This window comes from Lontra canadensis, unplaced genomic scaffold (assembly GCF_010015895.1).
Source record: "Lontra canadensis isolate GAN:19392208 unplaced genomic scaffold, GSC_riverotter_1.0 scaffold41, whole genome shotgun sequence".
In the NCBI taxonomy this organism is placed as follows: Eukaryota; Metazoa; Chordata; class Mammalia; order Carnivora; family Mustelidae; genus Lontra; species Lontra canadensis.
The window spans coordinates 11,531,924-11,674,914 of NW_022631035.1; the positions used below are offsets into that span (position 1 = coordinate 11,531,924).

General features: G+C 49.3%; 1 protein-coding gene across 3 annotated transcripts; it reads left to right on the top strand.

Annotated features, from left to right (window-relative positions):
- The first annotated feature begins 8,434 nt into the window (after positions 1–8,434).
- On the top strand, positions 8,435–73,427 carry RGS9 (regulator of G protein signaling 9). Of its 3 annotated transcripts, none has more exons than XM_032870784.1 (19): positions 8,435–8,735; positions 18,817–18,913; positions 22,888–22,938; positions 24,632–24,738; positions 24,950–25,001; positions 25,263–25,321; positions 26,620–26,696; positions 31,028–31,109; positions 37,696–37,767; positions 45,288–45,317; positions 45,998–46,059; positions 48,043–48,156; positions 51,267–51,382; positions 54,889–54,976; positions 56,892–57,030; positions 59,602–59,687; positions 61,931–62,048; positions 71,038–71,516; positions 73,011–73,427. In XM_032870784.1, exons 1-19 carry the CDS (start codon positions 8,436–8,438, stop codon positions 73,159–73,161), a joined length of 2,280 nt encoding a protein of 759 aa, XP_032726675.1. In that variant the 5' UTR covers position 8,435; the 3' UTR covers positions 73,162–73,427. The 3 variants fall into 3 exon arrangements, with proteins under 3 accessions (XP_032726675.1, XP_032726676.1, XP_032726677.1); XM_032870785.1 differs by having other exon boundaries at positions 8,436–8,735; positions 37,696–37,758; XM_032870786.1 differs by lacking the exons at positions 71,038–71,516; positions 73,011–73,427 and having other exon boundaries at positions 8,488–8,735; positions 37,696–37,758; positions 61,931–62,105.
- Positions 73,428–142,991: the final 69,564 nt, after the last annotated feature.

Below are 142,991 nucleotides of genomic sequence, written 5' to 3' on the forward strand. Positions count from 1 at the left end.
GTCGAATGGGGATATGAAGGCTAGTGGTCTGTTTCATAGGGTTGTGGTGGGGACTGATGAACGAAGCAGGTGTAGTGATGCTTGTTAGGTACCGCTGTTACCACTGTCTGCTCTCAAGCAAGCTCTTACCACTCTTCCTTTTTTTTTTTTTTAACTTTTCCTTCTGCCTCCCGTGTATTGCAATATCATCCACTGCATGGTGCCAGAATTATATTTTATATCTTTCTTTCCCACTGGAAATATCCTGAAGGCAGGACTGTATCTTACTCAGTGCTTAAGGAGTACCCACCCCAGAAACGCTGCTCAATAAAGGCTTAGTTGGACAAAACTGAGTATTCTCCAACACAGAGTGGTGGAAGGGGGAACAGCTAATGGAAATGTAATAAATGCTAGATGATAAAAAGGAAGTAGAGAAAAATCACATGATGTCAGAAAAATTTTCTTACAAAACGTGGTCTGATTCCTGGGGATTACAGATTCCATTTTCTCTTGGTCACGGACTTGTTCTCGTAGAATGGACAGTTGAGTTTCAGCAACAGAGTGGTACCCAAGGCGGACTTGGTGAATTATTGTTTCCTTTCCCTGATTTAGAACGTGTCTCTTCCCTTGGAGATTGTTGGGAGAAATGGCTGTTGCCTTTGGAGGGATCATATCTGCCCTCAGGATATCAGATACCACGCTGCAAACCCAATGCTCATATGCAAAATTCACTCAGATAATGCAAAGTGGACAGGGAGCCTAAGGGAGGAAGGCTTCATTAGGGGGAACAGAAGGGGTAGATCAGGCCAGCCAGGAAACCTTTCTCACAGGTGATTCCCTAAATCTCTGACTATGACACTGGGCGAGTCATATCAACATCCATTTCTCTGCCATATGGCCTTGGAGTCATGCCCATCTGAGACTCAAAAATTCTTAGAGTTGGAAGAGATGAACTGGGTTATATAGTTTACCACTGAGTGTGGTGTAGATCTCACCTTCAGCATCTTAGACCATGACACTCCAATGACACCCAGTTTCCTGGGCCAAGAGATATCCTATTTAGTTTATAAGACGGTTCTAGTTGCTAGGAAGTTTTCCCACTGAGTCCTAATGTTATTGAAAACTGACCTCTGTATTCTGGAGCTGAAATATAACACAAAGACAGAGTTTTGGGGATAAAGGGGAACGACAGTTTTATTGCTTTGCCAGGCAAAAGAGAATGCAGCAGGCTAATGCCTTCCAAACTGCAGACCCAGCAGGGTTAAAAGACTGAGCGGGGTATTATTGGAATATACAGGATCTGGGCAGTTTGGATTGGAATCTGGTCCATGCTGCCAGCCGGGTTGGTCCCATCTTCAAGGTGGTCTCATCACCAGCAGGGGCACCGGTCACGGGAGTCTCGTTACTAAGTATACATTGAGGTCAGTGGGATGTCAATATCGACACCGATTTCGGAATAAAGGATTCTACCAAAAAACAAGTGAAGGGGAGCAGGAGGCTTTAAGGATGAGGAAGAGAAAACATTGTTCAGTTTAAAGTCAAGCCTTACTGAAACATCACTGTGCCCATCTTAACTTCCATCCATCTCTATGTTCCTATAGTGGCTGCACTAATTGCTTTTTATGTATCTATGTCCCAATTCAGGTTTTGCTAATCCTTTGCAATCCTTTGGTGCTGCACCATGAACTAACAGAGAAGTCCCATCCAGTATCTCTGTGGTCACCGATGTCACATTAGTAGGAGTATTTATTCCACAGCTATGGGCAATGCTGCAAATCAGATGGGCCTGCCAAAAAACCAAACCCAAACCCAAACCCAGAAACCGCTACTTTCAAGCCACCGGCTGCCCTTATCCCTGGTGAAACTCACTGATGCGGAGGGGATGTAAGATATGCAGCAAGTAGCTGCAAACCCAAAGTTGTGAGTGGAAAACGCGAGGCACAGACTCCATGTGGAAGGAGCAGGGTGGGGTGGGGTGGGGGGAGAAGCATCCCCTTGGGCGGTGTGGTGACAACTTGATCTGGATTCTGACGGAGGGCAGTAGAGAGCATCTCATTTGTCAAATACAGGCACCAGGGGATTATCAGCAGAACACCTGGCAAGAGAAAAGACATAATGGTGAAAAGACATAATGGTGAAAAAAAAAAAAATTCCTCCGCAGGCTGGAGAAAAAGAACATTTCAGATCTGGTTAGAAAAGGCCGCTTGTGTTGATGAGCAGGGAAACCGTGCCCGAAAAATCACATTGATTTTTGAACGAATGAACAAATGAACTTTATTAGGGAGGAGAATGGGAGGTACTACCTGTTTTGGAAAGGGAGGGACACCCTAATAATAGCAATAGCTTGGGAAAATTAATTCTCTGGGTTTGCACATTTAAGAATTGAGGTGTAATTCAAAGACCATAAGTGTGCCCCTTCTAGAGTGTATAGTTCAACCTGTTTAGTATATTCACAAAGTCATTCCAGCATTACCCACTGTCTCATTTAAGATCATTTTCATCACCCAAGAGGAAGCCCCATACTCACTAGAAGCCACTCTCTGGGATTCCTTCTTGTTCTAAGGGTTTGTACTCTTTAATTTTTTATAAAGATTTTATTTATTCATTTGAGACAGAGAGAGAGAGGGAGAGAGAACATGAGCAGAGGGAGAGGGAGAAGCAGGCTCCCCACTGAGCCAGGAGCTCATGCGGGACTCCATCCCAGGACCCTGGGATCATGACCTGAGCTGAAGGCATATGCTTAACCATCTGAGCCACCCAGGTGCTCCAGGATGGTTTGCACTTTTTACAAAACACCAAATCTGGTGTCTGTAAGGTGGCCAGAGGTTTGAACCCAGAGGGACTGACTACCAAAGATAAACAGAGAAAGGAAAAGGAGAACTGGCTTTTCCAAGGTTCAGGTGATGTGTCTGGACATCCCTCTTTCTCCAACGAGAGAAAAGGAGAAAAAAGAAAGAAGAGAGAGAAAGCATTATTAGATCCGGACATGGGAGCAAAGAGGGAGGAGGAGGGGTGAAGTAGGTCTTCAAATGCAACCTCTGAAGAAAATGACTTATAGGAGCGCCTGGGTGGCTCAGTGGGTTAAGCTTCTGCCTTAGGCTTGGGTCATGCTCTCAGGTCCTGGGATAGAGCCCTGCGTTGGGCTCTTTGCTCATTGGGGAGCCTGCTTCCCTCTCTCTCTCTCTCTCTCTGCCTTTCTCTCTGCCTACTTGTGATCTCTGTCTGTCAAATAATAAAATAAAATAAAATCTTTTATAAAAAGGACTTATAGATGTTAGAAGATAGTCTAGCAGGGGCTAATGTTTTTATTTTATTTGCATTTCCTTTATGGGCTATCTTGCTATAGCCTTTCAGACGTTGCCTTTCCTGGGGAAACCAAGAGAAAAGCAGAAGAGGCAGAGACTTTGAAAAATCCCCTGTTTTGGAAAGCCTTAAGAAAGACATCTGCTCTCTGGTGCCCTCTTGTCCCTTCACGAAAGGCAGTGATGGCTGCTGGCAGCAGGAAGAGCGGCTGGGGACCCAGGCAATGGTGCCCGAGCCACACACACAGGCAGGTGGAGAGTCTGAGTGTCAGCAGAGGACCCCAGGCTGTGTGCACTTGGTTTCAGCATCCTTGAAGGATGGGCATGGCAGGTCTGACATCACAAGGGGACTTCAGTGAGACTCAGACTCCTGGGGTGAACCGAGTGATACATTTTCCTGGGGTCTCTTCTCCTAAAGTGGGTCTTTCTCACCTGTCGCCCCCACTCCTCTTGCTCACTTGTGGCAGGAATGGTTGGGATATGTAGATGGTAGCACTGAGCACTTTTTAAAATTTATTATTTTTTAACTTAAGTTCAATTTTGTGAACATCTAGTGTATTATTCATTTCAGGGGTAGAATTTAGTGATTCATCAGTTGCATAGAACACTCCGTGCTCATTCCATCACATGCTCTCCTTAATGTCCATCACCCGGTTACCCCATCCTCCCCCCACCTCCAGCAACCCTCAGTTTATTTCCTAGAGTCAAAAGTCTCTTATGGGGGTGCCTGGGTGGCTCAGTGGGTTAAGCCTCTGCCTTCAGCTCAGGTCATGATCTCAGTGTCCTGGGATGGAGCCCCATATCGGGCTCTCCGCTCAGCGGGGAGCCTGCTCCCCTCCCTCCGCCTGCCTCTCTGCCTGCTTGTGATCTCTCTCTCTGTGTGTCAAATAAATAAAATCTTTTTTTTTAAAAAAAGTCTCTTACGGTGTGCCTCCCTCTCTGTTTTTACCTTATTTTATTTTTCTTTTCCTTCCCCTAAGGTCATCTATTTTGTTTCTTAAATTCCACATATGGATGAAATCATTTGGGGACTCAGCACTTTGGAATGTCTGTTCCATGGAATCCCATTTTTGGGGCGGCTGATTGAAGTTCAGAGGTGCGTCGCAGGGAGCACTAGTTCCCGTTCTGCCAGCCTTGGGGCCGATGGAGTTTTTCATTCTACTTTGAATATTAAAATCATATGATTTTAAAATAGGAGAGGACATCTGGATTCATCAAATCTGATACTTCCTTATTACTAATAAGAAACTAGTGAATTGGAGAGATTAGGTGACTTGATTAGAGATTAGGCGGCTTGATCCAACTAATTCATAGTGACAGAAAAAGGACGGGTGGTTGCCTAGGGACAGCAGGGGGAGGGATCACCAAGGACACTTCTGGGGGTTATGAATATGTTCCCTCCCTTGATCACGGATGTGGTATATCAAAACTTATAAAATTGTACACTTCAAATACGGTGCTTTTTGGTGTATGTCAATTACACTTCAATAAAGCGATCTGAAAAAAGTCACACATCCTGTGAGAAATAGAGCAGGGCCCAGAACACACATCTTGTGCCTTGAGGCCTTCATACCTCCCCTCAGCCCCAACACTATCTTGAAAACCAAAGCCCACATCAAGTTGTGAAAAATGCCTTTTCTCTTAATGTCATTTTTAAAAACCCCACAGTTCAAAATTTTCTATAGATATAAATATAAAATAATAACACCCTTCACCAGAAGGTAGCAGATGTCATTTGTTAGAGAAAACTCCAGTGGGAGCTGGTCCATAGATAGACAGCAGGGTACCCCACAGAGTTGGGAGGAGAGTGGGGACAGAGCAAGGCATGGTTTTGTTCCATTTACCTGTTCATGTCTGGTACTTCCTTGTGAAAGGTATGCTCTCTGAATACAGCCAGACAATGTAATTTAGGATTTTAAAAAAAAGATAGAGGAGGGAGTTTTCATAAGACTGTGCTTTGTGGGGCGCCTGGGTGGCTCAGTGGGTTAAAGCCTCTGCCTTCAGCTCAGGTCATGATCCCAGGGTCCTGGGATCGAGCCCCGAATCGGGCTCTTTGCTCGGCAGTGAGCTGCTTCCCTTTCTCTCTCTCTCTGCCTGCCTCTCTGCCTACTTGTGATCTCTGTCAAAAAAACAAAAAACAAAAAAACCCCCCAAAACCCCAAAACCCTGTGTTTTGTGATGTACTGTACTTTTGACAACCCCCTAATGGGCCAAGATAATTTCTGAGCAATCCTTGCATGAGGAGGAGGCAGGGAACCTTCCAGAAAGGTTCTAAGTCTTCTTTTTCTTTCATACCCCCAGATCGAACAGCCAGGGTGACCAGGTATGGCCAGCTTCCCGAGGTCTAAAATAGCTTCTTCGTAGAGAAGGTGAAAGTTCGGCGAGAAAGAGAGTGTGGGTCTCACCCACATGTCACTTTATTACTCAACCAGAGCTGACCCGTGGGTGCACAGAGAGATTCTGTCTGGCCGGCCTGGTATGCTCACTATGGGAGAAGGAGACCCTCCTCTGGTTTCCCTCCAAAAACATGTTTTCATGAGCTATTGCCTCTCTAGCAGGTGCTAGGAAGAAACATTCATGCATGGAAGGTGTGTGTTTTGTGTTTTTTTCCCTCTAAATGATTTGGCAGGATCGCATATGTAATATACGCTCGTAACAATTCAAACAAGACAAAATTATATGAAATGCAAACAAGGGGTAGAAAAGGGCAGTGGCCCAGGAAGTTAAATGAGTTCGACGTGATTTCTGTCTGAGTCAGGGAGACATCTGTGCATGTAGGGGAGGTGCTGTTACTGTTCAAAGTGCTTGGGGACACAAGATAAACTCTGAGAACGAGCCTCTGAGCTTTTGAGTTATCAAAGACATTTAACACGTCATGCTGCTTCTTCGTGGTGTACCTACCCTGTGTCCCTCCTACCTCTTGAATCCTTTGCCCTCCCCTGTGTGCTCCAGGAACCTGACCCTAACAGGTGCCTACCCAGATTCCACTGCCCCCTGGCTCCTGGTCACAACTAAGCAATGGGAGGCCCCAGGAGGAGAGCAGGTCAGAGTGTTTATTCCCCTGGCATCCTATCTAGTCATGGCTGTGTCCCTCCAAGATGACAGCCCTGCAAGGCAGCCCCTCCACCAAGGCTCTGCCCACCGCCCCCCCCCCAGCACTTTATATCTGGATAATAGCAGTGGCTTCCATTATTAGTTGATCTCTGGGTGCCTTGACCTCTTTTAGGGTTTCCCTTAACCCCGTGTCCCCTCAAAGGAGACCATTCGTGAAGTCTCTGCCTGGAAGTGGTCTGATACATCCATCATGTGGGAATGAGCTGTTGAAGATTCTATCTCCCTTCCCAGTCAGGGACCTGTGAACATGGCTTTCTAAAACCTGAGTTCCTCAGCACTGAGTGCAGTGAGCTGAACTGAACTGTTGAGTTGGTCAGGGACATTTTACCGGGAGGTGACCTTAGACCTGGGTTTTAAAGGACACTGCCATATGGTTGACCACGTCATTGTGCCTGGATGAAGTTTAACATACAGGGGACAAGGTTCAGGGCCATGTCAATGACACTGAATACTAGCCAGGGCAACATGACCCGTTTAGGGTCTGAATGACACCAAGAAGGAAGCCTTTGATGACAATAGAGATGATGATGATGGAATGCTCACCCACCTGAGTCATGGGAGGATTTCAGCTTTGTACCATGTCCCTCTATAATGTTGGAAGATAATCCTTGCTTTTGGGAGTCAATCCTTTTGTGGAGGTATGGTTTATAGACTGTGTCATGCTCCAATTCTAAGAGTACAGTTGGATGAGTTTCGACAACCTTATTTACCTGTGTTACCACCATACCTATTAAGATATAGAACATTTCTGTCACTCCAGAAAGTTCCTTTACACCCCTCTCCATTTAATCCTTGACCCAAAGTCAACCATTGTCTGGTTCCTGCCCATGTCCCTCTAATCAATCTCTCCCAAGACCTTGTGTCCAATGTATTCCTTGCCACTCCTCTCAAACGATGCTAATCCTTGCCTCTGCACCTTTCTTTTGCTGTTATCTGATGTACCTGTGGTCATTCCTTTTTCCTTTAGGACTCCTCTTCCAGGACGTCTCCCTGATTTTCTCTTCCACTCATGGATAAGGTACTCTTCTACAAAGTTCTGTGTTCTACTGACGGGATCTCCATGATATATACATTCAGTTTATAACATAGTTTTGTTCAAGTATTCTTCTCCCCCATGAACCTGTGAGCTCCTCGAGACAGGGACTGTCATATTCTGCTCTAGCACAATGCATGGCATGCAATAGTCTGTTGTTTAAATGAGTAGGTGAATTAAATCAGTTCTATTTTTCAGGACGCTGTCACTAAAGTCTTGACACTACATTATGCGTTAAGCCCCTTCGGTTGCAAGAAACAAAGACTCAAGATACTTGGGAGGATTTGTGGAGATGGCACGTGCCCTTGGAAAGGCAGGGAGCCAGGTGAGCTCTGGGGACTTCTTGGTCGGCCTCACAGCCCTTTCTCTGCATTCAGCCTATTTAGTTTCTTTGCTTCTTTTTCCAGTGGGCTTCCTCGGCTCAACTTTCATTTCTGTTTTCCTTGTAATGTCACCTTGCACTTGGCCTCAACTTGAGGCCTTGAAATTGTTTGCAACCTTGAGTCAGTGTTGTGTTCCTTCCTTTCCTTCCTTCCTTTTCCTTCCCCCCTTCGCCTCTTTCTTTAACCAACACCTCACCAAGCCACTTACAATTTGCTTCCGTAAACACTGCTAAACATTTGTTGAGGACCAAGCACTGTGTTACACATTTCCCCATTACATGATATAGCAGCTCGTCCGTTGGATAGGACCATCCCATGTTTCATTTTTACCTTTCAGGTAAGGAAATTGAGGCTTAGAATTTAAGAAACTTGCCCAAGGTTGTCCAGCTAGCTAGGGGCAGAGCTGGGATGGGAAAGACCATTTTTCCCACCACGCTCATTAGTGAGGCCTCTTTGTCTCATTTCTGCATATAACTCACTTCTGGCCCAGGTGAAAAGGCTGCTCTTTGCGACAGATCCTCCCACTCTCCGGGCCAGACCCACGCGGATCTCACCTGAAGCTCCGCGGGGTCCCGCTGGGACCAGACACCGCCCCCTGGCGGCAGGTGGGCGCCAGCGCAGGGCATGCTAATGAGCCCGCGGCGCGGCGCGCTGATTGGCTGGCGCGGATTCCAGCGGCTTTCCCGGGGCGGGGGCCAAGGCAGAGTAAAGGGGCGCCGCCGGCAGCAGCCGCCCCCGCCCCGCGCTCCCGCCGCCCTCCTTCCCCGGGACGCCAGGGCGTGTGCGGGGCACGCGGGCGCCTTGGCCGGGGGCTTCCTCTCCAGCGCTCCGCTCGGCTTCTGGTGGTGCCTTCATCCAGGGTCCAGGATGACGATCCGACACCAAGGCCAACAGTACAGGCCGAGGATGGCATTTCTGCAGAAGGTGAGCGCGGTCCGGTGCCCTGGGCCCTGGGAGGTGCGCGGGGTCCCAACTCTGGGAAGTGTCCGCGGAGATGCTGGCGAGGCGCGGGGCGTGTGGCCGGAGTGGAGGGCATCCCTGTGGTCCGTCGGTGCTGCTTGGTGTTATTAAATGACTTATTTGCCGTGAGAGAGAGAGAGAGAGAGAGAGAGAGTGTGTGTGTGCGCGCGTGTGTTAAAGACTGTAATGATTAGGTTTCCACGTAACCTGTTTGTAGCGGGGAATCTGAAGCCAGGGGCGATGGTCCACTGGAAGCTGGAAAACAACCTGTTACTCTGGAGAGAAGGGTGCCACAAGGCAGTTCAGCCAAGGCTGTGTCAGATTACAGACAGAATCCTGATATTATCATAAGGTTCCCAGATGTTGCATTGACATTTTTGCTATTTTTCTAAACCCCAGTTGCAGTGTTTTTAAGTCGGAGTGTGTGTGGTGTGTACACATAGACCACAAAAATGGTGCGATTTGTAGGATAAAGGGACACCCCGCTCCCAGATCCCCTAGATTCCTCATTCAAGTGTGTGTATTTGTGTATCTCGGGTCTGTCTGTGTTGGCAGCAGAAGTCAGAGCCTTTCCCTTCCATTGCAAAGGCTTTCTCAGACCAAGTGGCCAGGCGCAGGGTATCCAGCCCGTGGACACTTGGGATGTGGCATGTACCTTGTGGGGTGATGTGTTGGGTTCCGACTGGCTCATTTTTTTGTTCTGGGCTTTTGAGGTAACCAGCATCAGAGGAGATGGACAAAGGATTAGGCCCCAGGTCACTTGCCCAGCCTTCACCCCATCTGCAGCCATTTCTCACAGTGCGGTGTCCCCCTTTTCGGCTTATCTCGTTGAGTAGAATTAGCTGAATGCTTTGTGACAATTAAGAGCCCTGCCTTGAGCCCTTGGAGCTCAGCAGACTGGTGTAGTTGGGGACCAAGTGTCCTGATTTGACCAGGACTTTCAGTGCTAACTCCTGGACAACCCCAGGCACGATGGAGATAGTTGGTCCCACGTGGACCACCTACTTCGAGAAGCTCGTGAACATTCCGGGTGGCTGAGGTGTGAGGGTCATCCAGGAAAAGAATCCTTAGAGCCTGTATTGCAAACTTCTTCCTAAAAGCAGAAGAAACCCCTTAAGGCTGATATCCAAAAGCCATAAATCATCTTCCAGGATCCCCCGGGACTGCCTTTGCCTCCCAGACAGGGCAGCTCTGGCTTGGAGGCTCAGAGAGCAACGGTCTAGAGACATTCTGTTTTCTGAATCTCGACACTCTTTTCCATCATGACTGTTATCTGGTAGATTTTCCTCTCTTGGCCGGGTCTTCTGACTGGTGTCTTGGTTTCCAGCCTCCCTCCGCAACCCCCAGCCTGCCTACCTCCACAGTATGCTTCATAAACACATTGGTTTTTCTTTCTTAAGCTAACGCTGATCTCCTCAGCCTAAAACCCTCCGCTGGCTTCCCATGTTCACAGGGTCAAGTACAACCCGCTCAGCCCAGGCATTCGGGGTCCTGCTTTGACCTGTCTCTCCTTCCCTCCCACCGACCCGCCCTCCAGGGAAACAAAATAAAGCAGCCACAGTCCTCAATGGGGCTTTCGCCTCAATGTCCTCCCCACCTTTCTAGGAACTCTGCGCCCTTTCATACCTCAGGCTCCTCTCCTGGGAAAGCTTGTTCTTTCCTTCTCACCTGCCAACTTCCCACTCCTCCGCTGTGAAGGCTGGTTCTCCCCAGCCCCTGGAGCCGAGCCACTTCCTTCGCTGCCCACAGACTCTGCCCACACCCCCAGGACTGCTCTTTCCCTTTGCCTTGTGGGGAGGCACCTGCCTGTCTGTGTACTCTCAGGTCCCCAGTCAGGTCCCAGAGCTCCCCAGAGCCAGTCTCAAGAGCCCTGCCAGGGGGGTCCTGCACGCTGAGCCCGCTGAACTAGATGCCTGGGCTTCTGGAGAAGGATCCAGACCAAAGGAACGTGAACATGGGTGCAGTGTCATTCACCACTCACTCAAGGAATATTCGACGAAATATTCAGTGAATGTTTATAAAGTGGGGGCGGGCATGCATTACTATCCCAGGTGGTCCACAAAGATGCACATGATCATCACCATTTACAGAGAAGGAAACTGAAGGTGAGAAAGAGGACTTGCCCCAATCACATAGCCACTAAGGTGTGGAACCAGGAGAAACAGGACTGACCATCATCGGTCGCCAAAGGCAATGCTATGCTATGAGCTTGGGTGGAGAGGAGGCTGTGGGAAGGCCTGACTTGGATGCTTGGGGGACGTGCAGCTGAGAGTGAAGGATAAGTGGGTGTTATCGGCAGAGAGAAAGAAGGATGTTCCAGGCAGAGGGAATGGCATGTGCTCAGTGTGTGTGTGACACGCGGTGGGCCGCTCCCTGTGGCTGCTGTACGTGTGGCCTCCTGTTCCAGGGCTGGCCTGTCCCCTCTGTGATTACCAGATCACCATCCCCGCCAGTACCAGTCACTGCTCTCCTTGAGAAGCACCGTGGCATTGACTCTCATGGTGCCGCATGGAGAAGCCTTCTGTTGGGTGCTGTGCTTTCTGGTGTGGCTTCTGGTGTCTGCTTTTGCTGGGGAAGGGAATGCAGAAACAGGACTGTTAGGAGGTATGGGCAGAACAGGATATCTTTTGCTTGTGTCCTTCTTTCATTCACCATGATACATAACTGTGCCCTTATCTGCCTGGGGTGAGGGAATCAGGACAGGTGTCACAAGGGGGCCTTGCAACTGAGTTGAAGTACAAGAAATTCGTTTTCTTTGCCAGGAGGATGGGAAGGTGAGCGACTGTTGGGGCAGATACACAACAGACATGCTGAACACCACGCTGGTGTGGGAGAGCTATCCGGGGCTGGGAGAGCGGGTGGTTGTTGGGTGCTAAGGCTGCTAATTCGGAAGGACCCAGACATGGGGGCTTTGGATGTCGTGCTGAGGAGTTGGAGCCTTTCTGTGTTCAGTGAGAAGCCTTTGGATGTTTTAAAATGAGTCTGTTTCTGTGCTAGAGGGATGATTCTGGTTCGAGGGTCCGAGTGCTTCTCTGCGCTGGCTGCCCTTACAACAGATTGACACCAAGTCCCCATCGTTTGAGTTTCTGATTTACTTACAAGGTAATTAACTTATTAAGTGCCGTGGAGCCCAAGCATTGGTGATTTAAAAAAAAGCTTCCAGGGGATTTGACTGTACAGCCGAGCTGAAGGATCCTGGGGACGTTTGCCAACACCTGGAGACATTTGGGGTTGTCACACCTGGAGACGAGGGTGCAGCTGGTATCCAGTGAGGAAAGGCAGGGGTCCTGCTAGCTGTCCCTCAATGCACAGGGCAGCTGGTCCCCCAATGAAGAATGGTCTGGACCCAGATGTCAGTAGTGCTGCTGTGGGCGACCCTGGGCTGGAGGATGGTACACGGGGGCTGGAGTCATGCCAGTAGAAAGGCATGTGGCAGGAAGGCAGAGCCTGATGGTCCAGAGGGGAAGGAGGAAGGTCCCATGAGGCAGGATTTAGTGGGCAGGTAAGACACACCTCAGAAGCAAAAGCAGAGTCAGCGGAAGTTGGCTGCTGTTGTCTGGGGCCATCTGGAATGCTTCCTGGGCCTCTGACCAAGTGGGAAGGGCAGGACTTGGGGAAAGACCCCTGAGTACCAGTGAGGGTATGCAGCTCACGAGAGTGTGTGAGATGGCAGGGTGAGGTGGCGGGGGCGTCACCTGGCCTCTGTGTGGCCGGGTGGGTTAACAGGGACACCTCCCTGTCTGTTAGCAAAACAGCATGGTGGTTCTGGGTCACTCTACCCCTCTTTGTACAGAGAAGGGCTGATTAGTCTCATCCCCCTGGGAGCCTTCTCTGGCTTGAAGGAAAATTCCAGCCCCAGAGATCTTGCACGGTGACTGACAGCTCCTTAATGTGAGGAGCAGCGTGGGCGTGGACGGTGGGATGTCGGGGCGTCAAAGCCATCGTGTCTGCTCCTCTGGGATGTCGGGGTTCCCTGGCACGCCCGCAGTCATACCACAGCACGTTGGCTTCTGAGAGCAGAAATGTGGGGCCCGCACCCCCATCCTCGCCGCTGTCCCCCAACACGGGGTCCCAGGCGGTCCGGCGCGGCCTGGCTGTGTGGCGTGTGTTTGTGCCTGGAACGAGATTTGGCTGAATCTGGTTGAGAGTGGGCCTTGACATTTGATGGTGGGGAAGGCCGGCCTCGGCCTCAGCTCGCTGGGACGCCCACGGGACACCAGGGGGAGGTGTGAGAGTTGGCAGCCTTTTGGAGCGGAAAGGCCAGGCTCTCTGGAGAACTTGGAAATGGTTGGGATTCTCTCCTCTCTGTGATGGGCGAGGGGTTTTTCTCTTGGGGTGGATGATAGGACGTAGTCTACTCTTTTTTTGGGGGGGGGGGCGCCATGACAAAGTACCACGGGCTCCGTGGCTTAAACAACAGAAAGTGGTTTCCTCACAGCTCTGGAGCCTAGAAATCCGAGACCAGGGGTCGGTAGGGCTGGTTTCCTCAGAGGCCTCCCTTCTTGGCTCCCGATGGCTGCCTTCTCCCTGTGTCCTCACATGTCCTTGCCTGTGTCCTAATCTCCTCTTCTCATGAGGACACAGTCATATTGGATCAGGGCCCACCTCATGACCTCATTTTACTTAAATGGCCACTTTGAGACCCTCTCCCCAAATACACTCACATTCTGAGGTACTGGGGGTTAAGTCTTCAGCATACAAATTTGTGGGGGGGCCCGGTTCAGCCCATAACAGAGTCTCTCAGTGTCTCCTGGTGTGACTGGGGAGGCCCCTCAGAGGAGTTTATGTGAGGAAAGTTCTAAGGAAAATTGATCGGAACCGCACCGGGCTGAACGCCCTCGAAATGTTCCCGAGGTTCATGTGATGCTCCCTCCTCCCACCGGCCCTTCTTTTCTGTGAACGGTGACACACCTGCTGGAGAGAGATGTGACTCCCCTCATTGTGTTTTTAAAATAACTCTCATTATTCCTCCCCTGAGGATTATTTTCAAACTCTTTATAACTAGATTTTTTTTTCCCCCTTAACATGAAGAGAAGGGATCCAATCCGCTGACTTTCTCTTGGAGGAACTCCGATTTCTCACTCTTAAGGCAATTTCTTTTTCTTCTCCAATATCTGGGCCCCCTGTTTCTAGGAAACATGGCTGTTTCATCCAAAAATTTCTTGAACAAATAGGGGATTTCATCTGGCAGCGAATGGGGGGAAAGGAGAGACCTAAGCCCACACCTTAGAAAATCAGGCACTCCTTGGAGTAGCCTGTACATTTGCAGAAGGAGTGACCCTCACCACCTGTGGCCCCTCGGTCCTCCATGTCCAGGAGAAGTGCTGGGCTTGCCCCTTTGCTCCCTCCCTCACTGATGCAGGCTCTAGGCTGACACAGTGGCCAAGATGCTACCAGGCCCTGACCTTGCAGAAAGCCAAGAACGGCAGCTCTGAATGGAACCGAAAGGGATAGTTTCTATTCCTGAACAATCTGTGAGCCAAGAATGCGTCTGGGCAAGTGCAACAGGCCCTCAGCCTTGCTCCCCTGCGTGACCCCTTTCCTCCAATGCAGCTGGGTCAGTCTTTGTCTATCATTCTTTTAAAAATTGTATTTTATTGAGTTAAGAACACTTACTGTGAGTATATACCCTCTTAAATTTTGGAGTGCACAAACCATACGGCAGAGCAGGTCTCACCAGCGGCTTTACTTCGCTTAGCTGAAACCTGAGGCTTGTTGGTTGGCCACGCCCCATTTCCCTTCCCCCCAACCCGTGGCACCACCTTCCCACTCTTGGATTCTGTGAATTTAGAGACGCCACATAAGTGGGATCGTGCAGTCCGTCTGTGACTGGCTTGTCGCACTTGGCAAAATGTTCTCTGTAGCAGAATGTTCTCCGGGCTCGTCCTTATTGCAACTGTATTGTTGCAGAGTGTCCTTCTTTTTAAAGATGGACTAATGTTCCATTGTCTCTCTCTGCCCCATTTTCCTTCTTCATTTGTTGACGGACATTTTGGCTCTTCGCCTGTCTTGGCTGCCGTGAATGTGGCGGAGCGAATATCTCTTCGAGATCCCGATTTCAAGTCTTTTCAATATACACCCAGGAGTGGGATTGCCGGTCATTCTGTTTTTAATTTTTGGAGGAACCTTCGTACCATTTTCCGTAGCAGCTGCACTGTCTGGCTTTCCCACCAACAATGCACAAGGGTTCCAAGTTCAATCTCTTTACTTTTCTGCATAGAGAAGCCCGGGCCGTCTCAGACCATCACTCCCTTGGAGCACAACTCTATCCTCACCAGGTGGGAAGATCCCATCCACCCTCTAGGCACATCTTTTGGAGATCTTCTCAGCCATCCTTGTCATCTCTTGAGTCATTTGGGGTTAGCACTCTCCCCTTTATTTGGTGCCTAATTTAGCCCGCCCTCGCGGTCTACTGAGTAGTCTGTGCGTAGCACTGTACTAAGTGCTCTACATGCTTAATCTCGGATAATCTCCGTGACATCCCTCTGATGATAGAGGTACTATTGTCATCTCTGTTTTACAGAGAAATGAGTCTTAGTGACATTTAGGAATTTACCTAGCTTCTACATTGAGCAGGGATTTGAACTGGGCTTTTTCTGCATCCAGATCTCTAGCATTTATCTTAGTTAACTTTTTATTTTCATAAAAACATCTTCCCAGTCCTCTGTGGACTTGGAGTATGTCTTCTGCCTTGTTGTACCACACCCCCCCCCATACAAAAACAATGCACTTAAGGATGCTCAGTAAGTACATGTTTAATATTTGAACAGCGAGGAGAGCAGGACTTTTATTCACACAGGCCTCTAAACACAGCCCCGCATGCAAAGTTCCAAAGATGCATTAATTATACAAAAGCTGCTAATATGAATGATTCTAACCATAATCACTAACATGAATCTCTCCTGATAAAGTATGTATCTTTTTTTTATTATAAAAGATTTTACTGGAGTGAGAGAGTAGGGTGGGGGGAGAGAGGCAGATGGAGAGGGAGAAGCAGACTCCCTGCTGAGCGGGGAGCCCGACACTGGGCTTGATTCCTGGACCCCAGGAGCATGACCTGAGCTGAAGGCAGATGCTTAACCGACTGAGGCACCCAGGTGCCCGGATGAAGTCTGTATCTTTATGAGTCTATAACATATCTGTCCCTGTAAAGCATTTTTACACAAATGCTTAATGAGATTCTAAGGAATTACAAAAGTATGTCAATTACCTGGGCATAGACTATCACCGTCCCCATTTTACAGTAGAGAAAGGACGTTTGGAGAGGTTCAGGGAAATCCCACCGTGGGCAGAGAAAGGAAGCCCCATGGAGCTGTGAGATTTCTTTTCTCTGTGGGTTTCTTTTCTTTGTACCACAGCCACGGAGCAACGTCCAAAAGGACTGGTCATTGTAAAGTGTTGCGTGGCGCTAGGGGGTATTATTTTATTTAAAAGCCAGAGAATAATGGTGAGATAACCAAGTTAGTTAAATTGAGGAGAAGCAGGTGAATCACTGACCTGTTTTAGTTTAGGTAGCGGCTGGAACGTGGACAGGTTGGGTTGGAGGTGCAGCCCTCCGCTGGATTTGGCCAGCTGTAGGCAGGAGAGGGTTTCTGGACAGAGAAGGACGGGAAAGGTTTTCCTCCTATTTGACCATTCGTGTACTGTTTCTGCTCTCCCTGGAGCCTGGAATGCTCTGGCCCACCATTTCCCCCCCTTTCTGGTGCCCGATTCCTATTCTTTTTTTTTTTTTTTAAGATTTTTAAATTTATTTATTTGACAGACAGAGACCACAAGTAGGCAGAGAGGCAGGCGGAGAGAGAGGGAAGCAGGCTCCCTGCTGAGCAGAGAGCCTGATGCGGGGCTCGATCCCAGGACCCTGGGATCATGACCTGAGCCAAAGGCAGAGGCTTTAACCCACTGAGGCACCCAGGTGCCCCCCTATTCAGTTTTTTAAGATTCATTCCAGGAGTCAGCACTCCTGACCCTCTCCTGGCACTGTTGTGTTCTCATGATACCCTGAACTCACCTTCGTCACTGTACCTCCCATGTTGTCCCATAATATCCCGGCACCAGTGAGCTCCTTGGGCTTGGGGACCACATCACCTTATCTTTGGTTTTCCAGAGTGACTGGAAAAAGAACACTTACTGTTCTGGTTGTTGAATGACTCACTAACCACGGCAAGTGCACGGCAGGCAGGGAGATGCGTGATTTCTTCAGGAGTGAGGGGTCTCCTGGGGGAACAGGAAGCTGGAAACCTCGGATATGTGAGGCTTTGTCAGTGCCCATGATAAACGTTGACAAGAGACACACCTGGATTGTCTTTTTTTTTCAACTGTGCCCACCCATCCAGCTTGTTTGAAAATACCCTTCAGTTGATTTTACTTCCCTTTGATTTTTTTTCAAGTGGAAAACTATTTTTTATTAATAAAATTCAAAAAATAAAGAGCATGAGGTCCATCCTTGTGGCTGTCATCCCGCAGTCTCTCTCCCTTGAGAGAGACTCTCTGGCTCTCTTTGCTTCTACTCTCCGAGGCTCATGACTAAGTCGTATCTCTGACCCTTATCTCTTTCGCACTTGGGATGTTCATTTCCCGTCACCTGCCAGACACCGTGGCGAGCTCGGTCAGCATTCCAAAGCAGAATCCTTTGCTTTCAGAAGGTGCTCCTTCTTTGGCACATGTGCCTTTTCTATTCTGGGAACCGGCAGCTCTGATCATGGGAGTTAGAAACTTTGCCACCCTCACTGAACAAGTCAATCATTTACAAGTACAGTTCACTTGAGTTAACTAGGGCTCTGAAGTGGCGCCTTCCTCTCACCCCTGCCATTGCCTTCATTTACATATTAACTCACGCACCAGCTGCTTATGAAGTACCAGCTCCGTGGCCCTGGCCGTGTCCAGCGCCGTGCCAGCGCTCGTGATAACGGCATTGGACTGTGATAGACGACCTGCCCTTGAAGAGCTTACTGTCTAGGAAAAAGGAGACACATAATAAGCAATGTAATTGAGAGGCAGATAATTTCCTATATTAGACGGTGAGTGCTCTTGAAAAAGCAGATAGGGGATCAGGAATGCCAAGAGTGGAGTTCAAGGTTGTTAAGTAGGATGGTCAGGGCTGGCCTCCTGAGCATGTTAGCAGAAGAAGGTGGTGAGCGAGTTTGTTACATAGGGAAGGGCAGTCCAGGCCCAGGGAATTGTCAGAGTAAAGGCCCTAGAGCAGGAGGCTGGGCATGGTCAGGGAGGAGCAAGGTGGCCAGGGTGGCTGGATCAGAGGGAGCCAGGTGGGTGGTGGTAGGAAAAGAGTCAGGGAGGAAGGGGTCCCAACCATGTAGACTAGTTGGGGAACTTTGCCATTGCCTCTGAGTGGAATGGCCGCCGCAGGGTTTTGAGCAGAGGAGTGACATCTTCTAAAATAATTGAAACAGTCTTTCTGGCTGCTCTCCTGAGAAAGGGGAGAAGTGGCAAGGGGGCAGACAGACCCACCATTGCTTGCTGGGACCGTTGCATTATCTTCAAATGGACCTCCCCTCTTTTATTCTTCTTGGCAAACTTCCTCATACCTCAGCGTCTTCTCTGTCATGGGCCACTTTTCCCAAGCCTGGGCTGAATCACGCCACTGCCCAGCGGTCGCTGCGGGAGCCAGATGCACGCTTCGGGAGCGACGTCCGAGGCCCGTTGTGATCTGGCCCCCAGCTGCTTTTCTTGCTTCGTTGTCCGTCCCTCTCTCGCCCTGGGCACTTGCTCCCGTGTCTTCTCACTTTCTGTCCTGCAAAATCCTCGTTTCCCGCGTCTCCCCTTTTCCTCTGAGCTTGTGCAGGATCTCCAAGTCGGAGCACACTTCTCCGAGCTCCCGCACCCAGTCGGGGGGTGTGTGTGTCTGTGAACCCCACGCTGAACCTGGTTGTGTTGCGATCTCTCAGGGTCCATCCGGGTCACAAGTTCCTGATGGTAAGCTCCCTGCATTCCTCTCAGCATCTCTTGCTCCCTCCGCAGTGCAGAGAGGGGCCTTGCCTGGCTTTTGGAACAGCTCGGATGAGCTGATGTTTTCGGTTCCATTTTGCAGATTGAAGCCCTGGTGAAGGACATGCAGAACCCGGAGACGGGGGTCAGGATGCAGAACCAGAAGGTTCTGGTCACCAGTGTCCCTCACGCCATGACAGGTAATGTATCTGTCCACACGTAGGGGCTGGCGATCTATATAGCCCAAGGTCCAAGTGCGGCCCACGGCCAGTGCTTGCGCATAAAGCTTTACTGGAGCACATTTCATCCCTAAATTTTCTAAAAAAATATTTTATTTATTTATTTTTGAGAGAGAGCGCGCGAGTGAGCATGAGCAGGGGGGAGGGGCAGAGGCAGAGGGAGAAGCAGGCTCCCTGTTGAGCAGGGACCCTGGGGGTCATGGCCTGAGCTGAAGACAGATGCTTCACTGACTGAGTGACCCAGGTGCCCCACGTCCTTCTTTACATATTGTCTTTGGCTGTTTTTATGCTACAATGACAGAGTTAAGTACTTGTACAGAGACTGAATTATGGCCCACAAAACAGAATATTTATAGCCTTTTACAGAGGGAATTTGCTGATTCCTGGACCACAGGCTCCTTCTGAGGAAGGGTTCAGAAAGGAAAGGAGAAAAGGAATCAATAGATCACTTTGTGACGCCATCCCTCCCAGGAGGTCATTTAAAAAGCTTTTGCTGTCACTTTCTGTTTGCCCTGTTTTCATGAAATCAGGCAGTATTAAAGAAAAAAACACTCTTTGGCAGAAAAAAAATGTGGTCTTTGCTCTACCCTTTCCTGATTCTTTTTGGCACCCGTCTTAACCACGCCACGGGGACAGCGCCAGTGTCTCTTTCCTCTGGATGTGGGAAAAAGGAACGTCATTTGAGGCTATCGGCAGAAGGGACTAAACCGCAGAATAAGAATGACTTTGGATAAATGTGTTGCATGTGTTTGATGATTTTGGTTTTTCAGTAGAGAGTATGTTTCCTACTGAGACCTATTGTCTGCAGAAACAGCTTCTCAAAGCAGGAGCCGGGGACTCGCCACCCTGCCCCACTCTTTGTGAACCCTCTCTCTCCCCCTCACCATAGCCTGACTGCCTTTTACTCAAGGTGCTCTGGTCTTGGCAGAGGCAAGCTGGCCAACAGTGTCCCCCTGTTTCCCTTTCTGTCCGCTTGGAAGAAGGCGTGTCCCCATCTTTTTTCCCTTGAGTGTAAGCGACAGAAAACCAGCCTGGCTGTTGGGAGCAAAATAGCGGTTGATCGGAATGGGACAGAATAGCTCACAGAAGGAAAGGAAACTCTGACCAGCTGCCCTGGGGAAAGGCTAGGAACCTGAGTCGCACAGGTGCCCAAAGAGTGGGGATTGATGGGCAGGCTTCTCAGGGTGGCTCTGCGTTCCCCTGACATTTAAGATGTACCTGAGGTGATTCTTCTGGAAGGCGTCCCTTTCCCCGCCCCTCTCCACTTCTGATTGTCATTACTTCCAGCCTGAATTCTCCATGGGACTGGAAAGCCCTCAAGGGGAGATATGTTGTCCTGCTCACCTGGGTGACTCCCTTGCTCAGCCTACCTGTTAGGGTGGTGGTTTAGTAGAAGGTTCTTGAATGCATGAGTCTCTGCTGGTCTAGCACTGAGCGAGGAGTACTAGCCTTGGAGCCAGTTACCCTGGGATTGACTCCTTCGGGCGCCTCTTTCAAGCTGTGTAGACCTTGTCTTAATCATCTCATTTTAAAAGCAGGAATAGCAATCCCTGGGGAAGAGAATGATTGTGGGAATTCAGTGGGATGGTACTGAGCACGTGGTCAGCAGGCATGGAAGCTTGACCTGTGGCGATAGCTGGTGACTTCCTACATTGTGTCACTTAACGCTCACGATCAAGTTCAGGGTTGATGGGACCATCTGCTTTTTGCAGACAGAGTTTTAGCCACTGGTATCCCTGTCACTAAACTAGCACATGGCTGAGCTTGGATGTGACCCCAGCAACGTGACCCCAGTGTCTATCCCTGACCCACGGTGTGTGTGCATAAGCTACTTTTTCTCCTTGCACATAGGGCGCGCTTGGCTCCTGGGTTCGGGCAAGGCTGCCCACCGGCCATGTTTTCTCTTGTTCCTCCTGTGGGTGAATTTCAGCTGCCTTCGCAACAGGGCTCAGGTTGAAGGTGTGGGTCCTGCGTCAGCACTGATACAAGCAAACTGGGTAATCAGCACCCAGCTCCTCGGATGGCAGGTGACCCAGGACTTCTGGGGAGGAAGGTGGCTGACGTGGGAGCCTGCCGCACCGTTACACAGAAGACCACGTGATGAGAAGCTGGTGGCCCTGTAATCTTATTTGGTCTATTTTAGGAAGCAGTCAAGTGGATGAGAAAACCCTCAGCTCGTTGGTGGAAAGCACGGATCCATCTGCCGCCTGCCTGGGTCTCTCTGTCTCTCGGTCTGCGCACCTCTGAGCAGCATTCAAGGAGACCCCGGGGAGAAAGTCTAAGACCCCCAGTCCTAGCTAGGAGTTGATGTAGGATTTTAGATGAAGAATTTTGCTTTAGAACAGCCAACCAGGGTTGAATAAAACTAAGAGCGACAGATGAGAACCCACTGGAAGCAGTAACGGTGGGCATGTGGGCATAGACAGAGGTCATGTTTGGACACTTGTGCCCCAGGACATGGGGGGGAAGGTAAGAATTGTGGGTTGTCCATCTTTAGCCATGCCCTGGGCAGGTAATTAAGCCCAGAGAGTGTATGAGTGGGTCGTAAGGGCTTTCCCCAGAGGGGCCTGGAAGAAATGCCTCATTAGTACCGCTGAGGAAGGAAGTATTTGGAACAGTCCAGCCAGAAGGACACAGGCAGTGGCAACTCAGACCCAGATCCTTCTTCTCTGTATGTTTTGTGGGCCAGTTCCCATGCAATCAGGGCCAAGCTTGGCCTTTGTAAAGCAGGCTGAAATTGCTGGAAAATGTGGTCATTGGTGTTTGCAAGATGGCGTCTGAATTGGGGTGGGTTGTTGCGAGGGCGTCTTGTCTTTCCTTGGAGCTGCAGTTGTCCTCCTCCTCCAAGAAGCCTGTTCTGCTTACGGGGCTGCAGGGCCCAGGGTGAGGCAGAAGCATACAGTTTCCTTGGGGCCCAGCGACAGTTCTGGATTGTTGGTGGAACTTGGCTTGCTTTGGTCCTTAGATAAATCTGAATCCTTGAAGGACATTGGGGAAGGTATGTGCTGTGCTGAGTGCTGTGACATGTGTAAACCTGGCGATTCACAGACCTGTACCCCTGGGGCTAATAATACATTATATGTTAATAAAAAAATAAAAAATTAAAAACAAAAAAATCTGAATCCTTGGGGGACGGGGTGGGGGGGGAGTGCTCGTTCTCTCCTGACCTCTCCTGATCTCGTCCCTGTCTGCCCCTTCTGCTTTTTCTCCCACACCAGTCTTCACTCTGCATTGTCCCCAGGCCAGCCCATAAGACTTGTAGAACCCAAGACTACAAGTGGAGTCCACACCCCCTTGTCTAAAGTTATAAATCAGCCCACAGAGTGTTACCAAATACGTCCCATTCTCCTGCTTTGATCAGAGTACCTTTACAATGATCTGAGAGACCAGGTCTAAATTTAGAATTTTTTGACTCTTTGGGGGTCTACCTGGGAATTTGGGAGCCTAGGCAAACCATCGCCTCACCCTTAGCTCATTCCCACTTTTCCTTCTATCTCTTGCTCGGATTTACCTTCACGTGGCCAGGCTCCATCTGGGTCCCCACAGACAGCATGCCTTGGGTCCGGTTTTTTTCCAGTGTTAAGACATGGGCTGTTTGCTTCCTATCTGATGACTGTTAATCCGTGCACAAATTGTTGTAAAGTAAGAAAATAAGTACTACCGGAGAGATAAATGTCGCAGGTGTGTGGGAGACGTTCAACAGGAAATCTGGCTGGAGTCAGATCCAGGATGACCCTGAATCATGGGCTGCGGGATTTGGAGTGAACATCATGGGAGGGGTGGGGGAGGGGAGCCCCTGAAAGTTTGGAGAAGAAGAGGGACGAGATCCCAGCTGAGCCCAGTGGAGACCAGTCAGGCAACAGCATGGAGGAGGGAGTGGAGGTCGATGATTTGCTTGGAAGCTCTGACAGTGGCCAAATACTTCTGGTTTGCAGGAAGTGACGTTCTACAATGGATAGCCCAGCGGCTTTGGATCTCCAATCTGGGTGAGCGCTTGTCTGGCACCCTGGCAACAAGCAGGGCTGTGTGTGCCCAAAGAAGCCCTGGAGGGTGGAGACTAAAGGGAGGCTTAACCTTTGTCTCTGAGAAATTGACATCAGAAGACAAGGCATTTACATGTAAAACAGCCCAAATCAAAAGCGAAGGCGTGATAATTGAGGGGAAAAATAATTGTTTTGTACAAAATATTGAGAGCACGTGAATAATGGATAATTGGGGAAGCATCAGCCAAGACAGAATTCTTGGAGTGGGTGATGCCCACATACAGCTGGTTTTGAAAGAAGGGGTGCTTGTGAATTGTGGAGGGGAGCCCTGAGCAGTGGTGTAGAAATGGAATGAATGAGACAGGGAGTGGGAATGAGGAGAACTTGGGAGAAATGGCTTCAGCTGGGTGTGGAGAGCCGTGGAGGGATAGGAATATAGTAGGCATGTCTACAGATTCCAGGCTTTTTAAAAAAGATTTTTTTATTTGAGAGAGAGAGAGAAAGAAAGAGCATGTGCAGGGAGAGTCCAGATGGAGAGGGAGAATCCCAAGCAGGCTCAGTGCTGAGCCTGACTCAGGCTTGATCCCAGAACCCCAAGATCACAACCTGAGCTGAAATAAAGATTCAGATGCTTAGCCAACTGAGCCATCCAGGCACCCCTGAAAATTCCAAGTTTTACCTGGGACACAAGTAATAGAAAGCCATGGGGGATTTTTGAGCATGGCAGTATGCATTATAATAATATATAAGTTAGGATGTTTGCAGCAATTTGAGGGACAGATCGGAACAGAAAAGAAATCAGAGGAACAGACTTCCCACTAGAAAAAAGGCTGTTGATACAACAAGACATAAAACATGATACTTGTTGATGATGGAGGGAATGAGACATGAAAGATGAAGAAGGAGGGTTGGGGAGAAAGTCTTATTAGGCTTTGGAGGCTGAGATAGGGGATGGGATGTGGGTTGGGTCCTTGGGCCTGCAGACTGGAGGGATGGAATTCTCTTTCAATGATGGATGGAAAGACACCTGCTACCTTGGGGCCTTTGAGAAAGAGCCAGGGAGGTTCTCCTTTAACTGATGCAAATCCAGAAGCAAAACTGTTTCCAAGCACAGTGGAGGTTTTTGGGAATTAAAGTAAGGTGTGGAAGAGTGGGATCTGGACCCGGGATGCAAGCAGGATTGAGCTTGGGGTAGAAGTTGACAATAAACATGGCCTTCTCTTTCCTTTCCTCTTTGAGTGAGGAACTTTCTGTTGGTCAGAGACATTCTCTCCCTGCTCCTGGGGACTTCTCCAAACCCAGAGGCCCAAGCAAGCTTCTCTAACATCTTGTCTGAAGTTATAAATCAGCCCACAGAGTGTTACCAAATACGTCCCATTCTCCTGCTTTGATCAGAGTACCTTTACACACCATCCACCTGTGGTACCCATTAACATTTGGGTTCATTGGCTCTCCCTGGACCTGGGAGTTGTCATTCTCAGGGGTTGGGCTGGGGAATCTTACTATTACCATGTTCCCCAGCTGATATTTGCCCATAGCCAAGTTCAGGAACCACTGCCCTCACTTCTTGGATGAAGTGCTATTAGCATGGGGGCACCTCTCCTGGAGTGTGGGGTGCTTTGTGGGAGTTGGGCAATGAGCTGCTTCTGCCTTCGGTGCCCGCTCTTGACTTCCATGTCTTACTGTTTCTTCTCAGAGGCACAGAACTTGGGCAACTTTATTGTCAAGTATGGCTACATTTACCCCCTGCAAGATCCCAGGAATCTCGTTCTCAAGCCTGACAACAGCCTCTACCGATTTCAGGTAGGTCTTGGCTTGACCTTGGTGTTCATATGGGATTAATCTTATCTGAGAAGGTAATTATGTGGCTTCATATCCTCACAGATTAGAACTTTCAGTACTTTAGAAATGGTGGGGGGGCCTAAGGTAGTTACCTCTTGAGCCACAGGTCTGGGGGCCCAGGAGGACAGTCACAGCCCAGTGTTTAAGCATGGTTTCCTGGTTTCTTTTGTAGACGCCGTATTTCTGGCCCACTCAGCAGTGGCCTGCTGAAGATACAGACTATGGTAACTCCCTCCAACTTGCTTTTGATAGTGCTTAACACGCTGCTTATTTACTTGCCACATTTTGGTGACATTTGTCTTGCTGTCGTCACGAACTTTATGTCAGTTCACATCTGTTTTGGGAGTGTTCCCAGAGAAGGGAGCAGGGGTCTGCTGAGACCTCCTCCCACCAAGCCAAGCACAGCAGCCTCATGCAGGGAAAGGCTGCAGAGGCAGTTTTAAAATATGATGATGATGGAAGATATCTTTGCTTTTTTTCCCCAGCCATCTATCTAGCCAAGAGAAATATAAAGAAGAAAGGGATTTTAGAAGAATATGAAAAGGTACAGAGATGCTTTCAAGTACAAGTTATTATAATTGGAATAAAGTCTTGAGCTGTTTTATTTCTGTTTCTCCCTTTGCTATATCATATGTAGCCTCAGCATCCATCCCTCCATTCATTATCTAGCCGTCTGTCTATCCATCCACCATCCATCCTTTATCCATCATCCATCCATCCATCCACGATCTACCCAACCATCCATCCACCACCCATCCATCCACCCACCCATCTACCCTTCATCCATCATCTGTCCATCCATCCACTATCTATCTATCCACCATCCATCCATCCACTATTTACCCAACCATCATCCACCATCCATCCATCCACCCATCCACCCATCCACCCTTCATCCATCATCTACCCATCTATCCACTATCTATCCAACTATCCATCTACCATCCATCCATCCACCCTTCATCCATCATCCATCATCCATCCATCCCCCATTGTCTATCCATCCATCCATCCATCCATCCATCTACCATCCTTCCACCTACTATCTATCCATCTATCCATCCACCATCCATCCACCCATCCACCATCTATCCACCCACTCACCATTCATCCATCCACCCTCATCAACCATTCATCCATCCATCTGTTTAGAAGCAATTCCTGAAGTAAATTCCTCCCCCTGTCAAACTTGTTTCTCCTGCTATAATTTAAGCTCTTGCCTCAGTGGCTACTGGACATACAATAGCTATTATCTTCCTTTTGCTGTTCTAAAACAATGAGACAATTAATATGCCTGATAATGGATATTATGCGATGAACAGATTTGAACTAGAGTTTGTGATGGGAAAAACAATAGTGTAGTTTTGTTTTAGGCCAGATGAGTCAGATTTCTCAAAGAACACACCCTCACCCTCAAAAGGCTAGATTTCCGGGCAGACAGCAACAATCTTTCTGTGTTTTTATTCTTTACAAACATATTTTTGGAAAAGCCAGCATCAAGCCAATGTTAGGACTTGTCTTTGTGTATCTTTGTGATGCTCTGTCATTGAATATTGAGTTTCTGCATTTTCTCCTACTCTCTCCTCCTCTTCCTAATCATATTTGGGATATAGTTATTTAAAAAAAAATCAAAGCCAGGTTGTGGCTTTTGTTTTAAAGTTTTTTTGAGAATTTGGTGCTACCCTTTGAATGAATGTCTTTGTAAAGCTGGGATGGGAGATCATTTGGTTGGGGCTAGGTAGCTGTAGGGCCGGAGGCATGCCCTCATTGACTTAGAGCTTTCTGCCTTCGGCACACCGGTATGTCATGGGGCCTAGTGTTCTTTTTGTTTTCCATTTCTAGGAAAATTACAATTTCTTGAACAAAAAAATTAACTACAAATGGGACTTTGTCATTATGCAGGCCAAAGAGCAGTACAGGTAAGTGGAAGAAAATGTTTGTCCACTGGCTGTCCTTCCTTCCTCCCTTCTTTCTTTGTTTCTTTTTATTAAAACAAACCTTTCTTGGGCACTTATGTATCCAGCAGTGGGCTGGGCCTGGGGAATATAAAGGCACAGTCTGGGGTCAGGTGGATGGGCAAACAGGCTGTGATGCTACACGGAGGTGAGGGCCTTGCACAGGAGCTGGAGGAACGGTATTGAACCTGGAAGCTGCATAGATGTTTTCCAAGAATGGTGGTGGTGGAGGGAGAGAAAGGGTGAGGTGTGAGGAGGATCTTCTAAGCAGACAGAACCAGATTCTGGAGTCAGAAGATCACCTGCTTGATGCAGTTCTGTGTAGCTAAAGCAGAGAGCAGGGAGCCTGGGACTAAAGGAGTGAGACCCGAGATGTCAACTGGAGCAGGTCGTGAGCGGGTTTTGTGCTAAGGGCCCTGAGGAGCCATAAAAAGCTTAAGTGGGTTCGTGTGGTAGAACCGCCCACTGCTGCTCTCATTTGCCTGCTGTCCACTTCAGAACTAGAACCGGAAGTCCCTGGAAGGCTCTGCCTTGTCTCTGAGAGCCACATGTACATGTTGGAGAGAATGAATCAGTCAGAATGAGGTCAGGCTGTTGTAACCAACAGCCCCGAGGTCCTGGGAGCACAAAACCACGGGTTCATTTTTTGCTTGCGTTACATGTCCACTTGGGTTAGCAGGGGGCCCCGATGTGCCTTGTGCCCACTCCAGAAGCCATGCTGAAGGAACAGCACCATCCAGGCTTTGCCTGTTGCTGGAACAGAGGGAAACAAAGCCTGTGCAGGTCACAAGTGATGCATGTCACTTCTGTTCACAATGCATTAGCCAGAGCAGCTCCTTATATGATTGTGCCCAACTTCAGAGGTATTTGGGTAGGGATGTATGATCCTACTGTGTGCCTGTGACATAGGGGAGTCAGAACACCTGGAGACCGATACCAGATAGTACCAAAATGGGTAAGTCTGGAGGGCCCAGCCACTCACTCTGGCAGGTCCAGTTTCTAGAGGGTCTGCCTTTGCTGGTGCATAGTTGGGCTGGACAGCAGGCTCTCATCAAGTGGCCTTAGGACTGGAGTAATAGGGATTTTAGGGGCTCTCTAGGGAATAGGATATATATGTATGTATGTATATCGAGAGATTTATGATAAGGTATTGGCTCACACGATTTCAGAGTCTGAGAAGTCACAAGATCTGCATTTGGCAGGCTGGGGACCCAGGAGTCAATGTTTTAGTTGAGTCCGAAGGCAGGAAGACTGATGTCCCAGCTCAAGGCCATCAGGAAGGAGGAGTTCCTTGTCATTTAGGGAAGCATCATCCCTTTTGTTCCACTCAGGCCTTCAACTTAAAATACTTTCGTCTGAAAACACCCTCAGGGATACACCCAGAATAATATTTGGCCAAATATCTAGGTGTCCCATGACGCAGTCAAGTTGACCAATAAAATTAGCCATCACAAGAGGTGAGCACTGTTATGCAGGAGTGCCAGTTTGGGAAACACAAAAATTCTAATTGCAGATGGTTTTATTGCCTCCAAGGGGAAATATCTGCTCCGAGGCTTGAGATTCAGGTAGGGGAGCATTACTCAGAGATCTGGCTTGGGCCTTTCACCGTTGACATGTTTCTGTCCGGCTATGTCAGAGACAGAGCAGCTGCGGGTAATGCTCTAACTTCCCATCACTTGTATTTGCTCACAAGGCTTCATTTGGTGAGCTCTGCTTACGGTCTCCAGTTTTGAGTTTCTATTGCGTTCCACACTGAAATAGAACCTCCTCGTCCTCCTCCAGCTCTCTGCTCTTAGCAGGAAGGATAGCCCAGTGATCCCCAGGACCACAGATCCTGACATAGACTTTTCAGGACACGCTAGCTGCCTGCGCAGTTCAGGGCTATTTTCAGTGGCTTTCACATGCCCCACCACTTGGGCCTTGGCCTCAGCCTAGATAAAGCTCCATGATGCCCATGTCATAGGACATCTTCCCCTCCATCCCTTCCAGATACATTGGGATGAGAAATTTATAAAAGGTTCTCACCTTCTGAGATACTGGCTTTTTCCCACTGATTCCATTGCTTGACTCAAAGGCTGCCTCTTATTTCAGATTTTGTGTCTGCAGGGGCTAATTTTGTGTGTCAACTTGTCTAGGCCACAGTGCCTAGATAAGTGGCCCACTACCAGTCCAAGATGACATTGTAAAGTTATTTTTTTTTTTAATTTTTGATTTTTAAGGAATCTCTATGCCCAGTGTGGGGCTCAAACTCATAACCCCGAGATCAAGTCTCATGCCCCACAGACTGATCTAGCCAGATGCCCTGTAAAGTTGTTTTTTAGATGAGATTAACATTTAAGTTAGTAGTCTTTGAGTAAAGTAGATTACGTCCATTGTGTGGGTGGGCCTTGTCTAATCAGTTGAAGGCCTTAAGAATAAAGACAGGTTTTCTGAGGCAGGAGTTCTGCTTCTAGGTTGCCTTTGGACTCAGATTGCAACATCAACCCTTCCCTGGGTCTCTAGCCTGCTGGCCTGTCCTACAGAATTTGGACTTACCAATTGTGTGTTATTTCTTAAAATAAATAAATTGTGCCTCTGTCTATCTATCTAATCTCCTACTGTTTCTGTTTCTCTGCAGAGCCCTGATTAATACAAACAGAGGGTCTCACCACAAAATTGGGTTGGCTCATGAGGCAGCCGTTTTGTCATCCTAAGCCTCTCCACACACACCTCTTTTCTGAACCCCAGACTCTGTATCTAGCTACTTAACATTGCATGTTGATGTCACACCTCCAACTCACTTGTTCGTATTTGAATGTTTCTCTCCCTCATACCCCAAACCTCTACTCTAGTGTTACCCACACCCGTGCAAGGGACCCCATTTTCCTCCCACTCCCAAGCCCCCATGCCCAGTGTCTAGTCATCCAGTCCTGTGGGCCACCCCTGGCAAAACTCCTTCCACCCTACCTGCCCTCTTCCATCAGCCCCCACCTCCCTGCCCTGGGACACCACCCACTGAGCACCATAAACAACAGACATTTATTTTCTCATAGTTTGGGAGGTTGCGAAATCCCAGCTTAAGGTTATGGCAGGGCTTAGTTTCTGGTGAGGACTCTTTCTGGCTTTCAGATGGCTGCCTTCTTGTGTCCTCACAGGAGAGGGAGAGAGAGGGAGTGTCTCCTGTTATACCCATCACAGAAGCAATGCCAGGAGGGACCATTGTTGTCAGTTAGCCACTGGCTCTATGTACAAGTCCCTCTGCCATGGTAGAGACCGCAAGGTGCCTCAGGCCGCCTGTGTCCCACCCTCCTAGGCCGCAGGGTCGTTAACCTGGTGGAAAATGCAGTTAGGCTGGCAAGGGGGAGTGGAAATGATAGTGTTCATATTTAATTTCCAGAGGAGGTTGGCACAACAGCCCACCGGAATGGCACTCTCCTTCCATCTGGCTCTCTAGATGCGATGATGTTATTCACAGTCCATGAGCGGGCACATAAATCTGCCATCCCTGTCTCGGGGAGGGCACATGCGTCATCCCGTGTTGCCCGGGCAAACAAGCATCCGCGTGTGAGTGCAGGTCGCCGTGGAAATGGTGCTGAATGAGACCCACAGCATGATTGTTCACGTGGCCTGGCTTCCGTGGGAGGGAAGCGCGGCATCGTTTCCTCTCCGTCGTGGGGAAAGGGGGAAACAGAGATAAGCGGGAAAATAAATGGCCTTTTACGATCATCAGTGAGGTCTGGAAAAACCCTGAGATGGAGTGGAAGGGACAGGGAGGGAGGCACACGGACCCCTCCACCCCCCTCCCCCAGGCCCAGAATTTTCCCTGGCACGGAACGCAGGCATGGCTAGATGTTGACGACGCTGTTTATCACCACAGGGAAACGTGAAGCCAGGGACGTCAGATGCCAGCCCAGAATGTCACCCACACCCACTGCAGGGGTGCAGGTGGTGGAGGTCCGATGCTGGGGCCAGTCACGCTGGGGTGGCCGCACTGCACTCAGGCAGAGCTGGACCCAGGGGCCGCAGGTGGTTTCGAGTCCCACTCTGCTCCTTGCTGACAGTGTGACCCTCCGCGGAGCACATTCAGGCTGTCTCTGCTTCCGTCCCTGGAGCCTCTAAGTCTGGGGGACGAGGTCCCTGGGGGGATTAAGTGAGTTAGTGCTCGTGTGATACTTGCATTTGCTGTGATTATGATTCTGGCAAACACAGATTACTTGGACAGGCGGGGAATATAGTCTGGGGCATCAGGAGTGGGGTACATCACTGAGCAAAAATGCGAAGTCTGACTGGCCTTTACGTGGCTTTTGGCTTTTCAGGACCGGAAAGGAAAGGACTAAGGCAGACAGGTATGCGTTGGATTGCCAGGAGAAGGCGTATTGGCTGGTCCACCGATGCCCTGTGAGTATCGGCCTTCCTGGCTCAGCTGCCTCCCCCAGCTCACGCCTCCCCCACCCCCACCCTGTACTCATCACCCCTTTTGCTGGTCCATTTCCCACTGGGGCTGCAATGGAATCAGCATGAGTGCGTCTCTCGGTGTTGGGTCAGCGTCCGAGCACCTCTTGGTGGAAGAGGACAGAGGCTGCCTGCATGGAGTGAGCTCATGGTTCCTCTGGTGGTGTTGGGTCTAAGCAAAGTGACCTCTGGGAGGAAGCCAAATGAGCTTGTCTTTTAGGAGGGCTGGATTTTTTTTTTTTTTGGCTGTGACACCTTGGAAAAAGAATACAAGAAGACAAAACTAGAACCCAGACTTCCCATAAAATACAGCAGAAAACTGGAAGTCTGCACAGCCCAAGCCAGGACTTGTGTCTCTTGCTTCCTCTCCTTTTCCTTTTCCAGCTCCGTCCCCAGCAGCTGCGGTGGGAGGAGGCGAGAAGGAGCGAGTGTGTGCCGTGCCTCATGCCTTAGAGCACATTGCGTGTCTGGCTCAGGGACTTTAGGGGCCCAGAGACACAGGCTGGGCATAAGTAATGTGGCTCATTATGGCTCGTTACCGGGAATGGTCACCCACTGGGGTTAACCCTGCTGCCTCAGTTTCCACCTGGGGCAGACCTGGGTACTGCCGACGGGTCACTGGAGGTGGGAGATGTCAGAGGGATTCTGGAACATGAAGAGGTCAAAGCAAATGTTCTTCCTCTTTGTCCTTTAGTTTCCCTGCTTCTCAGCTGACCACATTCTCAGGACCAGAAAGTGACGGGGGGGGGGGTCACTGTGCCAAAGCTTCTGGATCTTGGACCTTGGAACTCATCAGATTTTGGCCATTTTGCTCGTTTTCTTTCTCAGTTTAAAGCAGATAATGTGTACAGTGTTCCATCTGTGGGGGTGTTGGTTTCCATGCCTCACTGCTTAGATTAAGGTCCTGAGATTAAGGGGTTGATCCCCAAGAAGCTCGTTTGGTTTTGCTTTGTTCCAGGATTCCTCCTCCAGACAAATCAGTTAACTGATGCCTGACATGGGTCCCTGGAGCTGGGTGAAGGAGTACACGGCTGGGGTGAGAGTGTTCTAGAGAAACAGCCAAGCACACGTTCCCCGGCTCTCCCCACCGCCTCACTGTAGCTCAGGAGTGAGATCTTTGTAGGCCAAGGACACTGGCATTGTTCAGCCTGCCTTCTGTCATCTGTTCCTGAAGGGGGAGCCTGGGCGGGGATAAGGGCACGATGAGTGGGGAAGCCACTCACTGGGCAAGACACCCTGGTGACCGTGGCACTCATGATGGGGAGGGGACCCTGCTCCTTGCAGGGTGGAGGATGGCTTCACGTTACTTGCAGAGACCCCATGGTGGGGAAATGCCGATGTGACTGTGTCCCTGGCGAAGTGGCATAGACCGGTGGTGCCCAGAACCTGCCCTGGGTCTCTCTCCTCCCCTCTGTCCCTGAAATCAGGAGACCCATAGGGGACGAAGTGCAAAACAGATGATCTGAGTTTCCCCCACTTCTCCGGGGACAAGCTCTCGGCCCCTGTACCAGGCAGATGGCTGAGAGGTTCTTCACAGTATGATGCAGAACTCCCTAAAATTTGACCATGTGACTCTCTGATTACCGCTTCCGCCATCACCTGCCCCACCTCCACTCCCCTCTGTCCCCCACTGCTGCCACTTCCTCTGCCTCCACCACCACTGCCATCACCACCACCATCACGGCAGACCTGAACTGCACACGTCACTGTGTGCTGGGCACTGTGCTGGGCTTCACTCGGCGTCTTTTCTCTCATTTCATCTTCACAGCTGGGGGGAAGGTGCTTCTGTTCATCCCATTCTGTAGATGGGAAAGCCGAGGCTCAGGGCTGTTGCTAGAGTTGCGCAGCTAGCAAGGGCCAGACTGCAGAGCACTCTCTCCTGGCCCCTGTGCTCTTCTGCCTCCCCCCACAATGGCATGGGATGTCTTAGGGCATCTTCTGTCACCGCCTTGGTCATTAGACCATCGCATGAGTCCCTGCTACCTTAACAAGACACTGGGGTTCAAAGGTAGCCCGTCCCTTTTTGAGATCGCTGGGGAGCTGAGTTCTCAATGAGGTTCTGATGTCCCTGGAACCATCCTAAAACCCCACGGACGCAAAACTGTTTTTCACGTCCAGTCTCTGAAAGTGCTGTTTCCTGGGTCCAGACTACATGGGCGGCCCAAGATGGGGCTGGGCTCCCTGTGGGTCCTGCTCTCCTTGACTTCCCTCAATCACCGACAGTCTCTGGGCGGGGTGTTCTGTTTGAAGGGCATCCTGCTGGAAGTCTGTCTCAGCCTAGAAATTGAGCAGTCTCCCTGACAAACCCGCGAAGCCCGGGAGCTTAGGGGCTGTCAGACCGTCTCCAGGAGACTCAAACAGACTGTCCGTTTGGTGGGAAGAGAGCCAGCCAGGCAGACTAACTTTTGGCTCCATGAAGCGTGGAGCAGCCGATCTGTGGACTGTCTGTAAGCGACTGTCGTAGCACAGGACGCGGCTTGCTGTCCCGCAGCGGTTCCCTTGTTCCTTGGTCTGTTCCTTGATCTGTGAAACCTTCACGGGCTCTGACTCTATGCCTGCTGAGTTTGGTGCTGAGCATAAAATAACAGCTAAAAATCATCGAGCACCGGCTGCGTGCCCGTAGTAAGCTCTCCGTGGGGACGATCCTGTTCACCTGATGATGATGCTGGCGAGTAGGGAGTCTCCCCACCCCCAGCATTCATATGGGGCAACCAAGGCTCAGAGAAGGCCAGGAGGTTGCACAGCCCTGGGGTGTGAATCTACTTCTGTCTGATGGGCTGCTGCTCTAGGAGGGGACACCCACGTGAGTGTGGCGTCAGATGCTGTATCAGGGATATGATCGTGGGCAGAGGCCAGGCCCAGATGTAGGTGGTGGCAGCTGAGGGATGTGACCCAACCCCCATCCTGAGCCCAGATGTTGCCTGGGACTCAGCATCTGGGTACTGAGGACAGGGTCTAGAAGGGGAGAATAGCGAGGGAAAACGATGTTCCTCTCTTGTTTTTTACCCAAGTGAAAGAGAGTGCAGATCTGGACGGGAGGCAAACAGTTAATTGTGTAAATCAACAGAGAGAGAATGGTTCCCTTAGAGAAGTCATCTGGGGGCCTTGGGTGCATCTTTGCGGCACTGTCTGTGACTTCTGAGTCTCAGAAGTGAAGTGGACCCGAAGTCACAGAAGTCACAGTGGACCCGAGGATAAGGTCCACTCACGTAGGGACTGTGGATATATGGAGACCGTGGTCCCGGGACAGTGACGCTGTGTGCTCTAAACCACAGGGTCTCTTGTCTGAATGTCATCTAAGTGGGCTTCCTGTCAACCACCAACACTGACAGTCACCAGAGAAGAAGGTTCTGCCTCCCATTTCCAGTCGGGGTCGAGCTAAATGTCCAACAACAGAGAAACAGCAGAATAGATTTAAATAAATAGATACATTTAAATCTTTAAACATGAGATGATATCCACATGAGGGAGCATTAGGAAGCTATTAAAAATTTGTATTTTCCAAGGCCATTCATTGACCTAGGAAAATGGTCCGACCTATAATGTGATGTCATAAGAACAGGTGGAAAACCCACATAGTCTGTCTGATTCAAAGGAAGAAAGAAGTCGACATCTAGTTTGTGGGTGTCCGCCCTGTACCAGGTGGGGGTATTTGAACGATGAGCCAGGACAGACGGCGGCCTGCGCCCTCGAGGAGCTGACAGTCTGGTGGAAAGACAGAGACAGAAGCGAGTGCGCAGGCAAGTGGTATATGGAAAGACAGGACAGCTGGAAAGAGGCAGGGGTCCTGCGTCAGCTCAGGGTCTGGGCACAGCTCCCCAGGGAAGTGCTGTTCCAGCCAAAACCCATCTCCCCACCGCTGCCCCAGCTCTGTCTCTTTCCCCTGCTTTGTTTTGTTGATATAGCTATTTGGTATTTTATTATTTGTGTTCTGTCCCGTGCACCAGAATCAACTGAGCTGATACATTAGGGAGAAGAGTGATGATGAAGGAGAACAGAACAGAAGAAGGGACAGGAGGGATAGGGAGGAGTGCCACCAACAGTGTCCTTCAGCTCCCACTGGGGTGCTGCTTTGGAATGCTGATTCTGGGGATGTCGCCTCCTCATGGAGCAGTCATGGGGGCGGTACAGAGGTTCTTTCCCAATCTAAATTATGATGCATTTAGCAAATTGCCTCTTCAGCTTATGCCCAAGGGGTGTTCCCGGGGGCGTCACACCCTGGCGCTCACTGAGGGAGGGTTGGCCGTCTTTGTGGGCCGTCTGCGTGTGGCACTGGGGCTGGATGGGTCTGCGCGTCTCCCCATCCGCTAGCGGCCCTCCACAGGGATTACCCTGGTTTCTTGTGCACTGGCAGGCAGCTCTGGGTCACCTGAGTGTCGATCACCCTCACCTGGCAGAAACTACATCAGCAGTGGTCGTGGGGAGCAAAGACTTGATGCTATCTGATGAATGGATGGATGAATGAATGGAGGGAGGGAAGGAGGGAGGGAGCCAGCCAGCTGGGGAGTCTTCCAAACCAGTGGAGGTACCAAGGCAGCTGCCTGGGCAGTTCTGAAGTCAGGGCACTGGGAGAGGACCATGGCTCAGTGGGGAGTGACTGAGGTGCACGGGGGCGGGGGGGGGGGAGGGCAGGAGATGGGGGAGGGGGGGCAACGAGGTGGCCGGTGCTCATTACTGTTATGCGGGCGCACCTGTGAGTGCCGGGGCAGCCAGAGTGATAGCAGAACGTGGGTCAAGTTCAAAGGAAAGATTTGGAGAACTCAAGACTTGGGCAGACAACTGCTCCAAAGCACTGAGGTTGTGAGGACCAGGAGTGCGGGCTCTGTGTGTGTGTGTGTGTGTGTGTGTGTGTGTGTGTGTGTGTCTTCAGTTACCCCAGGGGGATTTCTTTGTACCAGATGGAAAGGATAGTTCCTAGAACTCACTTTAGGGAAAGGCACAGATTCTGATGACCGTCCTCCCGTCCCATCCCCCAGTCCCTGCCCCCTTTGCTAGGTTCCATCCATGGAAGACTGGCTTGGACTTCTGTATTGTCCCTTGTAGCACTTGTCATAACTGTGATTTATCATTTGTGTGATAAATTGCCAAGTGCCTTGCCCACGAGACCAGAAGTGCCTTGAGATGCCAGCTGGAAATGCCTGGAAGTGTCACATTCCCCACAGGCTCCCAGGCTGAGCACGATGTCAGCCACGGGAAGTGCCTGATAACTATTTGTTGATGGAGGTCCACATCTGTGACAGCGGGGGTGAGGACAGCCACTCCCTTAACCCTGTCTTTTTCCCCACTGATTTTCCACTATGTTCTTTCTTCTCTTCCTTGCCTCTGCTCTGTGCCCAATATGTGCCCCCCATGGTAGCCTGTTGAGCTAAGTTGGCCGATTTAGCAAGTAAAATAGAGGATGCCCAGCTAAGTTTGAATTTCAGATAAACGGCAAATGATTCATGTCACGTTATTTTGATGTTTATGGTATGTTTATATCAAAAGCATATGGAATATATTTTTACATAAATCATGTATCAAAATTATCTGTCATTTGTCTGAACGTCCAGCCTAACTGGGCATCCTGTATTTTCCTCGACAACCATCCCTCTAGACCAAACATGTGGGTGAGCTTGAATCTGATGGGGGGAAAGCTCAGTGGCCTTCTGCCTCAGTATAGTGGGTCTGGTTGGTCCCATGTGCTGGGAACTTGATGGTGGCCTGCAAAAAAACTAACAGAAAAGAACATAGAAGACCCAAATTTCTGGCCAAGGAATTGGGAGAGACCAAGCAAGATTGGCTGCAGATTTGGTTTCCTGATAGGGAAGGGGACTGGTAACGACTGAGGGCCCCTCTTTAGGCCAGGCCTTTACAAACACCATCTTAAAATGAATACAAGCCCTTGCTCAGTAATTGCTACCCTCCGGTGAGAGCTTTGCACATCATCTTGTTAAATCCTCGGCAAGAACTTGACAGGTAGGAGGGATCATCTCCATTTCTCAGGAGAGGTAGCAAGTGTAGAGAGAAGTAGTTTCCAAAATCTTCCTCACTGCTAGGAAGTAGCAGATTGAGGACTGAAACCCAAAGGTGCTGACTGAAGCCCAGATTCTCCAGAGTACTGCCTTATAAGTTGGGGGGTGGGGAAGGAGCACTGCCAGAGGAGTCAGAGTCCCATGTACTAATCCCAGTGAACTCTTGAGTTTAAGATTTATCCTTCCTTCCTTCCTTCCTTCCTTCCTTCCTTCTATCCATCCTTCCATCCATCTATCCGTCCGTCTATCCATCTATCTATCCATCCGTTCTCCCACCACCCTACACACTTACCCACCCACACATTCATCCTACTGTGTTGGGTTCTGGGGATGCCATGGTGGTGGAACAGCCCCATGAAGCTTCCCAGCTCACCCAGAGGGTCTTACAACAGCTGTGGTTCCCCATGGGCTAAGCCGCAAGCCCTTCTCATCTCAGTCTCATTATTGGCAGTTTGACCAAGACCCAAAGTTAATCAGAAACTGGTCCGTGGTGGTTCTTACACTCTTTTTATTCCATTCAGCCGGGAATGAACAACGTGCTAGACTATGGCCTGGACCGAGTGACCAATCCGAATGAGGTTCAGGTAAACCAGGTAGGTCTCGGCTGCATACTTTGGGTAGGGCCTGGGTCAAGTTCTTAGGCTGGGAAGGTGTCCACACGACTATTGTCTATTTGTCTCTGTTGGGGCAATGATGTAGCCCTTTTGGGACTGCCAAAAAGATATCTTGTGATGCCGGTGCCAGGAAGGAGGCGGCTGTGACCAGGGTCTTGAGTGATGAGAGATGAGAGAAGTGGAGTACAGGTCAGAGCAAATGAGATGTAGGTGGTTGAGTTTTAGACTTCTTCTGAGGCAGATCTCCCTTAGAAAACTTGATGAAAATTATGTACCCATTTCCTCCAAAGATGCCCATACAGATGTTTTGCCCACAATTTCAGCCAGTTCCCTGACCTCCTAGAGACTGTAGGTCCCAGGCTCAAAACCCTTGAATCAACTTTGGGTTTAGTTAAACTTTAATCCACATGACCCAGAATGTCACACTTTTCTTTTGCATCTCAGTAGGTCAGGACCTTTGCAAAGATTCTCTTATGCTTTTAGTTTTAGAAGGACTCTTTTCCCAAATGGGCCACCATTTATGATGGGTGGCCATATTCCCAAGACAGTTTTTTAATTTAAAGAAATGCAGTGCATGAGCTATGGAACCAGGGGGCATCGAGGATAAAGCTGCTCAACCATGGCACTGTTATTTGGGGCCAGAAAATTCCTTGGGGGGATTTCCTGCATGTCCTACAGGATGTTTGGAAGCACCTCTGGACTCTGCCCACTGGACACCAGTAACCCTATTCCTTTCCCCGCCAGCCTCCCAGTCCTGACAATCACAGATGTCCCAGACGTTGTCCAGTGTGCCTGGGGAATACGAGGGCCCCGAATGAGAACTGTGGACCTAAAACCCACTTGAACTAATCTTACATGGTTCTATGGCTTTCTGTCTAATGTTGTCCATGGGCAGCAAGGGGTCAGGGACATTTCAGCCTCGTGTGTCACCTCTAAGCCTTGGCAGTGCCTAACAGCTTGAGTGGAAGATGGGAGGAATATGCCAGAAAGGAGGAAGAAGGCAGGCTGCTGGGACCTGGAACTCAAGGGTCCAGTGCATGAGACAGAGGCGTGGGTTTAGGGATGGAGTTCATGTGGCGAGGGGACATCGAGTCCCCAGAGGATGTCCCTTGCCCACAACTCAAAGTGACCCTGCCTTTAATACATGTATGGGACTGTCAGCCTTCATCGCCTTTTCGACGTTTACCTCATCAGATGAAGGATAATTGCTGAGGCTTGTAGGCTTGGTTGCTATGGAAACAAAAGCATCAAGGAAAATACTGAACCGGGGACGAAGATCTGCTTTTTTTTTTTTTTTTTAATGGAAAACTGGCAGTTCTGGAAATCTCTATGGTGTGGAGGAGGGGAGGGTACAGGTGGAAAGCACATCACTCTACTCTGACCCCAGCCTGCTGGGATTTGGCTTACTGTGTGTGTGTGTGTGTACACGTGTGTCTGTGGTGTAGGGGGCCTTACCCTCCAGCTCTGGGAGGACAGCCAAGGAGCTGAGGTGCTCTCTCCTCCATGCTATTTGGGGGGTAGCTCCCAAGAAGCCTGGCCAGACCCCTTCTCACTGGAAGCATCTTTAGGCTCATGGGCAGTCAGACTGGGAGAGGAGCTTACCTTCTGGCACTTTCTACCCACTCCTTGCCAGATGCCGGCGATACTGTCACCCCGAGTCAGAGCACCAGACAGTGTGTGAGGCTGGGGACTGTCCCTCCCGCAGCCATGTTTGACCCGGGGAAGTGTACCCTTTGTTTACCCTTCCTTTCTCTATCTCTCTCTCACCAGCTCTCTTTCTCCTGTCTGCACTCGGGCTGCTGTGGAATATTCCGAAGAATAAAGCACCGCAATTCTCATGCGAGCGGGGCCTGTGCTGCCCTGCCAGCCCCAGTGTGTGTCAGGCCCAGCCACTGGAAGGACGGAGGCTGGTGCCATGTTTGATGTGTTGGCAGCGGTCCCCACTGACTGATTAAGTGTCCTCCGTTCTCCCCGGTTTGTCTGCTCTGAGCGGGAGAGGGTCGAGAGAACGTGAGGTGTCTCCGTGAGGCCTTGGGCATGCAGAGGTTCCGGATTTTTGTCTCATTCCAGAGAAGGGCTCTCATTCCTGGTTTGAAGAGAGGCCATTTCTGAGAATTAGTAAATTCTTGAAAAGCTGCCTGTTTTCCTTAAATGGAGGCAAATAACCCAAAAGAAATGAACACCAGCAAGCATAAGAACAAGGCTGTTCGGTCGGTGGTGTCCTGGGGCTCCAGGTGACCCACCCCTGCAGGCTGGTGGTTGCTGGTTGGTGTGGCCGCCCAGCCCTGGGAGGAGCTGCCTGTGGTCCCAGGGCCACACCCAGAAAGCGTGTCCTCTCTCAGTTTCCCTGCCTTGGGGCACACACAGCCCCCCATCTTCCATCTTCCTTTTACTTCACTGAAGAGACAAAATGGCAGCTGGGCACTAGCCTGGCCATGGGTGGTGGTATGCCCAGGGCTGACCCTTCCTCTCCTGACCCAGATAGGGTGGCTGTAGTCATTTTGTGATGAGGCCCAGTGTGGTGTACTGAAGAAAGTTTGACCTCATCGTGAGTCCCAGCTCAGCCACTCCCTGGACGTGTGATCTTGGACAAGCTCTTGAGTTATTCAAAACCTTAAGTTTCCTTACCCACAAAATGGGAATAACAGTAGCTCCTTCCTCAGAGGATTAAATGAGATCATTTATGCAAAGTGTCTGCAATGGTGTCCAACATGCAGAGGCACTCCATGGACAGTAGCTGTCATTTTCCCAACAGTCGCCATGCTGTGTGAGGTCATTTCTGGGATGGTGCAGGAGAGGGTCCTGGACTTTTCTAGACAGAGAGGGAATGAGACTGGGGAGGGAAGGGACGGCTTAGGAAAGAGAACGGACTTCCAGATGGGGCCCAGGTCAGATTCCTGGTTCTGTCACTCATTGGCTCCATGACTTCTCAGGTCTGTGGCTCTTGCTCTTTTCTGATCCCACGATCCCTCCCCACCCTCCCCAACCCCAACCACACCTTTCCAGTGTGCCCTCAGGGTCACTATCATGGGGGGATGACCTGGGCACTGGGCCACAGTTCCACACTCAGTAGGGCTCTGCACTTGGGTTCATTTCGCCTGGCACCACCTTAAAATTCTTAATGCTTTCTTTGGATGAGGGGTCCTGCATGTGCGTTTTGCACCAGGCCCTCCAAATTACACAGTCTGTCCCGCCTCCACCCAGATCAGGAAGCTCATGGCAGGACAGACAACCTCAGGTGATCGCAACCTCAAATTCTTGAGTCTTTGGGCAGGGAGCTTCCTCCCATCTCTTATCTGCTTTGCATTAACCCTATCAGTTCCCAGACCTCCTGGTTTCTGACTTTTGACCCCCTCTCTGCTCTCAATGCCTATGTTCCCCGATTCCTCACGGTTGTCTCTATCTCACGTCTCTCTCTGTGACTAGCCCAGCCTCTCACCTCTGTTTCCCTGTATGTTCCTGCCTGGCTGCCTGGTCTCAGGGTCCTTGCTTGTCCCTCCTCCTCGCTTCCACATCCCTGTCTGCAGTGTCCCCAGGATCTCCCAGGGCATGGCCCCACTGACCCCTCCCACCTGTCATGATTGTCTGCAGCCCGCCCCCTGGGGTTGGGAGGCCAACAAGCCCCCCACACAGCTGTGTAAACAGGCTCTGGAGGCGTCCCTATTTGGGTAACTCTACAAGGGGAAAAGAATAAGTTAGAATTCCAAGAATGCTTAGCATTTGACGATTCCTTAGGCAGAGTATCTTACCGTAGCGAAGTGTGTCCCTTGGATGAGGAATAAGGCCGTGACTTCCCTCCAGGAGGGCCACCTGTCAAGAAGGCAGGAAGCCTGTGCATGAATTACAGGGAGGAAAAAAAATGTTCATTTCTTACATTGTCATGAAGCGGTTGTCTTTGAATTGCTTAGAAAGGGGCGCACGTGTGTGTGTGTGTGTGTGTGTGTGTGTGTGTGCATTCTTAATAACTCCACTTTATGTCTTTTTTATGGTCTTTGGCTAAGTAATAATAACATGGGCAGGTTTACGAGATTTAGCAAATAAAAATACTGGATTCTCAGTTGCATGTGATTATCAGGTAGACGATGAATAACTTCTTTAGTGTACGTGTGTCCCCAAAATTGCAGGGGCGTACTGGGTTTGTCTTGGAGTTGGGGGTCTACACCGCACTGTGCCTACTCTTCGCAGCAGTGCATGAACCCTACTCCGTGGCTGCTGTCTATTGAGGCTCTGCTCTGTGCCCGTCCCCTCTGCGTATTATCTCATTTAACACCCTCCCCCTTTTCTGATCCCCTTTTACAAATGAGGAAAGAGGCTTTGACAGCTAAACAGCTCATCTAAAGTTGTGGAGCCAATAAGTGACAGAACCAGGAATTTGACCTGGGCCCCATCTGGAAGTCTGTTCTCTTTCCTAAGCCATCCCTCCCCTCCCCAATCCCCTTCCTTCTCTGTCTTTTAGAAAAGTCTGGGACCCTCTCCTGTACCATCCCTATGTCCACATACCCCTAACAGGACAGAGATGCCCTGTATGTCCGTCTAGAGGAAGCTGATTCCAAAGAAAGCTATTTTTACAGCTAGAAAGCAGTAAAATCCACGTGGGAAATCCAAGGTAGAGGTAGGGAAGCCTTGGATTCCACGGAAGCCACTGCTGTCTGGCTCCTAGAGGGTGGCTGGTAATCTTAGGAACCCAAAAACAGTCGGCAAACCGCACCACCAAAGCAGAAGCCCTTGTGGGGTAATACAATCAAATAAAGTGATTTAAAATATTCAACATTTTAACACACTGAAAACTGAGATCATGGTCCCAGACACATATTAGGCTGAAAGCCAGGCCAGGCCAGGTAAAGGGGAGATGACAGAGTACACGTGATTGTGGTTCACTTGCAGGGACAGCTTGCCTCAGGGCCCAGAGAAGGTCAGGCGGACTGAGAATCTGGCTCATTTTGTCTCTTTTGGTCCACTCAGGAGCCCCGAGCCTGCAGGAGGTTTGATCTGGGCTCCTGGGCACTTGGCAAGAGGGTGTTCGTGCCCTCTGGCTGCTGAGCCCAGGTCTAGTATGATTGTGATCATCACCATTGTTAGTGTTTTCTCTTCCTTAGCCTTATTGAGAGGTCAACATATAATGCATATAAAATTAAGGTGCACAGTGCAATCATGAGAGCTATGCGTATATTGTAAAATGATTACCACAATAAGGGTAGCCCATGCCTCCACGCCTTTACAGAAATAAGATTTGTGTGTGTGTGCTGATGACATTTAAGATCTACTCTCTTTAACAGCTTCCAAGTATATCAACAGTGTTGTTCATTAAAGTCACCGTGCTATGTGTCTGACCCCCAGATCTCATTTCTCTTATAGCTGGGAGTTTGTTTTTCTGTCATTGGTGTTGACTAAGGAGTGTTTCCTGTCTTTCTGTTGCATTCTGTGATTGGGTCTTTGGCTCTCTTTTTGCTTTAATTTTAAACAGCATGGCTGGACTGAGCCAGACCTCAGTACAGCACCCGTGGCTTTAAGGCAAAGAAGGAACTGGTGAAGAGAGTAGGCTCTGTTCTGAGGCTTGTAGGTCACTCCTCAGCGTTGCAAAAAGAAAATCTAGGTTTCAATCCTGGCTCAACCAGTTACTGACAAGGAGGTAGGGAGAAAGTTGCCTGTAACATCTCAGGGGCTCGGTATCCCCAGCTGGAAATCAGAATAAGAAAATGGCCCTCCCCTAAACTTTGTAAAGGATCAGAGAGATGTACATTGCTTTGTACTCATTGCTAAGTGGTTACTCTTTTAGGCATAGGTCCAGCATCTGCTTTGAACAGAAGGTGTAGACCAGTAGGTAGGTTTCTTAATCCACTCGAGCACACTCTAACAAGAGAGTCTGATTGTATTAGATTTGAATGCAAAGTCACTCTTGTCCCAGGGTTCTTTTCTTCCTGAAACATGAGTCTTCTCAAATAGTGCCTTATGTTAAGAGACAATAGAGACAGAAAATCAGTGTCATTGCCAAAATACGGGTCATCTGGGGAAAGTCTTCAACTGTTGAGGTGGAAAAGTATTCTGTTATTAGACTACCTCTCCATTTTTCTAGGCTTCCAAGCAAATGGCAGTCATCATTTATCTGAGGTTTTTTGAGCGTCTACTGTGCACCCAAAATTATGCTAGGGGCCGGCATAGTCACCCTGCTCTTAATGGAGCCCGGTGGGTGATACATGTATGAAACAGAATGACACAGACAAATATTTAATTACAGTTGTGGGTAAGTGCTATGAAGGAAGAAGTCAGGGTGCGTGTGAGCCCAAGACAGGGAGACCTACCATTAATTTTCTGAGATAACTCTCCCTACTCCCCACACCCAGAAAAAGGATTTCCTATGAAAAGCAATTACATAAAAGCAATCCAGTGAAGCAAAGTGAACCCCCACATGAGTTAGAAAAGAGAGATACGTATGGAAAGGAGAGATCAAACTCTCCTCCACTCCCTGTCAATGGGCTGATGGGCCAGTACTTATTTTGCTAACAGGCTAAGGGAAATAGTGTCCTCCTTGAGCTCCTGATTCCCTTCCCAGTGGAGATCTGGTTGTATTATTAAGCTGCTTGGAGGCTGATGGCCAGGAACGAAGATGATTGATTTCAAGTATGAGAGTCAGCACCAAGCAGCCAAACCTAGAAAAACCGAGACTGGAATCACCAACTGTGCCCAAATTCTGGGAGCTACACAGAGCGGAAAAGTGATGCTTAGAAAGCATGTCAGGTTATAGAGAATTTTATTAGGAGACAGGTATGAATGGTTTCCAGGAGCTTCTGAGAACCTATACATGAAGTCTCCTTCGAGAGCCAGCTTTTCTCTGCTATATTGCAGAAAATCCAGAGAGAAGGTGCCCTGCCACTCACCCCAGGCATGAACCTACTCCGGCTGCTTCAACATGAGGAGAGGACCCACCTGATATGTGGATATCACATGGATATACGTGGATACAGCTCTCCTCTGGGACTTAGCTTCTGGGGGACGCTGGTCTCAGTTTTTTAAATAGCGTGCTTTATGCTTGGCAATGTGGCTTTTTCTACCCCCACCCCAATTTGCATTGGTCACATTGTTATGAATACCCAAGGAATGGATCTCACCACTCATTCAGAGCTCTCTCCTGGGAGGAAAGAAACAAACATTCTAGCTGCCTACTTGTCTCCCCATCTGTGTGTCTCATTCCATTCAGGATAGCTCTGTAGGCACTCTTGTAGATCGGGACCAATCCAAGACATAGTCTTGAATTCATCTTGGCTTTGGCGGGAACAGCGTACAGTTATAGTAGTCAATCGGACACCTCCCCTCATCTGAGCCTTAGTGAATTAATTCTCCAGTGGTAGGGGTCATGGGGAAATCCTGTCTTTTAAGTAAGAAAAGGTGAAAAACTGTTGTTTTTTTTTCATGGGTAAAGATTTTCATTCCTCAAATGGGTATTTGAACTGCAGTGACTTAATGGCATCTGTTTAATGGTTTTTGCTTCTTTGTTTTTACAGAAACAAACAGTCACTGCTGTCAGGAAAGAGGTAATTAGTTTCTCGGGCCCAGGGAAGTTTGATTTTTCAGTCCTCCAACAAATTACACGTATTTTGGCTTTGCGCTCTGCCCCTCAGTAATGAAATGAAAAGCCCTGTGTCATGTTCAATTATTTCTAAATTAATGGACCACACAGAATGACAAAGCATCTTTTGTAAGATCTAAATGGATCTGTGCCGAGGCTCAGGATATGAAACACCATCAGAAGGCCCAGATCTGAGGGATGTGGGCTGGCTGTCACAGCGGCTGCCTCCCCACCCCGGCCCCGGCTCCTACAATGACAGGGCCGTTCAGAATCTCTCTGAACAGGCACACTACCTCTTGTGGCAAATCTTGTGTCCAGGGCCCAAGGCAGAGCTCTGGAAGGCACTGGCTCTTGAGGTTAGCTCTGCTTTGTGAACCAGAGGCCCCTGTCTCGGTGTAATGCCCTTTACGACCTTTAGTATTTCCGGTTGGTGCCTTTTCCCAGACTGACACATGATGGGCTATGGAGGCCCCTCATTTGGAGTTTGGGTTCACCTGTCTACTGTGGACCTGTGCTCTGTTCGTACCGTGGTGGGTGGCTTGAGGGAGGTGGCTTCCGGTTCTGGAGGCCACGTGCAAGGGCCAGTGTTAGCAACACTCGAGGGCGGGGAGGTTGGGCATCCTCTAACCACTCTGTCTCTTCCAGATCATGTATTACCAACAGGCCTTAATGAGGTCCACCGTGAAGTCTTCAGTGTCCCTTGGAGGGTATGTCCCTAACTTGTTGGTCTTGCTGAGGTTGGAATAAGAGGTAGACAAGAAGAGAACTTTCTGTTTTCAGGCAAACTTGAGCAGTCATGGGCTGGCACAAGTTCCTCAGGAACTCTGAGGGATGAAACCAGTCTTTTAAGGGTTCAATTCCTTGCTCCTCAGTCGGCATGTGTCCAGGTGTCATCTTGGGTTGGGCAAATGAGGGATGGGTGAGGTTTTATATAAGCCTCGTTTCTCTTGGAAACCACTGCTGTGTGGATGGAGGTGGTGGGAAGAATTGGAAGTTCATAGACCGGGTCCTGTGGTGGAGCCACACCTGCCTGTGTTCCTATCAGTAACAACTCAAATTTATTAGAGATCTGTAGGCTATGTTTACTGGTTCAGTGTACTATTGAATGTCCAATGTTAATCTTTGATTTAAAATCCAGTTACGATAAATTGGAAATTCACATTTGACTTCTTGAACATCGAGGGTACCTCAAGCTAGTCCCCCATATGACGTTACTGGGGAGACACAAAAGGATTTAGTGCCCCCCCAATGTAAGGAGTTATTTTTTTAAAATGTGGAATTCATTTTAGGACCACCTTGTTAGCTCTAAGCTTTTCCTGCACGCACGAAAATGAACTTGGCTTGTTTCTGGAGGGTCACAGCCTGACTGATCATTTATTGTGACTGAGACTTGAGTCATGGTGCCGATCAAGATGGAAGATGTTGTATTTTGCCCAGTGCCTTTCTTCCAGTAGGGCTAAGGGTTAGGCTCCTATAAAAATCTTCAGACACCTTTTTTACATCTTTCCAAATCCCTCATTTGTAAACATACCACCCAACTGAGAAAATGTGCCCTGACCTCCCCGACATTTTTCAACCACTTCTGTCTGCACCTGCTGAGCTCCGTTGGTCACAGAGGAAAGTGTGACCGTATACTCAGTGGACACTCAGCTTTAGGTTATAACGATAATCATTGCTGTATGATAAAGTAAAAACCATCTACCATGATGTTCCAGAAACCCAATTTAATGAAACCAACCAGAAAGTGCATTGAAGGAGACTCAAAGGCTGTCAGATACTCCTTACACCCGCTTTCCAATTTTTATGTTTTAGTGCTTCATTACCAGAATTCGACATCATTTGTGGTTGGACCCGTGGACCAGTTTTCTTTTCCCTTCCTTTCATTTGCTCCCCTGTAAAGGTCTTGCTGAGAAAGAAGAGGGTCTTGGGTGAAATGAAGCCAAGGGGCTTGAGTTTTGCACAGACCTAGAAACCTAATGCTCTGGGACATCTCTGGGGCATGGGTTCTGTTCTAACAAAATCTCCTGGCTGTGGGTGGATGTCATACCAGGTGTCTCATGGGTATACAGTGGATACAGGGCCCACAGAAGGGGTGAAGGACAGCAGGTTTTCCAGACTGCCCGCACACCGGGAAATGTGCTGCCTGGGAAGGTCTAACTCATGAAGAAGGCATTAGCTCTTGCTCACGTTTGTGAACGTGTAAACACACCTCAGTGAGACCACAGGCTCTAAAAGATGAATCTAAGTTCCCAAATTTGGGCAATCTGACAAAGGGTGGAACGTGACAACAGAATCTCAGAAGACCTCATGCTTCCAAGATGGCTCCATGCAAATGGAGTTGGCTTTGAATTTGGAAGACTTCTGATCCCATATAAAAAGAGGGCTTATTTTAATGGACTCCTGATCCAATATATAAGGAGAGCTTATTTTAATGGAATAGGTACAGTAGAGAAATTGCAAAGGGATTGGCTGGGAAGACGATCTTTCATGTCCCAAGTAGAAGAGGGACAGGTCCCGTCAAACACCTGCCAATCCCGAGGGCTATTCGAGCCTTTTTCTAAGAAGGCAGTAATAAGTATGTAACTAAATCGATCAGGAGAAAAGAGGACAGGCCGGTCAATCAACCCGAATATTGATTTTGTCCCTTGGGTGTTGAACTTCTAGGAAATAATTTTCCATTTGCTTTTCAGGATCGTCAAATACAGTGAGCAGTTTCTGTCCAATGACGCCATCATGTCAGGCTGCCTCCCCAGCAATCCTTGGATAACAGATGACACCCAGTTCTGGGACTTAAATGCCAAGTTGTATGTATTGGATATATTGGTGTCTTTTTTTAAAAAAAATGGCTTTTTGAGTTATAATTCACATGCCGTACAACTCACCCAGTTAAAGTGTGCAATTCTGTGGTTTCTATTATATTCCTGGGGTCGTGCAACCATTAGCACAGTTAATTTTAAAAACATTTCACCTAAATAAGAACCCCTCCCCCACCCCAAACCCCTCCAGTCCTAGGCAACCCCAAAACTACTTCCTGTCTCTGTGCCTTTGCCGACCTTGGACATTTTGTATAAATGGATTCATATACTCTGTGGCTTTTGTGATTAGCTTTTTTCCACCGAGCATAATGCTCTCGGGGCTCATCTGTGTGGGGCACTGGTTTAGTACTCCATCCTTATTTGTATTTATGGCTGAGTGACAGTCACTGTAAGGAGATAGGCTTTTTTTTTTTTTTAATCCATTCATCAGTTGATGGACATGCGGGTTGTCTGTCTTTTAGCTGTCATGAATAATGCTGCTGCGAACATTTGTGTCCAGGTTTCTGTGTGGACATATGTGTCCATTTCTCTTGGGTGTGTACCTGATAGTGGAAAATCTGGGTTGGATGGTAACTTTACAGTAACAATATATTGGTTCTGAAAAGAAAAACAATCATGTTTATGGCTTTACTTTTTTTTTTTAAAGATTGTTTATTTATTTATTTGACAGAGAGACACAGTGAGAGAGGGAACACAAGCAGGGGGAGTGGGAGAGGGAGAAGCAGGCTTCCCGATGAGCAGGGAGCCTGATGCAGGGCTCCATCCCAGGACCCTGGGATCATGACCTGAGCTGAACGAAGGCAGATGCTTCACTGACTGACCCACCCAGGCACCCCTATGGCTTTGCATTTTTTATCTCCAGCTAGAGAAAAAATAAGTGCCTGGAGGGCAGGGCTCCATGCCTGCCTTGTTGACTGTACCACTTACTCCTTTGCTCTGTTTGTGAATTCTAAACCGTTATGGCTCCTGACAAAGGCAGAAATGCAGAAGGGTAGAGCGTAAGCCAGTGAAGGAAGAAGAGAAGGACAGTCACATGTGAGGGAAAGATGGAGGAGGAGGGGAGGAAGGAAGGGGCCGGTAGGAGCGGAGAAGGCAGGTGGGGTGATGGGAAAGATCGAGAGCATCAGGTGCGTACCACAGTTCAGGTCACCACCAAGGTCATTGCCATGAAGGCATGAGGAACATGCAAGTAGCAAAGATCCAGCCAAGTCAAGAGGCCTACATTCCCCATAGCTTGGGGAAACCTTCCACCCATTCCTCTTGGCCTGCTATGGGCCGCTGGTGGGTTAAGGAGGGCTCTCATCTAGAGTTTGGGGTCACCTCTCTACTAGTGTCCCCTACGGAGCCGAAGACTTGAGAACCACCTTCTAGAGAGGCTTCCCTCCCGCTCTGGGGGCTCTAGTTTTGAGGGTGGTTTTCTGGAGCCTACGCCAGCCTCCTAGCATATCAGGGCAGAGGAGTGACCCAAATCTTCTTGTACAGAATTTGGCTCTCCGTAGAGGAGAAGGCAGAGCCCCTTGGCTGTGAAAAATGTTGTCCCGGGAGGGCTTGGGACGGAGACGTGGAGAGCTACCCAGTTTTAAATGAAAGGGAGAATATGGTATTGAAGGGTGAGGCAGAGATTTGCTGGGGAGAAGAACGGGGATGATGTTTTGTGTGGGAACCGTCTCTCAGAGGGTGCTACGGGGTGAAGCCAAGTGACCCCCTGAAAACAGGAAGCCTTGTTCTGAATGGCTGAGACCTTAAAGCTGTGTTAAAACCACCTGGGAGACTTAAAAGCAAAAACCAAACAAATATCAATGTCCAGCCCTCACCCCCAGAGCCTCTTAACTGGCCCGGGCTGCCTTCTGGTCCACAGCAGTGGTTTTCCAAAGTTCCCATTGACCTTAACGAACAGCTGGGGTTCCTAACAACGGTTGGCCGCAGCGGCGCCCAGGGTGGTCCCTGGACCAGTAGCGGCAGCATCCCGGGGAGCTTGCTAGAAATGCAGATCCCTGGGCCCCACCAACCCTTGTGAGCCTGAAACTCAAGGGATAGCGCCTGGCAGTCTGTGCTTTTATGAATCTCCCAGGCGATTCTGACTCGTGCTGAAGCTTGCACACCACTGTTTGTCTTTGTTTGGTTGTTAGGTTTGCTTCTCGGGTGAACCTTGGTCTTCTCAGCGGGAACACAGGGATGACGACGGGCAGCTCACAGCGTTCTCACTTGGGGATGTGCATGTAGAGCGCGGGGCCTCCCAGGAGGTGGCCCTCTGTGAATGGTGGCTCTTAATGTTAGGACAGCGTTGTTACTGTTTTCACGCTGCCGTTGGAGAAAGCACGAGCCTGCTTGGCTGATTTGGATGCTGTGAATGGCAGCCGGTCACGGTTCTAGCGGCTACCTCGGTGGGACGGGTGGTGTCGTAGACTTGGAAACCTTTGTCTCCAAGGCGCTGTGTTAGGCTCTGGAGGGTCTCCTAAGGAATAGGAGAAAAGCCAAGGCTTCCTCCTTTTCTGGAATGTTAGACCTCAGCCAGCTGTGCTCCAGTGTCCTCACTGGGAACAGCGAGACCTTCCCAAACATGGAAGTGGTATGGGACTTGCATCTAGGCGGGGGCTCTGGGGGAGGGTGCATTGGTGACAGAAGGGCCTGCCTGGGGCTTGGGGCGTGAGGGCGGGTATGGGAAGAATCATCGACTCCTTCCAGTTGCCCCTGTGCTCCGTGGTGAAGGGGCGTGGGGTGGGAAGGCAGTAGCCACAGCACCCATCACCGGGGCCGTTCTGGAATCTTCTGGTCTGGTGTGGCAGCCTGACCCGCTGCTGGCCAGTCTCCATGGGCCTCAGAGCGGGCATCTGTGTTCCTTTTTCCTGAAGAAGGGAGCGGGTGGGAGTGTGAGGCTGTCGCTGTGGGCATCCTTCTTCCCTCTGGGTACCAGCTTCCCACATGAGCCCCAGGGGGCTCCTGTGAGGCTGCATGTTCCTGGTTACTTGGATTGTGGTTTGTGCTGGGGTTGAGGGGGGAGGATCGGGCTGAGCCCTGGGTCGTGGGACTGGTGAGCTTGGTGGGGGCCCTGCCTCACTCCGAGCGTCTGGTGCACTTACAAACCATCATCCTTACAGGGTGGAAATCCCAACCAAGATGCGAGTGGAAAGATGGGCTTTCAACTTCAGTGAGCTGATCCGAGACCCCAAGGGCCGGCAGAGCTTCCAGTACTTTCTCAAGAAAGAATTCAGTGGTGGGTCTTTTGATTTTTTAATACCGTTTTTTTTTTTTTTTTTTTACTTTTAGGAACACTCCTGTCATGTCTGGTGTAGGGTTTCAAGGATTTCTCAGTCGATGTTTTCCCAGCTCTGCTGCTGTGTGCCCTTCTTGGACGTGTCCTTTCCATCCGTTCCAAGAGGCCCCCCTAGCCGAGGGGCAAGGGATTGACTCTGCTGACGAAATCCACGCAGCGTGCCTCCCAAATGCAAGGGCTCCGTCCCCTCTTGCCGTTCCCACCTCCACGCGCTGATTCTGGGGTCACCGGTCCAAGAGTCCCCACATCCCCTGACGCTAAGCGCAGCTCATGGGGGGACCCTGGCCAGAAGGGAAGCGGAAAAGTGAGCTTTCCCTTTTTGTCTGGTGGCCTGGTTTCCTTCAGCCCCCTGCTTCTCTGCCCGGGCTGTGCGTTCGGTTCACCTGGGGGAATTTAAAAACGCACCTGCTGGATCCCTTCTCCAGATGCTTCTTTTACATTGGTTTGGGTTGGGATACCTGCAGGTGTGAGAACTCCCCAGGTGATTCTCCCACGAGGCTGTGATTGAGAACCACGGTCTCAGCCCCCACTCTGCTGCCCATGTACAGGGGCTGGTCTTGGGGGTGGGGGACGGGCGGGGCCCTGTTTTATATTCCCTCTTGGGGTGTCTCAGCATGGTAGGGAGGTCTCTTAAATACACTATCTGAGAACCACCTGGGAACATCAGGACCCTTTGCTGGAAGGTGTGTTTTTATGGGGTTCGTTCACTTGCTTACTGACTCCCGAGCCTGCTGGGTATCATCGTAGTTAACTTCCGTTCTCAGCTGCTTGCTCCCAAGACCCATTTGTCTGTGGGGCTGCGCCTGGAACTAATCCCAGGGGACGTGCCATTAGCCTGTTGGACTGCCTGATGCAGCGCATTACATCATAATACGGATTCCTGACAATCCTTCTCTTTAATCAAGCCTAATTGCCATGATAGGATAAAACCCAGAACAGACGATGGAAAAGGCAAGCGCTTTTAGCTGGGGCCCCGGGGCCCCCCGAAGCAACTCCAGAGGAAGGGGATAGGGTGCCATCTAGTGGCAAAATGACAAAGTGCACTCTGGGTTTATTTCTGCCCCCCCCACACTCAACCCCGTACTTGGTTAACAGTGAGAATCCTTTGAAAAGAAATCCCTGTATTATTAAAATACTATTTCTGGTGATCTCTGTGAGAGAGTCCCGAGGCCTCAGGGGTAAGCAGGGAAGATGAATCATGAGTTTTCTCATTTAAATGACATTAAAAAAAAACTGAGATCTATTTCTCATACCATAAACACATGTACCATGTAATTCACAGGCCGTAATCCTTTCAAAGGTTACAGTTCCGGGGTTTTTTGTATATTCACAAAGCTGCACAACCGTCATCACTATATAATTGCAGAACATTTTTACCACCTCACAAAGAAACCCCTTACCCATTAAAAGTCATTCCTTCTTCCACACTCTTCCTCTGCCTGCCCCTTCCCCTGCTTCCCCCTCCCCCACCTGGGTGACCACTAATAATTTATTGTCTGTCTTCATGGATATGCCCGTTCTGGACATTTCATATACATGGAATCATGCAATGTGTGGCTTTTTGCCTTCTTTCACACAACATAGTGTTTCCAGGGTTCATCCCTCTTAAGAGTATTTCCTTCCTTTTTATGACCAAATAATATCCCGTTGTACGGGTAGACCACGTTTCGTTGATCCATTCATCCTTCGGTGGCCCTCTGGGTTTAGACTTTTTGGCTATCGTGACTAACGCTGCTTTGCACATTCACGCACACCTTTTCGTGTGCTCATTTACTTTTTTATGGCAATAAATAATTCATCACGTAAAATTTATCATTTTAACCGTTTTCAAATGTATGGTTCGGTGGCGGTCGGTACACTGACGTTGTTGTGCTCCGATCACCGCCGTCCATCTCCAGAACTTTTTCTCTTCCCTGAAGGAAACTCTGTCCCCATGAAGCACTAACTCCTCCCATTCCCTCTCCCCCCTGCCCCCACCAGCTCCCAGCGACCACCATTCTCCTTTCTGTCTCCAGGAATTTCTCTATGTTTGATACCTTGTAGAAGGGGAATCATATCATATCTCACATATCTTTTTGTCCTTTTGGACTGGCTTATTTCACTTAGCGTAATGCCTTCAAGGTTCATCCATATTGTAGCCTGCATTTGATTTTTTATTCCTGTTTAAGGCTGAATCGTATGGCCCTGTATGTCTATGCCACGTTCATCCGTTCATCGGCTGATGGACATTTTTGCTTCCACCTTTGGCTGCTGTGAATAACTGCTCATTTCATTTTAACCTTAAGCAACGGCTTGTCTTTTGCCTGGATAAGGCGGTCTACGCGGCACTCGACGTGAGATTGATTGGGTGTCATCTAAAGGCATCGCTGGCTTGTCTCCTCATGCCCGTGACCTCAGGCCTAAGAACACCTTGAAGCTCATGTTGAAGAGGCAGGGCCTCTGTAGAGTTGTGGGACAGACGTCCACTAGTTGAGAATTGTGCTGCTTTTTCCATTCCGACGCACCTGGCAAATGCTGTGAAAACAGGGGGTTAACCCCACAGCGTGCCATGATTTACATGCAGGCACACGCATATGCACATACAACACACACACGCACACAGTACATAATTGCACACACACACACACACACGCAGCCACTTGCTCTCCTACTGGTATGATTGTCTTGATTTTCTCAGGCAAAAACGACCGCCTGGGAGGATCGTACCCCAGTGCTCACACTCCCTGTGGGTGCCTGGAGAGCTTTAAGTTGAAAGGAAGGGAGGGCTCTGGAGGAGACTGGCTTGCCTCCTGGGCCCTGAGGAGCTGAGTCTCTGTGGCTCAGGTGACCCTCTGTGAAGTCCTTCCCTGAGGTCCTCTCTCTGAGGACCTCCGGCTGGACTATGCCCTGCGGGGGGCTGTCGGGGGTGCTGGTCTATGCCCATAAAGTGGGCAGCCATCCTGTGTAGTCGCTGAACGTGGGCACAGTGAACAGTGGCCTTTATGAAGAAAGCCTCTCGGGACTTGTTCACGAGCTGGTCCCAGGCTCACTTGTCCAAGCAGGCTTTGCTCCAGCCAAACTCCAGGGCAGGGAAGTCTGGGGCGGTCCAAGGGGGCTGCTGTGAGCTCCGACCCGTGCGTTGCCCGGGAAAGGCCAGTGGGCACCGTCGCCGTGTACGGCTGCACACGTGGTGCACTCCAGTCTGGTTCACTGCAGAGACCACGTGTGGGGCGGTTGCAGGTTAACAATGTTCTCCTGGGCCCTGGAAGTAAGACCTGACTCCTTCTCTTGAGGGCTGTGCTGTCCAGCCTCACAGCCTGCTCTGGTCTGTTTTGCAGACGGGAGAGCCTCCCTGGGCCGCGGGGACTGAATTGGCTTTCGCTGACCCAGCTCTCTTCTTCCCTCTCTCCTCTCCCACCGTGTTTCCCGCCTGCCTTTCGTCTGTGTGACCCCTCCTCCCCACGCAGGGGAGAATCTGGGATTCTGGGAAGCCTGTGAAGATCTGAAGTATGGAGATCAGTCCAAGGTCAAGGAGAAAGCAGAGGAGATTTACAAGTGAGGACTCATCGGACGGTTGGGAGAGCCTCCCTGTGGGCCACCCCGCTGTGCTGGAGGTTGAGAGGGAATGGGGGACCAATCCACCCGCCATGCTGTCCGTAGATACCTCCCCACTAAGGCTTGGGGCTCCTCGGAAGAAAGTCTGGGACACACGTGAGGTCACTGCCCTTTCCAAGGGGACTGTGCTCGGGCGTTCAAGCCGGCTGCCCCGAGTTACCGTGCGATGCTTTGTTTTTGACTCACCCCCCCTTCCATGTCCCAAGAGGGGTGTGCATGCGTGCATGTTTGAGAGCAAGGAGAGGGACAACAGGTGGCGTAGGACACCCCCCACCCCCGTCCCCAGCCATCTAGGGAAGTGAATACCATAACGGGAGGGAGCCTCCCCAAGTCTCTGTGCCCAGTGCACAGGCTTGGGGTACAAATGTGGGGTCCTCTCTTATGTTGCATGGAATGGCTGTAGACCCCACAGCTCCGTGTAGCAGTGAATCTGTTCTGCTCCAGGCCTGCTTCTCCCCAAAATTGTCCTCCATGTTACCCAAGAACCTGAGGCTTCAGTTCAGAAGGCCCCGCCTGTTTCTTATGGCCCGGTGGGGAGGAAGAAGAGGGGGGAGGAGACCCCCACACTGCCGGGTGCCCGGCTGTTGAGATGCGCACCCTCCCTCCTCCCGAGCTGAGCCAGGTGGACCTTGTCCTGCTGTGGGGGCCTCCCTGCCAGCCCTTCGCTCTGCACCGGTCTGAGTGGACACCAGCCTTGGGCCCCGAGGGCCCAGCCCCTTCGGTTCACACCCACACACGTAACTGTGGTTCTCAAAGCCCGAGCGCTGAGCTGGGCCAGGTGGGGCCCTCAGCAGCCCCCAGACCGTGGCATCGAGCTCCGGGCAGCAGGCCAGAGGGCCCTTCCCCTCCGAGCACTTGCCCCTTTGGACCTCTGGTGTCTGTCTGTCCTTCCGACCGACTCAGAAGGGACCACTGCACCTTCCGGGAAGGCGCCGGTAACACTGAAGGGAAGAGCTGAGGTTTTGCATCTCATACTTGGAGGCTCTTGGCCTTTCTTAGGAATGTTCCCACCTCCGCCCCCAGGGAGAAGTGGGGGTGCCGGTGGGACTGTCCTTCCAGGAAGGTCCTGTGACAGCCACGCTCACAACAGTGGTTCCTGATGGCCTCGCCCACCACGACACACACACACACACACACACACACACACGCACACGGCTCCTAACTCCAGAAGTCCGCTAGAAAAATCCTTGCAGCCTCCTCCTTTCTATCAGGTTCTCCCCAGGCTTCCCCATGATGTCATCGTCATCTGAATTCCAAAATTTTAATGTGCAGCTTCAGAGAGTGGGAAAGCATTCCCGGATTTCTAACCCTGAACAAGTCAGAATGGGAAACGTTGGAGGACCGTGCAGCTGAGTTTGGGTTCTCATTGGGACCATCGGCAAGGGCACCCCGGCCACCCACCTTCTGGGTGCTGGGACCGTGCGCTGCCTCCTAACTCAGCCTGTGAGGTTCAGCTCTAAATACTTCTAGAGCGTCTGGCTGGCTCAGTGGAGCATGCCACTCTTGGTCTGGGGTCAGTGAGTTCTAGCCCCACGTTGGGTGCAGAGATTACTTAAAAAAAAAAAAAATTCTGAATACATTTAGGCTGAACCAAGGGAGAGCAGAGGGCCTGGAACACCTGCTTGGAATGGCCTGGTTCCCCGTGGGCCCCAAATCCTCGTCAATAAGGCAAAAGGCGTTAAGTTGGAAACTGGGTTCTTTATTCTAATGGCTGGCGTTGGGCTGCTTTCATTGCCAGTGACCCCCTTCCTTCAGGGGACCTGAGTCATGGCCTTCCCTCCCGCCCAGGCAGCCATGAACTTTTCATTCGCTGACTTCGTCGAGCTTCCAACTAACATCTTCCTCCCCGCTCCAGGCTCTTCTTGGCCCCAGGGGCGAGACGGTGGATAAACATAGATGGCAAAACCATGGACATCACCGTCAAGGGGCTGAGACACCCTCACCGCTATGTGTTAGATGCGGCCCAGACTCACATCTACATGCTCATGAAGAAGGTAGGTGGGCTCTGTGCGGACAGTCATGGAGGGCCAGGCGGCCCCTCCCTTCTCGGGCACCTGGAAAGTCTTTGGAGACGGGAACAGGGGGAGATACTGTGTGGCTTCTGCTTGGCCGGTGTTGTGGTGCAGGATGGTCAGTGGCCTTCTTCCCCCCGTTCTTTGGTCCGGAACCTTGCTGGGCTTCCAGTCTTGGCATCTGGGGGATGGGGGGGTACCACAGGCAGATGCTGTATGTGTCCTTATGGGCTGTCACTCTGTGACAGTGGTCCAGGCACCCATCCCATGGGCGGTGAGGACGTTGCTGGAATAGGTCTTATTTACCGAGGACTTGGGAGCAGCAGTCACGGTGCAAAGCATGGGGCTTTGTATCAGGGGCCACCCACGAGGCAGAACTTGCTTCTCCAGAGTCTAGTTTGTCCAGGGTCTCCTTGGAGGTGGAGTCGGGAGTCAAACTGTGTCTGCCTGCCTCCCAAGGCTGACCTTAGTCTCTACCAGGGGATAGTGGCTGTTCTGATGGCTCCAGCCCGAAGCACATATCGTGGGTTGGGGTTGGGGCGCCATTTAGTATGGGAAAGAGACAAATTGGATGTGAGGATGGTAAAACCCAGTGGGAATTCAGGTAGCTTTTCTGGGTTATTAATAAAAGTGAACATGGTGGGAAGTTTTAGGAAACTATTTAAAAAAGGGGGGGGAGTTTGAGACAAGAGTCAGTCACTTTCTTTCTTAAGAAATTTGAATTTGGGGTTCAGCATTGGCCTAAGAGAGGTTGTCCAGTTGGGTTCTTTTTTTTTTTAAATTTTATTTAATTTTATTTTTTAAAATATTTTATTTGACAGAAATCACAAGCAGGCAGAGAGAGAGGGGGAAGCAGGCTCCCTGCGGAGCAGAGAGCCCGATGTGGGGCTTGATCCTGGGACCCTGGGATCATGACCTGAACGGAAGGCACAGGCTTTAACCCACTGAGCCACGCAGGCACCCCTCAAGTTGGGTTCTTAATTGGTGTCATAATAAGACTTTGTTCAGGGGCCCCTGGGTGGCTCAGTAGGTTGGGCAGTCAACTCTTGATTTTGGCTCAGGTCATGACCTCAGGGTCGTGGGATCGAGCCCCACTCTCTGCTCAGGGGAGTCTGTTCGAGATTCTCTCTCTCCCTCTCCTTCTGGTCCTCCCCGCTGCTTCCCTCTCCCCTCTTTAACTCCCTGTCAAATAAATAAATACATCTTAAAATAAATAAGACTTTCTACAGTTGCTTTAACTTCACAGTACTATAGTTATTCCTCTTATGATAGAGTATCTCTAGAAATTTTCATTATGTGATGACTGTTTGAGTGGCAAATTTTTATTAGCATCCCTTAATTATATTTTATTTAGTCTTTGATGTATATTTTGTTATAAAGAAACACTTTTACTTTGCTTCTAAGATATGTAATAGTTTAGAATTTTCACCAAGCCACATTGCCTTCTCCACTTGATTTCCATTGGTGGGGTTTCTCTGTTTGCCTAGTGAGTGGATTCACAGGAAGGTACCCTTACTAATGGTCTTCCTTTGGGTTATTTTCACATAGATTTTGATTCTTAAAAATGTGGTTTTATACAGCCTCTCACAGAGACACGCAGGGAAGCCAGAAACTAGGCAGAACAAAATGGAGTCGTGGGTAACTTGAGATCAGTGTATACGCTTAGCGGGCCGTGTGTCGTTAGAGGCTGTGTCTTACACCAATAAACTCAGTGTGACCCGATGATCCATAACGCCCACTCCCAGACTGTTGTGGTTCTCGTCACTTTTAGCCACCACTCAGTCTTTAGAATGGGACACTTTTGATAAAAAACTTTCAGTCCCTGGGTTGTTGCTGTGGACGTTGTTCCCTATTCGTTAGAACGAGAGTTTTGAGTTGACTTGGAGGTGACAAGCATTCATGAAGCCACTTCTTGGAGCCTGCCCAGCGTCCAAGGAAAGAGCCACACAAGAGAAACCTGACTCTTGGTGTTTTTTTGTTTGTTTGTTTGTTTGTTTGTTTTTTGTTTGTTTGTTTTTAAATTCTCTTGCTTTCATACCCCAATTCAGGGCAGAAAAGGATGTTTGTTGGCTTTGAGGTGGGTTCCAAGCTCATGGAAGCTCATTTTTTTTTGGGAAGGAGGTACTGGAGGGGAGTGGTGGGATACAGATGTCCTGTCATCTCATGCTAGCCTCATGGAAAACCCTCCCCCACAAAGGTTGATTTTCATGTGGGGGATTAGAGACCACAGAGCAGCCGAAGTACAAAAGAACCCACAGAAGGCTTGTGAAGACTCCGATGGTCCCATCCCAGGAATTCCTGATTTTGGAGGACTGGGTGGGCCTGAAGACGTGCACTTCTGGCAATTTGCCAGTGAACTTGACGCTGCCGGTCTGGGAACCGCACTGGAGAACCACTGCTTTAGACCCACATCTGAATGCCTTTCACACAAGGACGCAGATTCCCTGAACTTTGCCATCTCGGTGCCCAGGGAGGACTTGAAAACAGCAAGCATAGTCTGTTGATTTGACACTTCTCCTCTCTTAATCACCGTTTCTCTCTTTACCCCCCTAGGATTCTTACGCCCGCTATTTAAAATCTCCCATCTATAAGGAAATGCTGGCCAAAGCTATTGAACCGCAGGGAACCACCAAGAGAAGGCAAGTAGAGACTCCGTGGGCAATTTGCCGGTTGCCTGCTGTTTTGTTGACAGGAGGGGAGGGTCTTTTCAGCCAAATGGCCATGATGGAGATAATTTGCTTGATGAAAATACCGGGGACCGGGAAGGATTTCTTAGGGGGTAGGATGGCCTTGTTGGCTTCAAGGTAGCCTGGCAAGATTTCCATAGTAATTCCTGCCCGTAAAGTTGTGTGTCCGTGATGTGGGTTGGAAAAAGTGAAGATTATTGCACTGATCATTACCCCAGCGCAAAGGGAAGCATCTCATTGGTTTGTTAATTGCTACAGTTCTCCACCTTGGAACTGATTTGTGGGAAGTAGCTTAGCCACATCCTTGTATCCTTGGGAAGTCCTAAGACCTTAGCATAGCAGACTCCACCTGCAAGGAAAAAATGGCAAGGCTCCTGGGGGAGATGAGCACTGACATTGCAAGCATCCTTGTTGACCCCGGTGACCGCCTTTTGGCAAGCCCCCCCACTAACTGGTTCGTGCTCACCTTCCTCATTGGAGATGTGGATCATCTCATCTGGCCGAACCTGTGGGCAAAGGAGGACATGTTCTGAGGGCCAGTTGGAACTCTTTTCTGGGGGGAAAAAAGAAAACTCTGTGGGGACTGAGGATTCCAAAGAAGAACCAGATGACAGCTTGAACAAAGACATGGGACTTTGGGGGAGGTTTTCCCGGCGCCAGCGCGTGGCCTGTCCCCCCATGGTTAGTAAACGTTCCCCTGTTTGCCGGCTCAGCCCACGCTGGGCTCTTTTCCAGTGTCGCCGGTCAATTCAAAAGAGGGGTGGTTGGACTGGAGCCTTTATTAAAGGAGCTTTAAAAAAAAAACAACAACGAAAAAAACAACTTGGTTTCATTCTCATATCTTGAGGATAATAGCCCTGTTATAAAAAGGAGAGAAAGGAGGTCTCTGTGGTGCCATTCTTCTAGGTTTACCGGGGAAGGGGGGGGGAGTTTAGCATCCCTGGGGGCTTGAAAGGGTCTCCTTTAAGCCACAAGAAAGGGGCGTAATCGCTCTAGAAGTTCTGCCAGAAAGTAGAGGGAAAAGAAGGAGAGTCTCGTATTTCTCTCTCCAGATATTTTACCAGTTGGGGCAGACCCGAGGAATCAGCTGGGCTCTTTTCTGGAGCGCCATGGGTGCCTGGCATACTGGGGATGGCGGGAGGCCCCAGCCGCACCTCGTGGCTTTGGGGTGGGGAACTGTGGTCTGAGAATGTCCCTGTGAGTGAGAAGACACGGGCGGATGTTCTCGGACCGAGGGGAGCTCAGCTCGTAAACGTGGGGATTGCAGTAGGTGCCTTTGTCCCAAGGCTTGAGGGTGTCAAGCAATATACGAACCTTAATTTCTCTAGAAGAAGTTAAATCGAGCTCCAGGCTCCCCCTTGGCAGGGCTGGTGGGAGACCCAGGTTCAGTCCTGATTTACTAGTAGTGGATTCCTTGTGTTCTTCCCTAGGGTAGATCCAAGAATTCTCTGGGCTTTTGTGATCTGGAGCTTTGGGGACGTCCTAGGTTTTAAATCCACCATTGCTGCTGAAAGGCCTATTTTGGGGGCATGTGGGTGGCTCAGCTGCTCCCCATTTCCTGCCTCACTCAGACACCTGGAGCTTTTTCCTGTGCCCAAGGCTGTGGTGGACAGGGTTGGATCCCAAGAACCCATGGGAAACTTCGGTCAAGGTTCTAACTCACCCCATGTTTGCACCCAGCACCGCCAGCCCCCCTCCCAGACCTCTCCAGGCCTCTCCCCCTTTCTCTGTGGACCCCGCCTCGTCCTCTTGCACAGCCCAGCACTCTCCCTCCTTCCCAGATCTTTGGCTTTTGAAAACAAATGCTCCAGCTCCCCCTGAGGCCAGAACCCTTGGGCTTCCAATGTCAAACTCCCCTTGCCCCCTTCGTTTAGGAAGAGCCCATGGGAGGTTAAGCTAGCACATTGATTTCCAAACATTCTAGAAGGTATGTTATCGGCACTGTAGGCAGTCCTCCTTCGGCCCAGCCAGAAACCCGATGGCAGCTGGTATTCACCGGCTCCTCCTCCCAAGGGGGAGAAAGAGCTAAGGTTGAACATGCCCCTGAGGTCCCCCCACCTTGGGACTCACCGGGAAAATGGGGGAACAAGCCCAGATTCTGGTCCTGCGGCTCCGTCTCCCACTAGGGGCGGCCGCGTCCCTGCTGAGCCAGCTGGGTGGCTTTCCCCCAACCGCAGCCCCATCCTGCCTTCCAGCTCCGGCCTCCCTTTCATGCGACGCCACCTGCGCTCCAGCCCGAGCCCCGTGATCCTGAGGCAGCTGGAAGAAGAAGCCAAGGCTCGAGAAGCAGCCAACACAGTGGACATCACCCAGGTCATGAGCAAGCTGGACCGTAGGAGCCAACTCAAAAAAGAGCCACCTCCGAAATAAATCTGCGGCTGCTGGGGGCGGGGGTGGGGGGCACTGCGCCCACGGGAGGCAAGCAAAGAGGGCCGGGGCCGGTCAGAGTCTAGAGGATGCCATTCTGCGCTAGTGGGGCACTGGAATGGCCAGGGTCACCCCAGAGTCCACTGAACTCCTTCCCGGGGCGCCTTCCCTGTACCGCGGCGACTAGAGCTCGTCCTCCCGCTCCAGCTCACCGACAGGGTCGGCAGGGGTGTGGGGAGGTCGTCTGACTCAGCTGCTGTGTGACAGCCTGTCTCTCTGGGGGGCTTCTTGTAGCAGGAGCATAGAGAAAACAGGTTGCTCCGTGTCCCACATTTGCTTTGGAGAATGAACGAGAAGGCCCCCCTCCTCCCTCCAGGCATCTTTCTTTCAGATACATCCGTTTCAAACAGCTTCATGAAGCTCCTTACCCCACTTCTCCAGTCGAGACTCTGCTTCTGAAGCAGTCTGAGATCCCTCCAAGGCACTAGCCGCAGGGTCCCCTAGAGAGGCACGTCCCCTGGACATGTTGCATCTTTGCAGAGAGGCCCTGCTGAGACAGGGCTGGCGAGCTTGTTCTCGGAAACAGTTACGGAGGGTCCTTCCTGTTTGTCTCCCCACACCCCCATACCTCCTAGGGGAATACGTAGCTGGTAGGGATGAAGGACTAGGGCCAGAAGCCTCCAGAGCAGTCAAGGGAAAATGGCCTTCTGTTGAGCATTGTTTGGATAAAGGAAAGACGCTGGTGTCTTCATTCGTGGGAAGAGAGAAGGTAGCTAGATATGTGGACATTTTCAAGACGAGTTAGGGTCAAAGAGGATACTCCCTCAGATCTTTTTCTAGATGTTGGTGCTTCCCTCCTGTGTAGCTGTAGCCTGGGTCAGCCCTGTGGTCAGGGTGGCTGGGGAGGGCAGTTCTAGCTCCCACCTTGGGAGTAGTACAATGTAATCCTTGGAGCCAGCCTTACCTCATACACCTGTGTAGGAACTCGAAGGAGTTAGAACAAGTCAGCCAGAAAGGCACAAACACTGCCCAGCCACAAGACTCACCCATTTGACACTTTCTCCGATTAGCCACTATGTACCAGGGACTGGTGAGGACAATGGACATCACCCAGGTCATGAGCTGGGTCATCACCCGACTCACGGAGCTCACAGACTGGGACTGACGAACCACAGTGAAGCCGACCGTATCAGTGCCTTTGCTGACAGCTGCAGAGCTGGGGCGCCACGTGATAATCAGTGTTCACTGCTCATGGATTTAGGGCCATCCGTGTGGCTCTGCTGATCTTGGAGCTCACTCCCCTGCCTGGGGGCTTGGTCTGTGGGAGCCTGAGCTGGAATGAGTGGAATGATTCTTCTCTGCTTCTCATGTCTCCTGTCCTCCAGCAGCCTGGCCTCGGCACAGTCTGTGGCGACGGCGGAATTGTAAGGGAGTGAGCGGAAATGCCAGAGTCTTGAGGTGTAGGCTTGGAACCGGTGTGTGGTCTTCTACCTCACGTTCTTGGCCAGATCCAGTTACAAAGCCAGGCTAGAATCAAGGGCTGAGGAAAAAGACTCTATCTCTTTAGTGAGAGAAATTTTAAAGTCTTATTGCAAAAGACGTGGAGAGAGGAAGGGAGGAAGAATTGGAACCATCGTTGCAGTCGACAGCCCCAAGATGTGGTAAGATCTGTACCAGGTGTTAGAAAGGAAGTGGAAACGGCGCCATGACAGAGAAGAGGAAGGAGTTGTGTCTACTGGGAGGCCTCTCCGAGGCAGTGACAGAAAAGAGGATGCAGAAAGGTGGGCCGTACAAAGCATGTGGGGAGGCAGGGAGAGGTTTCCAGACAGAGGGGACCACAGCCGTAGGAAAGGCCCGTTGAGGGGAAGCAGCTTCGAATGACAGCAGCGCCAGGCGAATGGAGCCTCGTGGGTGCGGGAGAATGGTTCAGCTTGAGCTTAGAGAGGTGGGCAAGGCCAGGTCATCAGGGACTTTTTAGATCATTGTAAGGAGTTTGTGGCTCTTGGTTTTGTGTTGGCAAAATGATCCCATGACTCCCTCCGTTTTCTGTAGTTGTAGTCTAGCTTATACTCTGGAAGGGCCACCAGAGGTATGTTTTGTTCATCTCTCTTTTGAAAAATGTCAGAGTCCTCCAACTCAGGGAGAGTACCCCAAGCAGAAATTTCTGGTAATGGCCATTGTATATTGAGTGACATGTGGTGGGGCCATGTCTTATCACTTGGAGCCTAATGCCTGAGGCCTGGAGGGTTCCGCAGAAGCATGTCTTACATGAATGAGTGGAGGGAGGGAGGGAGGGAGGAAGGAAAGAAGGAAGGAAGGAAGGAAGGAAGGAAGGAAGGAAGGAAGGAAGGAAGGAAGGAAGGAAAGAATGGAGGGAAGGTGGTAGGAAGGAAGGAAAGGGCCCTGGATTTGGAGACGGCCTCTTGGTCTCTGGTTCTAGCACTAGCCGTGTGGCCTTGAACAAGTCGCTTACTGTCTCTGCTTCCTGATTAGTGGATGAGGGCTTGGGACCAGATGCTTGTTTCTTGAAACAGACTTTGTGAGTTCCAGGAACATACCCAGCCTGGGGCCTCCATTTTACATGAAGATTTGGAATGGGATGAAACAAGTAATTTTCCATTTTTTGCATTAAAATAATCATGAATAGATTATGAACTAAAATGCAACATGGACATGAATTTTTTAAGATAAAAATTGAGGCATCAAAGACATTTCGTGCTTGGCCTTGGCAGGTTCAGGCTTTGCCCTCAGACTCTTGGGAGAGAACGTTTACCTGGCTCTCCTGCTGTTTGTCCTACTTTCCCAGGGAAGCTTGAGAAGCATGAAACAAGGAATATGTACTCACTACCCCTTCCGGTTACCCCCTCATGAGCCAAGATCACATGCCTAACACAATGGTGATGAGGATGACAGGGTGTCAAGTGCATCCTGAATTCTTCCCGTTACCAACTGGGTTGTATTCATCTTTGACTCAACCATCCACCTGCCCGCTCCCTGCACAGAACATGTCTGCCTGACAGCCGACTACCAGGGGCTGTGTATCAGGCACCTGGGTGGGACACCACACATATCAGTGGAAACTTTCTCAATGTCTGACACACAAGGATCCCACCATCTGATGAGAGGCACAGACAGGCATGGAGCTAAAGTTGGTTATCATGCTTATGGGATAAATGCATGAATGAGCACTGCGACACTCCCCATCTGAAGGAAGGCAGGAGATAAAGGGCTTCGCTCCTGGAGAGCAACTGCTCCATCCCACGAGGGTTTCTTAAACACCCGTTCTAGGTAAGGACCAGTGAAGGGTGTTATGGCAAATACAAAAATGTAGGCAAGGTTCTCCGCCCTTGAGGGGCTGACAAGAGTGTGTGGACGCAAATGGCTGTCATGTGAAATAGAAGGGGGACCGAGGCTGGGGTGGCGTACAATACCCCAGGGGCATGCAGAGGTAGGAGAGGGTCGTCTGGCCTGGAGGACTGAAAGGGACTCCACTGGGAAGTCCTTATGTTTGCTAGTCAAGGAGCCCCAGGTTCTGACCCAGTTTTAGGGCTTCCTAAGAGGGTCTGCTGTTGGGTCCCAGCAGGTGGCAGCTGTCCCTGCTGGCCTTGTTTCTATGAGACAGATGTAACATAGCCCCATGAAGTCTGTTTGAATCTAGATAGCTTTGAAAGTAGTACTTGTTTGGACACTATTACTGATGTATTTAAGTGATTATGATGGTCTTTGTTATCTGTGTACTTAGGTGTCATCTTAATCCCTTAATGGTGTATTTTAAATAGCTTGAGTTTCTCTACCCATGGCGGTGTATATCTTATGCTAGACTATAAACTATGGGGTAAAGTACCAGGATTTCCTTTGTAGAACTTCATGCTCAAGCTTACTTTTTAGAGCAAGGACTGTTCTTGTGAAGGTTGGGGTAATATAAGGGTTAGGGACAATAGGTAGATACATCGGATAATGGCTGGCATATAGTAAGTGCTCAATAAATGCTGGCTGCTCTTACCAGTGTCACAGTTATCACTGTCACTGTCATCCTCATCCTCACTGTCCTCCTCTTCACAACACTGTCATCACCATCACTATCATCACCACCACTGTTATCACCACCGTAAGCATCATCACAGCACCTCTACCCCCATCATCACCACCATTGTCACCATCACCATCACCACCACCGTCACCACCATCACCATCATCACCACCATCACTACCATCACCACCATCATCATCATTACCACCATCACCACTATCACCATCATCACTGCCACCATCACCACCACCATAACCATCATCATCACCACCATCACCACTGTCACCATCACCATCATCACTGCCACCATCACCACCACCATAACCATCATCATCACCACCATCACCACTGTCACCATCACCATCATCACTGCCACCATCACCACCACCATAACCATCATCACCACCATCACCACTGTCACCATCACCATCATCACTGCCACCATCACCACCACCATAACCATCATCACCACCATCACCACTGTCACCATCACCATCATCACTGCCACCATCACCACCATCACCACAATCATCACCACCATCACTATCACCACCATCACCATCACCATTATCTAGTAGCATCGGGTCTCAGGGTAAGCGTGGGCTTTCTCGCATCTGTCAGTGCAACACCATACAGTGATTCATTATTCTTTATTATTTAGGGCATTTCCTGAGGTGTGTTTACAGCTTTGTTTCCCTGAACCTTCGTGCTTCTCTACTCTCTCAGAGTCTTGCAGTGTGGCCCTCCCTGCTCTCCAGCGGCCATTAGGATATATTTGAAGGGAGGAGAGTGGGCACTGATGTCGTGTCCTCTGTCTATGAAGGGCTGACTAGCAACAGTGCAGTGACTTGTCCGTCTTTTGGTCCCAATCTTCACCACTACGGTAAGGGGACGGTCTTGGGCTGGACTGTGCCAGATGAAATGGTAGGTAGGAGGAATAATGTGTTCACCCGTGTGGATTTTTCTCCATGGAGCCCACTTTGCTTATTGGCTTTTGGAGGCAGTGGGGGAAGGGAGAGCAAGGAGGGACTGGAGGGGGCGCCATGTACACTGCATGTTGAACCCGAGTGTGGCTCACAGGACGTGGGCCTCCAGGTGGCTCTGAGGTCTCCTGCAAATTCTCAGCCGGTTTCTAGGCAGAAAACGAATTTCATCTATTTGCACCGCCTGCTTTGCCTTCCATTGAAAAGCTTGTGATTGTGTTCTCGTGTCAACGTACCCACTCCATTTCATGCTCCTCTCCCCCTTCTGTTGGCTCCCTGCATAATAAAACAGCAGCACAAGATGAAACAAAGCGAGCTCTCAGAGCTTCACTGTGTCTCTGCGTGTCACATTTCTTTGCTATGTGCCTTGCATGCTGCTGCTTCGCTACCTCGCACCCGCAGTGGGTGTGGCATGGGCTGGAGGGGCGGGGCTAGGTCTCTGTGGGAGGGGCCAGAGTCCTGGGGGGATGGGCTAAAAAAGGGGTCCAGGGCCAATGGGGCTATGGCCATCTGCCCAGAAGAAAGGACCTTCTTGGGCCAGGTAAGTCAAGCAGGACGTGGCTACATCCTCACCTGTCCTGTCTGTCATTTATCCTGGAAAAGAAAGTGCTGAGGGAGGTGTGGGATGAGGAGGAGGGCACAGAATTGGGGTGGAGGAAGGCAAATGGAGTGGCCCATTCTGTCATAAGCTGTACGATCTTGGTCAAGTTGTCATCTCCACGAGCCTCAGTTTTCTCATCTGTAAAGTGGGGCTGATAATGAGTTCATCACAGATTCTGAGAAAGTGGGATTCAAGGTAATGTACGGGAGGTGGGATGTCCTCAGTTTATTGAAGGAGGAGAGTTTGGTGCCACGCTATCTCTCTTGCCAAAGCCCGTTTCCCCCACTTTGGTGTTCCAGCCCACTCTGCAGGACCCCAGGTCCTATCTGAGCCCCACACTCAAGGGAATGGCGTGTGGATCAGTAGACAGAGCAGGGGCTCTGGGGTTACACCTCCTGGGGTCGAATTTTCATTTAGTTGCCCTGTTAATTGTCCATTGCTGTGTAACAAAGTCACACGGGCACCGCCGTTTATAGGCTCACAGTTGGCCAAGTGAGGCGGGCTGGGTCCTCTGCTCATGGTCTCACACCCACAATCACACCAGGCTCCCGTGTTCCTATCCGGGAGCTCTTGGGTAGAACCTGTTCCAAGTTCATTAAGATGGTTGGTGAGATTTCAGTGTCTCATTATAGGATTGAAGGACCCAGTTTTGGGGTGGGTTTTGTTTTTGTTTTTGTTTTGTTTTTGTTTTTGTTTTTGCTGACTGTTAGCTGATGGCTGTACTCAGCTCCTACAAGCTGCCCCAACCCCTCTCCGGGTTTTCTTCTTCCACCTTCCAAGCCAATAACGGAGAACTTCTTCACTGAATTCCTGTCACGCTTCCAACCTCTCTGACGTCTGTCTCTGGCCCCTAGACTCAGATCTGAAGTTCATGTGATGGAGTCAGCCTCACTCAGATGATCCTTTGTTGATGTCACCTGTCATAGCATGTGGCCTGGCCAGGGAGTGGGGCTGTCATGTGACATTTACAACTCACATCCACCCTGGCAGACAGGGCCAGAATGTAGGGACCATGTAGCAGTCCACCTGCCACAGTCCCCGGTGGCTGTGGGAGCCTCAGGAGGGTGATGAACCCTTCTGGGCCTCAAACATCTCTTCTCTAAAATGGGGGAGTGGCAGGTACATAGATTACCTAGCGCATAGTAGATGCTTGATAAGTCATAGGGTCATACTCTTTTCCCCTAACTCTTGTCTCCTGAACCCTTCATTAGAGCAAGCTTTCCCCTTTGTTGTTAATTCTTTTTTTCACAAAATATTTTACTTATTTAGTTACTTTAGAGAGAGAGCAGACGAGAGAGCATGAGAGTAGGGGGAGGGCAGAGGGAGAGGGAGAAGCAGGCTTCCCGCAGTGCAGAGAGCCCAATGCGGGACTCGATCCCAGGACCCTAAGATCACGACCTGAGCTGAAACCAGGAGTTGGACGTTCTTGTCTGCAGACTGTGTCCCAAGTGAAGACCCTTGTCCCCCAGAAGGACAGTGTTGGAAGCACAGCGCAGGGCTCCTCAAACCCACTGGGCATGATAACAAAAGCGTGACCTCTGGTGTCTGGTAGAAGATGCTTTCCTCAGTGGCACCCACAGAGAGTCTCCTTCGGTGGATCTGGCTGGGGCTGGGATCTGCACTTGCAGCAGACCCCCGGGGGTGACCCTGAGGTGGGCTGATAAGCAGGCCCCCGCGTGGGAGGTGAAACTCGCTGTGAACCACACCATGAACTCCACAGCCCACAAGCCTGGTTTCTAAGCCCACCCCACCGTCCCCAGTGGCCTATCCTTGGGGCTTGCTTTTCGAAGCATTAGTTTTCTTATCTGTAAAATGGGCGTAACGTAATGAGAGTTGGGCACCTCTCCAAGTGGCCCCGGAAGTAAGTGCAAATGATCCATGGAAAGGGCTCAGCCCAGACCCTCGTATTTGCCAGTTCTCACTGCATATGAACAATGCCGTTTACGATGACTCTGTCTGCCCAGGGATCCCAGGTCTGGGCCTTGGCTCTGGTTTGTTGCCTGTGGGTGTTGGAGCAGAGGAACGGTATCAGCGACCCCCAGCTGCTGTTTCAGGATGGAATGGAGCTGGGGCTTCGGGGAGCTGGTGGGGGAGAATGGAGCCCCTGTGGGAAAGCCTTCTGTGGCCTCCTGGCCCTTCTTTTCCTCCAAAAGCTGTCCTTGGCTGTGCCTGCCCTTTCCTCTTCAGGTGGGGATCTGCTCACTCAGATGACCTGGAAATCAGGCCACATCCCAAGGAAGCTAGCAGCCTCCAGCTCAGCTCCCGGAGCTGCCCCCTTGTGGCCCCAAGGCAGTGCCCCAGGCCCTCGGGCAGGCAGGCTTCTCTACGCTGGGTGTCTGGGCGGCCATACCAGTTTCCAGGAGTGTTCGCTGTTCACTGAAGTCAGGGGCCGTGTCGGCCCAACTGTCCCAGAGGGTCCCCCTTCCCCATCAGGACCGCACACCCTCTAGCTGGGCGTCAGTGTGGTGTGAGGCCACAGCCGGCTTTCAGGAGGGGGCCTGGCCAACTGGGCCGTTGGGCCCTTGGAGGACCATCTGTGGAGGAAAGAGAGGGGACAGCAGACAGCCTCCCTGAAAATCCCATTTCTAACTTTGTCAGCTCAAAGCTCCCTTGAGTGTCTTTGCAGGAAACCTGCCTGGTCTGGCACTCCTGTCCCCTTGCTCTTTCACTCCAGGGCCATGGGAGCCCAGGGAAGTTGAGAGTCTCCCCTTCTCTGACATGTTCAGGCTCCACATCGGCCTTTTTTTCTGGCCACCCTACAGTGCTGCGGGAGGCACGGGCTGTGCCGGGGCTGGGCCCTCCCCAAAGGACGACCAGTGGGACATAGGCCGGGGCTCAGGACCAGGTGGGTGGTCTCAGGCCTGGCAGAGTCAGTAGGGCACACGGGGGCCTTCTGGTCTCACCATCAAGCTCTGTTGCCCATGTCTCGATGCCTCCAGTCCTCAGGCTGGGCACCAGGATAGAGGCAGGATGGCCCGGCGTGTGCTGGGTACTAAACATCGTTCACTGGGGGACAGGAGTTGAGGGGCGATTGGAAATCCTAGCCTGGGCCCACCCCAGCGCCTCAGGTGCAGAGGAAGACCAGCATGGGATGTGACTGCCCAGCTCTAGGCAGCGCTACAGGAAGGGCAGGCTCCTTGGCAGAAGCCCTGTATGGGGCTGTGCCAATGTCCCAGGTGGCTTTGGGCCCCCTTCCCAGCTCCCCAGTGAGCAGATACAGCAGGCTGTGCTCAGGGCACCACGGGGCTAAGTTAGCTGAGGGCCCCGTCCATCAGCCAGCCAACACCACTCACTCTGAGCTCTCTCTCTCCTTCCCTGCAGCCGGGCCAGCACACTGCTCCCAGCCCTCACCTGGCCGTGTACACCGGGACCTGTGTGCCCCCCTCTCCTTCCAGTCCCTTCTCTCCGTCCTGCCGCTCCCCCAGGAGGCCCTTCCCCTCACCCAGCCGCTTCATCAGGAGGCCCAGCAGCGCCATCTGCCCCTCACCCATTAGGGTGGCCTTGGAGAGCTCTGAGCAGAAGGGGGAGGCCAGCGGATCCAGTGCCTGCCCGGGGCCCTCCGACACGGACATGAGTGAAGCCTGCGCCGCGGAGAACCCCTGGCCCCGGCCCCAGCCCAAGGCCCCACCCAAGGCCCGTGTGGCTCTGTCCTTCAGCAGGTTTCTGAGACGGGGCTGTCTAGCCTCCCCCGTCTTTGCCAGACTCTCTCCCAAGTGCCCCGCTGTGTCCCACGGGAAGGTGCAGCCCCTAGGGGATGTGGGCCAGCAACTGCCACGGTTGAAATCCAGGAGAGTAGCGAAGTAAGGACCAGAAGGGATCGTGCTGTGTGTGTGCGTGTGTGTGTGTGCACATATGTCTCTATGTATGCATGTGTGCACGTCTGTGGGGGTGCACGCACGCACATTTGTGTGTGAGCACGCACATTTGCACATATCTGTATGTGTGCACATTTACACATCTGCCTGTGTGAGCACGTGTGTGTGCACATCTGTCGGTGGGCACGTGAGTGTGCATGTATGTCTGTGGTGGTTTCTGGGGCACTGTGGCTTGACCATGGTCTGGAACTGGGGGCTGGTGGGTTGAGTTGAGGATGCTAGGCTAGCAGACATGAGAGCAGGCTGTTTGGCCTCCGGATAGTTTCCAGAAACTCAGTGTTGTCTTCCCTGCTTCCTGGGAAGGAAAAGGAACAGGTGTCTTTCCTTTCCATCTTGTTCCCCCTTCTGGGCTGCCCACACCCTGCCCCACCACCTGAACGTTAATCAAATGAACCCATCGCACCTTTAAAGGGCAGGAAGTGTCAGTGGCGGCTGTGGGAACCACAGAGGGTGGGGACTTGAGTCCCCTACTTGTCTGAGGTGCCCTCGACTCGCCACCCCCGCCCCTGCATCCCCCTGCAGGCTCCCAGAGGGGCGGGCAGGGATCCCTGCTTCCGTAGTCATTCCTGTGAAAACCGCTGTGCCCAGTCTCTTCTGAGAGGTGACCCCTCTCTACTCCGTTTCCAAGATCTCCTGATCTCCGAGAACCCAACATGTGCTAAGGCACCTTTTGGGGTGCAGGGCTCTCTGAGGGGTGCCCGATAGCTCCCGGACCAGTGGCAGAAAGGAAAGCTACAGACCATGCAAAACTGAGAATCAGCCTCCACCTTTATTTGGTTTTGGGGAGACGGTCGGGGGAACCCTGCACCAAGCAACCTGCACCTGTGTTTGGCCTCGCCTGGCGTGGGAAAGGAAAGCTCCCCGAAGAGGTCTCGGTTGCGTCCCCGACCTCTGCCTCCAAGTGTGTGGGGGGGCCCGCAGGGGACAGAGGTGGTTGCCTCTCTGCTGCCTCTGTCAGTCCGGGCAGGCGGGAGAGGGGTGAGCATCGAGGGTGAGCCCGTCTATCAATTCTTCCCAACTAACCCTGCTCGGGGAATGTTCTAGCTTTGTGGCCACTGCCATGCCACACACAGGGGCTTGGGGCTTTTAAGAGGCTCTTTGCTCAGGTGTCACCACCAGTCTAGCTAGATTGAGGATTCTGTGCAGGCATGCCCTCCTGGGACCTCCTGAACTCCCCCAAACCATAAGAATTCAAGGCCCTCAGAAAAGAAGCTAAAGCATCTTTTGACTCAGCCTTAATTCAGCAGGAAAATAGGAGTCCCTTGCCTCTGCCAGCAAAAGAGATCCCTTGAGCCATTTGTTGCACCCAAAGCTTTTGGCAAATACACCTGCGTGTCACCCTTCTCCGGGGATGTGAGCGAAGCGAGGACTTGGTGTCCTTCCTGTCCCTATGCACTTGCTTTCTTTTTGTGCCTGAAGCTTTTTCCAGATCAAAGTGGACGTGCCTGCGCGGAGCGGGGCCTGCCTGATGGACCCGGAGGACGGCGGGACAGGAGACTCGGGTGACCAGGCCATAGAGAAGGAGGTCATCTGCCCCTGGGAGAGCCTGGCCCAGGGGAAAGCCAGCTGAGCCAGGGGCCCCGGACCAAGACGACGCTCCCGGCGGACCCCGCCAGATGGGACCATGGGCACCCTTGCCCTCGAACCAAAGTGCATTGCGATCACATTTGGGGGCCAGAGAGACAAGATGGGTTGGGTTATGGGGACGTGTGCGCTGGCTGGGGTCCGGATGGCCAATTCCTACCCTTCTCCTGACCTTCCCTCCCTTGGGCAGAAGAAAGGCACGTGGATCAGACGACTTGACTTGCTGCCTTAAAACTGATAAAAGGTTAACTTGTAAGGGTCTTTTAGATCGGAATGTTAGTGTGTGTCCGGTTTTATTAGTTAGTTAGGAGCTACTACTTGTGAGTTTATGTGTTAAACTCATTTCTTCTTTGGTGTTAGGGACAAAGGGACATTGAGTCACTGTCAAGAACTCCTTCCCTGTCTGCATGGGTTTGTGCGTGACACTCATCCGCGGAGCTCCCCAGAGTGTGACACCATGCAGGAAAGGGGGTGCTGGGGAAAGGCATCTTTCTAGAATGCCAGGTGTGTTGTTTCAGATCCACCAAGAAGTAGAGACAAGATGGGATTAGATGGGGATGGATTGGGGGAAACAACTGTGAAGCATGAAGAATGGAAGCCGGAGAAGGGGATGAGGACCTTCAGAGCATGTGCGGGGCTGGCCTCTGGGGAAGCAGGCAGGGAGAGTCTCAGATGGCAGTGCAGCTCCCAGAAAGTTTTAGCCACACTGCTGGGGTGTCCCTGAGGCAAAGTCACCATTGGAGGTGTCCTCTGTCTGGCAGGAATAGTTCTGCCTTAAGACTTCCACATGCAAGGTCGTTGACTGATGACACCTTGGGGGAAGCCTGGTCCTGGCAAGGACACACGGGTGGCCATCTGTCCATATGTTCCCTGCGGCAGGAGATCTGAGCGCTCATGTTCCTATTCAATGCATGCAATCTGGTAGGCACCTGGAGGTGGTGCCCCACCCTTTTCTCCCGGTTGTTTACTCAACAAGTATTAATTGAGTCCCCCTCTGTGCCAGGCACCATGCTAGGTCCTGGGCATGCAGCTGTGGGTAAGACTCCTTGCCTCCTGGAATTCGTCTAGAGTTGTGGTTCCCAACCAAGGACAGCGTTGCCTCTAGCGGACACTGAGGAGTGTCTTGAGACGTTTTTGGGTGCAAGGAATGCTACTGGCATCCAGGGGTAGAGGGCAGGGATGCGGCTGAGATTCCACAGAGCACAGGGTGAGTGTCCTACCCCGTCACTAGAGAAGGTGATCTTGCCCAGCACATGAAGTGGCCTTGCTGAGAGCTCCTAGAACAGAGGTTACAGGTTACGTCCGGGGCTGCTGGCCACGTGCTGCTTGTCTCTGGTTTCTGCTCAAAGCCCTGATGTGTTACCTGAAGGGGTCCTGCTGGATTCTGAGTGGATTAAACAGTGGGTTGAGGTTCAGGGCTACACGATAAAACAAAAAAACAAAACAAAACAAAACAAAACCAAAACTGGAAAACCTTTCTTAAAAGTTGCACGGAAAGTTCTCACAGGAAAAAAAATTCAAGTGTGTTGCCAAACCGCTCGTTGTGCCCCTCCCCTTAGTCCTTGGCTTCATCAGATTTCGATCAGTAGACGAGAGCCCCTCACTTACTTTGAATGTTGGACAACTTACCTTATCGAGCCCATGCACCCTGGGGCTACTGAGTCACCCGTCCTGATACGGAGCCTGAATGGTGACGAGGTGCACGGCCCACACCTGGGCTTGCTGACCATGCAGGGAAACACCGATGATTTCGTACGTAGGGAGCATCTCGTTTTACATTCTATGGAATCTGCTCCTGGAGGCTCGAGAGTCACTCATTCAGGGGTAAGGAAACTTCTTCCAGAGAGTACAGAGACTGGGCTGGATCTTTCTTGAAAGGCGAGTAGGTCGATCATTTGGTGTCTTTATTTGCAAAGCTGGTCCAACACGAGATCACAGGCAAAGCAATCCAGACCTTTCATCTACCAGTGGCCAGCATGCCCAGACTCGCACCCTACAGCTATGGGGCTCCGCTCCTAAGCCCCCAGGGACCTAAAGAGAAACCAAGCCCACCGGAATCTTCAGCATCAAATACTGAAGGCTGCAGCATTTGCTGGTCGGATTAGGTGAGGTCCAGGCTCAAGTGCAGTAACCGAGAGACCCAGAAGGAAGGAAGGAAGGGATTCGAACATGAAGGAGTTTTTGACTCTGTGACATCATTGCCCAAAGCGGGGAGGCAGACAATGGTGAGTGGATTCCAGGGAAAAGAAGAGATCTAAGGACTCCATCCATCCCCTAGTCACTGGCACGATCATTCTCCACCTTGTCTGGATGTTAGAATCTGCTGGAACCTTGAAAGATCTTGATGCTCAGGCCACACCCAGTCCAATCAAGTCAGGGTCTCTGGAGGTGGAGCCCTGGCATGAGGATTTTTGAAGACACTTTCCCAGATGATTCCCATGTCCAGATAAGCTCAAGAACCACCAGCCCGGGGTAGTGATTGAAGCTGGTTCCCCACCCCCACGTCCATGTTCACACTCAGAGAGACAGCAGGAAAGGAGAAAGTAGAGGGGCCTTGAGTTCACAACCTAGAAGTAGCAGCTGCCATTTCCACTGGCCTCCCGTTGGTCTGTGCTTGTTCGCATGGCCACACCTAGCCAAAAGGATGCTGGGAAATGTAGTCTCTGGTTAGGTTGGCTTGTCACTGGCTAACCTTCTGGAGGTTCCAACAGTAGGAGGAAGATGGGTAGGACAGATATTGGGGGAGCTCAGTCTTTCCCCCACTGAAACGATTACACAGTCTTGGTGGAGGGAACGGAAAGTAGGTGGTGGGAAAAGGGAGAAAGTAGGAGATGTGGCAAGAGAAGCTGGGAGTAGCTGATTCATTTGCATTTGGCCAAATCTTTGTTCAATATCTACAAAACGCAGCTCTGCTCTATTCTGCAGCTGGGCGGCTCTGCCTTCATCCAGATGAAAACCAAACACCAGGGGAGGGGCGAGAAGCGCAGCCAGTTCTCTCATGGGGCTCCCTTATTGCTCAGAGGCAAGCCGGGGAAGTCAGATCCACGGGTCATTGGTATACGCAGGACTACAGGATACTCGAGTCCTGCCCGGCCCCTTCCCAGCATGGGACAGCTCCTTGATTCCTTGATCTGTGAGCTGGGGGCTGCTCACTGGACCGTCTCCATAGGGTTGTTTGAAGTCACACAAAATGCAATGACACATATGAAACTTTTTGCCTGTTCAGAACTTTATAGGGTGCAAGAAGGAACAACTTTATCCACCAGCCCTCCCCACCCTCCTCTCCCTGTAAACCTACACTGTTGAGTGAGTTTGGTTTTCCAGCCCTGGATGAAAGCTCTGGCGCGTCCCATAACTTTCCTGGTCGCTTTCAGTTAATAAATCCTCCAAGCACCGTCAGTGACAATGTAGCTCTGTCCACATGCCATTCAGATGTCAGCGTCATGAGCGAAACTCAGAACTTCATCCAAAGGTAAAGCTCCTTCCCTCCTCCAGCTTGAACTGAGCCAGACTGGGGAAGGGAGTCAGTTTCTTCTCTCTTTCCTGTGTTGCTCTGCTTTCCTTCTTCCCCACTCACCATGTAGCCTGTGGCTCCTGGAGGGGTGGGCTGGTGAGCCAGAAAGTTCTTAGTTGGCGGTCCCAAAAGCATCATCGGTCATGATGGTTGCTGGGATCCTCCTGCGGGCTCTTCCTTAGCTGGGGTTTTCCTGGATTCCTGGGATCTTCTGGTCTCAGCCTCCTTGGTCAGAAGGGACCACGAGTCTCCTCCAGCTGGCTGCATGAGAAATTCATCCCATGGTCCACATCTCGGCTGTGATCACACCCCTGGATGCTGGGGCAAGAGTCAAATGTCTATGCACCAGCTTCCTGCTATCCAGATCCTTCAGACCCTGGCATCCTTGCCCCTGCCGGGCAGCCCTGCCCTATTTCTCCACTCTCTGCTGCATGGCTTTACCTGACCTCAGCTTTCTTCTGGTTCCCTTCCTCTCACTCTGCACAAGTAAGTCCTCTGAGTGACTCATAAAACTCCTTTCTTAGCTTAATAGAGAGGCAAGCACCCTCATCCCAGCGAAAGGGTTTTCGAGAATGACTTTGGACCACCCCCTGTGCTAGTCATGCCCACGTGTTTGGATCTCGTTGGCCAGTGCTTGGCACCTAGTTTTCTTCTTGGCCTCTGTGGCCACAGCAGAAATGGAGACAGAATAACTCCTATTTTATTTAACATTCCGTTATGTTTGTCACAGTGTCACGAGGGCGCTCATTTTCTTTCTCTTAAAAAGCTATGAGCAGAACAATGTCTTTGGGAGTGCTAAGGTGGTTGTGCCTTTGCCTCCTGGAGAGGGGACTCTTGATGGCTTATTTGAAGCTGTGAATTTGTTGAAACTGAGAGGAGACAGTGCTGCCCCTTGCTTTTTTTGCCAGGAAAGAAAAGAATAAATATTTAAGGAGACTGTGCCAGCCAAATACTGTAGGGTCCCTGGATGTGGAGAAGGTGAGCAGGGGAGGGGGAGGGGACACGGGGTCTCCACTCCTGTCAACCTCAGAGGCCCAGCCCCGCTGCTCTGGGCATAGTCTCCTCACGCTTCACCAGAAGAGGGAGTCCATAGCTCACAGATCCCCAAAGAGAGGAGGCTAGGATTTCCCCGTAGGAATTCAGATCCCAGCTCTGGAGGCTTGGAGGGGACTTAGAGAGAGGTGCAGATTGGGGGGTGGGGTGGGGGGCAGCAAGAGGGCCCGGGCCTCCCCTCTGAGTTTTGTTTTCCTGTTCCCGCGCCAGAGCCCCTGGAACTGGTGGAGGCGGGGACTTTGCCAGAGAAGCTTCTTGCTTATTGCTCTTGGCTGTGTCCCCACCTCTACCCCCCACCCGACAAGGTTCTCCTGGCTGCTGTGCTCTGGTGGGGACGACGGGCTGATGCTCTGTTCCTACTGGACTTGGGTGAGGGTTGTGATTCTGTAGAAAAGTCCCACAGAAAGAGCCTCTCTCCTCTGCTCACAGATCGGTGATAGAATTCTACTTTTTGAGGGCTTCCTCTGCGCAAATCTCTGTCCCCTAGGACTGGGAGCTGACAGGGCCTCATTCAGGCTCCACTTCCCAGCCCCAGTGATCTGTCAGACCCTCTGGAGGGGAGGCTGGAGGCCTGGGACAGCCAGAGGGCCTGGAGCATGGAGGTATTTAGGGCAAATACATGGTATCAGAAAACAAGCTTTTCAACCTCTCTGCTGATGGAAGTGAACTGTGTGTGGCCATATGACAGGGGACTGAGGGCGGAACAGGTTCATTTGCTTCTCACCCAGTTGAACAAGGGTAGTCAAAGGTTCCTGTGAGTAGGAGGAGCGTAGTAGGGTATCAGCATCCATTCATGTCCACGGAGGGGTGGAGTCCTGCCATGTGCAGAGAGGTGTGTTCGTACACACGGGTGGGACCACGTGTGTATACCATGGGCCGTGGTGCGTGGAGGATCTGTGTGGGGCACACAGGGCATGCCGTGGGTGGGGGGTTGGCACCGGCTGCAGACACCACACTGTGTATACCTAGCACCACAGTCACTCGGCAGTGAACTTGGAAACCATGGCACACATGGAGAGCACCCTAGGAATGTTCTTGAGAAGCTGGATGTTTATGGAGAACACCTCTGTCTCTTTGACCCAAACATTCAGGGAGAGGTGGACACAGTGTGTTAGACGAGGGGGCTGGGGTGCAGTGAGGTTCAACGGACAAGGTCAAGACCAAGCTCCGGACTGGTCCCAGCACATGTACAGTGGATCTCTTCTTGGAACCTTCAGAAAGAAATCCTTCTTCATTGTCCATCTCCCAGCCAGCTTTGGTAACCCCTGTTCCTCCTTCTCAGCCCAGAGGAAGCCACCAAGCTCTCCTGTCCCGAAGTTCTCTAAGGGATCTGGATGGCCCCGGTTCAAGATGACATTTAAAGACTCGTCCCGTGAGTTCCTGCTTGAATTCAATCCTCACTATAGCACCACTGGGGGACAGCACCACTGGGGGACAGCACCACTGCCCTCATTTGAAGATGTGATTTCCCACTTACAGCTGGTAGGATCACTACCACGGATGCCTAGTGCACTTGATTTTCTGTGTTTGTGCATTATATTTAAATGTTGGAATTAAAAATATGCCTAGAATTAACTCATGTCTACATTTTGCCCTAATTACTTGTGATGTTTTAAAAAATCATGGCATCTGTCAGCACTTTTTTCAGTAAATATCTCAGTCATCAAATATTTTAGACCTTGCAAGTTATAGTTGATTTCTGTCACATATTCTTCTTTTAGAAAAACAACCAAAAAAATAAATAAATAAATAAAAATCTTGGAACACCTGGATGGCTCAGTTGGTCGAGTGTCTGACTTTTGATCTCATCTCAGGTCTCAATTTCAGTATCTTGAGTTCAGGTCCTGCATTGGGTTCCATACTGGGCATGGAGCCTACTTAAAAAAAAAAAAAAAAAAAAGTAAAACCTTCCTATACCTGACAAGGGCTTAATATCCAGAATACACGAAGAACTCCTACAGCTCAACCACAGAAATGCCTACAACCCAATGAAAAAATGAGTGAAGGATTTGCATAAGTATTTCTCCAAAGAAGATATGCAAATATACACTGAAGATATGAAAAGATGCCTTAATATCACAAATCTGTAGGTGAATGCAAATTAAGACCACAGTGATTTACTACTTCATATCAGTTAGGGTAGCTACTATCAGATAATCCCCAAACCACAAGTGTTGGCAAGGTGTGGAGAAGCTGGAGCCCTTGTGTGCTGTTGGGGAGCATAAAATAGAACAACCACCGGGCACCTGGGTGGCTCAGTGGGTTAAGCATCTACCTTCAGCTCAGGTTATGATCTCAAGGTCAGGGAATTGAGCCCCACATCAGGCTCCCTGCTCAGCGGGGAGTCTGCTTCTCCCTCTCCCTTACTTGTGCGCATGCTCTCGCTTTCTCTCTGCACCAAATAAATTTTAAAAATCTTTTAAAAAAATGGTACAGCCACCATGGAAAACAGTATGGTGGTTCTACAAAAAGTTAAAATCAGAATCACCCTATGATCCAGCAAGAAAAAAAATACCATATGATTCCACTTACATGAGGTCCCTAGAGTAGTCAGAGTCACAAAAACGGAAAGTAGAACAGAGGTTTGCCAGCGGCTGGGGGAGGGGGATGGGAAGTTATTGCTTCCTCACCTCCCGTTATTAAACAATCATTGTTTAACAGAGCTTCAGTCTGGGAAGCTGAGAAAGCCACAGAGACGGGCGGTGGTAACAGGTGCGTAACAATGTGGATGTACTTCCCGCCTCCGAACGGTACACTTACGAATGGTTAAAGTGGTAATGTTTATGTCATGTGTATTTTACCACAATAAAAAAATATAAACAGTGTTCCTACCACAAGGGCCATAGGAAAACGGGCTGCTGACCAGATTTAGCTCAAGGTTCAAAACTTGCCAACCTTTGTTCTATGTTGTGAGTTCATTATGGTTTTTTAAAAAATGAGTCATTGTGATTGTTACCATTGTGTCTTGCAGTCAGTGCTTACTTAGCTTCAGCTCTACATGTACCCAGCTCTTTGCTCACCTCTGCCCCTAGTACCCTACTTTTTCCTTTCAAGTCCTGTTTTCTTTGTACTGAGGTTATCTTGAGTGATTCTTTCATTGATGGCTTGGAGAAGCAAACTGAGTTTTCTGCTTAAAAATGTGCCCTATTCTTATCTTTCTCATTACCATTTAATGATGGGTTGTCTGAGTAAAGAAGGATAGGTTGAGGGGCACCTAGCTGGCTCAGTCAGTGGATCATGTGATTCTTGGTCTCTGGGTTGTGAGTTCCAGCCCCACACTGGGCATAGAATTTTTTTTTTTCTTAAAAAAAAAAAAAAAGGATGAGTGGTTAAGAGTAATTTCCCCTCTGCCCTTCAGAAATTATGTCATCATCTGTTGCCCAGTCTTGCTGCTGCTGAGACATCCAATTGCTGTCATTTTATAGATTTTCTCTTCTACTTTCTGAGCATTGGTCTTTGTCTTGAGCGTTCTGTAGTTCTCCTGCAGCACGTCTAGGAATGGATGTGCTCGTGGGTATCCTGCTCTGGTGGTTCTTCCTTGGTCTGAGGACTCAGGTCTGGTTTTCAGTCTCAAAATTCTCACCCATTAACTGTTCGAATGTTTCTCCTTCCTCCCCATTCTCTCTGTTTCTCTTTTGGCAGCTCCTATTATATGTTTGTTATACCTTGGACAGAAGTCCCTCCTTTTTTCTGAGTCCCTTTTCCTGGCCTGAGCAGCCCTTCTGGTATCCCAGCTTGAAGAAGTGGTCTTAGGTCAAGTCATCTAAGTCTCTGGGTCCCCAGCAGCCCCCTACTGCTCTCCTTCAGGGCCTTTGTCATTTCTATCTTCATTCAATATGTTTTCTACATTTTATAACAGAGGGGAGTCCACGTTAGCTCAGCTTTCCTCTTGCTGGGACTAGAAGTCCACCCAGGGCCTTTCTTTTTACCACAACACAGCCACACAGCCATCTCTCTCTCTCTCTCTCTCTCCTATTATTATATATATATATATTTCATATATGTGTGTGTATGTGCGTGTGTATTTCCCTCTTCCTTGTAGCACCATTTTAATAAGGACCTCTGGTTCAAGGAAGTGCATCTCCAAACTTAGGATGGTAGGCCCCAAACATGCTGTGGAAATAATTTAGGGGCATGGAGATTTACAGTCAGTGAATGTCTTATGAGGTTGACTCTGGTTGTGACTCTGCCATGAAATGCTTCTTCACTTTCCATCATAAACACACAAATGAGTCTATACTATCTGCCTTCAACATTCCATCCATCCATCCATCCATCCATCCATCCATCCATCCACCCATCCACCCATGCCTCCAATCGTCCATCCAACTGACGGGATCCATTCAGACAGCTGATGTGGTACAAAGCTCAACTTAGAAAACATCTAAACAGACAGCAGACACAGAGAAAAAATATCTAAACCTCTTTCTTCCTGACTTAAACAATGCTTCTCAAAAACATGCTCTCCATAAATCCCCTCTCCGGGAGGTTTACAGCTGGAGAAGAGATGGACCTCTTGTACCTGAATGAGAAATTACATAACAAAACCTCACCAAAATTTTCTATGCCTTTCATTCTTTTTGCTGGTTTTTCCCTGCTTGTTTCTCATTATTTCCCACCATTTGCTTTTCCTTGAAATGCTAACCTCTCTTCCTATTAGGATGATATATAAACCCTTAACTTTAGCTCTTTGAGAAGACATTTCCTTTTTTCTTTTTTTAAAAGATTTATTTATTTATTTTAGAGACAGAGAGAGAACACATGAGCCAGGGCTGGGGGGAGGGGCAGAGAGTGAGAGAGAAGGAGAGAAGCAGACTCCCACTGAGTGCAGAGCCCAATGCAGGGCTCGACCTCACCATCATCCTGAGATCATGACCTGAGCAGAAGTCAAGAGTTTGCCACTTAACCAACTGAGCTACCCAGGTGCCCCAGGTGCCATTTCTTTGTGTGCTTTCATGCATATTAATAAACTTTGTCTTTTCTCTGTTAATCTGAGGATTAATCTCTGTTAATCTGTTAGTCTTTCTTTTGTCAGTTAATTTTCAGGCCCCCCTCAATCCCTGAACAGAAGTTGGTAGAGGGAAAAACTTTTTCATCTCCTAACATTTCTATCCATCCTTCCTTCCATCTATCCATCCATCCAACTATCCATCCAAGTTTCACCAAGTTCCTACTAGATACTTTGTATGCTCTCATGACTGAAGTAAGTCCTGTTCTTAAGGATTCATAGTTGAGTTGGAAAGCATCATTTTAAGGTAAGAGTTAGAGTACACTGCATTGGCAGGGGTGTAAGAGCATGACAGCTAGCAGCACACTGCCTGGTGTGTACTGCTCTTGTCTGCTACAGGAAAGATCCAGGTCCCACTCTCTCCTAGCTGAGTGACCTAAGCATTTTATTAAAGCTCTCCAAACCTCAGTTCTCTCCCATAAAATTTAAATCAGGGTAATACCTGCCTTGTACAAGGGCGAGAAGATTATGAGCTAATTTGTGTAAAAAGCTCAGATCAGTGCTTGATGAATATTTGCTATTTTTATATATGAGGTGGTACTGAAGCAAAAAAGAACCTCTAGAAAGTCTTGTTGGCCCCAGAATGTGGCTCTGTGTATGTGTTGGGCTAGTGTGTGGAAAGTTTTAGTTCCCGTGAGGAACATGTAGTAGGAAAGGCCAGGAACATACAAAAATAATCTCAAAACACTCACCTTCAATTAAATACAACAGAACATGGTGAGATGTTACTCATTTGAAACAAGAGGGTGCAGAATGAAGGAGACATCCACCTCAGTAAGAAGCCGACATAAAATATCTTCTGGGATCCAGCTCCTGGAGACCCAAGGAGCAAGGAAGGAGCAGAATGTATTTCAGCCAGCAGGAAACATGGCTATGCACCCCAAGAGGACAATGAGCTTTGTACCTAGTTGGGTCCAAGCACTCGGCCCACATGAATAACTTTCATTGTGTGTGTTACTTAGACATCAGAACAACCTAGATTGCTGAGTTCTCTGCTTTCCTATAAACCCCCAGCTCTGGTCCTTCCCTGGGCCAGTCCTCAATGCTTTCTCATTCTCCTTTGGCTTCAAGGCAAGGAGATTTTGAAGCATTGTAGTAACATGGCACTCCTGGGATTTTTGGACAAGCCTCTAGATTACTGGAGGGCATGCCTCTGTCACTATGTCACGGTTGTCATTGAATTTTATTTATATGGCTCATTTCTCTCATCCTAATAAATGTCAACAACAGGAACTCTAAAAGGCAGGAGTCATAGCCACAGCTTGATCTTTGTCCAGAGCCCAAGGCAGTGTCTAACTCAGTTTGGGGGAGCGGGGTGTTGAAGATGTTGGATCATCTATTAAGATAAACACCTCCTGATTATTCAACAAATGCCCACATATACATCGCTTTGTAAATTAAGGCTAATATTGTGAATCAGTGGCCTTTTTACTACTTTTTTTTTTTTTTTACATCTCTAGTATTTTTGTTGAAATAGGATGAAAAGTCAATGACTTCATGGGAATTAGTGGCCTGAGATTTTTAGTGTCTTTTTTTTTTTTTCCCAAAAAAATAACCTTATTGGTAACTTTACTGAAATATTAGTCATACTGGATTAGGGTGGGCCCTGAATCCAATGACTGGAATCCTTCTAATAAGAGGAGATGACGCACGGGGACACACACCGCTGTGTGAAGACAGGCACAGATGGGACTGGTGTGGCTGTAAGCCGGGGATTGCTGAGAGTTGCTGGGGCCATCAGAAGCTGGGAGGGGCACGGAAGGAGCCACCCCTAGATCCTTCAGAGGGGGCTGGACCCTGCCGACACCTTGGACGTCTGGCTCCCTGAAGTGGGAGAGAATACTTTCTTGTTCTTTTAAGCCACCCAGTTTGAGGTCCTTTGTTATAGGAGCTCTGGGAAGCTAATACATTACGCTTACAACATGCCTTGATTATTCTATAAGTGAATATTAAATTGTTTCCAATTTTTCATGACAACAGTGTTGTCATGAACACCAGGTGCATTCCTGGGACAAAAGTGAACAAGAGGCAATCGCTGGGTTAAAAAGCGAGCTTATGTCACAGACCAATCCACCATGCCAGATTGCTGTTTTAGAAGTCTATATGCATTTAGATTTCTACCAACATGAATGTACGAGGGCAATCATTTTCTGAGAGAGCTGATATTGGCACTGTGATCCTGTCTGTGCTGGTGTTTACTCAGTCAGTTGTGAGGCCACAGGGAGTCAAACACATTCTTCTAGAGCCCAGTGCTCGAAGCTGAGAATGTCAGGGGCTGCGGTCTCCCTGGGAGGATAGGACAGTGGGGACAACCACAGCTTCCCTGCCTGTCCTCTGGGACGTCCCAGCCTTGCCAGGGCTTTGGCTGTCTGTTTGGCGCCCCCATTATGGATTCGTGTCTTGTATGTAGCTTTATGGGAAGTGAGGGAATCTTTGTGATGACCTCAGTTGCAATACACTTTGTGTTGTTTCAGTATGTGAATTATCTTCCCGAGAGATGGTGATGTCTTCAGGATTGGGTAGTACTTCAGTCATCTTTGTGTGGATGCAAAAGGCAGAGAGAAGTATGGGTTCTTGGAAGGGAGAAAAGCAAGGAGCTGTCTATATAGAGCTTCCGTGTTAGGCTTGTGTCCTTGAGGCTGCTGGTGCCCCCCATGGCTTCCCCAGCAATGTACTCTATTTCTGGAGACATAAATGTGACCACCCCCTTCTCTCCCCATATCAGGTGTCAGGATGTCAGCTACTGGCTGGGACTGTCCTGATGCCCCCCCTCCATGACTCAGGTCCCTCAGGTGCATTCTGGACCCTCATTGTGGGGAGTCTGGTCCTGGAGAGGCTGGCTCCAGGCTTGGGGAACTAGAAGAGCAGGTTCTGCAGATGACTGCTTAAAATTCACGTTGCCATAGCAGCATGGCGTTAGGCCACGGGTGATCCGTGATCCGGCTGCACAGAGCTTTGATCTCAGGGAAGGCAGAGTTTCTTTTTTGCTCTTAAGCTGGTTCCAAGGGGACACTGCCTTGGGGTCAAACTTTGGCTTTGCTCCTGGGCCTGGGGATTGTCCCAGAAGCAGAAAGCTGGGGACAGGAAGACAGAGAACGAGGCTCTCAGAAGTCGGCTAAGCTTTGAGACTGAGATTCTGGTCTGGAGGAGTTGGTTTGAAACCCTCAGGGCAAGAGATCTCTGTCTGAAGCAAGAGCAGTTGGATTGGTCTGTACTGAGGGGATGCACACGCCCTCCTTGACTTGAGAGGAAAGCACACACGTGGTGATGTGCGTGTGTTTTTCATAGCAGAGCGGAGGAAGAGGTAGATGTGGCCTGGCTCAGGGAGTCTCAGCAACAGCGACATTTTAAGGATTCGTTCAACACCCATTAGGAGGACTTAATGTGTGCTTGTCACTGGGGGATACAAGGATGGTCACGTGGCTTCCATGCTCAAGAACTTTTCAAGCTATGAGGACACTAAGATATGCATTAAAATAGTACAAAGCAGGATGTGGTCAATGGCTTAGAGAATACAGAGATTCAAAGTGGGGAGAATCATGCCACTGGTGCCATCGGGGTTTTCAGAGGTGAGTTTAGGTTGAACCTTACATGACAAGGAGAAGAAAAGGAAAGCACTCCTGTTGGAGGGGACCATGAGGACAATGGTGTGGCAAGGGGAGGGAGGGAGGATGTGCTTGAGAACAGTGAGGATTCCATTTTATTAAAGGGACATGGGAAAGAAAGTTTTAAACTTAGGTTGGTCCCAGGGCTGAGTTCAGGAGACACTTCAGTTGATAGGCAATGGGGAGCCATGGGGAGCTTTTGAGCCTGTAGATGGCTGACTGGAGCTGCATTTTTCAACAATCAGTCTGGGGGCAGGGATCAAATGGGCTGAGAAGTAAGTTTTTCAGATCTCCCCAGGACTGCAGCAGGAAGGGGACAGCACTCTGGTGACAGCAATGAGGCTGGAGAGAACAGTCCAAGGAGTTGAACAGACCTGGAGCGTGACTTTGGGGAAAGAACAGGGTGAAGTCTGGCTGACATATGGAACCCAGGGCACTAGAGAGTGGAGTGGCCATGGGAAGGGACTAGGAAATCAGGCAGGAAGATAAACTCACGACATTTGAAAATGTCGAATGTGTTCCCGGGATAGGAGACAGGGAGGGAGAGGTCAATTTTGTGGACTCCCTCATGGACATAATGAAAATACAGAAGGCCTGGGAATAGATGGGGGTGTTGAGGGACAGAGTAGAGAGAGAGAAGACAAAAGATATAAAAGCAGAACCTGGAGGAGTGGGGGTGAGGATGGCAAGAGGCAGGGTTGCCTGGCGGCACTGAGAACCCACTGGTGGCTGGAGAACCTCACTGTCCACCAAGGGTGCCCAGGACGGTTGGGAGTGGTGTGGCTGCTCCGTGTCAGAGTTCCACAGGCAGATGCCTCAGCTCCGCTACTAACTTACATGTCCAAACATGTCCTTCAGTCCGTTCTCCCTGTAGGCCAACTCTACATATCTGACCTCACAAAGTCACATTTTGCTGACCTTCTCCTTTTTTTCCAAGACATAGTTGTAACTTTCTGGTGACATCACTCCTATATAATATGTAGGAAAACATGCTTTATCCTTGAAAAACTTTTTCTTGTACATTTCTCCCCACTTCCTCCATCCTTCACATGTGATGACGGACATACAAGTGATAATATTATTTTTCCTTCCCTCGTACATATTTATGATCATTTATGTACCATCTGTATCTCAGTGGTTCCTTAACCACATCACTAAAGACTTTTTTATACTCCATTCCACCCACATTTACCAGATTTGGAAGGAGTTTAGAAAGGGCGTTTCTTTAGCATTTCCCCATTTTATTAATTAAAAATTATGTAGCTCCCAATGAGCCCTTCTGATCCTTAGCTCTTCTGATATTTTCAGGTTGCTGCAAGGATTCTCGCACTGCTGGAAATTGGTGTGAGAGGTGGAAGGACCGGGGATAAAGCTAGTGGGGTAAGCCAGATAATGAATGCATTCTAATTATGAGAGTTTTCTATGAATACAGTGGGATAGGGTAGAATTTGCATGTTTGAAATTTCTCTCTAACAGTGATGTGTGGGGAAAATGGATTAACTGAACTAAGGGAGTGGCAATGAGGATGGAGAAAAACAAAGAGTTGAGAGATGTGTAGGTAGTAGAATCAACAGAACTTGGGGGACCATTGGGATACAGGAAAGTGAGGGTCAAGGATAAGAAGACAGTGTTTAGAGGAATTGAATTCAGGTTGAGAATGTGGCAAAGTAAGGTCACATGGACTTCAAAAGAAGCAGTCTACACAGCACTCTATGCTAGAAGGAATATATGTGTTCAGGGACATTTATTAGCCAGGGTATAAATTCATTCATTCAAATATCAATGCCATAAACATTGATCGGACATTAGATATATAGGAAACTGTCCCTTCCCTTGAGAAACTGAATGTCTCCTTAGGAAGACAGATGTAAAAATAAATGTCATTATAATCTATCCTAGTAACAAGATATACAAAGTTCATTTTTGTATACTTCCCTCAAGTTCAATTTGTTGCACATATAACACTTTCTCATAAGTTTTGCTAAGTATTTCTGCTGTCCCTACACTCACGTCATGATATTTTACTCATTATAATAGTTTTATACCATCTTAATCATTCTACCCTTTAAAAAAAAAGATTTATTTATTTATTTTAGAAAGAGAGAGATAGAGAACGAGAGAGAGCACAAACTGTGGGAGGGGGAGAGGGAAACAGAGAATCTCAAGCAGACTCCCTGCTGAGTGCCGAGCTCAATGCGGGGCTCAATCTTAGGACCCTGAGATCATGACCTGAGCTGAAATCAAGAGTTAGCCACTTAACTGACTGAGCCACCCAGGTATCTCTATTATTTTCGCTAATAATGCAATAAGAGTTGAGACTGGAGTTGGAAAAGGAGAAGAAAAATATTATTTGTAAATAATACAATTGTAACTACAGAAAACTCAAAAGAATCACCTAAACTTACTTAAATCAATTAAGAAAGTAAGAGGATTAAAGACAATAATTCAAAATTCAGTGATTTTTCTGGTTTACTAGTGTGGTAGATTTACTATTTGTATAAAAATTTTCTTTCCTTCCCCAATCTTGCAATGACTTCCCTCCCTGAGAACCATGTGATTTGCTTTGACCAATGGGAGTGGGAGAGAAAATGACAATGTGCCAACTACTGGCTGAGGTCCTAAGAAGCACAACAAGTTTCCAACAAGATCTCTTGGACCTTCTGCCCTCCAGACTGAGAAGAGCATATCCCAGATGAGCCCAGCTCTTTCGGATCATGTCCAGGAATGAGGACCAGAACCCAAACAAAGCCTGGAGCCCAGTCATGTCAACTAATTCTAACCAAGATCAGACAAACTGCAGCCATAAGGTGTGAAATACATGTTTGCAGGGCAAGTATCTGAAACACAATATGCACTACAGCACCCCAAGCCCTCTAAGTTATCAAACATGGAGAATGGTTAAGTGAATCATGGTACTTCAACGTTGCAGCCATTAAAATTATTGTTATCGATGGCATTTAATGATGTATGAAAATGTTTATACTATGATAAAGAAAATAGCAGAATATAAAACTGACTATACAATATGCTTTTAGCAATAGAAAAATGCAATTAAAAACTAAATTGTGTGTGAGGTAGTTGTTTTGATGACTTATCTAAAAAGCAGGCACATTTTCCCCTTTAGAACAGTGGTTGCAAATTGTCAGTCATGGGTTGAATTTGGTCTACAATCATATCTGGCACAGTGTTTTAAAAATAAAATTCATCTTCAACATTTTAAAATTGAGCTATTTTACATGTAAATTCTGGTTTCCATGTCTTTGAAAATGCCAGTTCCTCTTGAAGATCTGGAATCAATGTTCTCCCATGGTCACTCCCAATGAGACCTGAGTAGCGGCTCTCTCAGCTAGGAAGTGTGCCTTCCCATGACTTTTTTATTACATGGTACCTCAGTTACATTACACATTACCCACTTTGCCCCTGTAGGCGTTTGCTTGTGCAATCCCTTATTACACACTGAATTTAATCCTTGGATTTTGTCAGAGCATCAAAAGCTATTTCCCTCAACCACACCACTTGGGCTCCTTGCCATCAGCTTATGGAATTCGTTACTATCATCTTTGCAAGAAGCCATTGAGGATGTGGTTCTCTACAATCCACAGGAAAAAAATGTTCTCTGCACTTAATGCCAGAAAATACTTCTTCTTCTCCCTGGTCATGATTTTGTTTTTAAAGCTCATAGATGCCATGAGTCATAAGACCAATCATGGCTCTGAGAGTGCTGGCTTCTGGGAAGATCAGAGCCAAATCTTTCATAAAGTACAACGTGTCCAAACCATATGATATACATTGTATGTACAAAAAAGAATGGAAGAAGATGCAGTAAAGCATCAACAGCAATGTTGTAGGTGGGTTTCCTAAAAGCAGACCCTGAGATGAGGACCCACGTGCTAGTGATTTATTATGGAAGTGCTTCTAGTAAAACTAGTCAAACAGGGGGGAAAGCGGACAGGGAAGGGGCAGAAGCCAAGTAAGGATGGATTTCAGAAGAATGGTGAGTAACTTCAGAATCTGTCCCAGGGGAGTTCTGAAATGTAAGCCATGCCTCACAGGATTTCATGTCTCTTTCTGTATAATCTTCCAGGAACTTCCACCTTTCTGTACGTTTGGTCAAAGTCCACCAATTTAAATGTTAATTTCATCCAAAAAAAAAAAAATCTTCACAGAAACATGGAGATTAACTTACCAAATATCTAGGCATCATGGCCCAGGTGAGTTGACACATTAAACCAACCATCACACTAGGACAAGTTCTCATTTCTGACTTGGTGGTTGACTGGTTGTCTGCTGTTTTCTAGCCAGCACTTTTTGCTTGTGTTTATCTTCCAGTCAGATCATCAGCACTGTAAGGGCCCTATTCCCGAAAGCACCAAGTGTGGTGACTGCCATTCGTGATAAGAAATACATTTTCCATGACAGAGCAGACACTGTTGATGCTCTATCTAGATTCCCTTGGTCTATTCCAAGGTCATCACAGACAGTTCCTCTGCATTCTGACAGCTGCTCTGTCTCTCAGCCAGAAGGTGTCCTCTGGCTAAGAGGACATACTTGGTCTATGTGTGGGGCATCCTAGAAGTGCTAGGGAGCTAATGCCCAGGTGAGACCCTAACCGAGGGAGGATAGACATTTGTGGACAAATGCTCCAGCTTCCATACCTCCAGGAGGACAACTCTGAGGCATTTCCACAGGGTCCCTTAAAGGGTCCCTGGAGGTTCGGGCTACAGTGGCTCGTAGTGGTAGCTCAGTCATTAATGCATGTTTCACTGGCTTTCCTCCTTTCCTGTCTCATTTACTTCACTATCTCACAATACTTTCTGGAATCATCCTCCCCACCCCCAAATAAACTACTTATCTCAAAGCCTTGTCTTAGGCTCTCTTTGGACGCAACGAGGTGGTGATGATACATTGTGATCTGGTATGCTCATCTCTGAAACAGAAGTTTTAAGAAACAATACTTAGTCCAATCTATTGAACGACTCTGATATTTTCTTTTCCTTTCTATTCTGCTGGACACGATCCACTGAAGTGACTTGATGACCCACTCATGGGTCTCAGCCTGCAGTCTGAAAACCACCATCCCAGACGGTGGGCCTGTGAACACCTGGGTCTTGGTCATAAGGGCAATTTGATAGTCGGACTCTTCCTTGGGGGCACAGTGAGCAGCTGACATCAGCTTGGGGGGACTTCCTACAGCCCGTGGATGTCTCCTTTTCATCAGATTTCAAACCAATGCTTCTGTCAAGGGTTACATCACTGGCCTCTGCTGACCATCCTGGCACACATCCAAACAGAAACAATGTCCCCCTTTTCTCTAAATTGTCCTTTGGGTCACCTCAGGGAAGACCAGAGCTGGGAGTGAGGGTGGGGAGAGCAATGAGGAAGGAGGAGGAGGAGGGGTGGATGTGGATTTTCAAAGGTCAGCTCCAGTATGGTTCGTGAACACTTGGAGATTTATTCCAAGGCCCTTTCCTGACTGGAAAAACAACAATAAAAGAAAGAAAGAAAAAAAAACCCAAACCCACAAGTGGGGTGGAAGTTGAAGAACACTTTAATTCATAAGGAAAAGGGCTTGAATAATTGATGCAGCCACCATGCCAAAGATAATCTCAGCCCTCTCTCTATCTCACAAAGACATTTAGCATTGATTGAGATCAAAGTACCTAGAACCCCCGCTGCTAGGCTGAAAGGCAAAACTCACAGCGGCCTTTCTCCGCTCTGATAATGTCGTCTTTATGTAGTTAATAAACTGCACACTTCAGTCAAACTATATCATTACAGAAGACTTAGGGAGCTAATAATTTAAAAGCAAAGAATTGCCTCTGTTCTTCACTTTGAACTAAACAACATTCTGTTGAATGAGGAGGACATCAAAGTCTTGTCACTATTACCAGTGTGGATTGAGCAGAAGGCCGCACAGAGTGGGTACTTCAGTCATCAAGAAAAAAAGAGAGAGAGAGAGAGAAAGAAAGAAAGAGAAAGATGAAAGATATTGGCTTTATCAACCCAAAGGCAGTACCAGGTGTTTTATTATTATTTTTTCTAGTATGCGAGCATCAGGTGGTTTGTTTATCAATGAGCGTCCTTGTTAAATGGATGTACATGACCTGGGGCAGACTCATCCTCTTTCATCTTGGCCCCGTTCTGAACTTTGTCTCGGCTACCTTCGTGTTCACCATCAGCCTCCCTATCTATCCTTCTTGCCACTTCCTGGTACCTCCAGTGCTGTTTCCTGGCTTCTGTGGTCCATCTTTGTGACGGGCGGGGAAGCCCCGTTTCCCTCTCTTGCTGGCTTGTAGGTCCTTGAATGGCTTGCTGGCCCCCACTTTGCCTCTAGGACACCACAGGCTGGCTGGGGGCGGGGGTGGCAGATATCCTGTGCACATGTATTTGGGGAGATGCAACCATTTGGAATAGGGGCTTTCTGGGACTGAGAACCCCATTCCAACAGCCCACATCCCCATCCTACCTGGCTCTGTTGGAGGTAGGTTTTTTTTTTTTTAATATTTATTTATTTGACAGAGGGAGGGATTACAATTAGGCAGAGAGGCAGACAGAGAGAGGGGAAAGCAGGCTCTCCGCTGGGCAGGGAGCCCGATATGGGGCTCGATCCCAGGACCCTGAGATCATGACCTGAGCTGAAGGCAGAGGCTTAACCCACTGAGCCACCCAGGTGCCCTTGGAGGTAGTTTTAAAGAGCGACATTCCATGTAGAACCTAAGCCCTCCCCCATGAACACCTCTACACGCACTATTGAAAGAGTCTCTTAGGACGGATTCGACATAAGGGCTACTCTTGTAGGTGATGTATTTGTGGAAGGAGGTTCTTGAAGAAGGACCTTTGAGGAATAAGGAGATAGGATAGAGGAAGAAGCCTAACAAAGACGGAGCTCAGCTTAACTCTGGTCTTAGCTCGTCCTTCGGGGCACTAAGGGGCTTGAATGACTCCATAGGTTGTCCCACTTTGAGGCGAGGGACTGACCTTTGTATCTTGTATCCATCAGCCATTGGCTGATGGGGGCAGCCCAACATTCCAGGTTCTTCCCAGGAATGTGGCTCCCGTTGGCGAAGGGCAATTCCCCAGGTAATGGTGCAGCGGTGAGCCCTTTGCTGTCAAGGTGGACCACAGCTGGGAGGCAGGTGCAGCAGCCCGGCAAAGAGGCCCTGGGCAGGGTAAATGGAGGGTAAGTCAAGTTCACGGTCAGAAGGCTTTAGAAGATGTACATATCATTTAATCCAGCAGTTTAGTGTCTTGGTTTGAATCCCGAGGAAAGTACAGATTTCTAAGAACCTGTGCTACTTACACCATCGCCTTCATCATCCTTGAACATGAGCTCACTGAGTGCCCTATGTATATTATCTCCTTCAAGTCTTTCAATGATTCTGTGAGGTATTGCCCGTGATTTCACATCAGGATGCTGGGGCTCGGAGAGGTTTTTACCCTTGCCTGCTGAGAGGGGCATGCCCCTGGGATGTTCACTGTAATATTACTTAGAGTACTAAGGATTTGGAAATAACATATTTCTCCAACCTTGGGAGCAGGAAGGTGAATAATTATACCTCCGTACTGTGGCATAGTATGCAGCCAATCAAAATGCCATAGGGACGCAGGGATGGGTCCCTAATGCTTTGTTAAGTGGAAAAGCTAGGTCACAAAGCAGCATCATACTGACCTGTGCATGTGTGAGTGCGCACGTGTGTGTGTGTGTGTGTCTGTCTGTCTGTGTGTGTGTATGTGTGTGTGTACAGTATTTTTGAAACATTAAGGGATACTTTTGTATCCGAATTTCCTTTTACCCTTTGCTGAACCTCCTCCCGACCCACTCTCCTTGGGCTTGAAGTTCAGCTCTTTGGTGCTTGCTGCCTCGGGGAAGGGATGTGAATAGAAAGCAGCAGAAAAGGAGAGTCAACAGGGGCTTCAGCAATAGAAGTCAGGGCGGATAACCCCCCCTGCCGCCCCCCCCAGTCCTGTTCCACCCCAGGAAAGATCCTCTGGGGTGGACAGGGGTAGGGAGTAGGGCTGGGGCATAAGGGGGAAAAAGGAGGGGATATGATGGGGCGGGAGGAGAACTGCTGAGAGCTTAGACGCTAGGGAGTTCCTGAGGAAACGTCCGGAGCCTTGTCTATCACTTGGCTGGGATGTTGGGAGCTCCCCCGAGGTCAAAGGTTCCAAGAACCAAGGGGACCTGATGCCAAATCCTGAGAGGATTTTGACCCCCTAAGAGGGAACACTGTGGGTAGAGGGTCCGGTGATGAGACCTCAGTTCACCTTCTGCGACAAACTCTGCCTTGTCCCCGCGCTCCAGGGGACCCACGAGGCAGAGGCACTGGACCTGTGGGGCCTGCAGAAGGAAGTGAGGGGCTCCAGGCAGCAAACCATCTAGACGGATGCCCAGATCCATGACCAGACCCCGTGGCCCCTGCCTCCTTCGGCTCAGTGTCCTTCTCACCCCCTCCACCCGCCATGGCAATTTAGAGAAAACCCCAGGGAAAGGAGAGGGGCTGACCTAGCGAGATTGTGTTCCTGCCTGCAGAGCACTGTGGGCTCATAACAGAAATCAAGTCAAGCTAGAGGAAATAAAGATTTATCTCTTGCCCACCTGAAGCTCACTAAGGCACAGGAAAGGATTCGAGGAACATACCTCAAAATTATGATTCGGTGGTTATTGCTGAGTGATTTCTGCTTTTTCTTGGTGCTTTCCTGTGGGGTATGTATGTGTGTGTGTGTTTCCCAACAGAACATTCATTCGTTTTGAAATTGGGGGGTGGGGGTGGAGAAGAGATTGCAGATCCTTCCGTGACAACAATAGCTCACATTTACTAAGGATGGAAGCTTAACATGCTGGGCTTTCAGCATATTTTTCCTTTTTAAGGAAGCCTTTATTATTTTGTTTTATTTTTTTATTGAGGTCAGACTCACATACAACCTTCCATGAGTTTCAGGTATACAACACAATGATTCGACATCTGTACAGAGAGAGAAATGGTCACCGTGACAAGTGGGCTGGCCACCTACATTATCCTGTTCATTCCCCACCCCTCCCCTCCAGGGTAGGTACCGTGGTGAGCACATTTCACAGATGAGAAGTTTGAGGCTCCAAGAAGTTAAACAACTGACCTCACATGACAGAAAAGTGCTAACAGTGAGGGTCTTTCTGGCTCCGAGTCTTGTGCTGTTTCCACCATGCCCCGTTGTCTATCAGGGGAACTTTTTCTGCTAAACACGAAATTAGCCAAAGCATCTGGGATGGGTTTAGGGATTCCAAGGGAGCACAGGTGCTGAGCAGAGCTGGCCTTGCCAATAAACAGAAGAGTCCATACAAAGGGCTGGCCAGCATGGGGCCCGAGGACACAGCTGTTCGTACAGTGTGAAAGGAAAACTTGCCATGATGAATTATATTGATGTAACAATGAAAGAATCGTTTTTGAAAGAATTGAACTGTTATTAAAACACAAAGGCACATGAATCGCATCAACATTGATCTGCTCAGTGTAATTTCTGAACTAGGCGGTATTTTTTTAAGGTACATTCTCATTGAAGTTTCACATAAATAGAGAAGCTCACACAGAGACTCGGTCGGTATACAGCTTGATGAATTTTCTCAAAGCGAGCCTGCCCATGTGGTCAGCAACCAGATCAAGAAACAAGCATTTCGAGAACCCCAGAAGTTCCCCCCTTGTGCCCTCTGCCAGCTACTTCTCCCCTGCATAAACAACCACCCTGATATCTAACACCCAAGATTAGTTTTGCCCGTAGCTTGAATTTTCTGAACATCATATAAATGGGTCATACAATATATTTACAAGATTTATCTCTGGAGTCTATGTAAAGTTTATTCATGCTTATTGACATACAGTTTTCCACAGTCCATATTAATTTTGAGGGACTATATTGAATGTATGTGCATAGAAACAGTAGAATTCACCCATTGGTCTTTTCAGAGAGCCATCCTGAGTAGCCAGGGGTAGCTAAGAAGTTACTCATAAGGGAGGTATAAAGGGTTTGTAGGGAAAGAGGAGCATATGGGGACTCCAAAGGGAATTTGATCTTCATTTGGGCAATATTTACTGAGTTCCTTCAAAGTCTCCGGCTCCGGGTGTGGGGCTGTGAACACGGGGAGAAATAAATATCGTTCTTTCCTTTGGAAAACTCATTCCTGCCTGAAGACAGTTGTGTATATAACTAGTAGTTACAGTATGGGATAACAGACAAAGAAACCATCCCCACTATTTGCTTATGCAACAATTTTCTTTTTTAAGATTTTATTTATCTATTTGACAGACAGAGATCACAAGTAGGCAGAGAGGCAGGCAGAGACAGAGGAGGAAGCAGGCTCCCCGCCGAGCGAGAGCCCGATGTGGGGCTTGATCCCAGGACCTGGGATCATGACCTCAGCGGAAGGCAGAGGCTTTAACCCACTGAGCCACCCAGGCGCCCCGCAACAACTATTTTCTGTTACGCCTTTGTTTATAGAGCCCTGAGGTTTTTTCCACGTGACCGCGTTCTTGGGACAGGTGGGTCCCATCCAGGTCCAAGGGATAAACCATGACTGGACCAAGACAAGTGTAATCCCCACTTCTGGCGGTGGAGGGGGGAGGGTGTAGGGGTGAGCATGGGACTAGATCTGGCTAATGAGATCTCGCCTCCTCCTTCCTGACTCGAGAATGGTTGTGTACAGAAAAGGCAGGTGGAGAGGAGGCAGCTATACCGGGACAAGACAAAGGGCGAAAAGCCAAATGCTAAGCTCTGCAATACAGAAAGGAAAAAGAGCCAGATTCCCAGAGAACCTTGTTGAACTGCTGTGCCAAGCCCAGAACAGCCCCTGCCCCGGACTTCCTGTGAGGGGAGGTAATCAGAGCCCTGCAGCCCCTGTCAGGACTCTGTAGCTGGGAGCTGAGCTCATCCCCGGCGATCCATGTGTGTGGACGGCTGCCTGAGCAGGGGGGAGAGAGGAGGGAATTGACTGTGGAATGCACCATGGAAGGCCTGTGGGGGACAAATTTCTGAGGTGTGTCATGGAGCATAAATAAGTGTGTTGGAGAAGGAGAGGAGACAGGAAAGAAGTAATCCCACTCAGAGGAAAGGACCCGAGGAGGACCATGAGAGCCTTTGAGTGACAGGTTAGAAATCTAGTAAAACCCGAGCCCAGGAGGCACTGGGGAGAGATCAGAACCTAGAAATTCAGACTGGGGTGAGGCTGGGTCAGGGTCTTATGTGCAATTTTATCTTGAGGGGAACTCATTGCCCAAGCCTACTTTCATTTTGGCAGAACCTCTGGGTTTCTTTAAGCTCTGATTTTAATATTGACCAAGTTTAAGATTAATTAAGGACCTTCAAGCGGGATGTTTGTTATAAATTGCAAGTTTGTGTCCCGAGTTAACATACTTCCAGAAAGGCAGGTTATAAGTACCAAAACAGTTTAACTATGTAGGCAGCCCCTGAGTTAGAAACCATGACCTGCATGCAGAGAATCTTCTCGACAGAAAGCTCTACATGCCTTGTGTGATTTACATTTGCAATATGGCATGATAGGACATGTATTTGCATATTTACAATATGAAATACCTTTTGTGGAGTCGCATAGCTAATTAGAAGTATAGACTGGATGACTTGCACATCTTCTGGTTTCTCTGCACAGAGTGGCATCTCATTTATCACAATCCCGAGTAGGTGGAAGAGGCACCAGGAGTGGAAGGTACATCATTAACTCAAGGTTTCCAGCCTCCATCCCTGTTAGGTTGGTCTATCCATTATCTATTTCTATGCAACAAACTATGCCACAAGTCAGTGTCCTAAAACAACAGAATCATCTATTTTGCTCATGAACCTGAAATTTGGACAGCACTTGGAAGGAGTTCACCCCTCCTCTATGTGGCCTCAGCTGGAGTAACTCAACTGGGGGGGATGGCGCCGCGGCTGAAGGATGCCCTTTAGAGATGGCTCCCCCAAAGGGCTGGTAAGGTGGTGCTGGCTATTGTTCAGACGCTCGGCCTCAGCCAGATCCGTGGGCCTCAGTGCCTGTCCATATGGGCCTCTCCATGGGCTGCTTGGGCTTCCTCATAGTATGACGGTAACGTTCTAAGCGTGAGCATTCCAAAAGAAAAAGGCAGAAGCGCAGGACATTTTTGGACTTAGCCTTGGAGGTTACGTAGAGTCGCTTCTGACATACTCTATTGGACGGGCAGCCATCAGGCCACCCAGGCCCAAGGGGGAGGGGGAGTATCAAGGTTCCAAAAGAGCATATGGGAAAGAAGACATTATTGCCGCCATTGTTAGAAAGTGCCATCTGCCTGGATCCCTTACCACGGGCTCCAAAATTGCTTCACAAGACCATAAACTTTATCTTTTATGAGGATAAAAGTGTCCTAGGGAAAGGTGGAGAAAAATATACTGTAGCCTGGGACACGAAAGCTAAGTCAGTGCACTGGCCAGGTGCTATTTTTGTGTTCTTCATATCCCTTCCTCTCCGCGGGACACAGAGCTCTCCTTGTCCATTTTGCCCGTTCTCAGTCAGCCAGCCCCATCATCCTGGCCTGACCAATCAGAATATTTAGCCCATTTTTTTTCTGGTCACAATGGTTGGGTCAGGAATAGTCACCTGGCCTAAGCCAGGCCTATGGGAATCAGCCATGGAGCCTCAGCCAGAGCTCCTAGAGAGTCATTGGCTCTAAGGACCAGGTAAGCTTAGAGCTACTTCCTGTGTAGCAGCTTTCCTAAGGTTCCGTGTGCAAAAGCCTGTCTTACCACAATGCAAAGCTGAGAGGTGAAGAACAAGAAAGATTTCTGATCATATTGTTTATGGACCTGGTGTTGACAGTGCACAATAGCATATCTACCTTTGGAGTTTTTTCTTTTTAAAGATTTTGTTTATTTGATATAGTGAGTGAGCATGCACAGGAGTTGGGGAAGGGGCAGAGGGAGAGGGAGAAGCAGATACCCTGCTCAGATCCCAGGACCCTGGGATCATGACCTGAGACGAAGACAGATGCTTAACTGACTGAGCCACCCAGGTGCCCCTGGAGTCTTTGTTTATACAAATGACCCTTGAACAACACAGATCTGAATTGTCTATGTCCATTTGTACATGGAGTTTTAATTTTCACAGTAAATGTATTTTCTCTTCCTTATGATTTTCTTAACATTTTCTTCTTCTAGCTTAATATATTGTAAGAATATAGTATGTAATACTTACAATAGATGAAATATACACTAATTGTTTACGTGGTCTGTAAGGCTTCTGGTCAATAATAGGTTATCATTAGTTAAGTTTTTGGGGAGTCGATGTTCATACTCAGATTTTCAACTGTACAAGGGATTGGGAGCCCCAACCCCCACCTTGCTCAAGGACCAACTGTGTACACCAATAAATTATCTTTGGGGAATAAGCCAGGTTGAGTCAAGTTTCTGGCATGTGCAGCCAACAGTGTTCTAATTAATGTCGTTAGCTTCCTACATAAATATTAACATGGAGAAATTGAATTAGAAGTGTGCAATATTCTCCTTGGAAAAAGAACTCAGAGTTCCAAGGACATAAAATCACCATGTGAAATATGTCCTCCAGAATGGACAAGTCAGAGGCAAGGCTGGCCTCAAAGAAATGAACCTTTGGCCAAGGAAGTCTTGCATGGCGAAGGAAAGATGGGACACATTGGGTTAGTTCTTCTCTGTGTCTGACACCTGCTTCTGGTCCTTTTTATTGTGGTATCAACCCTGGGCAGGATAGTAAATATTCATTAATCTAATAGAGTTTCCATCCATCCATTCATCTGTTTCTCCATCCCTCTCTACATTTGCCCTTTAATTAAAAACATATTGATAGAGTTGAAAGAACTGGCACAAGGCTTTCTGAGAGGGCAGGCTGGAAGCACGAGGTCAAGGTCAAATTAGCAAGACATTTCTGTGCCTGGTGGCTGGGGCTCAGCCAGATGCACTCTTTTTCATCAGATAAAAATAAGTTGGATACCTGCTCATATCCCTTTCAGTGCTATTACTTAATGATTTGACCCACTTTCAAATGGATGGTAACTCAGAACGTGATCTGGTCCACTTTTCCTATGCCTGGGATGGGCAAACCCAAACTTGGGGAGCTTGAGGGATTTGTGCCAAAACCTGTGACACCATCACTCCATGGTGGCTGGTGCACCAGGAGGGGACTGAACAGGCAGATTCTGGGGCAGCAGGGCCAGCAGAGAACCAAAAGCAGCTGGTGTGGTGAGGGGCACAGTGGGTGTGCCCTGCCCAGGCCCCGAAAGTGGGAAAAGAACGGGAAGCCAAGGAGAAGCCACCCCTGGGTGTTTCCCCACACTGATTGAAGCACAGAGCCTGTCTGCGCGGTGGCCCCAGGAGCATGGGAAATGCTGCTCAGGGCGGGCTCACCGAGAGCACCAGGCTGCTCGGCCCTGACTTTTCTCCTCCAAAACGGAAATTGCGGGCTTGTTGCTGCTTTGCTCCGGACCAGGGATTATGGAGCTTAAACTCGCTCCTTCAAGCAATGTTCAAGTTTTTGACTTAAAAGGGAAATGTTTCATTTTAGGCCAAATGCATCCCCCCTCTTTCCCCCTTCCTGGAAAGAGAACAAAGCAATTCAAATCAGAAAACAGAGGGAACTCCATGCGCACTGTCCACGGGGACCCGGCTCCCAACTGGATCCCACGGAATTTGATTGAAGTACAACGGAACCCCTCCGCGTTTGTTCAAATGTCATTTAAATAGAAACGTTTCAAATCTCTGCCAAGGAACTGCCCAGGGGGTGGCGTGGAACCGAGTCGGGCCCTCACTGCTCTGCGGGCTGCTCGGGGCCGGAGACCAGGGGGGCGGGACCCAGGCGAGGCTGACTCAGCCCTGCTCACAGTGGGGTGAGGGAAGCAGTGGGAAGAGAGATGGGGGCCGGGGGGAGAGGAAGGGAGGAAAGAGGTTGGGGGGGAGTTGGGCTTTCTGGGCGGCTTTTACTGTACAGGTACACGGCACGAATGAGACACAGTATGCCTGCATTTTGGCATCTTTTTCCTTTTTTGTTTATTTTTGAAAGATGTAGACAAAGCCAAGGCCTGGAAGGATTCGTCATCAAGAGAATGGGGAACCTTCAAAGTTTGGCTGGTCATCCCTTTAGTGTCATGATGATCTTAATGTCCACGGACCATGCAGTGGCTGTTTTTAGCTTGCCACTTTGGAAAGAGGCTAACCCCTCTGGCTTGCCTGGGTTTTGTTAAGTCAGTTGGATAGGACCTGATTTTGGCAGGGCGGGGTCTTGGGTTTCCTTACCCAGTGTGGTAAAAACAGCCAGTGAGGTCAGGGGTTTAATGTAGTTGGTGCCCAACCCTGGGAGTTTGCAGATAGAGCCACAGTGGATCCTGATGATGACCAACAGGAAGGAGTCTGGGTATCTTTTTCTCCCCTAAACTGAAATGGCTACCTTTTAATGTTTTAGATTTTCTAGACCTGGGTAAGTTCTTGTGGCAGAAGAAATCTGCTACTCAGAACACTGTTTGAGAACCATAGAAGCAGATGTTTAGAAGGGCTCCTGGTTCTCATCTTCTATGAGATCAAAATTAGGAAAAGGTGAGAGTGGGGTCATTCCTTCATTCCTGGGGACCCATTAGCGTGAGAAGGAATTCATTTACTCATCAGGACCTTCCTTCCCAAGACAGTAGGCTCATCTGGCTTTTGGGAAGACACCACATTGATATCAGGTTATATAAGGAACTCATTGAGCATGTGTGACTCATGTCAAATCATTATGATACAATTATGTCTGATGCCTTTGTCCTTCAGCCTTTGCTCACGGAATGGCTTTTAAAGACTGTTTTCCACATTTCTCAGGATGAGGACCCCTTTAAATATAAAAAAGTTGTTGCAGATCCCCACCTAGTAGTGGTTGGATTTTCCTTATGTGTAGACAGAAAATATGTAATGAAAGAAATACACTCTAAATTTAAAAATTCTTTTTAAAAAAAGATTTTATTTATTTGACACAGAGAGAGAGAGAGAGAGAGCGCACAAGTAGGCAGAGAGGCAAGCAGAGAGAGAGAGAGAAGCATTCTCCCCATTGAGCAGAGAACCTGACATGGGGCGCCATCCCAGAACCCTGGGATCATGACCTAAGCCAAAGGCAGAGGCTTAACCGACTGAGCCACTAAATTTAATAATTTTAAAGTAATTCTTTGAAATAAGTTTTTATTTTATTACTTCATCTACTTATGTTTGAAAAATCATCGCACGTGTCTGTGGTAGACACTATTTATTCATTCTAGGTATAACGCTGTGTATCAAGATGATTTGAGAATCTTCAGTTACATTAGTGTTCGAAGACTGGTAAACACACATACATAGAAACCTGCTGTTGTATATAGATGAGGCATGGCAACTATGTAGGGTCTATGTCTCCAGGCTCCTATCCTGTGCATACTCACTCCATCATTCTGTTTCTTTTTCCTGCTGAATCTGAAATTCAGCCTCAGAATCTTTCTTAACAGAGTACTCTAAGAAATCACTACCCATCCATGGGAGCTGGTGGATGAGGTCACACAAACACTCGTTTCCTTCCTCCGAGATAGATTACAAGTTTTTAGAGGGTAAGGGGTCAGAGGATGCTTGCCTGCCATTGTTCTGGGCTTAAAGACAATAATGAAAGACTTCTAGAACTTGGAACGGGTTCACATGGACCTGGTTTAATCAGGCTGGTCAGTGCCTTATGCAGAAGGATTTAGAAGACGCTGAGAAAGTACAGTATTGGTGACCCTATAAGACGAGCCTCCCCTGAGTCAGAATTATTAACCCAAAGTTGTATGAGAAGAGCACTCTAAGAGTCACTAAAGTGAGCTCCCCTGGTCTTATAGACCTTTGTTCTCTTATCTTAGAGAACCTCTTAAAGCAGCAGGATGTACTCAAAAGGATACATTTCCTTTCATCACTGTGTTCAGCCAAGAAGTAGCTCTGAGGAGTCCCTTTCAATGAGGATCACCAGTGGAGGTGGTGGTTCCTGCACTGGGATAGGACCTGAGGTATGAAGGAGCTGCTCGCTGTAACTCAGCCAAGCACAGAAATGACAGAACTTCAGAGCTGAAAGAGACCAAAGACTGATCTCTTTACAGATGAGAAAAATGATGCCCACACCGAGTGTCCACATATAATTAATTGTGGCATTAATTGATTAATAATAATCTAATTTGGCACAATGAGACTTCTGTAACTTTGGTTAAATTTCAGGGACTTTGGTTAAAAATCACAGAAGATACACCATTTAATTTCAAGATGGTATGCCAAACCCGGATCAAATTCATTGTGTGTCTTGACAGTCTTGGTGATAGATTAGACTTGATGGAAATTAGTTCATTCCTTTGAAGGGACCATGGAATAATGGATAGGCCAATGTAAAATGCTCCTGCATTGGGGTGGCTTGGACAAAAACCCTGTGTTATTCAGCTGTTATCACAGAGTCATGGCCATATCAGTTTTCATTAGCCTATGTAAGACAATTAGTCTATAGGACAGATATTGTCCTGTTCCCATTATCCATGTGCTAAGAAAATTCCCTTACCTGCCCTACCTTTTATTTCCCTCCCCTTTCAGGTATTAAAGGCGATGGGATCAAAATCCCAGCTGGCCTTTTTGGAGGAATTGGCAAGCCAATCCTAAAATTCGTATAGAAATCCATGGGACCCAAGGGTGCCCCAGGTGGCTCAGTCAGTTAAGCATCCAACTCTTGATTTTTGCTCAGGTCACAACCTCAGGGTCCTGGGATCGAGCCCCACATTGGGCTCTATGCTCAGCAAGGAGTCTGCTTGAGGATTCTCTCTCTCCCCCTCTCCCTTTGCCTTCCCCAACTCATGTTCATGTTCTTTCTCTCTCAAATAAACAAATAAATAAATAAATCTTTAAAAAAAGAAAGAAAAGAAATGCGAGACCCAGAACAGCCAAAACAATCTTGAAAAAGAACAAAGTTGGGGGACTCACTCTTGCTTTCAAAACATACTATGAAACAACAGTAATCAATCCTGGTATAAGGATAGACCTATGGATCTATGGAATAGAATTAAAAATCCAGAAATAAACCCATGTATTTACGATCTATTGATTTTGAACAAATGTGCTGAGACAAGTCAATGCAGGAAAGAATAGTCTTGTCAACAATGGTTCTGGGACAACTGTGAATCCACATGCAAAAGAATGGTGTTGGACCCCTACCTCGCACCATATAGACAAATTACCTGAAAACAGACAAAGACCTAAATATAAGAGCTAAAACTTTTAGAAGAAAGCATTAGTGAAAATCTTCATGACCTTGGATTAGGCAACAGTCTCTTAGATATGACACCACAGGCACAAGCAACTAAGGAAAAAAAAGACAAATTGGACTTTTATCAAGTTTTAATGCTTCAGGGGTGACTGGGTGGCTCATTCAGTTAAGCATCTGACTCTTGGTTTCAGCTCAGGTCATGAGTTCAGGGTCCTGGGATGGAACCCCACACTGGGCTCCATGTTCTGTGTGGAATCTGCTTGAGATTCTCTATCCCTCTCTCTCTGTCCCTCCCCCTCATGTTCTCTCTCTCTCTCTCTCTCAAATGGATAAATAAATCTTAAATAAACAAACAAAAAAGATTAAGTGCTTCAAAGTATGCTATCAAAAAAGTGAAAAGACAACCCACAGAATGGGAGAAAATATTTACAAATCATGTATGTGATAAGGTCTAGTGTTCAGAGCTCTTGCAACTCCAAAATAAAAAGGCAAATAACTGAATTAAAAAATAGAGGATTTAAATAAGCATTTCACCAAAGAAGACAGATGAATGGCCAATAAGCACATAATGCTCAACATCATTAATCATCGGAGAAATACAAGTAAAAGCCACAATGAGATATGACTTTGCACCCACTGGGCTATCATCAAAAAGAAAGGCTATAGCAAGTGTTGGTGAAGATGTGGAGAAACATCGCTGGTGGGCATGTAAAGTGGTATAGCCACTTCGGAAAACAGTTCAGTAGTTTCCTCAAAAAGTCCAATATGGAATTACCATAAGACTCAGCAACTCACTCTTGGGTAAACACCTAAGAGAACTGGAAAAAAAAATGTCTACACAAAAACTTGGTACATGAATGTTCACTGCAAGATTAGTCATAATGGCCAAAAGGTGCAAACATCCCACGTGCCCATCAACTGATGAAAAATATTCCCTTGTAGGGAATGAAATGAAACAAAGTACTGATACATGCTGCAAATGGAGGAATTTTGAAAACACGATGCTGAGTGAAACAAGCCAGACACACAGGCCGCATATTAGAAGATTCCATGCATATGAATGTCCAAAATAGGCAAATCCATAGAGACAGAAAATATATTAGTGGTTTTCAAAGGCTGAGAGCTGGGGATGGGGAGGGAGTGACTGCTAATGGGTACAAGGTTTCTTCTAGAGGTGATGAAAATATTCTGGAATTATATAGTGGTGAAGATTGGAGAACTTTGGGAATACACCAAACTCCACAGAACCGTATATTTTTAATGGGTGAGTTTTATGATATGTGAATTATATTTTAAAATTTTTAAAAAGTCATGGGAATGAATTAGGAAAATGGATTAGGAGAGCGAAGGAGGCAAGCAAGAGCTTAGCAGCATCAAGACTCACTTCTCTTGTCCACGCTAGCATTTTTCATAATCATCAAATGTGAGTGGGGCATGCAAGAGGTCACGTGTTCATGGTGACAGTGGCCCAAACTAGGTGACCTGGACATGCATATTTTAGTCTTGTTTCTTGCATTGCTTCGTGATTTTTATCTGGCCATTGGACACATTCTGATTTTCTCTTATGCATGTGGGTGGTTTGGCAAAGAAGAAAGAACATGAGCCTCACAGCCAGAATCTTGGCTCTGCCCTTTGCTCACTGGAGGATCTCGGGCTGGTTTTTGGTCGCATCAACCTGAATTTCCTCCTCTACAACGCGGTTTGGTGGGAAGACTCACTGTCAAGTTCCAGGCACCTGGTCTGTATCTAGTCAATGTTAATGTTCATGCCTTGCTTCCCCTTCTCCTCCAGGGTAGTGAGAACTCAGTGTTTATACAAGAGAGAACGGGTGCGGGGGAAGGATGGGCGAACGGGTAAATTACATCTTCACGAACCCTCACCCAGCCTCTAACAGAGAGAGAAATCTGTTCACAAACAAACCCATCAGGTCGAGATTTCCTATGAGGGCTACTTCCCCTGAGCTCTTCAAGAACTCAGCTGGACGGACAGGCTCAGGGCTGGGTGAGTTTCCCAAACCGGCAAACCACCCTAAACCGGGTGAACTCTGATGAGTTTCTGGGAACCCGAGCCCCTGTCGCTGCTTCCTCTCCCCTCCACTGGAGAAATTCAGATTGCTTGCCAGGTTCCCAGGTCCCTGCCCCTCTGCATTGGCTGCCGCGATATCACTGGGCTCCCCTTAGTGACATCCCCGCCGCCCCTCCCTTACGGTCCCAGAGAGTCAACAGCAGAGATGGAAACTGAGTCCGACGGTCCCTTCCAGAAGCCAACCCCCTTCTCTTCGTCCTCCCTCCACACACTCTGACCTGCAAGCTGGTTTTCATTCTCCTTCTCTCTCAAGCTGTGAAGAGTATCTCTTCCTAACACTTGTCAAAAATTAAAGTGAGACCTGCTTTCAAACATTCTGTCTGTACTTGCCGGCCAGGAAGGTAAGTTTGTCTCTAAAGAATTTGCATTTACAATTCCAAATATGCACCTGTGCTAAGACGAAAGACTGTCTCCTGGCTTTCAAGCTGGGTTTGGCGTGACCTCAAGGTTTTAATATTTTCAACAAAGTGTCATTTGACAATCCAGCGGCGTTCAGAAAGAGGAGAAGAGTCAATGTCCCTTCATACACCTGCCGACTGGATAGAGAGGCAGATGGGAAGCCTTAGCCCAGAGCCATCTACTTCATTTTATCATTTGCTTTCCCCTTTTATTTAATTTTAAAAATCTCCACAGCAACATCGCTGTTTTCATTTCCCAATTTCAGCTTCTGTTTTGGTGAGGAAGGTCAATGCAAGCTTTCTTAAGAAGACCGTGGGGTGTGTGTGTTTCTGAACACAAAAGCATCCAGCCAGGCGGGGTTTGTCCCTCTTTCCATCTCTCCCATTCAACCCAGTACCCCAAGAAGCCTCTCCCCAGTGCCAACAGAGGGAACCTGATCATAGCCAAATCCTCTGGGTGTAGATGGTGTCTGAGGGCAGCGTCCTCCGAGTCCTGCAGGAACCCCGCACACTGGGCTCTTCCAGGGTTCTCCCCCAAAGCCTGTTGCACCAAAAGCCAGCTCTGAGTGGTGGGCTCTGGGCCAGCCTGGAGACAGCGAGCTCTGTGCTCCTGTGATAGGGGCAGTCCCGCCAGAGCCTAGGAAGACGGTGTCTCATGCTTCAGAAATCCTGCTGATGGGTCCTGGTCTCCTGGTTCTTTAGCTCTGTTATTCCATCTCCCCTCCAAGCATGGAAGGCCCCCATGCTGACAAATATTTGGTGGCCACTCCATGACTCCGCCCAGAGATCAGTTTGTCCCAATAATCAGTGCTGCTCCGAGGCCACGCCACCTTGCCCTGTTTTGCTTAGAAGTCAGCTGAACAGCGGGGGTTCTCATGACCGCTTCGTTCAACACTCTGACAGGCCTGTGGGCGCGGGACAGGGCGGGTACATGCAGATGTTGGCCTCCGTGGGGCCCAAGCAGGGATCCGATAACCTCTCTCAGACCACCCTCACCATGAAGACCCCCCTTGGATTTGGGGGTGAGAGGTCAGTCTTTGGAGACACTTTTGGGGACAAGCTGGCTGCCCAGTGGCTCCCTCCCCCTCCAAGACTGGCTGGGGAATGAGGACCTGAGCCCACACCAAGAGCACGCCTGGGGGGGCTTTGTGCAAGACCTCACTGACTCACGTGGCCACCTGTCAACGTTCCCTTTCACGCCCTAGGAAGGAGGCTCTCCTCCATGGTCCCAAAGCTGGGAGGTCACAGAGCCATGGCCTGTCCAGAGGCCCTCGGGTTTCTGGGCCCACATATGTAACCACTGCACCACCTGTAACAACAGACGTGACCCCTTGGAGGCCCAGGGGACGTCCGGCCGTCAACGCGTGCTCTCAGCTCATGCAAAAGTCTTTGCACGTTTTCCTCCGCGATCTCTTTTGCTTCTCCCTTGGAGATCTCAGACTGTGTGGTCGGGGGGAGATGCCAGACCTGGCATTGGGGTTTCTGAGCCCCAGGGACCCCACCAGCTGGGGTGCGACCCGCTCCGGCAAGCCTGTGGGCAGCCGCCTTCTCCTGAGATGCCCCCTGGGCTTAGAAAGTCCTTCATTTGCACCCTGAATGTATGCGGCTCCATGGACCCAAAAAGAATTTAATCAAATGAGTCCCTCAGAGCTCCTGGAAAACCTGGAGGGCATGTAGAGCTTCTGGAGAATTCCCCGCCCCCCCCATGTCCCCCAGGGCAGGGGTGACTGAAGATGCCCGGAAATTCTTAGATGTGTAACATTTGAACTAAAAAAAAAAAAAAAAAAAAAAAAAAGTTCATGGAGAGTTGCATTCTACTTCATCACATTCTACTTGTCTTTCTCTTAAAAAACTGTAATATGATGCCTATAACACAAACTTTATTGTTTTCAATTGTTAACACAAACTTTATTGTTTTAAGTATACAGTTCAGTGATGGCAGATGCATTTGCATTCGTGTGCAAGTTCTAGAACTTCTTCATCTTTCCAAACCGAATCTCTGTCCCCAGTGAACAGTAAGTCCCCACCCTCCCAGCCCCAGCCCCTGACAAACAACATTTTAGGTTCTGTCTTCATGATTTTGGCTGCTCTAAGGAGCGCACAGAAGTGGGATCAGAGTATATGTTTGTGTCTTTGCTTCTGGCAGCTTCACGTAACATCAGGTCATCGAGGTTTACCCATGTTGTAGCCTGTGTCAAAATTTCCCTCTTTTTAAGGGCTGAATAAGATTCCACTTGATTATAAATATAAATATATGAATAAAACATATATGTGTATCTACGTATACATACATCTAAAATACAAGAAGCAAGTTCTTCACATTACAGAGTCTGTGGGGGCCAGAGAGTAAATATTTTAGACTTTATGGGCCACAGAGTCTCTGTTGCAATCATGAAGCTACAGGAACTGTGTGGCGGTGGGATAGCCCGATATGAAGGAATGGAGATGTCTGTGTTCCAATAAAGCTTTATCTACACAAGTAGGCAGTGGGCTGCATTAGCCTGAGGCTAGTGGTTTGCAGACCCCTGGTCTGGGGGTCAATATGGTACATAAATTAAGAGCAGGGACTTTGGTGTCAGTGGGATGATTTAGTTCACACAAGAAACCACTTTCCTTCCCAGGGCTCACATGTTCAGCTGGGCCAAGACCCAACTGGTGTGCTCTGCCCAGAGCTCCCCTCAACACTGTTCTTTGGTTCCTGTGGCTGAGTCGGCACCCTCTGGCCAAACTCCTTCTCCCCAGATGACTCTCTCAGATGACTTGGGTCCCTCCCAGTAATGCCACCCAACGTTTGCCAACTATGTTTGTGAACGACTGAATGACATTTGTGTATGAGAAGGTTATTTCCCAGCATGCCCCTTGTCCCTGTGCAGACCCTGATGGGAGATAGACACCAGGGAATTGGGTGTTGCAACTCCAGGTGCCAGGAGTACCAGAAGTCCAGCCCTGGCACAAACAAGAGCTCTATGTCTCTCTGCCCCAGTAAAATCTTTGTAGTTACTTACAAAGTATCTGTGTTCATTTTCCCTTCTTGGAAGGGATTTTACCTGGGCTACTCATCACTTTCCCTGGGATCTGAGAGATGCTGTCTCTGAACCAAGAATGCTGAGGTGTTCTGACATCTTCCAGAAATGTCTCAGGAGTGGAACATATGAGCCTGGGCACCAAGCAAACTGTACAACCTTGAAAACAAGATTTCCAAGTGGAGACTTTCCTTTCTGCCTTCTATAGAGCCTGAAGGCATTTTTTAAAATAGCTTTATTAAGGCATATTTGACATATAATAAGCTGCACCTGAAATGTACAATTTGGCAAATTGTGACAAATGTATATGGCCATGAACCCATCACCACGACCAAGAGAGTAAACATATTTCTTTCCCTGTCGAGTTTTCTCATGTCCCTTGTTAGTCACTCTCTACCCTTCCCACCCTCGTCTTTCTCCCTAGTAACCACGGATCTGCTTTCTATCATAGATAAGTTGGCATTTTCTAGAGTTTGATATAAATGGATTTATAGGGTATGTACTCTTTCATTGGTTCACTTCTTCTACTAAATGTAATTGTCTAAAGATCTATTCTTGTCATTGAGTGATTAATAGTTCATTCTTTTTTATTTATTTATTTATTTATTTATTTATTTGACAGACAGAGATTACAAGTAGGCAGAGAGGCAGGCAGAGAGAGAGGAGGAAGCAGGCTCCCTGCTGAGCAGAGAGCCCGATGCGGGGCTTGATCCCAGGACCCTGGGATCATGACCTGAGCCGAAGGCAGCGGCTTTAACCCACTGAGCCACCCAGGTGCCCCTAGTTCATTCTTTTTTATTGCAGACAGTATTCCACTGAATGCATATACCAAAGTTTCTTATTCATTCCCTGTTGATGGGCATTTGGGTTATTTCCAGTAAATTAGGTCAAGTTGGATGATAGTGTCACCCAAGTCTACTATATCTTTGCTGATCTTCTGTCTACATGATTTATCAATTATTAAGACAGGAGTGTTTGAATTTAAATTACAAATGAAATTTGTCTATTTGTCAATTTGTAATTTTCTCCTTACAGTTCTATTCGGTTTTGCCTTATGGATTTTGCAACACTGTTGTTAGCAACATAAATGTTCGTGATTGTTATGTCCTCGTGTTCACTGATCCTTTTATCATTATGAAATGAGGTCGTTTATGCTTGGCTGTAGCCTACAAGTCATCATTTGGTTACTTAAAACCTGATTTCACCAACTAAGACTGTGGGGACTGGGGTGAGTCCAGTCCAGTGTGGGAAGTCAAGTCACACTCAAGCCTAGCCTGCTCTGATGGGCTGTGCAATGCCCCATCTCCAGTTTCTTTCCCATGTTTCTCCACTGACCCCCCCCGCCAGATTCAGGGAGGGGTAGAGCTAGGGCTGGGGGCCCAGGACTTGGAATATCTTGGCTTATCACTGGGCACACTCTGCAACGTGGTGACATATGAAGACCCAGGGGGTGGCAAGGAGGTCGTGGTAATCTTGTCTAGACTCTAAATTTACTTCTAAGAGACAGTTTTGTTGGAACCAAGGCTTGGACTATCCAGTGTGTTCTCGGATGGTGCTAAAAGGATCTACTGTACAGGGGTAATGTCCTAGGTTTATAATTTCCAGACTAATTCCACCATAAACTTAATTGCCTTGTCTTTGGCTTTGAAGCCTTAAGACTCTTGTTGGCACAGGGCTCTCTTGTACACACACACACGCCCAGAATCCTGGCAGGAAGTCATGATTGGATATCCAAGTGCCAGGGGTCCTTGACTCATTCTCCAAATGGTTACTTCTGCCTGGACCAGGAGCTGGACTCTCCCTCTTCAGGAGGTGATGTCGGGAAGAAACCACTTTGCCAGCAGCACGGCAGAGCATTTGGAAGCAAATGCCCAGGAGTTGCTGCTTCCAAGCCCTGTCCTGAGTCCTATCCTGAGTACTAGGGATTCCAGCTCATCATCTTGTCTGCCGACAGCCACCCCTCAACAGTGTAGGAGCTCTGCTGACTCTTTCAGATGCTTTAGCTATGCTGTCCTTGATCTCATTTCATTCCCAGTACAGCCTCCAGAAGCTGGGTCATAGTGGACCCATTCTACAGAGAAAGACACTGAGGCCTGGGTTAAAGTCATGGAGTTGTGTGAGAACACGAGGCTAGGAGGCATAGAGCTAAAGCTAGGAGGTGTGATTCTAAACACAGCGTTCCATCATGCCACACAAATCTGTCTTCGTTTCCTAGGGCCGTCATAATAAGTTACCACAAACTAGGTGTCTGAAAACAATAGGAATTTATCCTTTCTACAGTTCTGGAGCACAGAAGTCCACAACGGAGGTGTTGGCAGCATGGGTTCTTTCTGGAGGCTCTGAGGGAGAATTCGTTCCATGCTTGTCTCCAAGCTCCTGGCAGCTGCTGGCAACTCTGGGTGTTGGCTGGCTTGTAGGTGTCTCGTTTCAGTCTGTGCTTGTCTTCATATGGCTTTCTTCTTCTGATAACGAGGAAGTACGTTGGAGAGTTGGAGGCACTGCAGGAAGGATAACCTCAAACAACCTAAGGAGTGTTTTGAGTCAGGGACTTCTAGGCGGGGTTGTGCTCCAGGGTTTCTACACGCGCGCTTCCTCATCTCTAAGTAATGGTACATACTTCATGGGGTTCTTACAAGAGGGAAGTATATGTCAAGTGCTTAGCCCCATGCCAGGGACCAAGTAGGAGCCTAATTAGCATTTCTTAGGAAAAAATACAATGAAGGAACTCCTGGCTGGCTCAGTCGGTTAAGTGTCTTCCTTTGGCTCGGGTCATGATCCCAAGGTCCCAGGATGGAGTCCTGAATCAGGCCCCCTACTCAGTGGGGAGTCTGCTTCTCTGTCTCCCTCTGCTGCTCCCCCTGCTTGTGCTCTTTCTCTCTGACAAATAAATAAATAAAATAAAATAATAAATAAAAGTAATTTCAATTACAATTGATAACATGGCTCCCATCTCATTGTCAATAAAATCCAAAGTCCTTGCTGTGGTCGACAAGACCTTCCATGATACGGGCCCAGTTTCTTCTGATCTCACCTCTGACCCCTGGCTCCTCTGTTCTCTGCATTTCTACTGTCCTGACCTTCTGGTTGCTTCTTGTGTGTTTGCCCAGGGCCCTTTCACTTATAGTCCTGCCTGGCTTGATTCTGGTCTTTCTTTAAAGGCCATTTACTTTGCGATCTTCCCAGGAATCCGTGTTTAAAATGCTTCCTCCTAAAAATACATTAAAAAAAATAGCTCTGATCTGGTCTTCTCAGGTATCTCCCTTCCCAACACTTATGGCTTTGTGGGCTGCTTTATTTTTTCTTAGTACTTATCATTAATTGATATATTCTGTATTTATTTCTCCCTTCCTCCCTTCCAGATTTTATTTATTTATTTGACACACAGAGAGAGAACAAACATGGGAAGGGGCAGAGGGAGAGGGAGAAGCAGGCTCCCTGCAGAGCAGGGAGCACAATGTGGGGCTTGATCCCAAGACACTGGGATCATGACTTGAGCCAAAGGCAGAGGCTTTAACCCACTGAGCCACCCAGGCATCCCTGATTATTTATTTCTGTCTCCCTCCACCAGAGTGCAAGCTTCTCAGGACTGTTTTGCTCATTGCTGAATCCCTAGTGCCCATGAGAGCAACTGGTGGGTAGCGTTCTCAAGAATTATTTGTTACATGTGTGCCGGAATGAATGAATGAAAGCTGACTGGTTAGCTCTGGTCAGTAGCGTGGTGCCTGTGTACGATCCCACTCCATTAGTCATCTTTCTAAGAGGAAAATGAGAGCAAGCATCTACCGTACATGTCAGTGCCTTGAAGCATTTTACACCTACTGTTATGGCAAAGACACAGGTTCAGAGAGGTTAAGTCCATTGTCTGACATCACATAGTTTGTAAGGGCACAGATGGAATTCAAATCCATGTCTTTCTGTCCCAGCGCCTTCCCACTTTCCACTACCCTAAGCTGACATCTCCCTCAGCTTTGGCTTCCAGAGGAGGAAAATATGGGCAAAGTTGGAATTTGCCCCCATGAGGGGGCTCCATGGGAAACTCTCTAACCTCAGCTCCCAGAAGAGGGTCCTGGCCTCTGGAATTCTTGGCAGGAGGCATGAGATGGGCCTGGATCCTCCTGTCAGTGACCTTGAAGAAGTGTCTTCAGAAACTCTTTTCATCTGAAATCCCCTGCAGCTCCCAGCCACCCACATCTTAAGTCAGCAGACCCCTCTCATAGTTGACATTCTTTCCCGAAGTTCTTGACCCCAGCATTCCCTGCACAGCTCTCTTGCACATTCCCACCTCTTTGTGGTGCACTGGGGAAGGAGGAGAGCAGGGTGGGAGGTACCGGAGGACTTCAGCCACCTCCCTGGGGACAGGGAGCACTGCTTTCTCTGTAGCTTTGTCTCAGAAAACCCATCTCTAGGAAAGCCTCTAGAAGCTGCGAGGAGAGGTTGAGGTCCTTCAAGGGATGTCTGGGGTGGAGTCAGGAGCCACAGAACTGTGGCTCAGCTCAGGCTAGTCCAACTTCAGAGGAACTGCCCACCACAGAGGCCAGCAAAGTCATCTTCCTTCTGTGGGTGGGTCTGTGCTCAGACAATAGGACCCCTGCACCCTGGACTTCCCAGTCCACCCAGCATTGCTCCCTGTTCCAGCATGGTGTCTCCATTAGAACCAAGTGAAAAGCACTTGTGGAACCAACACACAGCTTTTTCCTGGCTCTAGGGAGGCTCTTAGTCTGTCCCACCCACCCTGCCAATCTCTACATAACCTAGCTCAAATCTCAAATTCATCCTGAAGCCTTCCCAGGTTAATTTGCGTCAGATTCTGACACCAGTTCCAGTGGTGGAGGTGGTGGGGGGGGGGATGGTGGCAGTTTCCTCACCACTGAGTAATTCCCTGTGACACAAGCAGGGCATCCTACAAGTTAACTCGATTCTGACACTATTTACCTGGAGAAAGCATTAGAGCCCACAGTCCTATAAGACTGCCCCCACTTTTCTTCAGATACCAATTGCAAGTTCAGACTGGAAGTTCCAAAGACCCCCTCCCTAGGTTTGATTAATTGCCTTGCCTAGAGCCACTTGCAGAACTCAGAGAATAACATTTTACTCCCTAGATCACTGGTTTACTGTAAAGGATAGAACTCAGGAGCAGCCAGATGGAAGATGGATGTGGGGCATGGGGATAGGGAAAGAGTGTGAATTTTGTGCCTTCTCCAGGTGTGACACTCTCCCCCAAATCTCCAAGTGTTCCCCAACCTGGAAACTCTTCGAACTCGGGCTCTTTTGGGTTTTTATGGAGGCTTCCTTACTTAGGCATGATTGATTAAATCATGAGCCATTGGCCACTGATTCAACCTCCAGCCCCTTTCCCCTTCCCAGAGGTGGGAGAGGTCAAGAGGTGGGGGGTGGGACTGAAAGTTCCAACCCTCTAATCCTTGGTTGGGTCTCCTGGCAACCAGCCCCCACCCTGGCATTAGGTCCAAAGTCATCTCATTAACATAACAAACCTCACCTTTCTTGCTCTCATCACTCAGGAAATTTCAAAGGTTTGGGGCGCTCTGTGCCAGAAACAGGACCAAGACCATGTGTGTATTTCTTACTATAAATCACGACCTCACATGGCCCAACTCAGATCTCTCCAAACTGTATTCCACACCGGGGCCACGGGTCTAGACCACACATGTGATGACAGCCCTCACTCCCCTGCTTAGGGTAAGCCCCTGAGCTTTCAGAGCCCTTGGGATCCACCATACTTTTCCTCCAGCTTCAAGGGCCCCTCTGGCCATCTTCTTTGGCCTGGCTTCCTCTTTCTTTGCCCATGCTTCCCCCCTCCATACAGGGTCTAGATAGCATTGCCCCCAAAACTCATGTTCCCACAGATCCTTGGAATGTGACCTTATCTGGAAATAGGATTGCTGCAGATGTAATTTAAGATGAGGTCATAATGGCGTTGGGTGGGCTCTCCATCCAATATGGCTGGTGTCCTTGTAAGAAGAGACCTAGAAACATGCAGGGGGTAGGCCATGTGAGGCAGAGCTTGGACGGATGCAGACAGAAGTCAAGGAAGGCCAAGGATTGCCTTCAACCATGAGAAATTGCCTTCCTTCCAAGGCAAGGAAGTCTCCTTCTTGATTGTAGACTTCTTGATTTTAAACTTCTGGACTCCAAAACCCTGAGAGAAAAAAATTTCTCTTGTTTCAAGCCTCTGGTTTACGGTACTTTATTAGGGTCGACCTAGGAAATTAACATCCCCTGTCATGGACACTGACCATGTTCCCTCTGATCCTTTAGCCTCACTACATTGGACCTCATTTTCTCACCTCTCCAAACCCGGCAGGGTCCTCCCAAAACATGCTATATATTTTTTCACACTGTAGCAATTTCCTTTTGGTTCCTTGAGGGCAAGGATTGGGAATGTGGCTCTTGGAGCCCTTCCAGGCACATGGAAGCCGGTTTTTCAGAGCATCTACCGAGACAGCTCCTTTCAGTGGGTTCTCTGGTTCTGCTTGCTGTGAACCCATTGCTTTCTCAGATGCCCTTGACTGTGTCCGTCTTCTGTGCCCTGGATTGGTTCCCCCCCCTCACTAGGACACTCTTCCAGACTTAGATGGAAACTCACACCTCTAGGTGTAGAATCTGGAGTAGCTGCCAGGGGGCCAGATGGCATAGCCAGTGGAATCAGCTCCTCAGGGAGGGAAATTTGACCAAGAGGACATGGAAGGAAGCTGGGCAGATAAATCCTTCTTCTTTCTCTCTTTGGGGGACTCCTCTGGCTCCTACTTTTCTCCTGGTAGCCCTTCTGGAGAAATGCCGTGTACCCAGCAAACCCACCTGCTGGGTAACCTCATGGAAAAGTAGGAGTCAGTGTGATGAGGCATGGCTGGGCCTTGCTTCTTCTCCCATTGCCTTCTTCCTTCACCCTCACTGCCCCCCAAGGCTTGTACCCTACAAAGAAAGCACTGGCACTTTCATCTTTACTTCGATGTCAAAACGGTGGTCAAACAAAATCAGTGGTCAAATAAAGTTAGGCGATATTGCCTACTTTATCCTGTTCCCCATTTGGAGAGTCAGGGTGTGTTTAAGCATATCAAAGACTCTGGGCAATTCTGCGGTAAAGAAAACAAAACGGTTTACCTTACAAACTAACATTTCTTACACTTACTCTATGGTAAACATAATTCTCAGCATTTTACCTATATTAGCATGTTAAAAGTCCCAACGCAAACTTCCAAGGTAGGTATTATTTTGGTTTACAAACAGGGAAACTGAGACACAGCATTTAAATAACTTGTCTAAAACAGCAGAGTTAGCAAATAGAGAAGCCTAGTTTCTAATCCAGGAAGCCTGGCTCCAGAGTGCTCATAATCCTAACGCTGTGTATACTCTTGCTTTAACTCAGAATGGCCCTTATTTTTTTGATGATGATTTTTTTTAATCATATCACCTGTTAACATCAACTGAGCGGGTTCTATTGGAAACAGTTTGCTCTAAGTTTATCTTGATTTCCTGCAAAGATGCCGACGTAACCAGCAGTGATCATTCTGCCCTTATCTGCTTGGAGCCCTAGCCCAACATCCTTATAAGCTCTCAACTTTGCACTACAATAAATATTTGTAGGATAGGAGGGAAGGAATGAGAAAAGAAGAGAACAGCTATCCTTATAAAAATACCGAGTTCTCTGTCTTAAGAGCGGGAATACTGGACAGGAATTCAGCGGCACTTTTGATTCTTGGTTATGGCCCCCACCTTGAAAGAAAGGGTCTTCTACTACATGCATAATCATCAACTTCTCTACTTCTTTGGGGCTTCTACACACAGGGGTGGCCAAGAAGAAAACCAAAAGAGGCTGCTGTGATGATAAGACATGGTATCCCAGTTTTGGGAAGGAGAGCTGCCACGTACAGTTGCATAGGTTGTGCACTGTGCAACTGTAGGCGTTGCTGTTCACATGACTGCTCATTGCACAGTTGTCCTGAGCGGGAACCACACTATACAACAACCACAATGCTGAGGTTTGGGTGGGGTGGAGTGAGGGTAATTGCAGGAGTATAATCATTACAAACACAATCTGGTTTATCTGAGTGGCTCAGGGTGTAGTCCATGCCATATCACAAAGCACCAGGAAGTTCTGACACTGGCGCCTGGAAGCCTGCCCTGTCTGAGGCGAGGCCGGAGTTCTAGCGGGAGTGTGCAGTGGCATCACCCTGACAACCTGGCATGGAGTACCCACTTCCTCCCAGGGTTCCTTAGCACTCTGACTTGCCTCTGTCAGCATTTGGGGCAAGATAGTACTCTGTTGAGGTGGGGGGTTGCCTTGTGCTGGGTAGGATGGTTAGCAGCATCTCTGGCCTCTATACCCTATTATAAGAACCCAAACTGTCCCCAGACATTGTCAAATGTCCCCTGGGGAATAAAATTGCCAGAGTTGAGAAACAGTACTCTAAAGGCCTAGTCTGGTGGCTGCTGGCCACATGTGGCTCTCCAGCCCTTGTAATGTAATGGGTCTGAATTGAGATGGGCTCAGAGTATAAAGTACACACCAGACTTCAGAGAGTACAAGACAAACAAATAGAGAGGAAAATACATCAGTAATCATTTTAAAGCATTCATCACATGTTAGAATGAGAATATTCTGGGGGCACCTGGGTGGCTCAGTCAGTTAAGCGTCTGACTTTGGCTCAGGTCATGATCTTGGGGTCCTGGGTTCGAGCCTCACATTGGGCTCAGCACTCAGCTGGGAGCCTGCTTGTCCCTCTCTCTCTCTGCCCCCCCTCTCCCACTCATGCTCTTTCTCTCTCTCAAATAAAGAAAGAAATAAAATCTTTTTAAAAAGGAAATATTCTGGCTCTTTGGGACTCATTAAAAATCTAGTATTCAGGGCGCCTGGGTGGCTCAGTGGGTTAAGCCTCTGCCTTTGACTCAGGTCATGATCTCAGGGCCCTGGGATCGAGTCCCATGTCGGGCTCTCTGCTCAGCGGGGAGCCTGCTTCCCTTCCTCTCTCTCTGCCTGCCTCTCTGCCTACTTGTGATCTCTCTCTACCTGTCAAATAAATAAATAAAATCTTTTTTAAAAAATCTAGCATTCATTTCACCTGTTTTCCTTTTTCTTTTAAGAAATGTGACCCCTAGAAAACTTCAAATTACATATGAATCTAGAATTGTGTCTCTCTTAGCTAAGCTGGCTTAGTTTGTCCCCCCTTGCATTCAGTCCTTTTGGTGACATGCTGATGCTAGTGCGCTAGGCCCGCCCCCCCGTCTAACCCCGGCCCCAGCCTTGCTCCACTCCTGGAGACCCCGCGGCTACATCTGAGCCCCTGAAGACCATGCTCAGGGCCTCTAATAAATGCCCCAGACTTGAACCTGCATCATCGGAGGAAAGACCCAGTAACCCTGCTCCTCCCCACCAGCTATGCTCCTCTCACCGCCCCAAAACGCAACTGCATTTTTGCATCCACCAGTCACATGGCCATCTTGGTTTTGCTCTTCTAGAACCATCCAGTTGGTTTCTTACCACTTGCTGCTAACTCTCATCCCTTCCTTCTGCGCTTTTCCAGGTGTATTGCTCTGAACATATCAATCCCCATCAAAGAAGCTTCAGTAGCAGCCTCTTGACACTGAGAGGAAGCCCGAGCTCCTTGGCCGGGGTTTCAAAGCCTACTGCAAACGGGCCACAGTCCACTTCTGGAGCCTTGTTATCAGAAGGGATTTTCTTCCCTTTCCGAACACATGGGTATATTTCCCCGCATGTTCTCTTCACTTGGCCCCATCCCCTCCATCTGTCTGCCTGTGAAAATCTATTCATCCTTTAAGACCCTTCGAAATCCCTCCTCTTCTGAGAAGCCTTCAGAGTGGACACCGTGCACGGTCACCATTAGAATCTTCTGAGCATGTCTTCACTAAGGACTTGGAAACAATGACTGGATGGTCTTGGGGAAGCTCTGGCCTTCAACTGTTCTTCTTCTTCTTTTTTTTTAAATTTATTTTTATTTGTGTGTGTGTTTGTGTGTGTGTGTGTGCAACTGTTCTTAACAGAACGTACGGCTCCTTAGCTTTTTGTGGGTTTCGATCTTTATCTCACAGACTTTGTACTTCCCTCGACTTGTTTCACAGGACTATACTCACTAGGAGAACCAAAGAAGGTGTTTTAAACCCTGCATCTCCCTGTCGCTTTGGAGATGCATGGTGATCATAGTTAAGCAGCTGGCTGTTTCCTAAAACCCCAGTATTGCGCGAGAAACATCATATTTGTAAATGTTTATGGATAGAGTTCACGGAGAATGAGGTCCCCATTCAGAAGAACAAATCGAATGGGGGAGGTTTGGGTGGGTTAGAACCTGGGCAGGATTTGGGGGACACCTTGGAGACAACTGTCCCCCATTCCTCTGTGTGATCTGCTCCAGCTCTGATGTCCCTCTGTGATGGGGGAAATACGGGAGGGGGTGTTGCTGGCAGTGGTGCCCCATCCCACCCCACTCCTTGGCAGAACATCTGAGTAACAAACTCTGGCTATCTTCTGGCTCGGTGATTTCCTGGGAAGTCCCTTCTCTAGCCACCTTATAGCTCAATATGTGAACTGGCAAATTACGGCAATTCCCCAGACTGGCAGGCTTCATTTTCCTGCATGAGAAGGTGCCGGGCCCGGGATATGGGGTTGTAAACTCTGATTCAGAGACAGCCTGCCCAGGAGGGTGGTCCTTCCTGAGTAATACACTCCACATCTGACCAACCTCCTCCCTCCAGTTGCATTACAGAAAAGCCACCCTTTGTTTCTTTGGTGATAAATGGCTCTGTCCCCTCCTTCCTGGTGACCTGGCCAAGCTGTGAGCAGCTTCATGAAGGACATGACGCGTTGCAGTAAAAGTTGTCCCCTTTCCTTTGGCTTTGCCCTCAGAGCAGAACAAGAGGAAGAGACCAGGGTCCTCGCAGACCTTCTCGGGGACCAGTCCTGCCAGGCCAGACAGGAAACCCTGCTGAATGGCTCTGTCCATCCGGCCTCCAAGGGATGCGCTCGCTCGGATCCGGGGTCTGTGGGCCCTGTGCGTGGAGCAGCCAGCAGGTGTCTCTGTTACACGCTGTTTCCGTCCCCTTAGTTCTTGCAGGAATGGCACCACAAACCAGAGGCAGACAGGCCTCCCTCCCTCTCTGCCAAGCAGCACGGCCCACCTTGCCCAGGGGTGCTCTGGGGCTTCCTCAGGCCCTGGCTTCTTGGAAGGAAGAAGGATGGAACATTGTAGAGGTCGGGAGGAGGCTGGGAAGGAACAGGAGGCAGTGCAGGTTTGTGCAGTGTGGAAGGGGTCCTGCAGAGCGGAGTTGGGGGGGTGGAGGGCACCTTGTCCTTTGGTACAGGTGGGTAGGATGGGGGTGGGAGCGGGAGGGACCCCTGGGAAGTGGGGGACAGTGTCACAGAGAAGCCCCAGAGGAAGGGCTGTGTTTGCATCATGGCTCTAACTCTGCGAGGCGAGCTGTGTGGCTTTAGGTAAATGACTCAACTTCTCTGTTTCTGTGGATTTGCCTGTAAACTGAAGATAGAAGACCCCCCATGGTTGTTGAGATGAGAGCCCACGTGAAAAGTGCCTGCTACATGGTAAGCACTGAGTACATCTTCACGATTTCTTAGTAAGCAGACCAGGCAGGCGGGAGAGGCGGGGACCTACTTACCTGCCCATACTCCCATTAAAGATAGGAAGTGGAAGCCAATGGAAAAGGGCGGTGGACAGGAATGCCCCTTTCCTTTCCACTGTGCAGAGATCGGATGCCACCAGGTGACCGGGTGGAGTCTCTGTGCTGAGGGCAAGCCCTGGAGGAGGAGAGAAGCAGCTGGAAGTTGGGTCAATTCTAAGTTGCAGGACCTGCAGAGAGGTCCCTGAGGGGTCCCGGAGGGCCGGTGCATGTCAGGGTAGAACGATTATTGTTGTGGCATCAGGGGACCAGGAGAGCCCTGTGGATATTATGTGACAAATGACTCCTCACCTTCGAGGAAGGAAAAGGGAGCAAAGGAACTGTTAGCCAATGGCCAGCAGCCGAACCTTTCCTGGGAAGGTGCTAGAACAAGTCACCGACCATCTGGGGGACCACAGGGGTGGGATAGTTTAGTGACCAAGAGCAGGGGTCCTAGTGTTCCTATCCACATTCTCGCTCTGGGTGTGCGGCGCTAGGGCAAGTGAATCCATCCGCTCAGGCTGCTACCCACCGTGAGGGCGACATGAGGGTCCGGTGAGCCCTCCTGCGTGGTGTGCTATAGCCATGGCCACGGTTTCCGACGGACAAGATGAAATGACCAAACGAGGTTGTAAAGCATACATCATCCAGGGCCAGTGTGACTGCAAATGATCTTCAGGGTAAGGGTAACACATCATAGGTTGGGATTCCTAGAGGAGTCCCACCATTTTGCTAAACCAAGGCTCAGACAAAACTTGGCCAACGTCATGCACTCATTAAGGGCAGAGGAGGGATCCTGTCTCCTGACTTTAAGTCATGTGCTTTTTACTTATTTGTTTGAGAGAGGGAGAGAGCTGCAGGAAGGGCAGAGGGAGAAGGAGGAGAGGATCTCAAGCGGACTCCCTGCTGAGCAGAGTGCCCGATGCGGGGCTCGATCCCACAACCCTGAGATCATGACCTGAGTGGAAGGAGCTTTTAAAAATTGCAATTACTCTTCATCCTGACGTTAAGATATAATCTACATTTGTATCTTTTTTTTCTTTTTATTTTATTTTGTTTATTTATTTGACAGACAGAGATCACAAGAAGGCAGAGAGGCAGGCAGAGAGAGAGAGGGAAGCAGGCTCCCTGCTGTGCAGAGAGCCCGATGCGGGGCTCGATCCCAGGACCCTGGGATCATGACCTGAGCCGAAGGCAGAGGCTTTAACCCACTGAGTCACCCAGGTGCCCCTACAACTGCATTTCTATAAATGTTTCTCAAAGGAATAGAAAATTATTATATGGATAATTAAATTTGGGGAATGAGGAGGTAAAAAAAATACGTAATGTTTTGTTTTGTTTTGTTATGTTTGTAACTGAAGGACTTCTCAGACCTTTTGTTATGTCTTCTACCTGGATGAAGAAGCGTGTGGGGAAAAGCATCTCTCAAAGGAACTCTCAACGCTGCCTCTGTTTTCTTGGGCCACCTCACAGAGCCAGTATTCACGAAACATAGTTGGGGTCACGCGTGTGTAAACATTGCCTATAAAGTCTTTTGATTTGGAATGTCTGTGTAGCAGTCGGGAGGAAGAACTAGCTCTTGGGGGGTCATGCTGCATGATCCCGTCTGCCAGGAAGCCCGTCATAGGGCCCCTAGATCGCTGCATCCATACCAAGTGACATTCACAGATACAGCAAGGATCCACATCAAATGACAGCACTGACATCAGCATGGGGGGATTACAAGTTACTTTTATTTCCTTCTTATGCTTATCTGTCCTTTGTAAATGTCCTGCAATGAACACATGTGTCTACGGCCAGAGGGAGAAGCTGTTCTTTATTGGGAAGTCGGCGCTGCAGCATCTGTTGGCAAGAATGCTGCTCCTCTGGGGATGAACGGCCCGGCCCATCTTCACTAATGGCTTAAACAAAAGAAGGGAGGTTGTACTCATCAGATGCTCACATGATACTAAATTTGGTGGGGTGGCTCGCACTCAGAAAGCCAAGAATAAAATTCAAAACAACCGTGGCAAATTGAAAACACGGCTCTAAAAAACCAGATGCAATTCAATAGTACAATTCTAAGGTGACAGATTGAGGGCTACAAGCGGCCACCATATGTTAGGAGGAAGACAGGACCAGCTTCCAACTGGTCTCAACGACCAGGTGAGCCCCAGTGAGGAGTCGGACCTTCAATGACGATTTGGGGCCAGACAAGGATAGGTTTTAGGAGAATTAAGAGCCGGTGGGAATTACTTTCCACATGCCGAGGAAAAAGGAGCAGCATCGTCCCCACAATCAACATTTCCTGCCTACAAAATCCCAACAGAGTTGTCTGGTGCGAAGTCCAACTCCCGGTTCATGAAAGGGAAGGGTCTTTGACATCAGGACCACCCTCCCACTCTAGAACTGTGCCCTCCCTACATCCAGGCGTCGTCTGTTCCCTGCCAGGCTACGTATAAGAGCACATCTGACGTTTCCACCATAGCATCTTCGCCGCAAGCATGGCTGCATAACTAATTGCCTGAAGGGCCGTTTTGTTGTAAAAGATAAAATCATGACAAATGAGAGTGGGACATTCATTTGAAAGGGACACAATGAAACACTTAAAAAAAAATTAAAAAGACTTTACTGCAAAACGCAAAATATTTGAATGCATATCAAGCATGAGTAGACTTGTGGCAATACTGTGCAAATAACTGTGTTTTGTGTACTTGACAAAGTCTTTCGTTTGTATTATTGTACTTTTTTTTCTTTCTTTCTTCCTTTTTCTTTTTTTTTTTTTTTTTTTTGCATCTTGATGGGTCCCCTCCTTCTTCGTTTGCTCAGCTTCCCTCCTTCATTAAGGGAGCTATCCGTTTCCGAATGCCAGGGTGCCTGTTTGCAGGGGAACTTTGTACTACGCTGGGAAAGCGTGTTGCCGCCTACGCTGTCGTTTGTTCTTGATGAATCGTCACGTGTCTGTTGAAGGCTGTTCCCAAGTTGTGTGTGAAACGTGGGTTCGAAATCCTGCCCTGCTGCATAGACCATCACGAGGGCTGAGATTTCTAGAACATAAAAACAGGAGTAACGTGGCAGGGAAAACTGAAACCGGACTGCCAGCCAGTGGATGAAACCAACTGACTGTCAAACCCGTTACTTTTTTTTTTTTTATCATTTATCATTTAAATCATTTATGGCAAAATTGCCTTATGGCCAATTTGATAAGAGACGCAAATGCTCGTGGCAATGATGCTTTTGGCGAAAACCACCTGGACCCGTGTAAGAGGCACTCGGGGGCCTGCCTGGCTGGGTCGCAGAAAAGTTAGCTCTTCTGGGACATTTTACTGGTTTATGGGGACAAGCAAATAGAACACTTGCAATCCGAGCCATCTCCAAAAAGCCCGTCCCGGAAAATCCCGGGCATCTGGTCGTAGTCAGCAGAGCCCTTTGCCTTCTTCAAAGCCGCTGGATTCCGCACACATGAAAGGCCTGTGACATGCCCCGGCCCCCACATCCTCCCCCATCACGGGTCTGCGTTCGTCCGCTCCTCAACAGACTGCTGGGTCAAGTCTGTGTCACCCCTCCTGGAAGCGCTGGGAGAGGCTGGAGGGTGTCCTGGCAGGAGCCACAGAAATGATCAAAGCTGTGGAAACGGGGCTCTGTGAAGCAAGGTTAAAGGAATTGGAACTATTTTGCCTGGAAAAAGCTAGGCAGAGTCTGAAAAACCCAGCTCCAGAAAGGAACTCCACAAACCCCATGTCAGCCTTGGCTTTCCTGCCATCTGCCGCTTGTCCTCTGGAGGGCCGGCCGGGCGCCCTGCTGCGGGATCCCAGAGGCGGTGCATTGACTGTGCTCTGGGGTTTCCTTCTTTCTGCCCAGGAGCTCTGCGTGGTTATCTCGTTTCATGGATACCATGGTCCCGGGATGGTCCTGCCTTCCGATGAGGCCCGGCGGAAAAGTTACAGAAGGTGTTTGAGTTCCTGGCGCTGGTGAACAGTGAGATTCACCAGAATTCGTGAATCAGTGACATTCACCAGAACAGTGGTGGCCGTGGGATGGGCGCTCAGGCAGGCAGTCTGATGCGGCTTCAGACTCCTCTCCGACCGCAGATACTCTGGACAGTGCCCTTTACGAGAACATCCCCATCTCCCCTGGGAAGCAGGAAACTTGTAAGGTGATCGCTAACAATTGCTCACGAAACCTGTCAAATGACTAAGGCACTAAGCTGCAGGCCGATGTGGTTTCCACGATGCACCTTATACCATGGGACACGACACCCCCCGCCCCGCCCCGCCGTGTTACGTTGCATCTGAATTGTGTCTCCTCCAAATTCATATGTTGAAGTCCTAATCCCTGGGATCTCAGATTGTGACTGGGTTTGGTAATGGGGTCTTTAGAGAGGGCATGAAGGTAAAAGGAGGTCCTGAGGACGGGCCTGAATCCAGCATGATTGGTGTCTTCTGAGAAAAAGAGATGAAGTCCCAGATAGACTCACAGAGCAAAGACCACGTGAGGACCCGGGGAAGAAGATAGCCTCCTGCAAACCAAGGAGGGGGGTTTCACAAGACACCAACCCTGCTCACACTTCCATGTTGGGCTTCAAGCCTCCAGAAATGTGAGCAAATGCATTTCCATTGTTGAAACCCCCGAGCCTGTGGTCCTCTGCTGGGGCAGCTCGAGCAAAAGAATAAACACATCAGGAGGTCCTTCCACCCTTCAGAAGAGAAAGCTGGGTCTTGGAGGACACCTGGAGTAACTCGCCCACCATCACTCAGGGAACTGGAGGCAGAGATAGAGTCAAGCCCCTTTCTTAGGACCTGGCGTACCTACCAAGAACACGTGGGAAGAAGAAACAAATATTGGAGGTCAAACCTCGACGAAGAGAGGCTATATTTTAATTCCAGATCTCAGCAAATACCCGAAGAGTTTTCATAGGGAGGTGAACTGGGGAGGGGGGGAGTGGAGTGACCAGGCTCATGCAAAAAAAACAGGCAGAGGACCTGGCAAGGTGCTCTTAACACACAAGTCTGAAAAAGCTTTGCCGGCCCCTCAGGGGGATAATAAAATGGATCAGAGTGTGGAAACACAAATCCAGGCCATCTTGAACTCTGATGGAGTTCTTACAGATCAAAGAAGAACACGCTGGCTATCATCCTGCCAGGAAAAATGTGGAATGAGGCCTTCATAATTAGACCTCTGCTTAAGTGCTGGGGAATGATTACCGCTGAATAAATAAAAATAGAGGGTTAGGCTCCATGGGCCCTAGTGCAGGGTCTGTAGGCCAAGTGGAAGATGGGGCTTGCGGGGGACAGCAGCCCTCAGGCTTGGGGGGTGGGCAGCTCTAAGAGGTACCCAAAGACAATTGGGATCTGGCTTCCCTGAAAGGAACCGGGTTTCTGGATGGGGAAGCGGCATTGGAGGGAGCGAAGGAATTTGCTCATGGAACCTGGACCAGAGCCTTCGAATCCTCCCTTTTCCACCCAGGGCAGGGCTGACATGTGACATAATGATGATTACCACCTGTGGCCCATGCTGTGGCCACCAAGTGCTTTGTATCTGTTTCATTTCGAGACATCCCCAACATTCCGACCACTTGGTTTTAACACAGCATCTTCTGCTGCTCGGGCTGCCATAACAGAATGTCATAAACCAAGTGGCTTAAAAGACAAAAATTCATTTTCTCATAGTTCTGGAGGTTGGAAGTCCAAGATCAAGGTACGGGTAGGGTTGGTGTCTGGTGAGGTCCTGCCTTTGGGATTGAAGACGACCACCTTCTCTCTGGTATCTTTTCTTGAAAGGACACTAATCCTATTAGATCAGGGCCCTAATCTCACCCCCACATTCAACCTTAATTGTTCTCCTTTAGATGCTCCAACTCCACATACAGCCACACTGGAGTCGAGGACTTCAACATAGGAATGTGGGGTGGGGATAAATATTCAGTCCGTAACACCCAGTGTCTCAATTCTCCTTATCTAGCAAATTCCTTTTCGGAGTAGAACACTGCAGGATGGTTAGAGGACATCCATGTTTCCAGAAAGGCTGGCAGACGTTAGCGTTGTCTGAAGGAGATACAGATGACCGTGCACTGAGGTGGGCCCCCCTGGGCCAGGTTCTGACACATGTCTCAGTGGGGGACATGGAGACACAGGTGGACGAGTGTGGCGTTTGGGGAGGACGTCCGCCTGTGTTGCGGGAGCTGTTTGGGGGTGTTGTGGGATAGAAGCAAACAGGAGCTGTGAGACCAGCTCAGGTGGGAGGACACAGGCCAAGTTCCGGGGCATTCTTGGGTCAAACTTGAGGTAGTATTTTGGCAAGAGCCGTTTCTGCCTGAAGCTGAGGTGGGCGTGAGGCCTAGCGAGCATCTTAGTGCATTTGAACTGCTCTCACAAAAATACCACAGACGGGGGCTGAGACAACAAACACTTCTTTCTCACAGTTCTGGAGGCTGGGGCGTCCGAGATCAAAGTGCTGGAAGGTTCAGTGTCTGCTGAGGGCCTGCTTCCTGGTTCAGAGACACCATCTTCTGGCTGTGTCCCCATGCGGGGGCAGTGTGGGGGGGGGACAGAACCCTCTCCTGTCTTCTTGTCTAGGGGCACTAATCCGACTGTGAGGACCCCACCCGCATGACCTAATTACCTCCTAAAGATGTCCCTCCAAACGCCATCACATTGGGGGTCTCCAGGTTTCAATGTGGGAATTTGGCAGGAGACACAAACATGTTGTCTCAAGCACCAAGACATGGATCTTGTCTTGTTTTGTTTTGTTTTCCCTCAGAAATCAAGAGGAGAGAAAGAATGAGACAGAGACATTGCAGATTGCCTAAGCCCAGCCTGGTGTAGGAGGCACAGAATGACCAGAGAAGACGTGTCCCTCTGGAAATCAGGGCAGGAGGCAGCCAAGAATCTGACGGGACGGAGAGGGTGTCCGTGAGTGCCCTTAACAACTGGAATTCAGCTGCCACCGCATGCCAAGCTCGTGGAGTGACAGCAGGTCCCTGTGCCTGGGGATGGGCACGAGGACAGAGGAGATGCGCCACTTGGCAGGACCCTCCCCAAGGGCCCAGCGCCACATCGGCCAGGTGCCCACAAGTGCCCCTGAGTGACGAGGGCTAGTGTCCCTGGGGACTTGCATGTCCCTGGCCGCTGCTTCCTGGGGAGGGGCAGCCCCAAGACACCACCCCGCTGAAATGGCACTTGGGTTCCTGGCCTGCTTCAGGGAAATAGACTTAGCACAGCCCGTCCCGCCCTCAGAACCTCCTCTGCCAAGGGAACCTAAGTTCCCTTCCACAGGGGCCCGCAGCTCCGTGATTCTGAAGGGATCCGGGGACTCTTAGAGCCCCTCGGCCTGGGGAAGCCAAAAAGTCTGGCTCCACTGGGAGGAGGAAAACACGTCTCCTTTTCTCTAGAGCAGGAGCCTGGTCCTGCCGGGGCCGTCTCACGTCAGTCAGTTTGGAATATCTTTGTTCCATTCACGGACCTCTAATGGAATCAAGACCTGGCTATTTATATTTACAGATGGTGCAAACTTTAGTGGAACATCAAATGCACCAGATGTTGTTAGGACAGAGAAAAATTAGTGAACTCGGGTGATAGAAATCAAAGACCCCCCCCCCACCACCACCACCAGAAGGCTTTCTAGACCCAAGATGCACGAGTCTCAGAAGAGGCAGATGATAAGAAATTCCAGGATGTGAGACCCACTGGACTTTGTGCAGCTTCGGCAACCCGGGGAGGGGAGTTTATTCGAGCTTGTTTTGCTGGAGGAAAAAATGCAGTCATTGTCTGTTCCCATTGTTCCTTCGGAGGCGACGCGGGGGACCCGAGCAGCAGGCGGTTCATCTCCAATTATTTTCAGCCAAGGGAAAAAAACAGATGGTAAATAGAACTGAAAAAAAATTTTTTTTAGAATTAATATTAATAAAAGATGTGTTGGAGGCTCTGACTGAATCCTGGGGAAACCAAAGCCCGCCTCGTGTGCGGGGCCGGGGGGAAGGAGGTAGAGGTAGCGGGGAGCCCGGGGCTGGGGCTGCGGAGGGAGAACAGGCGCATGCGCCCCAAGGGTGCGCCGAGGTGGCCGCGCCAAGGTGGCCGCGCCAAGGTGGCAGCCAGTGGTGTGGGTGGCGGGGCACCCTCGGGAGCCCAGCATCTGGCGAGGGGTGCTGGAGCCCCAATGTCACGAGGCGTCTGTCGAGGCTCCGAGCTCCGCGGGGGAGGAGGGCGGTGGGGCGGAGGCGGAGGGCTGCCCAGCGCTCGCAAGGAACACTGGCGCCACTGGGCCCCCCTTCCCGCCGGGTGTGGCCCAGATGGCTCTTTTGTGCAGCTGCAGCCCACAGAGCAGGGGGGCGGGTGTCCTCACCTCCCTGGCCAACGTGGCCTCTGTCCCCCACCCTGCGTGGCTGGCTCCAATGTCCATCTGTCAGCAAGTGTCCACCAGCTGTCCGCCTGTCCTTCGAGAGTTTGCATTCCACGTTGGAGCGCAGGAGGGGGTTCGAGCCCCCTTCCTGCCTCCTTCAGGATTGGCAGAGGAGAAACGAAGGACGTGCTGTGGGCTGCGTGTGCAGAGGGGGTAAAGCAGGTTCCCGGGGACTCTCATTTACTCAATGAAAGCTTTTGAGCACTCATCAGGTGCTTGGGATTGTTCTGGGCCCTAGGGAAACACGGGGGAACGGACGGATGGGGTCCCTGCCCTCCAGGAGCTTCCGCTCCAGCAGGAGAGAGGTTCTAGTGAACCCCGGCAGGAGAGCGTGGGAAACACTGTTGATTACCAGGCTTCTGAGTCCTCTGCTCGCTTCTGTCTCCCTTCTCCAGGGCTCAGTGGGGGCACGAGCTTGGAGAAGAAGCCGGGAAGAGAGCATATACCATAGTCACGAACTAAAGACCTTAATATGAAAAACAAAACAAAACAAAAAACCTGCCTTAGAAGACACTGGGACCACCCCATCGCCAAGTCTATCGGATCTTGTTTCCTTCTTTGTTTTGGCCGCTACAGAGCTCAAGGCAAAAGCATGGCTGATTTCCAGCAAGGAACATAATGGACTTCCTGAGCTGTCTATCATGAAGGCCTCTTGCCTCCAGCTTCAGTTTCTCGTTCCCTCTCTCAGATTCTCTCTGTTTCATATCCTTCATCCAATATTTCAGTGTTTTACATTTTTTCATCTGACATTTTAAACTCATGTTTTATCTTACTATATATGTGCAGCTTTCTGGTACGTTGTTTGAAATCCTTTCTGAAACCCAGTGGAGAGTATACAAACAAGACAGGAGGAACACTGATGAAGTTCCATTGGGACCTAAAAATTATCCCTGCTCTCGGTGATTCTGGACAGAGCAGAGACAGAAGCAGAAAGAAAAACGTTTCTATAACGGACATTATTGGGATAATCAATGCCATTGGAATGCAGATGGTAGGTTGGATAAGAGCATTGTCTCAACGGAAATTTCCCAAGTTTGGTAATTCGCTGTGGTTACGTAAGAGGTTTGTCCTTGCCCTTGGGAAATGCACACTAAAAGCGGGTACCAGGGTATGCTATCTGCAACCTCCCCTCAAATGGTCCAGATGAGGGGAGAAACAAATACATATATTTCTATACAAATATATATACATTTACATACATAAATATACATACACATAGATACACACACATCTGATGAGAGGGAGTTCAGGGAAAGAGGAATGATTACAATCTCATATTTGAAAAATGAAAGCACCTGCACTTTGTAGTCTTAATTACAGTGGTTGGCCTTTTAAAAGAGAATCTCAGACAACAACTTTGTGTCCCTTTATGCTTCATCTTCTTGCTGCTTATCTCCTGCCCCCTCACCCCCCGGAAAAACAAAAACAAAAACAACAAAACTCCCACCCCCTCCCTGAAATGCTAAAAGAAGACTGAAGTTTGGAGCGGTTCCAGAAAGAACTGTTCCTGTATATTTGGACATGGTCTGCGTTTGCCTCTGGCATCGGTGGAGATCTAAGACTCCCATCTGGGTCATCAGCAAGTGCTTATGATTTTAAGCGTCTTCTTTTGGAGGCTTTTCTTAAGCCGCTGGAGAAACACCTCAACGTTTCTCATCCCAGCCCTGACTTCTTGTCATTTGCAATCCAATCACTCTGGGCTTCAGAAGAGAGAGTGTTGCCAGCAAAGGGTAATCACAGACTTTCTAGAATCAGAAATATGTACTTTGCACTGGCTTGGTTACAGCGTCTGCTTGGCTGGAAGTCACCTCCTGCCCAGCCCCACCGCTCTCCATCTCCGTTTCACATCTTGCTCGCACCCCCCGTCAAGGTGACCTTAGTGGAGAGCTCTGGAACACTGGTGAACCCAACCTGTAACTGTTGCTCACGAAGAAGCAGTCAGGGTGCTCTAGATCTCCTCTCCCACTCTGCACTCCCATTCCTGAGGCATCAAGACTACAACACAAGGAAACACCTCCTTTAAGAAGAGTCTTCAGGTCTGGCGATGTTTTCATCCTCCTCGGAGAAACCACAGTCTTCAGATCACAAAGCAAACTGCCCCCCAAGTGTGGTGCCTCCAGGGGCTGGTTGCCAGTTAAAGGACTTTGGGCTGCACCTGCCAGTGGGATGGAGCACACCTGTCTTTCTCCTCCACAAAGGCTCAGGGACCTTTCTGTTTATCCGCCTTCCTCTTACCACTGACCCTCTCCCCTTCTCCAGGTGTCCTGCTTGTCTGCACCTGCCAGGTGAGCCGCAGGCATAATGTCCCATTCTCTGACCCTCTCTCTACATCTCTGAGTCGCGGAAGAGGCTTTTGAGCCCCACTTGTTTAATCCAAAGCAATTCCCGAGTGATCGGGGGTCAACGAGGAGTCACATCGTTCAATCTGTATGTCTCCTGGTGGGAGGGGAGAGAAAACGTGGTGGTTGCAGAAAGACCACTCCTGAATTAAAGGGTGGTGTGAGGCTGGAGAAGTGACATGATTTTCCTCGCGGCACCCAGAGTGGCAGTTTACTCCCATCGCCCATTATTTTGCTTTTTTCCAGCTCTCTTCTTCAAACCCTCTCATTCACCCAGATCAAAAGGGTTTTCAGTCTCCGACTCTTTCATCCTGGCAATCACCATGTGAGACAGCAGATGATGACAGTGATTAGCTTGGGAGCTGGGAAGCCAAGCCTGGGCGATCCCTGGGACATGTCGCCTTGGCTTTGGCCAACCTGCAGGTTCTCCTGGGAAGCGACACTGGAGCAGGGTTTCTGGGATAGGTGGAGGCATTGGAAGTGGGCAGGGTTGGCCAACTGGGGCTTCAGGGTCTTTTCCAGCCAGGAGCAGCAATGGCCATGGGCCAAGGTCAAGACTGAGAAATGATGTCCTTCATCTTGAACTCTGTTGCACCGCCTGGCCTAGCCTCTGTTTCTGCTTCCTCCTTTCCCACCCATCTCTGACCCTGCCCACAACTCGGGTTCAGCAGGAGGGACCAGAGGCTCGGGTTCAAGTTCTGTCTTAACCACCTGCCAACTGAACTTACTTTGATGTCTCTGGGCAGTCAAGGTATCTGACCTTCATAAGGTGGTCCATCCTTGGCCTGGACGATCTTGTTCCTCTCTTAGTCTTCAACAAGTTTGTATTTACTTTCCCTAAAACCCTTCTGTTCTCAGCCTACCACCGAGTTTGACTTAAGCAAACAGGTGACTGTGATACCCCTTCCAGAGATCATGCTTGTGGTTAATGGAGACCACATGGTATGTGAAGGCTGAGGGAATGACAGCTGGCATGAGGTCAGGGGTCACGGGCGGGGCAAAGAGAAGTGTTAGAAACACTGGCCTCCCTAACCCATAAGAACATCATAGACCAAGACCACAAGCGCAACAAGAATAATTATCATTCATAACCACCATCCCCAGACCTCACATCCTGAGTCACAGCCACTTCAAAGGCCCCCCCAAAATATGTGACAACATTTTGTCTAAGATAGAGAGAGAGTGAGAGCATGCACCCCCATGAGTGGGGGGGAGGGGCAGAGGGAGCAAATCTTCAAGCAGACCCCCCACTGAGTGCACAGTGAGCCCACGAGGGGCTCCATCCCACGACCCTGAGATCACAACCTGAGCCAAAACCAAGAGTCAGATGCTCAGTTGACTGACCCCCCCAAGTGCCCCAAGGGACAGCATTCCATTCATCAAGTAGGAAATATATATGCAGATGACGGCGTGTGCCACGTCCTGTCCTGGGCTTCAGGGAAAAGGGGGTGTGTCAGGCGGGCCGAGCTCTTGGGGAGGTCACAGTTGAGTCACAGCTGCTAGTGCCGCACATCTGAGGTCACCGCACAGGTCCGTGAAAGCACAGAGTGAAGCACCTGGCAGGGGAGGGGCTGCTCTGGCTCAGGTAGTCCTGGAGGGCCTCTCTGAGGAGGTGACATTTGGGTTGAGGTCCGGAGCTGGGAGAAGCCAAATCTGGGTAGCGGACACTGCTAGGGCAGATTCCCTGAAGCAGGAGTGAGCCTGGCAAGTCAGAGGCTCCGAATGTGGCCTGGGGTGGCTGGGGAGAGAGGACCTCAGGCCAAGGGGGCCGCACCAAGGGGCCTTGGCAGGTTGTGGAAAGGTGCTGACATGGTGTTTTATTGGAGGGATTTTAGCAGGGGTTGGAGAGTTCTGGTTCCTGCTGCAACAGACGTTTCTGGCTGCCGGCGAGGGACACGCGGCAGCGGGTCACGTAGAAGCTGGGAGTCCCCTTCACTAGGGAGAAGAGAGTCTGGAGCCCCAGGCTTAGTGGAAAAACCAACAGTAAGATCCCAGTGCAGGGGTGACATTTTGCCGAGGCTGGCAGCCACTGACCCGGAAGGAAGAGGGGAGAACCTTCTCAGCCTGCTAGCTCAGGGCCCCATTTAACTCAGTTATAACATGATGCTAAGGCCTTGTGACTCTGCCCCCTCCAGAGTCACCTCCCGGAGCAGCCCCTCGAGGAGCAGGAGAGCCCCCGCTCAGGGCAGACAGATCTTCAGAAGCGACCCTTGGCGAGAGCCACGTCCCCGCTTCGGTCCCTGCCTGGGCCCCTGGGCCGAAGGCCTTTGTGAGCTCCTGCTCTCACACACTTTGGAAGATGATGAAGCCCCTCACGCAGACTTATCGGGGCAGCTCATATTAGGATTCTCGTGGGACTGACCAGGCACCCGGCACACCCTGGAGCCCTTCCCGGGCCATAGTGCTTGTCTCCACCTCAGACAATCCCATGGGGGAGAGGCTGTGATTATCTCCACATCACAGAGCAGGAAACCGAGGCACAGAATGGTTAAGTATCTTCCCCCCGGGTCCCAGAGGGAGAGAGAAAGAAAGAGGGAAAGAGGGAGCCAAAGGCCTGGCCAGCATCCAGAACCATGCTGTCCGACCCCGTCCTGCCCCTGAGCAGGGTTCCCCGAGGTGCTAAGAGCTCACTGACCCTCCGAGGTCTGAGCCCGATAGCAGCAGGTGACAGCAGCCCTAGATTTCTCTTAAACGGGAGACCCATGGGGCATTCAACCTCAAAACACACACCAACCCTACAAAAGGAGGAACCTAAAAAGAGAGAAGGAGAGGCTGTGAATTCTGAGCAACTGTAGGGTGCCATAGGGCTGAACCACCAGCCCCGAGGTGATCAGGAGGGAGGCGGCAGTGACCTGACTGGGCCACAGCCTGGCTTCTCTGGGACGGGGCGGAGGGGGGGGAAGCGGGTCCGAGGGAGGCCCCGGACGCTTAGCGGCTGACCCAGGAAGAGCCGAGCCCTCTGTGGAAAAAATCCAGGAGAGCAGAGACGTCTCCCCACCGCCACAACAAACCTATACTTAAACGTGATGGAATATGCTGTCTGCAAAGGGAATCCCCCACAGTTTAGCCAAACACGGGGCGTCCTCTCTCCCCCTTGCCCTGTTCCAGTGGTTTCTGTGGCCTACTGTGTTCTGAACCAGGACCAAGACTGTTAGGCCAAGTTCCAAACTGGGTTGTGTTTTTTTGTTTTTTCTTTTCTTTTTTTTTTTCCTAGCAGCCTGTGCCTCCCTTACGCCGAGGAGAAGGCCAGACGCGGAGGCCCCGTCTCTGAGCCATTCTCCCCTCGAGGGGTGAGGGAGGGCCAACGCTAGCCAGGCCCAGGGTTCTCCTCTGCATCTCTAACCTGCCAGTCGGACTTCCGGAGTCTCAGACCTCCCTGTTCAGCCTCCCTTCTGCAGGGGGACGCCCTGGGAGGGGCAGAAGCTTCCTCAGGGAGGGAAGAAGACAATGTAAGTGTGTGTCCCTTCCTCAGGTTGGGCAATAAAAAGAGTGAATGACTCGGGAAAACCAGTCCCCTGCCCCGCACCCCCAGTTCAACTCAGGAATAGAGATAAAGGTTTCCAAAGTGAGCACTTTCCCTCTCCAGGGTAGTTGGGAGAAGGGCATTTCTCCCTCTTAATTACACGGACACCCACCCACATGCATGAACACCCACACACAGGATGAACGGTGTGTGTGTGTGTGTGTGTGTGTGTGTGTGCGTACCCTCACACAGCTGCTCCCAGAAACCTGCAATAAGCACCCCATAAAGGACAGTCTACCGATTAGAAAACACCAGCCTAGATCCCGGGTGACTGACAAGCCAGAAAACTTAATTTCCCTCTTTCTAAGAGAGATCTTTCAAGCGACCGTTTGATCACCGCACCAGATTAGGCGAGCTCTGAGCCGCTTTGGAGAAACGTGTTCTTTGGCCCAAATCTCCCCCCCTCCTCCCGGAAGCGATAAGGCATCTGTAAACACTCTCTGAGACTCCTTCTCCAGCCTTCTTGGGCTGGCCACTTTGCCGCGGAACTGCAGGAAGACCGCCGTACGAGATGAAAATGTCTCGCACGCTGATAAGGCAGCGCACATCCCGCTAAAATCCACCCCGTAATAGGCATTCGTGAACCTGAGGTTTGTCTGGACGGAAGCCAGAGTTGAAATACGTGAGGTTTGGGTTTAATCCAAAATGAACCCAAACACCAGTCCCTTATCCCCACCCTGGTCCCATAGACAGGGGATGCCCAGCCCCACACAGGCAGTGCCCCTACCTTCCGACTTGGAAAGTCCTTCAGTCTTTTTTAGGATTTTTCCTCTATGATGTGGTTCTCAGGCTTACTCAGGTGCACAGATCACCCAAGCTTATGAAATACAGATTCCAGGCGCTGGCCCACAGAGTCTTAGTTGCATCGTCTGAGGTGGGACTCAGTGAACTGGGTTTTTAGTAAGACCCCAAGGGCTTCTAATGCAGGTGATCAAGACGAAACTCTCTTTAAAAATATATATATATTTTATTTATTTATTTGAGAGAGAGAACACGAGTGGGGTTGGGGGAAGGGCAGAGGGAGAGGGAGAAGCAGGCTCCCCGCCGAGCAGGGAGCCCGATGTCGGACTCGATCCCAGGACTCTGAGATCATGACCTGAGCCGAAGGCAGATGCTTAACCCACTGAGCCACCCAGGAGCCCCCAGACCCGACTGCTGAACGTAGTTCCAGACCCAGCTGACACCAGCAAACACCACAGAGGCGGGCTGCGGGCTGCTGGTGTGTATATTCTAACTGGTGGTAAAAATACCGGACTACTGGAGTAATGGGCTTGTAACAGCCTCTAGCCCCCAAGTGCCACCTGCTGCCTCAATTGCCCTTCCCTCCCCCAGGATCTCCTTCCCTCCTCCACAATTCAGACACCACAGAGTTAACACCTGACCCAGCCAAAGGTCTCTGAGATCCTACACCTGGTGCCAGTTCCATCAGCGTCTAAGCATCTTCACTATCTCCCTACATGAAGGGATTGTCTGGCGGGAACATCCCCAGCTCACGCGGCTGGGTGCATATCTCTCGATTGCCTCAGGGACGTCGCTAGCCACCCCCTCCTGCTTTGGCATCTTCTTCCCTTTCCTGCTTTTCCTTCCGTCTGCTCCTTCCTCTGTGCCTCCTTCTCCCATCCAGCTCCTGGCGATGCCCTGTGTGTCTAAGTGCCAGTGCTTGCTGGTGTGTGGTGTCCTCTGTCTGCAACTCCTGACTGCCGTATTTCATTGTCTACTGACATCTCCACATGGATGTCCCAGGAGCACCTCAAACTTCACAAGGACAAAACAGAGCCCCTGAGTCCCCTAGAAGGTCCCCAGCCAATCCCATCTCTGTAGATGGCCCTCCCTAAACTAATGTGCTCAAGGCCAAGGTCTTAGAGCTCATCCCTGATTCTCATTTTCCTCTTCACCTATGTCCAATCCACTGGCAAGTTCTGCCAACCTCTCTGGGATTTGCCTGCTTCTCCAGCCTTTCCACCAGCACCACCACCAGCACCACCACCAGCACCACCATGAGTCCACCGGCCCGCCTACCGTACTGACCTCCCCTCTCTCACTCTTGTCCCTTGCAATCCGTTCTCTACTCTCTGGCAAGGCGATCTTATTAAAACAATCGGATCTTGTCCTTACCTTGCTTAAAGCTTTCCAGGGGCCTCCTCTTGTGTTTAGAAAGAGACCCAAATTCCCTATCAGAGCATACAAGGTACCTGCTGCTGATACCCTGACCTCACTTCCCACCCCTCTCCCTCTGGGCCATCACAGAGCAGCCTCTGGCCTTCTTTCTCTTCCTTGGAATATCCCAAGCTCATTCCTACCTCAGGGTCTTTGCACTAGATTGGCTGTTGGCCTGGAAAGTTATTTCCTGGTGGTTGGTTTCTTCTTGTTCTCATCTCAGCTTCAGCAGACCTTTACTGACCTTGCAAACTAAGGTAGCTACCCAGTCCCACCATTACCCTATCTGAATTCTCTGTGTAGTGCCGGCTACTAGCAGATGGGGTAATTGTTTACTGGTTCGCCCAGTTGTTTATTGTCTGTCTACCCAGCTCCCTAATGAAGATGCTGTGCTTTGGGAATTTGTATCTGCCTTCTCCTTCGTTGTCCTCCTCCTCCTCTTCTCCTTCTTCCTCCTCCTCCTTTTCTCCTCCTTCCTCTTCTTTGTAAATTTTCTTCCTCTTCCTTTTTTATGGGACATTGTCACTTTCTGCTGCAGTCAGTACTCCCAGCTCTGCCGTACTGTTAATACACCCTGAGCCAGGAAAGCAGGAGTCATGCTCATTAACATTGTGTACCAAGTACAAGTTCATACTCCTGAGCAAGGCAGAGGCTCTCTAAAAGTGAGAAGATGTCTGCGGTCTAATGTGATGGTTCCTGGATGCTCGCTTGTGCGTCAACTACATCAGCATTGCTTGGGGGAGCATCTGAATGATACAGATGCCCACAACCATTTCCCTGGAAGACCTGTTTCACTGGCGCAGGGTGGCCTCTGGGAATTTCTCTCCGTTGAGAAGATGCCCCCCGTGTCTTCTTCACACTTCACACTTCACACTTCGGTAACCACTAGCCTAGGGCATCAGCCTGAGAATACCCAGTCTGGGTCTGCAGAAGGAGAAATTCACTGCTCGCCTCCAGGGCGGGACAGCTCAACCTCATGACCTCCGCCATGGTGGGATGGGCAACTCTTTGCTGTGAGAGGCTGGCCCACGCATGCCGAGATGTCTAGCAGCATCTCTGGCCTCAACCCCCGAGGAGCCACGGCACCTCTCTTCCAGCTGGAATAACCAGCAATGTCTCCAGACATGGCTCAGTGTCCCGTAGGGGGCAAAATTGCCCCTGGTGGGGAACCTTCACTCTGGGGTTTCAGCGGTGTTCCAGATAGCCAATAGGAGACCTTGTATTCAATGGTCTGGAAGATTCCATCACCTAAAATACACAAAAACATATGTGGTCACTCATAGGGCCCACCTCCCGGCTTGCTAAACGGTGGCGGAAACCGGTTAAATGCATATACACCAGCTAATTGTGTACGGGGAAATCAATACCAGCTTTTAACTAATCAAAAAGAGATATCCTGCTCAAAGCTTATTTGAAGACTGCCATGTTTTAAAACTCAACATGACTTAAAACAGAATCCTGTAAGTTCCTTTGCTAAAATACTTTCAGGATATATTAGGTATAACAATAGTTTGCTACATGAAAATGGCTTTGAAAATCTTAAAAGTGTTTTAAAAGAAAAGGGACTTTTTTTTTTTTTGCAAGGCATTAAATTGGATGTGAATATGACAGATTTCAAAGACTGTCAAAATAACGAATTTACATCATAAATGCATCGGCTTTCTTTTTAAAGGCTTTTCCCCTACTCAGGAAGGCATTTAATGGTGAGCAGGTTCAAAATGTCGCCAACTCCCACTGGTACAAAAGGGAGGCGGTCCCCACCAGAGTCTCCGGGCTTCAGATAATGTCTCTGCCTGTTTTCAAGTTAATAAACTGCACTCCTGTCAAATTGCAGATAAATGAAAGAGACAGCACCATTGTTTTCTCCTGCATCTTGCTTGGAAAGATATCTCCCAATATTTCGGGAGGACCAGTATGCCAAAAAATAAACTTGAAATAAAACCACCCCGCCGTGACTTTCTCGGATCAAAGACAATGGAATCTCCACAGAAGCACTTTTCTGAAGTTTGTAGTTCAGATAGTGGCTCATTAAGGAGCTTCTAATGCATTTGATTGTTTCAAAGTTAGCCATCTAAATTTTTAATCATGTGTGGGTACAAGATAGTCACGGGGTTGTACCCAAACACTGCGAAGCCTTTATATTCTAAAGAGTCATGTCAATATAATTTTTTTCCCCGAATAATCAGCAGGTAGGCTTGGGGAGGGGGTGGCTTCAAACAGCTCTGCTCTTTGATGGAGGAAGGAACAGTTTTCTGAAGTTGCCTTTTGAAAGAGAAATAAGTCCAAGCGTTTTGAAATCTGGATTTCTTTCCTTTTGAGGGAGTGAGGCTGCCACTCGCTTTTCTCCTCTCTCTTCCTTTTCTGCAGAAACAGACTGCTATTAATAATAAGAGGGGACAATAGGGCTTAACTGGGAGCCCAGTCCCTTCAACTGGGTCTCTCAGACAAGGAGCACACTCATTTGTTAGCGTGCTTGGGTTAGATATTTTCTGATACTAACCACAGAGCGGTTTTTGTTGCTCACTCCTCTTTGGAGACAGTCTATTTTTCTTTTTAAAGAACCTAATATTTTGATTGGGAACACAGAAGAGCATGGGAGTTGGCTGCACACAATCCTTTTTTTTTTTTATGCTTTTTTTTTTTAGTACCCAATGGGGGGTTCGAACTCACGACTCCAAGATCAAGAGTCTCATGCTCTTCTGACCGAGCCAGCCAGGTGCCCCTCCACACTGTTCTGTAGCTTTCAGGTGGTCCTGGGGTATCCGTTCCTTCTTGCTGTTGGGAGTGGGGCCAAACTTATATGGGCACAAGATGAAGGAAGGGAAGGGGCTTGGAGGGACCTTGCTGCAACCATCTTGGGGAAGATAAGACACAGCTCACCTGGGCTGGAAGGATCTTGGGAGGCCACAAGAACCATCCTTTGGCCTCAAGATAGCTTATGCACTGAGCACGTACTCTGTGCTGGGCTCTGTTCGGAGTGCTTCACTTGGATCAGCACATTTGATCATCGCAACAACCCTGTGTGGCAGATTCTCTTCCTATCCCCATTTTACAGATGAAAAAGCTGAGGCACAGAGTTAGCGAACTGCAGAGCTAGGACTCGGGCCTAGGTGTTCAGGCTCCAGAGCCCAGGCTATCCCTATGTTCCTTGTAGCACTATTTATAAAGCGAAAATTTTGAAACAATGTAAGTGTCCAAAGAAACAAAAAACAAAAACAAAAAAAGAAATGTCCTTAAATGATGTACAGTAGATCCTCACCAAAGGATACTCTATCCTAGGGATGCCAGGGTGGCACAGTCAGTTAAGTGTCCGACGCTTGATTTCGGCTATTGTGGTGATCTCAGGGTCGTGAGATCGAGCCCTGTGTCAGGCTGTGCACTTAGCGTGGAGTCTGCTTGAGATGCTCTCTCCCTCTCCCTGCTACACTTCCCCAGCCCTGCACCAGCTTGCTCTTTCTCTCTCTCACATAAGTAAATAGATACTAAAAAAAAAAAAACCCTCTAACCTACCCAAGTTACAGCCATTACACAGGACATGGGAAACAACAATCCGTGACATAGAATGAATTTCTTACTATATAGTTAAGATATGAAAGAAGTGTGTGAAGACACATATATAAAATAAGATTTTGTATTTGGTAAATAAAAATAAAAATAAGCTGTATTAGCCATAACAAAATACTCTGAGACTGGTGGTTTAATTGTAGAAATTTGTTATTTCACGTTTCCAGAGGCTGGAAAGTTCAAGATCAAGGTTTTGGCTGATTAGGTTTCTAATGAGGATGCTCTTTCTGACGTGGAGGCAGGCACTTTCTCCATGTGTCCTCATGTGGTCTTTCCTTAGTGTGTGCATATGAGGATGGGGTCTCCTTCTTATAAGGCCACAATTCTATCTAATGAGGACCCTACCATTATGCCATCAATTAACTCCATCTTAAAACCCTCATCTCCAAATATAGTCATATTGGAGCTTCTGCATATGAAATTTGGAGCGGGGGTGCGGGGCACAATTCGATCCACAGCAGAGACTAAAATGTTAAGAGTAATTACATCCAAGGGATGACAATAGAAGTAGATTTTAGTTCCTTTATTAAAAAAAAAAACTTTTGTAATAAACACAATTTACTTGGTGTAATAAGACAAAAAAAAAGTGTGTATACATTTCAGACTTTGGGCTCAAGATGATTTTAACCTATTCGAAGCAGGTGACTCCTGAAGACCTCAGCCTCTAGTAAACCCACCAGCCCCATTGCTCCAGTGTGGGGTTATTTCTTGATGACCCAGCCAGTCTCTGTGCCCTGGTGCAGCCTGAGAAAGGTCTGGAGAGGAGCTCTTCCCGTGGCTGGCTCCTGGCAGGCCTGTGTGTGTGTGGCTGATGCTCGGGCCCAGGGAGAGCCTGGAGGAGCCACACGGTGGCAAGGACCTTGGTCAGTGCCATTCTTTTCTGCAGCCGTGTTACTTAGAAGCAGAACCAAAGCATATTAGGTAAGTGGTAACTTGAGAAACAAAGCCCAAACCAAATGTTTGAGGCTTTGTTCAGAAAGACGCCAATGAATTGACAGCATGACAGTCCGGAAGGAGAAACTCACCAGACTGGAACAGCCTGAGCTTTGGGGCCAAATCTTGAGGTGTGATGGCCACCAAGGAGACCCAAAATGGGGAGTCCCCACTTACCAGTCAGTTTCCACCAGCTTCAAGCAGAGAGTCTGATGGGAGCTCTACCCGCCCGACCGAGTACAGCAGCAAGGACAGGATGTAGGTGTCCTCATTTTTTCAAGTGTTGGTACCCCAGCTTCCAACAACAAACAAAGCTTCAGATTTCTTCTGGTACCAGGTTTGCAGATTCAGACTAATTTGCAC

Coding starts and splice junctions, on each gene's coding strand:
- RGS9 (XM_032870784.1), top strand. CDS start 8,436: ATGCTAATGAGCCCGCGGCGCGGCGCGCTGATTGGCTGGCGCGGATTC. Junction 54,977..56,891: donor AAAGCAGAGGAGATTTACAA/GTGAGGACTCAT, acceptor TCCCCGCTCCAG/GCTCTTCTTGGCCCCAGGGG. Junction 71,517..73,010: donor AAATCCAGGAGAGTAGCGAA/GTAAGGACCAGA, acceptor TTGTGCCTGAAG/CTTTTTCCAGATCAAAGTGG.